Genomic DNA, 144,179 nt, shown 5'->3' with positions numbered 1-144,179 from the left:
CATGGAATGGAAACACACAGCAACAGAACGTGCCAGCGTGACTTCAAACACTTTGTTACAGGAATTGTTCAAAATGTCCTCCGTCAGCGAGGATACATGCATCCACCCTCCGTCGCATGGAATCCCTGATGCGCTGATGCAGCCCTGGAGAATGGCGTATTGTATCACAGCCGTCCACAATACGAGCACGAAGAGTCTCTACATTTGGTACCGGGGTTGCGTAGACAAGAGTTTTCAAATGCCCCCATAAATGAAAGTCAAGAGGGTTGAGGTCAGGAGAGCGTGGAGGCCACGGAATTGGTCCGCCTCTACCAATCCATCGGTCACCGAATCTGTTGTTGAGAAGCGTATGAGCACTTCGACTGAAATGTGCAGGAGCTCCATCGTGCATGAACCACATGTTGTGTCGTACTTGTAAAGGCACATGTTCTAGCAGCACAGGTAGAGTATCCCGTATGAAATCATGATAAGGTGCTCCATTGAGCGTAGGTGGAAGAACATCGGGCCCAATCAAGACATCACCAACAATGACTGCCCAAACGTTCACAGAAAATCTGTGTTGATGACGTGATTGCACAATTGCGTGCGGATTCTCGTCAGCCCACACATGTTGATTGTGAAAATTTGCAATTTGATCACGTTGGAATGAAGCCTCATCCGTAAAGAGAACATTTGCACTGAAATGTGGATTGACACATTGTTGGGTGAACCATTCGCAGAAGTGTACCCGTGGAGGCCAATCAGCTGCTGATAGTGCCTGCACACGCTGTACATGGTACGGAATCAACTGGTTCTCCCGTAGCACTCTCCATACAGTGACGTGGTCAACGTTACCTCGTACAGCAGCAACTTCTCTGGCGCTGACATTAGGGTTATCGTCAACTACACGAAGAATTGCCTCGTCCATTGCAGGTGTCCTCGTCGTTCTAGGTCTTCCCCAGTCGCGAGTCATAGGCTGGAATGTTCCGCGCTCCCTAAGACGCCGATCAATTGCTTCGAACGTCTTCCTGTCGGGACACCTTCGTTCTGGAAATCTGTCTCGATACAAACGTACCGCGTCACGGCTATTGCCCCGTGCTAATCCATACATCAAATGGGCATCTGAAAACTCCGCATTTGTAAACATTGCACTGACTGCAAAACGACGTTCATGATGAACACTAACCTGTTGATGCTACGTACTGATGTGCTTGATGCTAGTACTGTAGAGCAATGAGTCGCATGTCAACACAAGCACCGAAGTCAACATTACCTTCCTTCAATTGGGCCAACTGGCGGTGAATCGAGGAAGTACAGTACATACAGACGAAACTAAAATGAGCTCTAACATGGAAATCAAGCGTTTCCGGACACATGTCCACATAACATCTTTTCTTTATTTTTGTGTGAGGAATGTTTCCTGAAAGTTTGGCCGTACCTTTTTGTAACACCCTGTACACATAACTCGGCGTCTTCGTCAGGTGCTTCCTGCGACTGTCCGCCAGGCGCGTCCCAGCACTATCCAGGACTATCGACACGCTGCACACGTTTCTTATGCTGTCGGCGACCGCTCCGGCGTTGAATCGTGCCAGTGTCCTCCTGGCCTTGTGGGTTGGGTGCGCCCCTGCAAGGCGCGCTGCCTGCCGAGTCAGGCTGCTGTGGGAATTGCATATTCTGTCCGTGAACGCCGTAGCAATCTGTCGTGGCAGTGGCCCACGTCTGGAGTTCTGTACTGTGTCTGCTCCTAGGATGTGTGGTGCCTGAGGTTTCGGGTCGTTGATACTGTTTCCTCTCTTTTCCGTGAGCTCTACAGTTGTCTCCCGACGAGGTACTTGCCGCCTGGTGCACCATAAGAGACTCGATCATGTTAATTGGTTGGTTGTTTTGGGGAAGGAGACCAGGCAGCGAGGTCATCGGTCTCATCGGGTTAGAGAAGGGCGGGGAACGAAGTCTACCGTGCCCTTTGAAAGGAACCATCCCGGAATTTACCTGGAGCGATTTAGGGAAATCACGGAAAACCTAAATCATGATGGCCGGACGCGGGATTGAATCGTCGTCCTCCCGAATGCGAGTCCAGTGTCTAACCACTGCGCCACCTCGCTCGGTGATCATGTTAATTACTCCCCTTGTTGGCTGAGGTTCGCTACCGGAGAAGGGAACTTTTTTCTGTTGTTTCTTTAGTAATTCTAAAGCCCGATATCACGACGTATTGATCTGGTTTTCTGTCATCTTGATTTCGATGGATGGTAATTATACTATCTCAAAATCTGGAGGTCTGAGCCAGGATCCTGGTTTTTATCATAATGCATGGCGTGTTCAAATTCCAGGCAATGTTCTGTTACTGCTGATTTAGTGGCCGTTAATAGCCTGCTATGTCTTTGATGTTCTTTACATCTTATTTCAACCGTTTTGGTGGTTTGACCGATGCAAGACATACCACATTCACATGGATTATGGTAGGTACCAGGTTTCCTTAACGCCAGATTATATTTGACCGTTCCAAGGAGCGCCCTGCTCTTGTTAGGAAGGCAAAAAACACTTCTGATTTTGAGTTTCTTCAGAATCCTGCTGATCTTAGAAGATATGGGATCTGTATAATGTAGAAAGGCTATCTTCCTGATCTCTTTCTCTTGTTCTTATACTGTTATATCAGGTCGTCTGGTGGGATGTAGCGTTTTGCGGATGTCCCTATTTGAGTTCCCATTGTCTGTAAACACCTGCTGTGGACGTTGTAACTCTGCAGCCCAGTTGTCTGAGTCGGACAGTACCTTGGATCGGTATACAAGTGTTCGCAGTACCCCTTTCTTCTGTGCCAGATGATGGCAACTGTCAGCCTGTAAATATAAGTCGGTGTGTGTTGGTTTCCTATACACACTGTGGCTGAATGTGCCGTCTGTCTTTCTTTTCACCAGGAGATCCAGGAATGGAAGTTGACCATCATTCTCTAGTTTCACTGTGAACTTAACGCTGAGGTGTCTGGAGTTCAGACGGTCAAGGAATCGGTCCATTTTTTTTCCGACCATATGGCCAAATGACGAATGAGTCCTCAACATACCTGAAGAAACGGGCCATTTCGTAGGCAGCAGTCGTAAGTGATCTCCCCATAGTCAGATTTGGCAGTTCAGGAGATAAGGGCTATCCGTCGCCACTTTCTCAGTCCATAAAATTGGCCTCCACATAGGAAGTAAGTAGCTGCTTGAAAAGGTTCGGTAGAGCTCCATCAAATCTCTCACTGATTAGGTTGAGTGAGTCCTGAAATGGCATTCTCGTAAACAGAGACACAACATCACAGCTGATAATTATGTCTGTGTTCGAGATTTGTAGGTTTTTGAGACGTTCCACAAAGTTCGACGAGTTGCGGATGTGGTGGACGCACTTTCCCACATATCTTCCTAACACCTTCTTAAGGTGGGTGGCTGTGGGATAGATCACTGCACCAATTTTGCTTACGACAGGGCGTAGCGATACACCCTCTTTGTAGACCGTGGGTAATCCAAATAGTCTGTGTGGTGCTGGTGCCTTAGCTTTCAGTTGCTTGAAAATCCTCTCAGGAGATCCTGTTTCCTGAAGAAAGCCCTGATTTTCCTGTCCATTATATCAGTGGGGTCGTTCTCTAGTTGATTGTAAACAGCCTCCTCTAAAAATTTACGGATCTTCTGGTCATAGTCGGTCTTCAGCAGTACTAGCAGCACGCATCAAACACAACGACACATTCATTAATTGCCCTTACGGTCGGAAAAGACTGGGCGAGTTCCTTGACCGTTTGAACTCGAGACACCTCAACATTACGTTCACAGTGGAACTAGAGAATGATCGTAAACCACCATTCCTGGATCTCCTGCTGAAAAGGAAGGCAGACTGCACATTCGGCCACAATGTGTGTAGGTTCAAATGGTTCAAATGGCTCTGAGCACTATGGGACTTAACATCTTAGATCATCAGTCCCCTAGAACTTAGAACTACTTAAACCTAACTAACCTAAGGACATCACACACATCCATGCCCGAGGCAGGATTCGAACCTGCGACCGTAGCAGTCCCGCGGTTCCGGACTGCAGCGCCTAGAACCGCATGACCACCACGGCCGGCAATGTGTGTAGGAAACCAACACATACCGACTTATATTTACAGGCTGACAGCTGCAATCCTCTGGCACAGAAGAACGGGGTACTGAGAACACTTATATACCGAGCCAAGACACTGTCCGACTCAGACAACTGTGCTACAGTGTTGGAACGTCTACAGCAAGTGTTTACAGACAACGGGTACTCAAACAGGGACATCCGCAAAGCGCTGCATCCCACCAGTCGACCTGATATAACGGTAGAAGAACAAGAGGAAGAGATCAAGAAGATAGCCTTTCTACCGTATACAGAGCCTATATGTGCTAAAATCAGCAGGATCCTGAAAAAGCCGGCTGGGGTGGCCGAGCGGTTCTGGGCGCTACAGTCTGGAACCGTGCGACCGCTACGGTCACAGGATCGAATCCTGCCTCGGGCATGGATGTGTGTGATGTCCTTAGGTTAGTTAGGTTTAAGTAGTTCTAAGTTCTAGGGGACTGATGACCTCAGAAGTTAAGTCCCATAGTGCCCAGAGCCATTTGAACCATTTTATCCTGAACAAACACAAAATCAGAAGTATGTTCTGTCCGCCTAGCAAGACCAGGACGCTCCTTGGAACGGCCAAAGATGACCTGAGGTTAAGAGAACCTGGCATCTACCATATTCCAAGTGAATGTGGTATGTCTTACATCGGTGAAACAACCAAATCAGTTGAAAAAAGATGTAAAAAACATCAAAGACATACTAGGCAACGGCAGGCCATTAAATCAGCATTAGGAGAACATGCCTGGAACATGAAAAAGCCATGAATTATGACAAAACCAGGATCCTGGCTCAGACCCCCAGATTTTGGGATAGTGTGATTACTGAATCTATCGAAATCAAGATGACAGAAAACCTGATCAACTGGGAAGCAGGATACCAGATCAGTACGGAGTGGAATCGGGCTTTAGAATTACTAAAGAAACAACGAAAAAAAGTCCCCTTCTCCGGTAACGAGCCTCAGCCATTAAGGGGAGTAATTAACACGATGGAATCTCTTACGGAGGATCAGGCGGTAACTACCTCCTCGGGCGGCAACTGTAGCGCTTACGGACGAGAGAGGAAACAGCATCAACGATCCGAAGCCTCAGGCACCACACATCCTAGGAGCAGACACAATACAGAACTCCAGACGGGGGCCACTACCACGAGAGATTGCTGCGGCGTTCACGGACAGAGTATGCAATTCCCACAGCAGCCTGATTCGGCAGGCAGCGCGCCTTATAGGGGCGCACCGAACCCACGAGGTCAGGAGAGCGACAATGGTAGGATACAACGCAAGAGCGATCGCCAACAGCATGAGAAACGTCTTGTGTGTTGATAGTGCTGGGAACGCGCCTGGCGGGCGTGTACCTAGTACCGGACGCCTTGGCACGGCCGCACCCGGGGAAACAGCGGAAACGGATGCGGTCGGAACACGGAACGCCAAGAGACGAATGGCACCAGCGCCAGAAACGGTCGCAGCGGGCGCGGACGGCGCAGGGAACAGCAGACACCGCCCAGGCATAAATATGGGGCACGGTCAGCTTGCGACCAGTCGTAGGAAACACCTGACGAAGACGCCCAGTTACGACATCTAAATGTTGTGTTGGGAAGACGCAGAACATCGGAGTACACCCGATTCCACGAAATGACACCGAATCTCTGGGAAAGGCTAAGAAATTACCATACTGTATCTGTCCCATGAATTCCATAAAACCTTAGTTTATTTAGGGGGATATTGTGTCTCAGACAATCAAACGTCATAGATAGGTCACAGAAAATTCCAAACGGTGCTGTGTTGTCATTTAACGCTCGTAAAATTTAGTGAGTAAATGTGCAAACAGCAATTTCAGTTAAGTAACTCTTCTGAAATCGAAACTGTGGTTTGCTGAGGATACTGTTATTGCTCAGATGGGATATTATTCTAGAATCCATTACCTGCTCAATAAATTTGGAATATGATGTCAGTAACGAAACATGTCGATAGTTATTGTCTTCTCTTCTATCACCTTTCTTATAGAAACTAAGGTTTTATGAAATTAATAGGACAGATACAGTCTGGTCATTTCTTAGACTTTCCTGGCGATTCGGTGTTATTTCGTGGAATCGGGTGTACTCCGGTGTTCTGCGTCTTCCCATTCCCCCTTTCAATGATCGAACAGACGAAAGGATGACTGACATAGTGTTTTGTATATTTGGGATTGTAAAACAGTTAAGGTCCTTAGACACCAGGAAGGCGTCCCAGACGGTATCCCCGTAAGATTTTATGTTGTCTATGCTACTAATGTAGCACCATTCTTATCCGTCATCTATCAGAGATCATTGGAAAGGCGGAACGTTCCACGGGACTGGAAGAAGGCCCAGCTCATAGCAATCTATAAAAAAGGTAGAAAATCGGCTGCACATCATTACAGGCCAATTTCACTGACATAGATTTGTTGTAGAATCATGGAACATATTTTGTGTTCAGACATAATGACCTTCCTAGACTCTGAGAAGCTCATCTGCAGAAACCAGCACGATTTTAGGAAACAGCGGTCATGCGAGACACAGCTGGCCCTCTTTGGGCATGATATACAACAGGCTCTAGATACCGGCTCCCAGGTTGATGCCGTATTTCTCGACTTTCGAAAGACATTCGACTCAGTTCCGCACTGTCGCTTGCTACAAAAAGTGCGCGCTTACGGTCTACCCGATGACATATGCGGTTAGATAGAAAGTTTTTTAACAGACAGGGAGCAGTATGTCATCCTGAACGGGGTGACTTCAACAGAAACAAGTATAACTTCAGGTGTGCCCCAGGGCAGCGTAATAGGACCTCTGCTTTTTACGATTTACATAAACCATCTGGTTGATGGTATTGACAGCGACCTTAGACTGTTTGCCCATGATGCTGTAGTCTACAGGAAAGTAGTATCACACGAAAGTTGTGAACAAATAAATGAGGATTTGCAGAAAATAAATGCGTGGTGTAGTGACTTACAGTTATCTCTCAATATTAGTAAGTGTAACCTACTGCGTATAACAACGCGAAAATGCCGATTAATGTACGAGTACAAAATAAATGCCCGGTCTTTGGAAGCGGTATCGTCCGTCAAGTATCCGGGTGTGACTATTCGAAATGATCTCAAATGGAATGATCAGATTACACTAGTAACGGGTAAGGCGAACTCCAGATTGCGGTTTATTGGTAGAATCCTCAAGCAATGCAGTCCTTCAACAAAGGAAATGGCTTACAATACGTTAGTTCGTCCAGTCTTGGAGTATTGTTCGTCTGTGTGGGACCCTTACCAGTTTGGTCTGATTCAAGAGATTGAGAAGGTCCAGAGAAGAGCGGCAAGATTCGAGACTGGTACATTTAGCCATCGCGAGAGCGTTACAAATCTAAACAGAAGGGGCTGCTCACTAAATTCCGAAATCCGATCTGCACCGAGGATGTAGAGCATATATTATTACCACCAACTTCCAAATCGCGCAATGATCACGATTCAAAGATAATGGAAATAAGATGTGCTGAGGCGTTCAGGTAGTCGTTTTTCCTCGCTCGATCCGCGAGTGGAACAGAGGGGAGGGAAATACGACTTTGGCGCGAGTTGTGCCCTCCACCACACACCGCTTGGTGGCTAGCGGAGTATATATGTAGATGTAGATGTAGATAGAGAGGTTTAACAATGGCATATTTGGATCTTTCTGGAAGAATTGCATGAGTTAGTGAGGCATTACGTATTTTAGATGAATTTGTGCTGAAAAGATGTATTGCATAGGCGAAGGACAGTGAATGTGGCCTACTGTCGAAAACTGTTGGATGAGCCAAGTCTGCTTATCACAACAAACAACGCTAGTAACTAATTTACGATATATTGAAGCACGACAATGCACTCTCGCATACGGCACTCTGACTCGTGAAAGTATCACAAACCTACGCTGACAACTTCTTGAACATCAACTTTACAGACCAGAGTTGTGTGAATAGCACACGTTTGGTTCGCAGTAAACGGCAGGAGAATGTTTTGAAGATAATGCAACAGTCGAACAGTGCATGCGAAATTGGCTACTGGGGCATCCAATGTCTTTCTCCATAAAGTGACCAAGAGGTTCCCTATACGATGGGGACAATGTCTTTGTTTTTGTGGAAACTATAGAGAAAAATAAGGCACTCCATTATGTTGTTATGTATCACTAATAAAGCCCTGTTACGGTCGTCCTATTCACATTTGAGTGACCGTCGTAAGATTTTTTGTCCTACTGGATTTATGATCTTCTCTTTGAATTTAACCAACGTGTAACATGCAGTATCTCAAAATGACGCTCATGTGGGCTAGCATTTTCTGTCGCCGACTCTTTCAATTGATATACGTATTAGTCTTATCGTATTTGTCTAGGTGCTAATCTGGCGTGTTTCTGCGTATGGTAGTTCATAATTAACGATCTATTTATTGCATCCTGAACCAACTCTCGATGGTGAGCCTGCCAGGCCGACTTAGATAGTTTGTTCACACCAGCGAAGGGGGCGTTGTCAGCAGCCAACACCCGGGAGAGGGTCGTGCCAAGAAATACCGCGGGCCTCGCTGTCACACTCCGAGAGAAAACGACTGAATCGTGTACATGCTGCTGGTTCGTAATAAATGCAATATACAGTGCTCTGACCTGTTGTTATGTTTCCCGTCAATCTCCTGGCGTTGTTTATACTACCTCTGCTATTGTTATTGTCAGTACTTGGACCTGTTGCCTCTGGTACAGTATTCCGCTTAATTTACAACCACAATCTGTGTTATTGATTCTGTGTATCCGAATTTTTATCTCTTTCTAACGTGAAAAAGCTTCGTCGATCTCCTTCTGAACACCCATGGTAAATTTTATCCTGTTCACGTATTTTGGTATAGATAAAATCAGTTCTCTACCAGCGTTTCTTTTAAGTTACTGCCAGACTAATTTTTTACCTTCTGAAAGTTAAATAAGTAGTTACCTTCCTGAAAATTTCGCTATCACTTGTCATATTTCAGCGCCAAGTTAATTCTTTAACAAAAAAGAGCCCAGAATCACTGTTCACAGTCATCGCTGTTGGCATAGTTTACAGTTGAAATTTCTGCTACCACGAGAACTTACTTGAATATGTTTAATGGAGACTAACGACATGGTTGATCGTGAACCTTGTTCAGGCAATGAAGATACCGTAATACAAGTTCTTATTGACCAATAATAGCAACTCACCCTTCCCTCTATAGGACTGAGAAACTTCTCCGTGTCAAAGAAAATGTTGCTCTTATACAGCACTAGAGATCACCTTCCTTCGTAATAAACAGTAAACTGGGGTTCCGCATAACTTAATTTACGAACTTGCGCCTTTATGGAGGGCCTCCACACCAGTTACTTATACAGAGGTGTACTCTCGTGTCAATACATTTCCACTACCTGTTATATAGTAGGCGCTGGGCTGAGAAGTAACTGGTCCAAATCTGATGGCAAAATAAATATTCATCTTCATGATTTGGTCACCAAGTTGTAAGCGTATTGTCATATCGTGGCTTAGTTGTGGAGTATTTTTGCGGGCAGCCGCGTCTGCAGAGTCGAGCGCGGGACACGGAACTGTTATGTTGTGTTGTGGGTAGTTCTGCATGTGAGAGGCATTGTTAGTATGAAAGTTGAAGTTTGCTACAAGTGCTATTACACAAAGTGATAAAATATGCAAATGATTCAGAGGAAAGTGCATCAAGAAGTAATTTAAAAATAAGCAGTGCCGCTGATAAAGTATTTGTGTATCCTCTCGTTGCGTGTCGTACCGTATAATATCAATCATCCGCGCCGTGTTCGGTCTCCCAGAATGAACTAATGTGAATTAGCAAAAATTAGTTACCACAAAAGAGTGCAAACAAGTGCCAGTGTCTTGTTGCGAGCGTGAGGACGTGCGTTCGATCATCACGTTACCGCATTATCAACAATCAGCCACCCCCCCCCCCCCCCCCCCTGTTCGGTTACGCGTACGCTCGTCCAAGTGATTTGGTGGACAGACAGTCACTTAGAAGTTCGCATCAAAACCTGTAACTTAGAATGTAAGCAGTGCAACCTCTGATTTCTTATCGTCTCAGAATACAGATGTTCATACCAGACGTAGGACAGTGTTGTGATTGAGGTTGAGTGGCTCCCCTAAACCCGCTTGCATATTTAGATAGATAATTTAAGGCAAGCCAGCAGGAGTGTGGAGCAGAACAGTACGACCGCCGCGGGATTATCAAGTACGTGGTTTGGGATAAGGCGCACGGTAGAAACGACAAACAGTTCAAAGGTACCACACCAACCAATTGTACACCCAGGCGTGTTACAAAGTAAAGGGAATAGTGTTTGCCTGAATTAAATTACAAATTTAACGGGACATGGGATGCTGTTGGTGGAGATTCGTACTTCAGATGGAGTAAAAAGGGTCAGCGATATCAAAGGATAGGGATTAAGATTCTCGTCCGGTCGTCCTGATATAGGTTTGTTGTGGTTTTACAATATTACTCAATGTAAATTCTTCTATGGTTCCTTCGAAAAGGCCACAGTCGATGTTCTTCCTCAGCCTTGTTCCGATTCGAGCGTTTGATCACTCTGTAACGACATCAGCAGGTAGTTAATCTTCCTTTGCTGTTTCTCTTCGTCGACTGCGGATGGCTACGACGTGGAGTCACGTTTCCCTTTATTTTTCTCTCTTTTCGGGAACGAAAGGTCCCAAACTGCGTGCAGAAACAATAGTTTTCCCAGTAGGCAGCTAAGCTTACTGGTAGTGCTCTCCCATCCAGTAACATTAGACGACTTCTCTTACTTACCTATTTAAATAACAAAGTGGCAATAACAGCAGTTCCATTTGACACTGGACGGGGATTCCGCCATATGTGAGACACTGTTTCGTCGCTTTGTTTTCACCAATACATGTTTCAGTACTTTTTATGCTGTCTTCGAAGGATTTTTTTTCTCTAAAATGGCTGTTACCCATTTACCTCCAAGGAAACTTTTGGTACAAGATATTTACTTGTGTGTATATTAAGTAATATTTTTTGAAGTTTGATGGTGTGTTCTGGAATTGGTTGAAGAGCTGCAAAGAAAATTCCTGGCTTGGCGTGGAAATAATCATCTTATGAATATTGCAGTTCATCTAATTTTCGTGCTTGCTAAGAAAAATTGAAGAGGAATTCCAATATTATGACAAAGAAAGTTGCTACTCACCGTATAGCAGAGATGCTGAGTCACAGATAGGCACAACAAAAAGGCACTCACAATTAGAGCTTTTGGCCATTAAGGCCTGCGTCAACAATACACACACACACACACACACACACACACACACACACTCACGCAAACGCAGCTCACACACATGACTGCAATCTCGGGCAACTGAAACCACAATGCGAGCAGCAGCACCAGTGCATGTTGGGAGTGGCGACAATGGGGGTAAGGAGAGGGTTGGGGCAGGGAGGGGGGAGGGATAGAATGGTGGGGATGGTGGAGAGCAGGGGTGAGGTGTGGATGGGGGGGGGGGGAGAAGTAGCAGGAAAGGACAGAAATAAAAAGACTGGGTGTGGTAGTGGAATGACGGCTGTGTATTTCTCCCCTTTTCTGCTACTTCCCCCCCGCCCCTCCTCACCTCTCCTCTGCCCTCTGTCTAACCTGCAGCACTTCACTGGGCGCCATCCCCATCACACTATTCCTCCCACACCCCAACCCAGCCTCCTCCTTACTCCCACCCAGTCACCACTCCCAACATGGACTGGTGCTGCTGCTCGCACTGTGGTTTCAGTTGCCTGAGACTGCAGTTGTGTGTGTGAGTTGCGTTTGCGTGAGTGTGTGTGTGTGTGTGTGTGTGTGTGTGTGTCTGTGTGTCTGTGTGTGTGTGTGTGTGTGTGTGTGTGTGTGTGTGTGTCTATTGTTGATGAAGGCCTTAATGGAAGAAAGGTTTAATTGTAATAGTCTTTTTGTTGCGCCTATCTGCGACTCAGCATCTCTGTTATATTGTGAGTAGCAACTTTCCTTCTCATATATTGTTACATTCCATCCTGGATTTTCCATTGAAGAGGAATTCCACCTGATGCAAGACACGCTTAAGATGGTACTCCTCTATGGTTTTACAGAGAAAGCATGGAAATAAGGGCTGTATTATTCACACTTGACGTTGTTTGCCAAACTTGTAAATGCACTTGGTGATAACTTGGAATGGTCTTGCTTGAGATCGAAACTGGTTGTGTTTTCAGTAAAAAGTGTTATCTGTTGCAGTCTTCAGTCCGAAGAATGATTTGATGCAGCTCTCAATGGTAGTTTATCCTGTGCAAGTCCTCCCACATGGAAGAGTTCTCTTTATATGTGCTGTATAACTACTGCTATTGACATGCAGTGAAATGAGGTTACCGTTTTCAAGCCCTGATCTACCTCTACAGCTTGTACCCCCCCCAAAATTCGCTGCATTTTCACATTAAAAATTGCTTGATGCCTCAGGATGTGTCCTAACAATATTCTTTCTTTTAGTGAATTCATTCCACAAAAGTCTTTTCTCCCCCATTCGATTCAGTATCTGCTTATTGGTTACACTATCCATCCTCATATCCTCAGTATTCTTCTTTAAATACTACGTTTAGAAAGCTTAAGTGCCTTTCTTTTCTGTACTGTTTATCAACAGCGTTTCACTCCCATATGAAGCTAAATTTCAGACAAACACTTTCAGGGAATACTTCCTACTTTCAGCATCTCATTTCCTACTCTTAATACCCCCACCACTGCTGCACTCCAGTACTGTGGTTTTAGTAATGACCTCATTTTTAGGACACTACCCATTCCAATGTTATGTCATCAGCAAACTGTACCGTTTTTTTGAATGACGATAATCTCAGAAAATCTGTGGCAGCTGTAGATCCTATTGCAATATTGCAATCTTTTCATCTTCATGAACTTTAATCCCTTTTCCAAACTTCTGCTAGGTTTCCTTTAATGCTTGCTCAAAGCGCAGATTGCGTAACATCAGTGATAGGCTACAACCCTGTCTCACACGCTTCTCAACTACTGCTTTAAGTCTTTTGACTCTTTTTATTGAAGCCTAGTTTCTGCACTGGCTGTATGTAACTTTTCTCTTGTTGTATCTTATCCCTGACAAATTCAGAGTTTCAAAGAACGTATTTCATCAACATTGTCAAACGCATTATTCTAAATTTACATGTGATAGAAATGTGGGTTTGTCTTTCTTTAACTTTGAGATAAATCGTAGGGCTACTGGCCACATTTCTCCAAATGCCAAACCAGTCTTTCCTCACGTCACTTTCTGCCGGTCATTCAGTCATTCTGTACATGATTCATGTTAGCTTTTTACACCCATGATGTACATAATTTTTATTTGTCTCAATCGCAAAGTTTTTTGAACAGAATTACCAGTGTGACCGATACACTACCCGTTTACAGAATCTACAATACAAGCAAAAGAAAAAACCATTATTACCTACTAGAATACGAGATTAAAAACAAAGGACAGATAATATGATATAAACATGATATACCTCTCATTCTGATGCACTGTAACAAGTCATAACCATATAAAAATATTATGAATAATAACTGCCACACATGCTTCAACCGGGTATACTGAAGAGGCAAAGCAATTTTGAAGGTCTTTGATGCATACATAACATACAGACACAAAGCAATAAAAAGATACTTCATTTAAGAGCCAGTTCTTTAAATTATTGTCAGTTTAAAGAATTGTAATTTTAAATGAACGTTATTTCAATCTCTTTGTGTGCAAGTGTCGTAATTATCTGTATGTTATGCATGTGTTAACGGCCTTTAGGATCGTTTTCATCCTACATATCACCAGTTGAAACATGCATGGTTGTTTTTATTCATATTATTGTTACATGGTTAATCTATCTGAAATTTTCAATCTCATCTGTCCTGTTCCATGTATAGAACCGCCTTGCATGATTCTTAAACTAAGTGTTAGCTGCTGTTCAACTGTGTTCTGAGCAAAACTCTATCAGGCGGCTTCCCCTTACAGTCCTTTTTCATAGTCCATTTTCTATTATTTTGCCTTATGTTTTCCTGCATAAAAAGTTGTTTTCCCCAACACATTGAAATTTTACTTTCCTTGAATGTAATGAATAATTTCTTGTCACTCACACCACATTTTTTTCAATCTATTCTTCATCTGCAAGGCAAGCAGGCGTAGTTGTATTACTCTGGTATTTCCAGGCTTTGTGTCTATGCTGGGTATAATAATGCGTTTACTATGCTGTAGAAGTAGTTCTGATGGATTCCTATTTTCTTGTTCATTATTAGGCTTCCCTTTCCATTAACCCATATCTGATTTTGTGTTGATAACACTGCTCTCACTTGATTAGAAATCTTGTTCTTACAATTATCTGGAACTCGCCGCCCTCCCTACGTACAATTTCATGAGCGGTACAAGTGTTACACGGAAGCTATGAAATCGTTGTGCCTTACCCATGTGGTGTTTTAGATGAAGAAAAATATCAGGACGCCTCATTGTTATGGGGACGATATAAAATTCATTGTTAAGTGCTGTTTCATCCTTTCTTTTCTTCCCTCTTGCACAATAATTTGCGTATAGTACCATCTGAATCAAGGGTAGACGTAGTTCTGCGGAGTTCTCTATATGCATAGTTATGTACCAGGGAACGTCATACACTTTTTAGCATTCCAGAAGCTTGGCTTGAGGTGGTACTGTCAAATCTTTCCAACTGTTAATAAGTTCATAGCTGTTCTTTACGGAATATGATTTTTCAAATGTGTATTTTTCTACAAGTATGTCATTTAGTTCTCTCTTGATGCATCCGGCATTTACAAAATTACCTGCAGCCAATGTAATAAATATTATATTGGCCAAACAGGCAGAAATTTCAGGACCCGATTCAAAGAACATTTAGACTGCTACAGGCATGATAAATGTAACAAATTAGCAGTAGCAACTCACATTAAAGACACAGAACACCCTTTGAAAATCGAAGACAACCTCGAAATTTTACACAAAATAGGAAAAAGTAAAAGAATGGATATCATGGAAGAAATGGAAATTTTCGTACATAACACAAAGCATGGAGATAACATTCTTAATGAAATAACCGAATTCAAAAACTCAGAATTCTTCAACAGTCTTAAGCTAGTTCTAACTCAAGAGATTCAAGATATGTCAATGTAAATAAGTGACTACAAATCTGTGAGTACCAAGAATATCGATGCAAAACCTCCATAATCGATGCAGACTCACATGCTACAGTCCGCCATCTTGTGTTGTTTGCATAACATCGAAGCAATTTGTGCAGTGAATTACGTTGGCAATCAGTGACAAAATATAATGTGTAATGTCAATCAACAGCTCCGCCATTACACCAGTGATGCAAGTGAAGCAGCAAGATGATGAAATCGTAAGTGATCAACTGTTATATAAAAGCGTTTCACATTATTTTCGTAACACATAACTGATTCAAATCTATCTGCATCCTATACAGGCTGTAGTATCATACTGTCCCCCCCCCCCCCCTCCACAAATGCCGTACCAGCCGCTACAGTAACAAACAATGGACAAAGAGTTCTGTTTATTTTTAAGTAACATTTCTCTGTACGTATGTGTGTATGTATAAACGCCTGAAGATGAACAGAACATGTTCGAAACGCGTTGCATTATGTTAGATTAAACATAAAATAAAAATGTGACTGGTAGCAGAAACTAGAAATAAATAATTATCTCACACAGTCACGGTTCACAAACATAGCCATTATGGCTGGAAATAATTATTAGCATTTGCCTTAAATGATTTACAGAAACCACCAGGTAAACCAAAATTGAGAGCTGTGCTTCCCTCATCGAGGATGAGAGTTCACATCAACTGAGGCATCACCGAGCTCAGTAACACAGTAAGTAATCATTGGATTTATTTGTAATGTTTTTCTGTGCGATGTGACCAAATTACAGCCCCATCGTTATCGAACAAATAATATAGCGTATTCAAACACGTCATCAACAATTTCTCGCTGGTAAGCTATTCGCAGATATAGGTTTTGCTTTATTAAAATACCCAGCTCTTTTTTCTGAAATTTTTAGTGTCGAACGGGTTCGAATCTATTGCACGTAATGACTAAAGCTCATTATTTGTCACGTGCAGATGTTAAAGTATGACAAATTACTTAACAAGTTTGCTACCAAAAAACATAAAACAAAATAAAAATAATCAGCAACACCCTACGGTGTTCTTCTCTCGCCTTGGTTTCATCTGCCCGAGCGCTGAAGTTTGGCGAGGAGCGCTGGGATGGTTGGCTGCGGCTTAAAAGAGAGGGCGCAGGTGGTGAGTTGGCATAGCGGAAGAGCAGTGGCGGCGCGAGGTTTTCCTTGTAGCGAAAATGGAGTTCGGCGCAGGTCACGAAGCAGACACAGTCGCTGTTCGCGGGCTGTTTGTGCCCACCTGCGCCCGCCGTAGCCTGTACTGGAGATAGTGCGGTGCTTGCTGCCTTCCTGTGTCTCTGCTGTTGCCGACTGGAGACTGAGTTAAATGGTGAGCTGCCTTGCTACTGCATCTGGCCCCCAAGCAGGTTCGTGCTTGGCAGTGTTCATGGCGCTGAAATCATTTTGCCCGGTAGTAGTTGAGTTGCTGGTCTAGTGCGTCGCCTGGGCTCGTTAAATGGCTCTGGCTCGCCGCGTTTGATACACTACTGTCCAAAAGCAACAAAAAGCTACTTCCCCGTTCTGTGTCTAATTCACGATATAATCGTAAAGACTGTCAGAATATGTCTGCACGATCGTGTTCTGCACGGAAGGTGGCATTCCGGTCAACGGACAACCGTGCCAACGATGACGTCAGGGCGCCTATCAAATGTGGTAGCCGCGCGGGATTAGCCGAGCGGTCTAGGGCGCTGCAGTCATGGACTGTGCGGCTGGTCCCGGCGGAGGTTCGAGTCCTCCCTTGGGCATAGGTGTGTGTGTGTTTGTCCTTAGGATAATTTAGGTTAAGTAGTGCGTAAGCTGAGGGACTGATGACCTTAGCAGTTAAGTCCCATAAGATTTCACACACATTTGAACAAATGTGGTAGTGTTTGCCGGGTAGTCCCTCATCCGCAGTGCTGTGTACACAGTCACAGATGGTGCAGTATGGCACAGAGAAGACGCCTATCGGACTCTCTGCGGTGTGAAGAATCGAAGTAGGACAGTCGCAGACTCATGTGCCCCGATGACTTAATGTGAATCGGCCTATTGTTTCTCGGATGTGACGACAGTTTATAGAGACCGAAACTGTATCCCGAAGACCAGGGCAGAGCCGACCATTTATGACACCAGAAACAGAGGAACGTTATATTGCCGTAAGAGTACGACTGTACCGCTTTAGTACTGCACGGCAGCTGGCAACTGACCCAGTAGCATCAGCTGGACGTGTTGTATCGAGACAAACGGTGTACAGAAGGCTTCGGCAGAGTGGTCTTTATTGTCGGAGACCTGCTGTATGTATACCTCTGACGGATCTTCACAAGAGGGAACATCTAGTGTGAAGTCGTCAGCATGCCACCTGGGCGTTCGAACAGTGGGCCAATGTTATTTTCACAGATGAGCCCAAATATCGTCTGGAGAATGATTATCGACGGATTAACATCTGGAGGGAATATGGTACTCGGTTTCTGGACCCAAACACTGTGGAAAGAGACCGATGTAGAGGAGGATTCCTAATAGTATAGTCAGAGATTATGTTAACCACACGAACACCCCTTCACGAAATTATACAGGTGAACAGACAAGGTTTAACTGCTGTCAGGTATCGTGACGAGATCTTGGGACCTCATGTGCGATTTTTGCGAGGTGCTGTGGGTCAAGAGTTTGTATTGATGGACGATAAGGCTCGATCGACTTCATAGAGCGCGGGTGGTTGATGCTTTCTTGGAAACGGAAGATATTGCACCCATGCCGGGGCCTCTTCGCTGTCCCGATTTGAATCCTACAGATCATGTCTGGCGGCACGCATGGGGGGTGGGGCGGGGGGGGGGGGCGGGTTGCATCACGTTAGCATCCACCAACTACTCTACAAACTTGCGAGCAGCTGTGCAGGGGGAACGGGCGTTATCGCCTCAGCATGAGATTGATGCCATCATTCACAGCATGTCACGTCGTTGTCATGCCTGTACTGCTGCCAAAGATGGTCATACCTCATACTGAGCACATTAACCCGTAGTCAGAATGTGTGTGCAAATCCGTTAAGTTAGAAGTTATATATGTTCCAGTTGTTTACGTTCTGTTTTTTTTTTACATTGTTCTTTACTATCACCTGTGTGTACTGCTTTATGGCAAAATAAACACAACCTTGCAAAATTTCCGTTTGTTGCTTTAACTTTGGATACCAGTGTATTTGAATGCTGTGCTTCTATGGTTCAAATATTTTGATTGTGTTACGATTTGTGGAGACATCAAAGATTTGGTGGAAATCTTATGAACACAGACCGAAGCGACGAATGAAAATTTGTACCAAGTCCAGGAATCGAACCCAGCTCTCCTGCTTGTCAGGCAGGTGTGTTAGCCACTAAGCCACCTTGGTTCACACAACTGCGCGAATTAATCTGGCACAACTCCCTCCTCAGTCCAAATTCTAACTGCCGCCCCAGTATACTTTAAATTCCTCCTTACCCACGAACAAAATTGTACAAGTACCTGCATCCAGATTTCAGACTGGATCCCCAATTTACATCTGACGCTGAGGTGCAATTCCAGAACATGTAGATCCTTGGTAATTCTGTTTGCGTGTAAGGGGGAATTTAAAGTAGACTGGGATGGTAGTGACAATTTCGGAGAGAGGTATACCAGGGTAATCCGTTCAGTTGTGTGAAGCGCTGTGCCAAAGTGGCTTAATCGCTAATGCACCTGTCTAGTAAGCAGGAGCCCTGGGTTCGAATCCTTGCCTTCGTACAGATATTCATTTGCCGCTTAAGTCTATATACATAAAATCATATCTGTGTGAGACCAGTAAAATCTCGGAAACTGTCATTTCATTGAATAGAAATGTCATTCATGTTAAGATCTTTTGATAACGTATAAAGGTACATAGTCCTTTGGCTGTGAGATCTCCATGAAGTTAGTTGAGTCCTTTCCTTACAAGAAGGAAAAAAGGTTGTGATATTAAATAAAGATTCCAGTCTTTTTAACATTACTATTACTAGTGGTTGTTTGAAGTGAGCTCTATCGTGAGAATACAGTACTATATATAAAATACACTTTGTAAGTTTGTGCAGAGTGAACACTAATAAAACTGACAAACTGCAGAGGTTGGTTTCCTGACTGGAAGTGGAGGATAAAAGGTACTACAAACATACAGGGTGTTTCAAAAATGACCGGTATATTTGAAACGGCAATAAAAACTAAACGAGCAGCGATAGAAATACACCGTTTGTTGCAATATGCTTGGGACAACAGTACATTTTCAGGCGGACAAACTTTCGAAATTACAGTAGTTACAATTTTCAACAACAGATGGCGCTGCAAGTGATGTGAAAGATATAGAAGACAACGCAGTCTGTGGGTGCGCCATTCTGTACGTCGTCTTTCTGCTGTAAGCGTGTGCTGTTCACAACGTGCAAATGTGCTGTAGACAACATGGTTTATTCCTTAGAACAGAGGATTTTTCTGGTGTTGGAATTCCACCGCCTAGAACACAGTGTTGTTGCAACAAGACGAAGTTTTCAGCGGAGGTTTAATGTAACCAAAGGACCGAAAAGCGATACAATAAAGGATCTGTTTGAAAAATTTCAACGGACTGGGAACGTGACGGATGAACGTGCTGGAAAGGTAGGGCGACCGCGTACGGCAACCACAGAGGGCAACGTGCAGCTAGTGCAGCAGGTGATCCAACAGCGGCCTCGGGTTTCCGTTCGCCGTGTTGCAGCTGCGGTCCAAATGACGCCAACGTCCACGTATCGTCTCATGCGCCAGAGTTTACACCTCTATCCATACAAAATCAAACGCGGCAACCCCTCAGCGCCGCTACCATTGCTGCACGAGAGACATTCGCTAACGATATAGTGCACAGGATTGATGACGGCGATATGCATGTGGGCAGCATTTGGTTTACTGACGAAGCTTATTTTTACCTGGACGGCTTCGTCAATGAACAGAACTGGCGCATATGGGGAACCGTAAAGCCCCATGTTGCAGTCCCATCGTCCCTGCATCCTCAAAAAGTACTGGTCTGGGCCGCTATTTCTTCCAAAGGAATCATTGGCCCATTTTTCAGATCCGAAACGATTACTGCATCACGCTATCTGGACATTCTTCGTGAATTTGTGGCGGTACAAACTGCCTTAGACGACACTGCGAACACCTCGTGGTTTATGCAAAATGGTGCCCGGCCACATCGCACGGCCGACGTCTTTAATTTCCTGAATGAACATTTCGATGATCGTGTGATTGCTTTGGGCTATCCGAAACATACAGGAGGCGGCGTGGATTGGCCTCCCTATTCGCCAGACATGAACCCCTGTGACTTCTTTCTGTGGGGACACTTGAAAGACCAGGTGTACCGCCAGAATCCAGAAACAATTGAACAGCTGAAGCAGTACATCTCATCTGCATGTGAAGCCATTCCGCCAGACACGTTGTCAAAGGTTTCGGGTAATTTCATTCAGAGACTACGCCATATTATTGCTACGCATGGTGGATATGTGGAAAATATCGAACTATAGAGTTTCCCAGACCGCAGCGTCATCTGTTGTTGAAAATTGTAACTACTGTAATTTCGAAAGTTTGTCTACCTGAAAATGTACTGTTGTCCCAAGCATATTGCAACAAACGGTGTATTTCTATCGCTGCTCGTTTAGTTTTTATTGCCGTTTCAAATATACCGGTCATTTTTGAAACACCCTGTATGTCCGGAAATGGATTGAGTGCGTGCAACGTCATCAAATCGTCCCGGAACACACCACAGAGCTGCATCGCATCCACGTCACAACAGATGTTCAAAGTGTCATGCAGGACACACATAATCGTACCTTGGCTGATACTATGTTGGCGGGCCACTTGTCTGGAGCTTGTACTAGAGTGCTGCAACGCTCAATGTTTGACCGGTCACGGCTCACCCGTTGAGGGGGGGACCGAGCCGCTCGTGTCCGGCCCCACACGACTCGGCCCGGTCACATACTCACCCCATGTCTGTTGTCCGGATTCCGGACACGCGGATAACCGAGCATGACCGGTCACCGCTGACGTCTCACCTCGCTGCGCCTCGGCTCGCCGCACTGTACTGTACAAATCCAACGCCTCTCTCTCTCTCTCTCTCTCTCTCTCTCTCTCTCTCTCTCTCTCTCACACACACACACACACAATGTATTTATCTCTGTCTCTCTCTCTTTTAATACAAAAGTAATGTTTCCAAGAACGAGTACGTGACACAGCTAAATTCATAAAGCACTATGAAAGTAAAATGATATTTCAATACAATCGCGGATAGGAGACGCAGCAATTTTATGTCTGGAAGTGGTCACAGTCTTCTCACAAACGAAAGTCAAGGCTCGATTTTTAGTCCTTTGTACCTCCTCTTAAAAAATACATTTCTGTTAGTATGCATCAATTACGCTAGTTAATTATAAATCTATCGCGTATCATAATGAAACAGTGCTTTTAACTGCAGTAATTACTCATCTCACAATCAGTGTCATTGACACTGCAAATTTGTTGCAGTTTGTGAAACCAAAGAAGAACTAACTGGATTGTCGGTTCTTTTTCGCCTTCTAATTCATCTGAGGCCTCTTTAAGTGGTCTCAGAAAATGCGCAATTTTTCCTGCATGCTCATTATCATATCCTTGCAATCTGTAAGCTCAGTCCTTTTCCGTCAGCAAAGCGGCAACTTCATTATACTGAGTGTGTAAGGATTCCAGCATAGCGTACAAGCTGTTCCAGCGTCAGCACACCTCTTGTTTCAACGATGATTTCAAAGACGAGCAGATGCCACTTTCTTAATGAACCTTACAATGCATTTTGCAGTATTTATTGTTGATGCGATGTTCGGGGCATGTTTTAACAAGAAGTTATCTTCATCGAAACTATGGCTAAGTGCTGTGTTTATACAATGAGCAGCACAAGGAATCCTTTCGTGATTTTCCAAAGGCTTTATTACATTAGCAACCTGGTCGGAGACAAAAACAAAACTGTGCAACGTGTGCGGGGAAAGGTCCCAATCAGCCATCCTCTCTTGAATTTCTTTCATAATATTTACTCCCGTCTTCTTAACGTCAGGGAATTTTGTTGTAAATAAAACATTGTCCACAGGAGACCAATCTGTGTTAATGTAATGTGTTGTAAGTGTCAAACAGTGCACGTGATTATGCGAATCAGTCCACATACCAACTGTCGCAGCACTTGTTTTATTAATAACTTCTGCAATAACAGAAGGCATTATGCTGCTTCGCTTTGCATCAGCTTGTTCTGTGACATGTCTGCTTATAGTAGAGGGATGTGACATGACTTCTGCCACGTTAACTTCTCCATAATACGCACCTAGATGTATTAATTCTTGTTATAGTTCTCTGAAAGCTTTACCAGAAACAACATTAAAAGGTCTCATATCTTTAGCACACATTGCAACACATTTTGCTGTAATACTATTTTTATTACTGGCGGTATCCCTGAAGGAGCTGTATCTTCGTGAGGTTTCCTGCAATTGTGTTCCTTTAATTGAGGGGTTCCCGACTGGAAACACAATAATATGGAGCAATTTATGCACGATACGTACCCAGTAGACGCACTGTTTTCGTCTACAACCAACAGAAATGTACTACACACGTGGCTTTTTAGACCTTCCCGTTCCTTCAATGTGTAAACATTGGGTTCAATCTTAGGTCTTACTGCACTGGCGTGGTCGCGCTGCATGATTACAGAGAGAGACACACCACAAATGAGTAGCCCGTACTGGCTGCAGTCTCACACGGATAATGACACGTGTAATGTGTTTGAAGTTCCGTGCTACGTATTCGGTCACGGCTTCTATGTTCGGTCACAAGGACTAGTGCGGGCAGCCTAACCAGTTAGGGTGTGCTCGCCCCATCTCGTATTTCGTGCTCGCGTACTCGGTCATGCAGGACTCTAGCTTGTACTGTGGTTAGTCTCAATATCCTGTAGAACCATGTTCTCTAAATCTGATGTACGCACAATCCGCCGCTGCACGTTCGTCTGTCTGAGTGAAGACATGACCAACAAATGCCCAAAAAGAGCAAATGTTGGTTGGTGTCTGTGAGGGTACTCGTTTTGGTATAGTGGTGCTGCAGCTTGACCGTTTCCATCTGCTTGGCCGTACACAGACCCCATCTCGGCTTGTTTCCGACTTAACTACTGGACATTACTGCTGTTTATAGTGGGCTGTGTCAATCAGAGAGACTGCAACACACGAGGAACATGGCACATGGTCAAGGGAATCGTCATTCGTTAGCGCCATCTATCGTGGCAACGATGCATTTCCAGACACATGTTCGTAGGATTTCCCTTGATCCATTTCCAGTTAGGAATCCGTCCCTACTGTCTGTCAGTTTTATAAATGTTCATCTTGTATATTTTTAGTAATCAGAATTTTCAAATCATGTCTAAAGTTAGGGGTTCTCTGTTCAACTAAGGAGGAGTCTGAAAGACTTATTGGTGATTATATTTGTGTGGATAAGTTAACCAGTGGAATTTCTTTAGAGACACTCTGTTCATAACAGTTTGTAAAGCTTGTGTTCAAACGTCAGTTACTTGTCTTATGCGGTAAAGCAAGGCTGCATTGTGCTAATATCATTTCCCTGTGCTTTAGATCAAGCTGTTATTTATCTAGCTGTATTGCCCATGGCGTGGCGTCGGGTCGGGTGACCGAGTTAACTAAACGGCCTACGCTGTTTGTGGCTTACCAAACTCACCATCCCTGTAACTCATTTTGATTGTTTGTAAATTCTTTAACTACTATGTTACCGGTAAGTCTGGGTGATAGCAGTAAATTTGAAGGAAGGTGTAAGTGTTTTTGTCTAACATGTTAAATAAATTAAAACTAAATATTTGAAGTTAAATTTTCATTATACTGAAGTTTCATTTCTGTCAATTTTTTCAACGGTTTTGGTAACCAAATTTAAATTAAACTTGCTGCTTTTGTTGTGAGGTTATTTGTTTGGCTGCATTTGGCTGTTGGCTGTATCTTAAATTTACTTTCAATAGCTTTGAGGTCGGAACATTTTAAGGCTATAATACTGCAGTTGAAAATCAGAGAGTGTCTATGCTGTTACCAGTGGTGGATTGTTTCATTTTTTATAAGTAAATAAAAATTAATTCTGTGTATCCTCAAACTGGATTCAGGGCTTCCACGCTAGCAGCCCTGTTTCCTGACATCCTTCTTTCAAAAAAGGAAAACAGGAATGCTTCAAGTGATGGAATAATCAATTGGTGCACCAGCCTTTTGTTATTTTCAAAATAAAGTTGTCTTTTGGGCGCCTGTCATTCATGAAACAAATTATTTTCATCCTTTTCGTCAATCAAATTAATCGTGACAGCTCTGTGTCATGTTCTTTGCGTATCTCTTTACTTCTTTCCGGAGGTATATTAATCATTGAGTATAATTTCGATCATTATTCTTCTTTGGCCGAAACTAGTAGAACTACTCATATTGACAAAAAGTTTCGTAATGTTCCACAGTATGAACTATATGTTTTCGAAAGCAAAAGTTGGTACCAACAGAGGAAGGCACATATGTTTCGATCTAGCCGTAGGTCGTTCTCTGATGCAGTCAAAACTTCATAGGGTGAATTTTCACATAGACGCTAACATTAATGACGATCAAAGTTTCGGCACCATTACATCAGCCTGCTTGCGCAGTGTGTAATCAAGTGCGTTGGCAGCGTATTGGCAAAGAGCATACGAGGTGCATTCAAGTTCTAAGGCCTCCGATATTTTTTTCTAATTAACTACTCACCCGAAATCCATGAAACTGGCGTTACTTCTCGACGTAATCGCACTGCAGACGTACACATTTTTCACAACGCTGACGCCATGATTCCATGGCAGCGGCGAAGGCTTCTTTAGGAGTCTGTTTTGAGCACTGGAAAATCTCTGAGGCAATAGCAGCACGGCTGGTGAATGTGCGGCCACGGAGAGTGTCTTTCATTGTTGGAAAAAGCCAAAAGTCACTAGGAGCCAGGTCAGGTGAGTAGGGAGCATGAGGAATCACTTCAAAGTTGTAATCACGAAGAAAGTGTTGCGTAACGTTAGCCCGAAGTGCGGGTGCGTTGTCTTGGTGAAATAGCACACGCGCAGCCCTTCCCGGACGTTTTTAATGCAGTGCAGGAAGGAATTTGTTCTTCAAAACATTTTCGTAGGATGCACCTGTTACCGTAGTGCCCTTTGGAGCGCAATTGGTAAGGATTACGCCCTCGCTGTCCCAGAACATGGACACCATCATTTTTTCAGCACTGGCGGTTACCCGAAATTTTTTTGGTGGTGGTGAATCTGTGTGCTTCCATTGAGCTGACTGGCGCTTTGTTCCTGGATTGAAAAATGGCATTCACGTCTCATCCATTGTCACAACCGACGAAAAGAAAGTCCCATTCATGCTGTCGTTGCGCAACAACATTGCTTGGCAACATGCCACACAGGCAGTAATGTGGTCGTCCGTCAGCATTCGTGGCACCCACCTGGATGACACTTTTCGCATTTTCAGGTCGTCATGCAGGATTGTGTGCACAGAACCCACAGAAATGCCAATTCTGGAGGCGATCTGTTCAACAGTCATTTGGCGATCCCCCAAAACAATTCTCTCCACTTTCTCGATCATGTCGTCAGACCGGCTTGGGCGAGCCCGAGGTTGTTTTGGTTTGTTGTCACATGATGTTCTGCCTTCATTAAACTGTCGCACCCACGAACGCACTTTCGACACATCCATAACTCCATCACCACATGTCTCCTTCAACTGTCGATGAATTTCAATTGGTTTCACACCACGCAAATTCAGAAAACGAATGATTGCACGCTGTTCAAGTAAGGAAAACGTCGCCATTTTAAGTATTTAAAACAGTTTTCATTCTTACCGCTGGCGGTAAAATTCCATCTGCCGTACGGTGCTGCCATCTCTGGGACGTATTGACAATGAACGCGGCCTCATTTTAAAACAATGCGCATGTTTCTATCTCTTTCCAGTGCGGAGAAAAAAAATCGGATGCTTTATAACTTGAATGCACCTCGTAGATTTGAATTTTTGTGCCCCGTGTTCAAATGCAATATTATGTTTTTTTTCCTTTTGTTGCCGCGTAATTATGTGGAATCAACACTTTTTGTGACATCGTAAAATACAATAGAATTATTTACAAAAGAAATGAGCATTCAGGTCTTATTAGAACAGTTTTTATCATCTTAAATCTTATGTAATGCACAGTAATTGAAAAATAAAACGTAAATTGTAGTATTCCATTTTCTCATTGATTTTAACTTTAAATCTTCACGAGAACCAGTGCTTCCACTACGATGATATCTATCACAAAAACTTCCAAAGCGTAAGAATTCACTGTATCACTAGCAACGTGCGAAGGCAAGTATGCCACAGTCGCATTTTCTAGAGCGAATAGATTTAGGAAAAATCCACATTAACGTTCTAAACACCCCGCGATCTGTCAATAATTTCGCTCCAAACTACGCATATCGAAGAATTTTCTCAGTAGCTCGATATTGATTGCGGATCAAGACGTGTATTGTAATTGCATCGCTTTTTGCTATACGATGAGAATAGGACACTTCTGTAATCAGAAGATGTCTTCTTCACCCGTCAACAAAAGTATACCATGCAGGGTTAACATAAAGGCACACTGGTGTGGAATTACTTTTAACGAACACATCACTATTCCGATTTCAAAAATGGTTCAAATGGCTCTGAGCACTATGGGACTTAACAGCTGTGGTCATCAGTCCCCTAGAACTTAGAACTACTTAAACCTAACTAACCTAAGGACATCACACACATCCATGCCCGAGGCAGGATTTGAACCTGCGACGTAGCAGTCGCACGGTTCCGGACTGCGCGCCTAGAACCGCGAGACCACCGCGGCCGGCATTCCGATTTCATCAACAAACAGCCCACTGTATCAGGAAGGATCATTATGTTCAACCTAATGAGTCAGTAACGTAGAGAAACGTCATTTTTACGGAAGGTCGCAAAACGTGGTCCAAAATCTGATGATAGGTTGCATTTGCGAGCTTTACAAAATTTTGTGACTGTTGCGTATACATTCTGTAGCCTTTCTATTAATTGGTTGACGTCTTGTTGGACTCGAGCACTTAGATTGCCACTGTCCTCTTAGAGACAAAGGAAACTGTTTGTAGGGTTTGCTGGAAAGTGTTATTGGGTGTTAACTGTGATAATAGCTATTTCTAATCATATTTGACGTGCTTTCTTCTTTTGTCAATAATTCCATCGTATTTCATGATTCCTCAAGAAAATATTGAAGCCAATACATCCGCGACGAGGAAAGAGGGGAAAAAATGCAAGACTGAATTTTATGAAGTGGTGTCACAACATTTACCGTAATTTTCTCGGAGACTATTGAGTGTTGGCACCTAAGCCAAAATAGGTATCCATTTATTTTCACCCTTCATTCACCCTGCCAATTTTAGATTGTATCAGAGCGCGACCAATGGCGGGTTCTCGTTGTGAGTAATAATAAAAAGGAAAATATGAAGTGATAACGTAGTTTTCCGTGGCGATATTCTCGTGAATAAAATCTCGGAAATGGAAAAATAAAACCTAAGTCGAGCATCCATCACAACACCATTTACAGAGAGAAGCCATCGAGAGTAACGAAACATTAATAATGCCGTAAGATGTTTCTTGATCTCGTAAAATATATGTGCCTTTGAGGTTTGTGTGTATGTATGTGTATGTGTATGTGTGTGTGTGTGTGTGTGTGTCGTAGTTCACAGCTGTAATCTGTAATCCACTCATTGGCTATCCCATCACCACCAGGATGTATTTTTTCACGAATTCAGCAGAAGGATACACGTTAAAAATATCTGTTGCATACAGATAAGGAAACTGCAGTCGATGACACAATATTCGAATAGTGGATTAGAGAAAATAATTGTGGGTCGTACACTGGGCAATATTTCACAACCGATACATTTGATTAATATGTAATCTATGGTGAATAGATTTTCTTTTCGTATTTGTCGCCACTTGGTGTAACCTAAGAATTGTTGGACAAGAAACTGATTCGACTCTGTGGAAGGGTGCATCATTTCGGCAGTATGACGATGTTTTATCATCAGGATCTTACCTGAAATGTTACTGAAAGAAGAAATTTTCAGTAAATAAACACTGTTGTTATCAGGCTATTCTCGTCGTGCCTCAGCGCAGCTGTTTCATTCTTATATCGTGGAGAGCAGAAAATGGACGGGACGGACAAAACAAGTTATTATTCAAGAATAAAGCGAATTTCGTGACAGATGGTCTTTATTTATTACAAACTCTTTGAGATGCCCATTTACAAAGTACATTTACTTTCAGACATAGCCTCTAGAAAGATTTTAGGTAAAAGTACGAACGGTAAATATAACATTTACATTATGTAGCTCTGATATGTAATAATAAAGAAGCATTTCACGAAAAGTGCGTGTTGCTAAACGCTTGCAAAAATAGTCCAACGGTAGCAGAGGCCAGTTAAGGCAAACGCAACTTTGTATTCTAATTAGCTCGTTATACATTGCAGATTGCTTCCAATTTACATACCATAATTTAGTACACACAGTGACTCACTCTCCACCTCGTCGAGAAACGCATATACAGTCTTCCAGCGTACCCTTATAAGGCTATTTAGCGAACTACCTATTTTTGAACATACTATCTCAAACAGCACTTGCCACTAGTTAAAGTAAGGATTGTGTTACATATTGTCACCGCAAAGATCATGCTAGATTTAACTTTGTGAAGAACTATTCCTTTTACCAAGAGCAGGGGGAGCGACAGTTAAAACTAAGTGTTTGAAAGCAGCCACAAGTCGCACTTTCTATTTTTTTTGACTGGTTTCGCTCTTCCAATGAACAAGAGCATCATCAGAATACACACTGTAAAAGATACAAATTGAGATAATACGGAAAACTTACATTGACATTACTTGAAATACACATTTTACTTACAGTAGGGTGACTTACGTTTAAAGTTGGCTGACAGAATTAAAGAATTTCTATAGTTGTAAATTGTCTTTGGACAGACTATACCATGGACATTACAAGCACAGTTGTACAATCAATTTCGTCTTTGGTGCTGTCAGTGTCAGCATTTACTACTGCACTTTAAACGTACTTTAAACATAATACAGCCAGATTGATCTTTAAAGCTGTCAGCCAACTTTAAGGGCAATCTTTAATGCTGCCAGCCAATTTTAAACGTAAGTCACAGTACTGGAAACAGAATATGTCAATGTAAATTTTTCATTTGATCTCAATTTGTACTTTTGCAGTGCATATTCTGATGCTGCTGCTGTTCGTTTGAAGAGTGAAACCGACCAACAAAAAATACAAAGCGCGACGTGTGGCTGTTTTCAAAAACTTAACTCTCCCTTTCTTGACTATGCTGTTTGATTCTGCGTCCAAGAAAAGCTGTCGTGAAAATGGCGATCTCAGACCTTAGGGAATTTAGAGAAATAAAACGTTATCTCAAGATTTATCTACTTCACGATAACTACAATTTGATAACAGCTCAATTCTGAAATGTGGTAAGAGACATTGATAAGCCGTCATATGATACGACGACATTAAGTGTGCAAAAACTCGTTTAATATAAAAAATATAGTGTTTCAAAGCTATATCGCTGCAAGATTTATTGTAGTCTCAATAAAATATTTCTCAATGATATGAAGTGTTTCGTAACTATTATAAAATTTTCAATAGGAACAAAGAGTTTGCCTTTCTTTATATTTACGTTATTTTCCTTGTAAACACCTGTTACATAGTTTCATCATTTATAGTTTGCCAATGTCACACTACTCTAGGCCACCAGCAAATAGCTCTGGCCTCGTAAATAAGGAAACTCGATTTATGTCCTCCAGTGTATTCTCTTTCACAGCCACCTGTTAAACGTACTGCAAAAATACGGTAAAGAGATGATACGTATTTTTAAATCTTGTTAAAAACGTTCAGGATGCATGAATAATTATCTTATCAGCAAGAATAGTGCTCAGAATAATCTTCGATATTTACTGAATTCTTCTTTGGTGATTACCAAACATGTAAATAACAACAAATGGTGAACATTCTCTTGATGTTCTGCAACATTTTTATTTATTGTCTAATCAGTCTTCGGCTAAGTTATAGACTTGCAGCTTTCCATGCACTGTTGTAGTGTGCCATATCTGATCCATTAACCGATCACCCTTTCAAATAGCACTGTAGGAGACCAAAGACAATACCTCACTGAAGTCGCTCTGTCCTGATTGATAACAATTACACACAATTTACAGAAAATGTGTATAGTTGTTATCATTTTGTTTGCAAATACACATTAGCATTTTATAATAGCGATAAAATAAGCAGAAAGTTACTCACCCATGAAGATGCTGTCATAAAGTGTGAGGTCTACCAGATCATCTGCAAGCACTGTAGAACATCATTTGTGGGTCAGTCAAACAAAATTGCGGCAATTGAGTTGTCTAGAGCAATTGAGTTGTCTGGTCATGAGGGAAACTAGAGACGCAGTAAACACCTGGCAAGTATCATCCAGCGGCAAACTACCCACATGATGTATATTTTGGCATTCTTCACACCGTTAAGAAAAGTAGGTTGTATCGTCGCTAGAAATATTGAAAATCAATAAGCAGTTGACGAAGGGTGTAAGCTTAGATTTAAATGAACAGTCGTATCTCCTCCTAACCATCTGCTAAATTATGTTTCAGTTATGAAAATGCGTATGGAACTAGATAAGTACAACACTAAAATAATTTTTATATTGTAAGACCTTTTTTTGAACGACATATATGCTGAAGATCAAGCTGAAGATCAATTTTACAGTATTTAAAGTCGAAACGTCTGTGTTACCTACTATCTCTGTGTAATTCATGTTACTTTTTCTGCTGACAATTAGGTGATATCTGATGATTGCCTAAAAGTCGAGAATAGATTAGTGAATGAATAAAAAAATGTTGCATAACATCAAGGAAGTGTTCTGTATTTGATATCTTTGACGTGTTGATAGAAATGAGTAACAATCTTCGGGATAACATAATAATAAATTTCATATCACATTGGGACTGAACGTACATGCAATTCATTATTGTAGTTATAAGGGATTGCGAGAATAATTTAGCACCCATACAAAAAATGTTAATTATGTGCTTGTAAATTTACTTACACAGCAGCAGCGAACTGGCATTCTTTTAAACTCTTTTGTTTCGAAATACACATGCAACTAAAAAAACTAGTTCGCAGTTTTTGGGAAGTTTCTGTTACAGCAAAATATTTCAGAGATGCAAAAAGGATATTACGTCTCATTTATCCTCTTCAGATAGGTAAGTACAGTACTTCAGACTTTTTTTACAATTTCATTTGTTACAGGAATTTCTATGGTCATGATGTTGTGGGAAGATTGCTGTTTTCCATGCAGACGTGAAGTGTTATGACAAGAAGATGAAACGTAGTACACAAAAGATCATTTCGTTTCTGTGTTCGACGATATTAACATGAAAAAATTTGGCTGTAGTGTTTCGAATGTTGCGCTGAAATGCAATGTAGGAACTGTGAGCATTTTGTGAACTCTTTTGTCACAGTTTTTATTTTCAAAAATAGAATATTTTATGTTCATTAATGTACTTACTCTCATTATGTTCATTAGACAAATCTTTGCATTGTTATATAAAGGTGACCCATTTTCAGCCAACAAAGGGCAAAGTATGGAGATCTGTCAGCATTGTAGAAAGAACACTTGATTCCTGAATTTCAAGTTTAAACAAGGACATATGCAAAGTTTTGTTCCATTATCATTCCCAGACAGTCTTAAATAAGCGACTCCTAAATGGCTGTAATACTTACATGTTCTTGTTTCTTAGTTATTCAGATCTGTTGCGCTATGCTTCCCCTTGTCAAATGACCATGATCGCTTTAATACGTTTCCATGGTTTTCAGTCTCCATAGCGAAGTGCCAACCATGTATGCCTGCTGTGGCTTATAGCAGAAAATGTTAGTGTTGGAAGATTGAACAGCTTACACTTCTGCCTGAGTAACCTGCTATTTCAGACGATGTAGCTACGCTTACTTTCATTTCATTTGCGTCCAATGAATAATGAAAGAAACTCCGAATCACTGCTAAATATTTCTCCGTATGTCTCTTTTTGCAGTCAGGGAGAACAAAAAATTACAGAACTACTCATTTCTATCTATTCTTCGAGTTGTTAACATGTTATGTAAATTAACATAAATATTTAAGGTAGATCGGCTAATCTAACTGAACTGGCATCCACTAACAACAAAAACTGAATTAGCAAAGACACATTATTTTCTTTTATGAATATAAAAGAGGTAATGCTCTTTGGGTCTTATTGTGTGCAGTATGGCACATTGCGTCTATAACATTTAAAAGAAACTAGGTTTAAGACATATGTATGTTACGAAACGCAATTCTTTTAGGTCCTGAATGATGATCACTTCGTATCTGTTTCAGGTGAGTGATAGTTTTATGCATGTCAGAAGATATTCGCCTAGTGTTCTAAAGTTTGAAATGAGGTAAATCTGAGAACAGACAAACAGAGAAATAATCCACACACAATGCATGCGAATTTAATTCCGAAACAGAGATCATATTTTCTTTGGCAATGGACAGTGCACATTGAATTTTTTTAAAAATAAGTGTAGTGGAATCGATGTTTCGAATGTGCCCCTCTTTTCCAAGTACAAACATACTTAACCCAGAATTATCCATAAGAGAGACGATTAAAACCTAGAACGGAAGTTGTAATACAGTAGGCAATGCTATTAATACTAAAATTAGCAATGAGAATCTCTGTAATGACGTCTAATAGGGTTGCAATGAATAAATTAGTGGCGTTTCACGTAGACGCCTTGAGCTGATTTAAATTTTATAAATAAATTTATTAATCAAAACTACTACTAAGACAATGAATAAATATGTTTAGGACAGCTGTTTCCAAACCTTAAGCCTTCATACACCGCATGAACCATTTCTGGAATATGAGTAAATATGTGAAATCAAACTGAAAAGAATTCGGAGAATCAGTTCAAGGCAATTAAACATAATAAAACCGATAAAGGACCCAGAGAAATTTTACCTTTTTTATAAGATTTTAACGATAATACAATAAAAGTAAGCTAGTGAGTCATGAGTTCACAACATTATCACAATATTGTTTAGCCACAAACGTATGATTTCTTGAAAGCTTCATGTCATAAAGTTTACAAACGATTATTCTAAAATACTGTATCTTATAAATATTGAATATTCTGAGGCAATAAATAATATTGAACTGGTGGTAACCGTGAAGAGGCTCTCTAGCATTAGACACCTTGTAATTTTTATACATAATCATTGATACGGTGTATGAAGATTGATGTTGCTTCAGTGTGTACTTCAGTCACGTAGGAGGCAGGAGCGAGTACGCTGTCCCGTGCAGTACTGAGGATGCGACGAAAATGTTGGCGGCTCTGGGCGGCGTCGGAGCTACCATTTAGAAGGCGGCAGCTAGGGTGAATACAGCAATGCCCGCCAGTGCTACCAACTGCAGCGACCCGCCTCTCAGATCAGAGCCTGTGTAACAGGAAACCCATGTCATAACCAACTGAAATTAAGTTAAATACATTGGTCATTGACTGATGATTCCCCTGCAGGGAGCCGACTTGTAAAAAATAATGGGGGGGGGGGGCATACTGGGAGTTCTGCCACGGAAAATTTTCTAAATTTTAATTGAGAAATAGTGAGTTTTAAAGTTTTTTAGCATTTTAAGGTCATATGATCAACATTAGAACCCTGAAAACTGGACTCTCGATAACTCGACACTCTGGGATACTCGACAAGCCTGACACATTTTTTGACTTTGAAAAAAGAAACAAAACATAAACACTCCTGGAATTACCGTGAAAAGGTAATTTAATTAACAGTAGTAATCATGCTTATAGACTATTACGCAGCAGTGACTATATAGCTCTGAAAAGTCTGAAATTATATTTAAATAAATCCTAAACTATCATTAAAAGAATAAAACATAAAATATTGCTGTCGCACAGTAATAGCACTTTGATTAATAAGTGAAATAGCTTACTTTGAATAAGGTTCAGGGTTCATTAAATAAAAACAATATCTCGAAGTTAATGCTTCAATACAATTGTTGTTGTTGTTGTGGTCTTCAGTCCTGAGACTGGTGTGATGCAGCTCTCCATGCTACTCTATCCTGTGCAACCTTCTTCATCTCCCAGTACCTACTACAACCTACATCCTTCTGAATGTGCTTAGTGTATTCATCTCTTGGTCTCCCTCTACGATTTTTACCCTCCACGCTGCCCTCCAATACTCACCTGGTGATCCCTTGATGCCTCAGAACAGGTCCTACCAACCGATCCCTTATTCTGGTCAAGTTGTGCCACAAACTTCTCTTCTCCCCAATCCTATTCAATACTTCCTCATTAGTTACGTGATCTACCCATCTAATCTTCAGCATTCTTCTGTAGCACCACATTTCGAAAGCTTCTATTCTCTTCTTGTCCAAATTATTCATCGTCCATGTTTCACTTCCATACATGGCTACACTCCATACAAATACTTTCAAAAATGACTTCCTGACACTTAAATCTATACTCGATGTTAACAAATTTCTCTTCTTCAGAAACGCTTTCCTTGCCATTGCCAGTCTACATTTTATATCCTCTCTACTTCGACCATCATCAGTTATTTTGCTCCCCAAATAACAAAACTCCTTTATTACTTTAAGTGTCTCATTTCCTAATCTAATTCCCTCAGCATCACCCGACTTAATTCGACTACATTCCATTATCCTCGTTTTGCTTTTGTTGATGTTCATCTTATATCCTCCTTTCAAACCGCTATCCATTCCATTCAACTGCTCTTCCAAGTGCTTTGCTGTCTCTGACAGAATTACAATGTCATCGGCGAACCTCAAAGTTTTTATTTCTTCTCCATGGATTTTAATACCTACTCCGAATCATTCTTTTGTTTCCTTTACTGCTTGCTCAATATACAGATTGAATAACATCGGGGAGAGGCTACAACCCTGACTTACCCCCATCCCAACAACTGCTTCCCTTTCGTGTCCCTCGACTCTTATAACTGCCATCTGGTTTCTATACAAGAAACTGCAAAAAGGTGGGAATTTAAGGGGATGGAACCTGGATAAACTGACTAAACCAGAGGTTGTACAGAGTTTCAGGAAGAGTATAAGTGAACAATTGACAGGAATGGGGGAAAGAAATACAGTAGAAGAAGAATGGGTAGCTCTGAGGGATGAAGTAGTGAAGGCAGCAGAGGATCAAGCAGGTAAAAGGACAAGGGCTATAGAAATCCTTGGGCAACAGAAGAAATATTGAATTTAATTGATGAAAGGAGAAAATATAAAAATGCAGTAAATGAAGCAGGCAAAAAGGAATACAAACGTCTCAAAAATGGGATCGACAGGAAGTGCAAAATGGCTAAGCAGGGATGGCTAGAGGACAAATGTAAGGATGTAGAGGCTTATCTCACTAGGGGTAAGATAGATACCGCCTACAGGAAAATTAAAGAGACCTTTGGAGAAAAGAGAGCCACTTGTATGAATAGCAAGAGCTCAGATGGAAACCCCATTCTACGCAAAGAAGGGCAAGTAGAAAGGTGGAAGGAGTATATAGAGGGTCTATACAAGGGTGATGTACTTTAGGACAATATTATGGAAATGGAAGAGGATGTAGATGAAGATGAAATGGGAGATACGATACTGCGTGAAGAGTTTGACAGAGCAGTGAAAGACCTGAGTCGAAACAAGGCCCCGGGAGTAGACAACATTCCATTGGAACTACTGACGGCCTTGGGAGAGCCAGTCCTGACAAAAGTCTACCATCTGGTTAGCAAGATGTATGAGACAGGCGAAATACCCTCAGACTTCAAGAAGAATATAATAATCCCAATCCCAAAGAAAGCAGGTGTTGACATGTGAAAATTACCGAACTATCAGTTTAATAAGCCACGGCTGAAAAATACTAACGCGTATTCTTTACACACGAATGGAATAACTGGTAGAAGCCGACCTCGGCGAAGATCAGTTTGGATTCCGCAGAAATGTTGGAACACGTGAGGCAATACTGACCCTACGACGTATATTAGAAAATAGGTCAAGGAAAGGCAAACCTACATTTCTAGCATTTGCAGACTTAGAGAAAGCTTTTGACAATGTTGACTGGAATACTCTCTCTCAAATTCTGAAGGTGGCAGGGGTAAAATACAGGGAGCAAAAGGCTATTTACAATTTGTACAGAAACCAGGTGGCAGTTATAAGAGTCGAGGGACATGAAAGGGAAGCAGCGGTTGGGAAGGGAGTGAGACAGGGTTGTAGCCTATCCCCGATGTTATTCAACCTGTATATTGAGCAAGCAGTGAGGGAATCAGAAGAAAAATTCGGAGTATGTATTAAAGTCCATGGAGAAGAAATGAAAACATTGAGGTTCGCCGATGACGTTGTAATTCTGTCAGAGACAGCAAAGGACTTGGAAGAGCAGTTGTGCGGAATGGACAGTGTCTTGAAAGGAGGATATATAATGAACATCAACAAAAGCAAAACGAGGATAATGGAATGTAGTCGAATTAAGTCGGGAGATGCTGAGGGAATTAGATTAAGAAATGAGACACTTAAAGTAGTTAAGGAGTTTTGATATTTGGGGAGCAAAATAACTGATGAGGGTCGACGTAGAAAGGATATAAAATGTAGACTGGCTACGGCAAGGAAAGCATTTCTGAAGAAGAGAAATTTGTTAATATCGAGTATAGATTTAAGTGTCAGGAAGTCGTTTCTGAATGTATTTGTATGGAGTGTAGCCATGTATGGAAGTGAAACATGGACGATAAATAGATTAGTCAAGAAAAGAATAGAAGCTCTCGAAATGTGGTGGTACAGAAGAATGCTGAAGATTAGATGGGTAGATCACGTAACTAATGAGGAGGTATTGAATAGGATTGGGGAGAAGAAAAATTTGTGGCACAACTTGACTAGAAGAAGGGATCGGTTGGTAGGACATGTTCTGAGGCATCAAGGGATCACCAATTTAGTATTGGAGGGCTGCGTGGAGGGCAAAAATCGTAGAGGGTGACCAAGAGATGAATAAACCAAGCAGATTCAGAAGGATGTAGGTTGCTGTAAGTACTGGGAGATGAAGAAGCTTGCACAGTCTAGAGTAGCATGGAGAGCTGCATCAAACCAGTCTCAGGACTGAAGACAACAACAACAACAACAACAACACCACGCATGTTTTCATAAGGCCAGTTTTTGTTTATTAGTGATATCGGCTAACATATTCAAGTGTAAGCGTAGTCTGTCAATGTCTAGATCATTTTTGAAAAACTCAGCTGATTTTTCCAAATTTGTTTCACCGCAGTTTTCTAAAAGCATCACTCTTGTTCAACTGCAATGCCCTGTGTGAGTCCAGTTGAAGCAAACCGCTCAGTAATGCAAGACTGAACTGTTTCACAGACTTCAATGTAAATAGCTTTGTGGTTTTCCTTTGGGGTTTTGAAACTGTGTGGTGAACTGGCTTCATTGTTTTCATACTTCTTTGATATACTTCGATTCCAAGGAAGCGAAGGATCATCAACTTGTGAAGGTTTTTCTTTTAAACAGAATTCCCAAAAGTGTTAAAAACTATCACGCCTTCCATTCAGTATACAAATCAAGCCCTCATATATGTTTTCCAGATCAGCAAAACGTAGATGAGGTCAATGAATTTTTTCATTGACATCTTCTACTGGGTTCATCGCATGGCAATAAAGACGGAAAATGAAATGTGTTGAATTGTAATGTTGACTCAAGGTAGCCTGCACATTTGTAACTTGTCTCTGTTTTGTCCACTGCAGAAAATGTTTCAAAAAACTCTTGAAGTGTTTCAAAGTTTTTGAATATTCTCAAGATACTAGAAGCTCGCATAGTCCATCGAGTTGGGCAAAGGGGTCGTAAACCAGCTTGGTCGTTGGCGCTCTCACAGCGTATGCTTCTGAAAAGTCCCATCCTTTTGTTGTATTCCCTTACGGTGTTTATTAAGTCCTTGGCTAAAGCCATAATATCGCTCATAGACGTAAGACGGCGGAGACTGTCTACAACTGCCAAGTCTAAACTTTTGAGTAGTGCAGAGAACATAACGTCCTTTTGGTTGTATATCCAAAAATAACATTTTTAGTCCATCGAGTTGGGCAAAGAGGTCGTAAACCAGCTTGGTCGTTGGCGCTCTCACAGCGTATGCTTCTTAAAAGTCCCATCCTTTTGTTGTATTCCCTTACGGTGTTTATTAAGTCCTTGGTTAAAGCCATAATATCGCTCATAGACGTAAGACGGCGGAGACTGTCTACAACTGCCAAGTCTAAACTTTTGGGTAGTGCAGAGAACATAACGTCCTTTTGGTTGTATATCCAAAAATTACATTTTTAGTCCTTTGAACTTACCTCTCATATTCGAGGCACCATCATAGCACTGTCCTCGTAAGTTGTCCATTGCCAAATGAAGATGAGGAAAAAGGTCTTTTTAAATATTAAACAGAGTTTGTGATTCAGTGTTGGGTGTCTGGTATAAGCCAATAAAGTCTACGTTGATGATTAAGGAACCATCGACAGTATGAATACAAAATGCCACTTGTTCGTGAGTCGATGAATCACTTGTTTCGTCAACCACAATAGAAAAATGTTCAGTCTTCTTGATTGATGCCAATACCTTCCTCAACACAGACATTCCTAGTAGATCAATCATCTCGTTTTGGGACGCCCACTTACACCCCGAACGCCATAACCATTCTTTAAACTCAGGTACGTCATTCTTTCGGAGTTGCAACGACTGAAAGAAATTGAGTTTACGTCTTCGTGCCCTCTAATTGCTAGTCTTTGTCGGCAAAGAAATTTGAAGGTAGTATAAATTGTCTCAAGAGCTAAACGGCCTTTCTTCATATCACCATCTAACTGTTCATTCAGCTGGGAGGCCACACTTCGGTTAGTGATAGAATTTAGTTTCAGAACACCTTCTTTATGCATAAACATATTTTCATTAAGACAGAATTTTTCCAAAGCCTTTTTCCAGTTAGAAAACACTATGGAAGTAAATGCATCTTCTTTTTTTGAAGAAAATTATAATAGATTTTTAGCATCTGCCTCTTTGCAGGTTTCGAAGAAACCTTTTTCGGTAGATGCTTCATATTCTGGCCATATATATTTGATCAACCACGACTTCTGAAATGATCTTCCCTTACCAGATTGACCAGGTCACGGCTGTGAACCGTTCTCGCCTGAAGACAAAGAAGCAGTGGACGACACAATAATTGCTGGATTAGATTAGATTAGATTAGATTAATACTAGTTCCATGGATCATGAATACGATATTTCGTAATGATGTGGAACGAGTCGAATTTTCCAATATGTGACATAATTAGGTTAATTTAACAACATACTTAAGTTAATATAACTACTTTTTTTTGTTTTTTTTTATTTTTATTTTTTTATTTTTTTAAATATTTTTTTTCTTAATTTATATCTAAAAATTCCTCTATGGAGTAGAAGGAGTTGTCATTCAGAAATTCTTTTAATTTCTTCTTAAATACTTGTTGGTTATCTGTCAGACTTTTGATACTATTTGGTAAGTGACCAAAGACTTTAGTGCCAGTATAATTCACCCCTTTCTGTGCCAAAGTTAGATTTAATCTTGAATAGTGAAGATCGTCCTTTCTCCTAGTATTGTAGTTATGCACACTGCTATTACTTTTGAATTGGGTTTGGTTGTTAATAACAAATTTCATAAGAGAGTATATATACTGAGAAGCTACTGTGAATATCCCTAGATCCTTAAATAAATGTCTGCAGGATGATCTTGGGTGGACTCCAGCTATTATTCTGATTACACGCTTCTGTGCAATAAATACTTTATTCCTCAGTGATGAATTACCCCAAAATATGATGCCATATGAAAGCAATGAGTGAAAATATGTGTAGTAAGCTAATTTACTAAGATGTTTATCACCAAAATTTGCAATGACCCTTATTGCATAAGTAGCTGAACTCAAACGTTTCAGCAGATCATCAATTTGTTTCTTCCAATTTAATCTCTCATCAATGGACATACCTAAAAATTTGGAATATTCTACCTTAGCTATATGCTTCTGATTAAGGTCTATATTTATTAATGGCGTCATACCATTCACTGTACGGAACTGTACGTACTGTGTCTTATCAAAATTCAGTGAGAGTCCGTTTACAAGGAACCACTTAGTAATTTTCTGAAAGACAGTATTGACAATTTCATCAGTTAATTCTTGTTTCTCAGGTGTGATTACTATACTTGTATCATCAGCAAAGAGAACTAACTTTGCCTCTTCATGAATATAGAATGGCAAGTCATTAATATATAATAAGAACAACAAAGGACCCAAGACTGACCCTTGTGGAACCCCATTCTTGATAGTTCCCCAGTTTGAGGAATGTGCTGATCTTTGCATGTTACAAGAACTACTTATTTCAACTTTCTGCACTCTTCCAGTTAGGTACGAATTAAACCATTTGTGCACTGTCCCACTCATGCCACAATACTTGAGCTTGTCTAGCAGAATTTCATGATTTACACAATCAAAAGCCTTTGAGAGATCACAAAAAATCCCAATGGGAGGTGTTCGGTTGTTCAGATCATTCAAAATTTGACTGGTGAAAGCATATATGGCATTTTCTGTTGAAAAACCTTTTTGGAAACCAAACTGACATTTTGTTAGTATTTCATTTTTACAGATATGTGAAGCTACTCTTGAATACATTACTTTCTCAAAAATTTTGGATAAAGCTGTTAGAAGGGAGATTGGACGGTAATTGTTGACATCAGATCTATCCCCCTTTTTATGCAAAGGTATAACAATAGCATATTTCAGTCTATCAGGGAAAATGCCCTGTTCCAGAGAGCTATTACACAGGTGGCTGAGAATCTTACTTATCTGTTGAGAACAAGCTTTTAGTATTTTGCTGGAAATGCCATCAATTCCATGTGAGTTTTTGCTTTTAAGCAAGTTTATTATTTTCCTAATTTCAGAGGGAGAAGTGGGTGAGATTTCAATTATATCAAATTGCATAGGTATGGCCTCTTCCATTAACAGCCTAGCATCTTCTAATGAACACCTGGATCCTACTATATCCACAACATTTAGAAAATGATTATTAAAAATATTTTCAACTTCTGACTTTTTGTTCGTAAAGTTTTCATTCAATTTGATGGTAATACTGTCTACCTCTGCTCTTGGTTGACCTGTTTCTCTTTTAATAATATTCCAAATTGCTTTAATTTTATTATCAGAGTTGCTGATTTCAGACATGATACACATACTCCTGGATTTTTTAATAACTTTTCTTAATATAACACAGTAGTTTTTATAATTTTTGATAGTTTCTGGGTCACTACTCTTTCTTGCTGTCAGATACATTTCCCTTTTCCGGTTACAAGATATTTTTATACCCTTAGTAAGCCATGGTTTGTTACAAGGTTTCTTACGAGTATATTTAACTATTTTCTTGGGGAAGCAGTTTTCAAACGCATTTACAAAAATGTCATGAAATAAATTATATTTTAAATTGGCATCAGGTTCACAGTACACCTCATCCCAGTCTAACTGCTGTAGGCTTTCCCTGAAATTTGCAATTGTTAAATCGTTGACTGAACGTACTACTTTGGAGGACTGTTTAGTATTGCTGAATGGAGCTATGTCATATATTGTAACCAGCTGTGCACCATGATCAGAAAGACCATTCTCAACAGGCTGAGCATTTATCTGCTTAAACTTATCTTGGTCTATAAAGAAGTTATCTATCAGTGGGCTGCTATCCTTTACCACCCGAGTAGGAAAATCAATAACGGGTGTCAAATTGAAAGAACCAAGTAATACTTCAAGGTCATTTTTCCTATTACCCTCTTTCAGAGAATCTACATTGAAGTCCCCACAAATAATAATTTGCTTCCCCCTGTCTGACAGATAGCACAACAAGGAGTCCAAATTTTTCAGAAATAGATGAAAATTTCCTGATGGGGACCTATATACAGTTACAATTATAAATGTGCCTTCATTTAATTTAAGCTCACAGGCACATGCTTCTATATGTTTCTCTACACAAAACTTTTTTGTTTCTATACTTTTTGCACAATGATAACTTTTGACATATATGGCAACTCCTCCTTTCTCCATATTTTCTCTCATTACATGTGCAGAGAGCTTATAACCACTTACATTTACCTTATCCATATCAGTAACAATGTGATGCTCAGACAGGCATAGTATATCTATTTCATTCTCAGCTTCTAAATCTTCTAAACAAACCAGAAGCTCATCTACTTTATTCTTTAAACTCCCAATATTTTGATGAAATATACTTACATTATTTTTAATTATACTTTTATGAGAACCTTTCCTTATTCTAACATTTGCAGTACTCTCCTGTCTGAGTTTCTCATTGTGCTTAGGCCTAGTTCCTATACCAGTGGTCACATGGTGTTCAGAGAGGCAGATTATGTCAACTGGGTTGGGTGACTTTAATTCATCAATGGAATTACCTAGGACTGAGAAATAACTTGGTGGAGATAAAGTTTCTGGTGATTGGTGAAAATTTATAATTGATAGCTGTGATTGGTGATCCAATGCGCTGGAATTGTGCTGTATAATTTCTTTCCTAAACTGAAGATTTGTTTCAATCCTGACCTCTCGTAGAACTTGACATCTTTCTGTCTTACCTACCCTAAAAAAGGTGCTGCTCCAACACCTGTAACCACTGGTATTTTACCATTCATGGCAGTGCCTCCCCCCTTAAATTTCCTGCTATTACCCCAGCCAGTTTCCCCTTCCCTTTCCTGTTGAGATGTAGGCCGTGCCTGGTATAGTCCCACCTACTGAGATAATCAACAGGAACCACACCAATATGAGCCCCCGCACCCGATCCAAGCAGCCGTTCCAACTCCAAATTAACTCTCCCAACAGAAGAGTTCAAATGAGGCCAGTCATGGCGTCTCAGGACAGATACAAATTCAACATTGGTGTGTCTCGATGCTGACGCAATCTTTACCAGGTCACACTCTATACTGTACCCAGGATCTCTGTCGATGCTGTTCCCTGGCCCTCCCACAATAACCACGGTGTCTTCCCTGGTAAATCCTTTACAGAGTGAACCTAAATCCTCTGTCACCTGATCCAGACTAGCACTTGGTTTGAAAAAATTTGTGACCTGGTATTCTGGTCCTAATTCCTCCTGCAGAAGTTGGCCTACACCTCTGGCATGAGAACTGCCTAACAACAAAACTTTCTTCCTTTTCGATGACTTTCCTACATTCTTTTTCAATTTCCTATTGAAAGTTTGTTGTGTCCTGTCTACACCTACCTCTGCTTGAGGCTCATCAGTTTCTAACTGAAGCAACAGGTCAAACTTATTTTTGACATTAACCACAAAACTGTCTGACTTAGTTCTAGGCCTGTTCCTTCTGCTACCTGTTGCCACTTCCCACCTCTCTTTGCCCTTCTCCCTCCTTAACCTGTCCAGATCTTCCCTAGCCTGATCTAGCTCAGCCTGAAGGGCAGCAATTTTCCCCTCCTGTTCCACTATCTTCCTATCTCTGCTGCAAATCCTGCATAACCACTGATGAGCCTGATCCACTTTCCCAACACCCACGCCACTGAATTCCCCCCAGTGAAAAAAACTACTGCATCCATCACACCAAACCCCGGAACTAACAATTCTACGGCAAGTCAGGCACTTCTCACTCATGGCAAAAATAATACTTTAGCTAGAATAAATCAATTAAATTACCGAAAATCAAAAAAGACGTTACAAGAATTAAGCCTATTCACAAATGTATATAAGCAAGTTTCTGATTTAAAATTCCGCTGTTTTTCTGAGATCTGTATTAAAACAACGAAGGTATACGCTATTTATTATATATTTCACTCGATGGAATGAAAAAAGGACAATTAAACGAGATACTTTAACTTTGATTCTCCAAAAACGTTACGAGAATTAGGCCTATAAACAAATGTATATAGGCAAGTTTCTGATATAAAGTTACGCTGTTTTTCTGAAATCTGTATTAAAACAATGAAGTTATACGCTATTTACGGTAGTTTACTTATTTGTTTCCGAGAAACTAGTTAAATTACCGTGAAACAAGAAACAAACACGTTTACAAAATTTAAGCCTAAGCGCGACTTCGCGAAGTTACGATATTTTCGTGTTTTCTGAAAAAATACGCAAAGAAAAGTCAAACCTTTAACGGCAAGACTAAACGATACACTAATGCACGTATTTAATTTGTTGTCGGCGTTAAACTAAATTAAATTCCTGTCTAAATCACTTAACTTTCTGGAAATGGTTTCTGGCGTCACTTACTCGGCGGCCATCTTGGCCATCTTGGCCATCTTGGAGACTGACTTGCATTATCATCAACTTCCAAGCGCGCCTTTTTGGTAACAGATTTATCCATTGCAAACTTAACTTACAATACACTAAGAGACTAAAGTAAACGAATAAATCATAGTCATATAAAATAGTCCACTAGACACTAAAATCGGAACACTAAACACGGCTGCATCATGCACTGAACGAAACTACCCACACTGAATGACTGCGACAGCAGGGTTGACTTTATATAGCCGCGGCGTCATAGTGTCTCGAAGCGTCAAGGCGACGTGAGGGAGAGGATTCCAGGCGCTTCTGTTCCAGTCCTTGATGTCGCTGCGGCCGCAGCGCTGGCTCGCCGGCGCCAGACTTTACCTGAAGGTTCGCTCACCAGGACAAATTCTAAGTGTTCCCACAGCACCATAACACTACCATGATTCACACCACTCGTTTTCAGTTAACCTGCTTACTAGCGTAATAATTATTTTTTTAACTGTTTACTGAATGTATTTTAAAAGGTAACTATCGTCAAAGAAGAAAAATAAAAAAAAAATCCAATATAATTTTGTGATTTTACGAAGCATAATATAACTAATAATTTTCTTAAATTTTGAATTTTTGAGGGGGCTCTGACCCCCTCAGGCCCCATGAGGTCGGCGCCTGTGTTGCCCTGTGCCACATATTTATTGCTGAGTATTCCACGAAACTTGAAGTACAAATTAGTTTCTCTTAATACATTTCGTTTCTCATGTGTTTTCTTTCCTGCATCCAAACTTCACCTAGAAGGGAAGGCTGTACAACTGCGAGAAGCAATGATAGTTGTGCTGTATCAATGACACATATAAATAGCTCTTTGTGACGGTGTTAGTAGTTGTATGCGTCGTGCATATGTCTTTTCACAGACGCGCGAATCTCTATTAACCTTTGATCGATATGATAATTCTGATTTAGACTGTGATTGGAAAACAAATTTGAAATATCCAACTGAGACGCCATTGGATTTAGTGACATAAGCTGAGACCATTTTAAAGAAAATTTTGAAACTTGAAAATGAGAATTTTCTGAATTTAAATAGCAGTCAACAATATGTCACTTAGTTTACTCTTAAAGTTGTAGTGATAACAGAAAATTATGTACAGACAACCGACTGCAATGTACATGCCTCGAGGTCTATGTCTAACAATATTAACTGGAAATGAGTGACTGCTTTACTATACAACTACTGTACATTTAAAAATATTCACGTCCATGAAAATTACGCAGTTTTCAAAGATATAAGCAGCTTTATTTACAAATATGGTTTTCGCATTGTGTATGATGCGTACAAAATAAATCGCGCAGCAGTTCGCATTCTTAATTTTTTTATCTCATTTCCTCTTGTTTTGGTGTTTGCTGCTTTATATTACAGTCGCCACTTGGTTATAATATTGGGTTACGGTTGTCTGTCTGCTCCTCTAGGCTGGTGTTAATTCAGTTCGTGACTGAAAATGCTTCAGTTGTTAGTTTTTGTATGCCATACACGGTCTGCCTAATTAGTTATAGGCAGAATGCATAGCTTTCGAGAACAAATATGAATAGAATAGTCATTGAAAAACAAGTTATTTAGCAATCTGAGGCGGAAGAATGGATGCGTTCCTAGTAAATGGTATTTCTAATAGTAGCCTGATACGTTATTAGAGTCGTCCTCTGTAAATAAATCTGGAAGTATGCTGCTTAATCTTTAAAAAATATGAGAGAAGTGTGACAAAAACAATGAATTAACCCAGACTGTTGTTCTGAAATTTGAGTATTATTCTGAAATTTCGAGAAATTCATGAGAATGCCTTTGCAATGTTTTGGGATAGTATTTCCATGTAACAATCAAGAGCCATAAACAGTAGCTGAACAAAACATGTGCAGAGTACAGATGAAAGCACTTAGTGACAAAAATTTTTAACTCTAGCCCTTCGCTGTTTAGACATTGTGGGTTGTCATTCTTTTGTGATAGTTGATTCATAGATATAAGGGTATGAATGTGATCAATTCTAGCTGAAGCAGCCATTGTTAGCTAATTTTTAGTTAGGCCCAGTACACACTAGCTGCTGTATATTGTGAAACCACATGCTTTCTGAGATGAAATTGTATCGCAACAAATAACTTATTTTTGTGAACCAAAGATGATATCGTATGTACAGAGAGCATGTGGTACGTCTTTTGGCTGCCCTAAGTATTTCTAGGTTAGTTTTAGAATTAGAAACAGAGTCAAAATTTGTATCTAATACGCAGGAGAATTAAACGAAATATATTTTTTGGGAAGATTTTTGAAGTAAGATTTTTAATTGCGCCCCTACTCTTCTCCTCACATGTTTGACTACCCTACCTTCCCCCTCCCTCCCACTCTCACCTCTATCTATATGCAGTTGAGTTTATTACGTTTATTGCAGTCTGGTATGTTTTTAATGGAGGCAAATAATGTAGCCAGCAGCGCCAATTGTCAAGGGTCGAACATTGGGGAAATTAAGTGGCTTGCTATATCGCATTTGATATTCGTGTCCCCAGTACAATGTGTACTGTATTTTTTTCCTTTAGATAAGAAAAAACGTGATGTCTCTAAGAAAACCTGCTCTAGTGCTGCAAAATCAGAGCAGAAATCTTTTGTGGAGAATAGAAACAGACATTTTGTTAAAATTAGTTGATGAGACGAGCAGTAAAAGTTCTATAAATGAGTGGTGTTCCGCGGCCGATGTCAGTCTCATTACAATCCTACTGGGTGCACTGCCGCGTCGTCCTATAAATTACTTAAAGTACAAAATTTCTAAAATAAACCGATATTTCGGCCGTGTGCGTGGCCGCTGCAACACAGCTGAAATGCAGGTTTATTTTGATATCTTATCATTTTGTAAAATAACGTGGTAATACACCCAGAATGACTGTAATAAGACTAATATTATCTTGATTAAAAAAATTAATTTTTGTATCAGAAGGCATAGTCAGGGGAGAACTATAAACACTACATTCTCAACAATCTTAATCTCATTGTACCTAAGTCTGATATGCGATGGTGGCTGCTTAATGGTCACACTATCTTCGAATATGGGTTGTCTAAATTTACCCACGAGCGTTTCGCGAGAACTACATTCTCTTTCTTCCAACGATTCTCATTCAAAAGGAAGGAAGAAAGGATGGTTGGGCTTAAAGTCCCGTCGACATCTAGGTCATTAGAGACGGACACAAACTCGGATCGTGTCAGGAGCGATTTAGGGAAATCGCGGAAAACCTATATCTGTGTACCCTTGATGACTGCACGACACAAAGCTTTACTGCCATTGGACCGTTGATGACTGGAAACATGTTGCCTGGTCGAATGAGTCTCGTTTCAAATTGTATCGAGGGGATGGACGTGTGCAATTATGGAGACAACCTCACGAATCCATGGACCCTGCATGTCAACCGGAGGCTGTTCAAGCTGGTGGAGACTCTTGTAATGGTGTGGGGTGTGTGCCGTTGGAGTGATACGGGACCCCTGAGACGTCTAGATACTACTCCGTCTGATCATCTGCATCATTTCACGTGCACTGTGTATTCCGACAGACTTGGGCAATTCCATCAGGACGATATGACGCCTCAGACGTCCAGAATTGCTACAGATTGGCTCCAGGAACACTCTTCCGAGTTTAAAGACTTCCGCTGGCCACCAAACTCCCCAAAGATTTACTTTATTGAGTATTTCTGGGATACATTGCAACGTGCTAGTAGTCTTACGGATTTATGGACAGCCCTGCAGGATTCATGGTGTCAGTTCCCTCCAGCACCACAGACATTAGTGGAGTCCGTGCCACGTCGTGCTGTGACACTTGTGCGTGCTCGCGGCGGCCATATACGATATTAGGCAAGGTGCTGCAGCACTTCTGCGTGCTCGCTAGGGCCCTATACGACATTAGGCAAATTTACCAGTTTCTTTGGCTCTTCAGTGTGTGTTGTGTGCTATGTACGTATATTGGTCAGTAAATCTAGGAAGATGGAATCTTGATAAAAGTTTGATAAGAACTGTTGTCGACTTGCTTTAAATATTGAAAAAGTCACAAAATGAAAAAAACCAGTCATGATTGGAATCAGTTAACTCGCACAAATATTGAGTGTACACTTCGTAGAGATATAAAAGGTAATGATCACATTGCATTAGTCATAGGTAAAGCAGGTGACAGACTTCGGTTTATTGGTGTAATACTACGTAAATCCAATTAGTCTCAAGTGTGTGGGACGCGTACCAATTAGTACTAACAAGGCTAATTGAACGTACATAGAAAAGGGCAGCAAGAATGGTCACAGATTTGTTTGATCCGTGGCAGAGCGTCACAAAGATGCTTAATAAACTTATCTGGCATATACTGGAGCATACGCGAACTATCGCGGGAAAGCCTACTTACAATGTTCCAAGAGCAGGCGGTGAATGAGGACTCTATGAATTTACTGCAACCCCCCAGGGGTCGTGAGGACAAGACCAGATTTATTACAGCGCTCCACAAAGGCATTTACACTGTCATTCTTCCATACGTGTATGGAAAGGAGCCCTAATATCTGGGACAATGGGATGTACCCTCTGCCAGACCACTTCACAGTGGTTTGCAGACTTTGGATGTAGATGTTGATCTACTTGTTCATCTGCATCTGGTGTCTGAAACACTTCCTCCGTGAATAAAGGAAGAAGCGTTTGGAAAAGTTTGTTTCCATGCAAGATTGTCATAATGTTTGAGCTCATAGTATGCCCTATGACCCTGCAAGAAACGGATGTCGGCGAGACTGGTCTGCAGTTCTGTGCATTTAAAGTTTTATCTTGTATTTGTAAACAGGTATGACCCGCCCTCTTTCCTAGTCATGTGAGATACTCTTGAAGAATACGATCTAGGAAAGGAATTAATTCCGCAACCTGTACAGTGTTAAAGAAAACTTGAATATCTTCTGGGTCTGGTGCCTTATTTGCTTTGTCAAATTATACGTTTAAATGTATGTACACTTTTATATATGTATAATATTTTGTTTATGTTTTCTGTAAAACCGTTACATGTCCGATATCCTTGCAAATGTGGTCTATACTACATCTACATGGATACCGTGAAAATCACCCTTAATGCCTGGCAGAGAGTTCATCGAACCACCTTCACACAAATTCTCTATTATTCCACTCTCGAAGAGTGAGTGGAGAAAACGAACATGTATATCTTTCCGTGTGAGCTCTGATTTCCCTTATTTCTTTATAATGATCGTTTGTCCCTCTGTAGGTTGGAGTCAACAAAATATTTTCGCATTTGGAGGAGAAAGTAGGTGATTGAAATTTTGCGAGGATGTCCACCCCAAATCCTGTATCATGTTCGTGCCACTCTCTCGCCTGTTTCTCGACTGTACAAAGCGAGCTGCCATTCTTTGAAGTTTCTCGATGTTCTCCGTCAATTCTATCTCATGCGGATCCCACACAGTGCAGCAGTACTCCGCAAGAGGACGGACAACCGTAGTGTTGGCAGTCTCTTTAGTAGATCTGTTGCACCTTCTAAATGGTCTGCCAATAAAACGCTGTCTTTGGTTCGCCTCCCCCACAACATTTTCTATGTGTTCTTTCCAATTTAAGTTGTTTGTAATTGTAATTCTTGAGATTTAGTTGAATTTGAAGCCACTGGATTTGACTGATATATCGCGTAACCGAAATTTAACGGATTCCTTTTAGCACTCATGTGGATGACCTCATACTTTTCATTATTTGGGGTCAATTGCCGATTTTCGAACCATATAGATATCTTTTCTAAATTGTTTTTCAATTTCTTTTGATCTTCTAGTGACTTCACTACACGATAAACGACATTATCGTCTCAAACAACGCAAGACGGCTGCTCAGATTGTTTCCCAAATCGTTTGTATAGGTAAGGAACGCAGAGAGCCTGTAACACTACCTTTGGGAACCCAGAAATCACTTCTGTTTTGCTCTGTTTACTAGTACTACTTTTCCTAAGTGTTTTCCTACACGTTGGATACCTAATATCGATATGCCTCAATTATGAATCTGTGCGGCGGTCAAATATTAGTATGGTGATATCTCAATGCACAAATTTCTGCTTTTCTGCCTGTTGTCTTGTTTCCAACTCAAGGCAGATGCGTGCACCCATTCATTGACTAAATATGATCTGAACTTCCTAGGACCCATTTGATAACGCTTTCACCAGGATCCACCTGTGAAAATTATTGTAGGCTTCACGCATGTTCCTGGTAGCGTTATCCTCAGCCGTTTTGCAGCGAGTGTATAGTAGACTCTTTTGCAACATTCACCGAGTGGCACCATTAAACAAAGATTTAATGATTTGTTTGGTACACATTTATGCATACCGCAGTTTACCATGACTTTCAGCTTTAACCACAACTGTTCTTCATTTGCTGGATAAATTAAATATATTCTCTGTTCGTCCTTTAAGTAAGTTGACAGTGACTACAAGTTCGATCAAACACAACTACTTTCCTAGTTTTCATCATAACATTTGCTTTCTTTTGGTCATTACAGTAACAGCATTATTGTCGTTTATCCCTCTCACATTGGTGACACTCTAGAAAACATCGGGTATGTTTATAATTAGGAGGTGCGAGTTGTTCGAAACAGTTGTTAATGTATTCAGTGGTATTTCGCAAGCTTATTTGTCCTTGTCACCGACGTCCGTAGCTCTACCAGTCGATGCTGGTCAGATTAGAGTCACCACCTACTATTACCGTATATTCAAGGAAATTTAAGCTATATTTGAGTCATCTGCGACCGATGTGTCTGAATCTGGCAGTCGCTAGAAACAATCAATTATTAATCTAAATCCACTGACCATGGATGCTATATTTTATTAGTGCCCATTTGGATCCAATTTAAACCTTTTCTGGACTAACGTTTCTGTTTCTCGCTACAAACACTCCTCCTCACGGGGAGTCTAAGTTGGCTTTCCGATATACATTCCACGAACAGTCGAAAATCTCCCTACTGTCTGCTTTGGGTTTCAACCAACATTCTGTTCCTAGTATTATTTGAGGGTGATGGTTTCTTAAGAGAAACATGGCTTCAGACACTTCGCTGTTAATATTCTGGCAGTCAACGACTAATATCTTACATTTCGCACTCTGCAAATTTTCTATCCAGTCTGTTAAAATAATTGATTTGTGTGATGCTGGCTTTTCTACTAGGGGTTCAGAGTTTTTCTCTTACCCGAAAATCTCCCAGGTCGATTCCACGTGTACTCTGCCACCCGAGTGGCCGTTTCCGGTGAGTAGCGCACACCTGACCTATCTAAGGCTTTGCAGCCTCAAACGTTTACAGTAAGGCAAGGAATATACAGCTGACCTCGTCATAGATCCGACTAAGGCTCTGGTTTTTGACCCTCGGCTCCAGAGCAGAGGGCCCCAAACAGTCTTCGGAACGACGCCGAAAAAAAAAAAAATTACGTTCACCAAGAGAGCCGCGCGCTTTAATACCTCGTTTGTGGGATTCGAAGAGACGCGTCGGTCCCGGATCAAATCCGCCCGGCGGATAAACGACGAGGGCTGGTGTGCCGACCAGCCTGGATGTGGTTTTTAGGCGGTTTCCCACATCCGACTAGGTGAATACTGGGGTTTTATCCACGTCCCGCCTCGTTTATACAATTTGCAACGTTCACACACTTTCACACGGAATAACTCTAGATTTAGTAGACAAGGTGTAGAAAGCCTTCCCCTGGGGGAAGGGGGGGGGGGGGTGATGGAAAGAAAGTAAGACGGGGAGGGGGGTGGACATCCTCTATCACAACACTGACAGATCCAACGAACCTGTGAAGGCATGGCATAACGCCAGGAGATTATATATATTTGAGGGTTGGAACTTCAATAGTGGCAACTATATATTTACAACTCGTACAAAATAGATATGTGTTTCATAGTATTACTAATTTTCAATGTAGTCACCAGCATTGTGTATAACCCGTTGCCAGCGATGTGGAAGTCCTAGAAAAGTCTTAGCAGTGCCAGTTGTGTTGACAGTTCGAGCGGCGCGGTCTATTGCCCGACGCATTCGTAGCAGTTCTGAAGCGAATGCCGTGAAGTGTTTCCTTCAATTTAGAAATAGAGTTGAACTCACGAGGGCTTAAGTCAGGGGAGTGCAGTAGGTGGTATAGCACTTAGCAGCCCCATTAGTCAAACAAATCAGAAACAGCTTGCACTGTACGTGCTTGAGCATTGTCCTGCAAAATCATGGTCAGATCCTGCAGAAAGTGTCATTACTTCTGTCTCTAAGCTGGTCGTAGGTTGTGTTCCAAAAATGAACACCATAGAGACATAAGTGATGACACTTTCTGCAGGACCTGACCATGATTTTGCAGGACAACGCTCAAGTACGTACAGTGCAAGCTGTAACTCATTTGTTTGACTGATGGGGCTGCAAAGTGCTATACCACGTACGGCACTGCCCTGACTTAAGCCCTCATAATGAACTTATGATTTGAAAACTGAAGGAAACACTTCACGGCATTCGCTTCAGAACTGCTACAGATTCGTCGAGCAACAGACCGCGCAGCTTGAACTGGCAACACAACTGGCACTGCTAAGAGTACCCTACGACTTCCACATCGTTGCAAAGGGTTATATACAATGCTGGTGACTACTTTGAAGGTCAGTAAAACTTTGAAACACGTATGTATAAATAAATAGTTGCCACTATTAAAGTTTCAACTCTCGTATATACAGGGTGGTCCACTGATCGGGAGCGGGCCAAATATCTCACGAAATAAGCATCAAACGAAAAAACTACCAAGAACGAAACTTGTCTAACTTGAAGGGGGAAACCAGATGGCGCTACTGTTGGCTCAAAAATGGTTCAAATGGCTCTGAGCACTATGGGACTCAACTTCTGAGGTCATCAGTTCCCTAGAACTTAGAACTACTTAAACCTAACTAACCTAAGGACATCACACACATCCATGCCCGAGGCAGGATTCGAACCTGCGACCGTAGCGGTCACACGGTTCCAGATCGTTGCGCCTAGAACCGCACGGCCACCCCGGCCGGAGCTACGGTTGGCCCGCTAGATGGCGCTGCCATAGGTCAAACGGATATCAACTGCGGTTTTTAAAAATAGGAACCTCCATTTTTTATTACATATTCGTGTAGTACGTAAAGAAATATGAATGTTTTAAACGGACCAGTCTTTTCGCTTTGTGATAGATGACGCTGTAGTAGTCACAAACATATGGCTCACAATTTTAGTGGAACAGATGGTAACACGCAGGTTTTTAAAATTAAAATACATAACGTAGGTACGTTTGAACATTTTATTTCGGTTGTTCCAATGTGATACATGTACCTTTGTGAACTTATCATTTCTGAGAACGCATGCTGTTACAGCGTGATTGCCTGTAAATACCACATTAATGCAATAAATGCTCAAAATAATGTCCGTCAACCTCAATGCATTTGCCAATGGAGGCCAATTATCCTTCCTCCCATAATGCCGCACCATACATTAACCCAACAAGGTTGCTGATGTTCCACTTGTCGCAGTCATCGAGGATTTTCCGTTGCCCAGTAGGGCATATTATGACGGTTTACGTTACTGCTGTTGGTGGATGACGCTTCGTCGCTAAATAGAACGCGTGCAAAAAATCTGTCCCGTAATTTCTCTTGTGCCCAGTGGCAGAACTGTATACGACGTTCAAAGTCGTCGCCATGCAATTCTTAGTGCATAGAAATATGGTACGGGTGCAATCGATGTTGATGTAGCATTCTCAACACCGACGTTTTTGAGATTCCCGATTCTCGCGCAATTTGTCTGCTACTGATGTGCGGATTAGCCGCGACAGCAGCTAAAACACCTACTTGGGCATCATAATTTGTTGCAGGACGAGGTTGACGTTTCACATGTGACTGAACACTTCCTGTTTCCTTAAATAACGAAACTATCTGGCGAACTGTCCGGACACTTGGATGATGTCGTCCAGGACACCGAGCAGCATACACAGCACACGCCCGTTGGGCATTTTGATCACAATGGCCATACATCAACACGATATCGACCTTTTCCGCAATTGGTAAACGGTCCATTTTAACACGAGTAATGTATCACGAAGCAAATACCGTCCGCACTGGCGGAATGTTACGTGCTACCACGTACTTGCACGTTTGTGACTATTACAGCGCCATCTATGACAAAGCGAAAAAAGTGGTCCATTTAAAGCATTCACATTTCTTTACGAACTACACGAATATATAATAAAAATGGGGGTTCCTTCTTAAAAAGCGCAGTTGATATCCGTTTGACCTATGGCAACGCCATCTAATGAGCCAACCATAGCGCCATCTGGTTTCCCCCTTCAAGCTAGACGAGTTTCGCTCTTTGTAGTTTTTTCGTTTGATACTTATTTCGTGATATATTTGGCCCGGTCACTTTCAATGGACCACTGTATAAAAGGTGTGATTCGGAAGTTTCAAGACTGATTCATTTCTGAGTAAAGGAGTGATTCACAAGGAGTGTGTGGACAGACTGTCACGTGTGACTTTTACACTGGAGTACTCCGCTACTTGAGGAATCGAGTTCGCCGCGTCCGCCAGGCGATATAGGGCGATTCAATTCTCCACCCAACCAATTTGGGAAGCAAAATAACTGATGATGGTCGAAGTAGAGAGAATATTAAATCTAGACTGGCAATGGCAAGAAAAGCTTTTCTGAAGAAGAGAAATTTGTTAACTACGAGTACAGATTTAGGCGGCAGGAAGTCTTTTCTGAAAGTGTTTGTATGGAGTGTAGCCATCCATGTATGGAAGTGAAACATGAACGATAAATAGTTTTGACAAGAAGAGAATAGAAGCTTTCGAAATGTGGTGCTACAGAAGAATGCTGAAGATTAGACGGGTAGATCACGTAACTAATGAGAAGGTACGGAACAGAACTGGAGAGAAGAGGAATTTGTAGCACAGCTTGACTAGAAGAAGGGGTCGGTTGGTAGGACATGTTCTGAGGCATCAAGGGATCACCAATTTAGTATTGGAGGGCAGTGTGGAGGGTAAAAATCGTAGAAGGAACCAAAGGGATGATTACACTACGCAGATTCAGAAGGATGTGGGTCGCAGTAGTTATTTGGAGATGAAGAAGCTTGCACAGGATAGAGTAGCATGGAGAGCTGCAACAAATCAGCCTCTGGACTGAAGACCACACACACACACACACACACACACACACACACACACATATATATATATATATATATATATATATATATATATATATACGTAATGCAAAAGTAAAAGACTTTTTTGTTAATTTTTATTTGCAGTGAATTAATTATATGGACTGCACCAAATGCAGAAATGGAAAACGGATTTCTGAGAACTTAATTTTGAATTATACTCAAATCACAAGCTCAATATTTTCGTTAGAATCTATTTTAGAAATATCCTCTTCTTATAATGAGTTTTTTAAGTTACTTCAATTTGTGCCAAAAGTTATTGCTAGTTCATGCTAATATTGAGTATTCATGAATTATCTGCTTCTTAAATTACTCTTTTGTGTGGAACGATGTGTTTTGTAAAACAAGTGAAAGCTGATATAATTGCATAGGCTTCCGCGGCCAGAGTCAGTCGACATAAAAGTTTTCTGGTTATAGTACTGCGTCATAATTTAAAAAAAAACTACTGCTGCTGGAGAAAAACCAACGTTTCGGCCACGATTGCAGCGGCCTTCTTCTGGGACTGGGTCTAGACCCAGAAGAAGGCCGCTGAAATCGTGGCCGAAACGTTGGTTTTTCTCTAGGAATTCTCATATTGATTTTGCGCTGCCGACACGAGGTGATCCACAGTGGAGAATGGAAGGTTTTGATCTTGTCAGTGGTACTCGAACGTTTGACATCGGTTCTCGAGAATACCCTGGAATCGAGAACTTATCTATTTCACCATTGTCCATCACTATGGCAAATACTTTTCATTACTCCCTTGAATTATTTCTTTCTACGTGATGACTAGTTACTGAAAAATTAAAGACCGTATCTGATATTTAATTATAAGGGTTATTGACAAGTAATGAATTGGTAATAATGAGCTGCATCCCCGTTTTCCCGTAATACAGCTGCGATTCTTCTTGAAATACTGCCATATAATGATTCCAGTGAAATGTTGTGCCACTCTTTGTTCAGAACCTCTTCTAATTCCTGTAGTGACGAGGGAGGCGGAAATCTGCTACAGAGTCTGAGCTGCAATAACGCCCACAAGGATTCGATAATGTTCAAGTTCAGGGACTGTGCAGGCCAGGGAAACGCTGCAGTTCAGTTGTACGCTCCTCATAACAGGATTGTACTGTCCTGGTTGTGTGAATGGGTGCATTATCGTCCTGAAATGTGGCGTCATTGTTGGGGAACAACATTTGAATCATAGGGTGCAGCTGATCACCTAAAATGTTCAAATAAACGTTGGCTGTAACACTGCCTTTGAGAGTAATGACGGGACCAGCGGAATTCCAGATATGGCTGCCCACACCATCGCACTTCCACCTCTTATGCTTAACCATTGGAATCAAGCAGTCAGGATTTTAGGCTTCTTTTGGCTTTCTCCAGACGTAATCACGGGTCGATGTTGGAAATAACGTAAACGTTGACTCGTCAGAGTGTATGACGTATTTCTACTCATCAACCGTTCAGCATTTGTGCACCTGACATCATGTATTACCCTTCTTTGCATTGTTTGTCGTCATTAATGGTTTCGGTATAGCAGCTCGTCTTTGAATATTCACTTTATGGAGTTCTCGGTGGACGATGTCGATAGATACAGGGTCTCGAAGATGGCTATTGAGCTCAGCAGTCACTTTAGCAGCTGTAATGTTAGCGTACGACGACCTCTGGTACTTAGTTTTGATTTGCGCCCACTATTACGTTTACACGATGATGTCTTTCCATGTTTTGTGTAGGCTGGCACGACTGTTGAAACAGCTGCTCTTGAAAATTCAGTAAGTTGGCTGTGTTGGTTACTGATGCTCCAGCTAATCGGGTCCATACAATGTGCCCTCTTTGGAATTCTGTTAGGTCTCTCATTGCACTTCAACCTCGGCCTCTGAATGCAGATACGAAGGATGCACTACTAGTAAACAACCTGCACTGACGTCTAGTCCGTACTGAACACGTAGAGTCCAGCGCGACACGTGCCTTACCTGCGTTGCTGACCGTCAAACACAACCATCCCATGGAAAATAGAAGTGTCGTGTGGCTAGGGCCTCCCGTCGGGTAGACCGTTCGCCTGGTGCAGGTCTTTCGATTTGACGCCACTTCGGCGACCTGCGCGTCGATGGGGATGAAATGATGATGATTAGGACAACACAACACCCAGTCCCTGAGCGGAGAAAATCTCCGACCCAGCCGGGAATCGAACCCGGGCCCTTAGGATTGACAGTCTGTCACGCTGACCACTGTTCACATTATTGTGCCTATCCCCTTTATATACTGATAGTTCAGACAGTGACAACATTTTGAAGCGGTTATCCGGCTGACATCACCTATCGCACAAAATATTTGCAAACAAATGCATCTTTGTTATGAAACACCTACTACAGCGGTAACGGCAAGGCAAGTGCGTTGTTTACTTTTACGATCTGAAACAAAAGTAATTAGGAGCGTATACTACGCAAAATCTTAGATGATTCGAAAGTAAAGAACACAGTCTGTTGAAAATTTAGCCGTTTCTTTTACAACTATAATATGAGTAGCCCTATGAATTCGTCTAACGTGCGCTTTCAGTGACATAAATTGAATGGGAGCACTTTTTTTCCATCTAGGTAGGATACTACATAAAATTATTTTGTCAATGTACGACATACGGAGGGTTTTGGGGCAGAATGGCAAGGACAGGTGTGAAAGAGCTGTCATACACTAAAGTGGGCAATTGTAACAGCACTTTATTGTTGGTTCCCATTTTTGGTTTCGAATGGAATAATAATCAGTAAATTCGTCAAGCGAATTACAGGTAAACTACTGCATATTTTTGAGTGCGATAGTGTTAGTGGAAGTGATAGCACAAAATAAGGCGTTGAGTCGCTTTTCATCGAACGATATGCTTTTAGCATTTAATCCTGAGATGTTTGAATCTAATGCGACAATGGATGTATCTGTTCGTTCTATCAAATGTTCGGTATAAATTCACTTGTCGAGTTTTGCCATTGTTTCTCATTCGATTTTAATCGGTTTCTATGTAACCTGATTGATAAGTTGATAGTGCTATCGTTACTGTTTTATGCATTCAGGCCTGAAGATGACGCATTGAAGCGTTGAAACTGGTTGCAACAAAATAAAATCGTAAGGACGGCTGTAGGTGTTTTATTTTGTTTCAAATGTATGATATGGTTGCGCGTAAATGGCAATATTTTTTGAAATGCACACACAACGATAGTTAAACACACTACCGATTTAATTATCATTTGAACTTTCAATTTCTACGTTGCACAGTGAAAATACTGAAATGAAAGCGCTTTTTCGAAGACGTCGGTCCCGTGGATGGACTGTGCAATTGCCGACTATCTGCAATGAGACGGCGACCTTCAAAAAAATTATCTTTGATGTTAACAGTGAAGCGACACTACTGCAAACGACGTTCACAGCAAATGAGGAATATGAAAGGGATGTTCCAATCGAGCTGCTATAGGCAGTGATGGAACGTGGCAGTCGAAGCCAGAAGAATATTCTGTGCACTAATACCACACTACGGGGTCCGTAGATAAGGTGACCACATGAATGTCGTTGCCCGTTGGACACTGTAGACCGGCAGTACACCCGTGGATATTTTTGATTGTCGTTTTTCTTGACTTCTGGAAGGCATTCGACACCGTTCCACACTGACATTTAGTGCACAAAGTATGAGCATACCGAGCATGGGATTAGATTTGTGGTTGGATTCAGGACTTCCTAGTGGACCGGTTTCAACACGGTCGTGACAGACGAAATTGTAAGACGTGAGAGAAGCTTTGGAAGTATGGTAAGGAAGTGTCGTTGGCTCGTTACCACTCACAATGTATCTGATAGAATTGATCACCTCAGAAGGTACCTGAGGTATGTTTTGGACTATGCTGATATCTATAGGTAAGCTGAAACAACAGAAATTGTAGAGAAATGCAAAAACACGTGCAGAGAAAGAATTGTAGGTGTAGGGACTGACGTTTGAACAAGGTAAATAAATATGACATACTGAGTATAAATAGAGGGTAAAGCTAATTACTATTCGATTACACTATTGGCAGTAAATTATCAGAAACAGTAACAAATGTATAATATCTAAAAGTATGAGTCCGGAGTTATCTAAAGTCGAACGATCACGCAAACGTAATTATAGGAAATGCAGATGTCACGGTGACTCATCGAAAAAATCCTAAGGATATTCAGATCATCCGACTTTCTCCCACACCATCTTTTTTTGTCCGATTGGTGAGGATTATTCGTCAGTTTGTAGGGTTAATACGTGAGATGAAGAATATCGGAAGAACATGGAAAGCTTCGTCACGGTTTGTTTGGTAAACGCGACGGCGTTACAAGGACGCTTATCACATTCCATTGGCAAACGCTACCAGAGGGGCCTCGTGCATCAAGCGTAGCCTTAATGTTAGAAGTTCCGACAGCGTACGTTCCAAGAAGACACATGCAACATATTACTTTCCCCCACACACATCTTGCGAAATGACTGTGACGGAAAAAAACTAATGTACGTAAGGAGGCTTACCAACAATCGTTGTGTCCGCGCACTGTTATGATTATTGTAATGGAAATAGTTCTCTATGCTGTGAACACCACCAGAACATAATCAAACCGTATTCGTCTAATTGAAGATTTCCTAGAGGATAAGGTTTGATAACTTGCTCATCTGATATGTTGTAATGAAACTTAGCAGAGGTGCTCTTACAAGTAGAGTTCACAATACTCAACGAAGCGCGCTGGTGTAGCTCACAGACGTTATACTGGGCTCATGCATCGCAGTGCACGCTTAAAATTGACCAAGATTGTACAACAAAGAATGCTGAGCAGTGCACACGTGATCTGATTTTCTCTTCAGAATTCTTTGTGCTTGGGTGTAATAGGTTCCTTGTCAACTGGGTACCCGGTGGAGTCTAGCCCGCAGGCGCTGTGTAAATAATGCCGGGGGAGTTTAGGTATGGGCTAAACTGTTGATTATTAACATAGGGAACAGCTTTCCACTTTAACCAGATAGTAGATTCCAGAAACCTGCTAATTATTTAATGGGTTCTGGCCATGAAATACTCCGATAACAATGAAAATTTTTGTGTTACATTTGCAACTTTACTTAAGTTTTTATGTGGTTAAATTCGTTCTGAAGTCTCGAACGGTGGAATAAGCTACTAATATTTTTAAACAATATATGTATGTTTCTTTCAACAGATAAGAGTGAAATTAAAAAGGAAGCAAAACAGAATCGTTTCTATGTGTTCTAAAGTTTTCTGTAGTTTGTTGCTTAGGCACAAAACACAGGAGCATGGCTGCTCAAAAGAATACACAACTCAATACACCATAAGCTGTAAACTTGTCAAGGTTTAGGCGCCGGAACTCTGCCAGAGCTCGTGCATGTCTGTCTATCTTACGTGAATGGTCTTTTTAGGGATACCCATTACTCATCAACGAAACTACCTAATGTAGCATTTATTATAGCAGTGTATACGACCTCTGAAAATACATTATTATTCCTCAAAACTTCATATTCCACTTCTTTATACACTGATTATTCTGAACGATTCTCTTAAGCTTCATCCTTCTCTTCATCATTAATAAATTGTAATATGAGACTATATTTGTTCCTGAGTTCACCTTACGATCCAATATCTATGTTCGAAATTTCTGTATAATTATAACGTAGTGCAGCTGGAATATTCGCATGTATCGCAGACTTTTCGAAGTGTACTTCCTCCTCCTTTGACTTTTAACGATGTATTCGTTATTACTATCTGAAATTTAGTACAGAACTCAATTATCTTTCCTCCTCTCTCATTCCTACTGCCAAGCCTTAACCAGTAACTCTGCTACTGCTTCCCCTACAACATTTTCCAGTCACCAGTGATAACATATCGAGTAGACAGAGCAAGGATACGAGGATACCACTAGCAGAGTGAAGGTGAATACTCATGCTCGACGTTTATCGTCCACCATTGTTGATCATTTTTTCTCAGAAACTAGGAAGTGATTGGATTCAAATCCGAGACCCAGGAAGTTTTGATAAGTTGTAAAATACGCTACATCGTGACCACGGTGACTGGTGAAAATGTAGAATTGTGCCTGCCTGAATACATTCGAATGACAGCAGTCTTTAAAACTACGTGTCTTTACGCCATTGAAGGTACCAAACTAGGCTCGCTTCAGTTTTTCTGCACACACAGAACGAATGTGACGATTGGGTTTGAAGTTCATGACCTAATGATAGACACAAGTAGGTGGAACTTAGTTACTTCTATGAACACTGTTAAGCTGCTGCCTGAGGAAGTCCTTCAGATTTAAATATTGGATGGTAAAGAAGATGTTGGCGTGGGGGGATAAGCTTCTGCATGCGTATTACATTACATCATAATGAAAAAATACGCAATATTATTTCTTCAATGGCTTGTGACTCTTAGTCTTTACAGTAGTTAAATTTCAAATTTCTACTCAGCGCAAATACAGAATTTTAAAAGTAGGTGATCTTTATGGGTAGTGTAACAAACACATCTCCGCATTTTAAACTCATTTTTGCTCGACTTTAGCAGTTCTAGCCGTGATACTTCAATTGTTAGTTTTAATTTCTTGTTCCTCTTTCTGTATCTAACGTATTTATTCCCCGGTTTTTAACTTTAGATTATGTTAATAATAAATCTGTAAAACCGCCATATCTGTGTTTGAAAACAATAAACTCCAAAACTACTAGACGAATTTTCATGGGGTTTTCACAGATAAATTGAGTTTAGCTTGGGGGAACATGTAGGCATTATTTTTTCAAAATCGGGTCACAGAAAAAGATGTAATTTAATGTTTTATCCATACTTATATTATAAATGCAAAAGTAAGTCTAAGGAGCTGAATCGATCGATTTGGATGAAGTTTGGTGTGGAGACTGGCCCCTGAGGAAAAACATAGGCTACTTTAGTAAAAAAAAAAAAAGTACATCGACCCCTAAGAGGGTGAAGTAGGGAAATGAACATCTTTCTTTACATAAGAGTACGTAAATCGTGTTAATAATTATTAAGTTTGTTGCAAAATATACACATTTTATAATTTACAGCTACTTCAGTAGCACGTTGCATATATGGGTGCTTCTATCTATGCCTCTCTATATACACTGCTCAGCAGTGAGGTTGCGCATGTTGCCACATCCTGTGTTGGGACAGCTTGGAAGGGCTGAGGGCGGGCCGCACATCTTGAGCTATGTTTACAGTCAGGCACGTGAGGGCAGCTGACATTATTGCATGTGCAAAAGCTTACTTACCACCTCTCACCACAATAAAATTACTGTTAAAAACATTCAGAAGTCAAGATCACGTAAATATATATTTGCTGTCATCTTTGGGTCTTAAGAAGTCTTTTTGTTATGAAACGTTTTCATTTTAAGTTGGACATCATTCCAAGTTGTCATGTACACAAAAACAGCGCGATATAAAAGGTTTGCCACAGCTAAAATATTTAAAACCATAATTCACTTCATGCAAATGGCCGTGTCAATGAGCAGTATATATCTTTACCTACAGGACAACTTGGTGTGAGGTCCGACTTAAAACCAACATGTTTCATAACAAACAGATTTAATGCGATCTTGGCTTTTGAATTTTTTTTAACAAGTAAACCAGATCGCACCTTCTGTGTTCTCAAAATGAGAAAATTGAATCAAAACTACTAAATGAAAGTGCAGCTGCAGATAACAGCTTGTAGATATTCCAAACACGTGAGTCAAGTTATCCAAGAAAAGTATGGAAAGACAAAAGTTATTTTAGATGGGGTGTAAGTTGAAGGAATAAATTCTAATTAATCAAATTGTATGCTAAGATTGCAGCCTCTCTCCATCGCTCTTTAGTATACATATGGACAAAATTATTAGGTACTGAAACGAATATCTGCGCCTTGAAATGAAACTGAAGAACAATATGTACATAAATACTATACTTTTTGCAGATTACCAGTTCATCCTACCGGACGATGATGATAATTTTCTGAAATATTGTATATGGTGAATATCATCTGTAAAAGTTATAATTTTCGGATATCTAGCACAAAAACAATAGTTACTGCAATGCAAGGAAAAAAAAAACCGATTAGAGCTAAAGAGATAATAGGCGATCAAATAATACAAGAAGTTTCAAGTTTCACTTATCTTGGTTGTGATTTATCCTTTAACTATGACGACGAAGGGAAGAAAAAGCTTCATCGATTTCGATATGTGTGTGGAACAATTCGAACAACACTGAAGGTGAGAGAAGTTCAAATGGTTCAAATGGCTGTGAGCACTATGGGACTCAACATCTTAGGTCATAAGTCCCCTAGAACTTAGAACTACTTAAACCTAACTAACCTAAGGAGATCACACACACCCATGCCCGAAGCAGGATTCGAACCTGCGACCGTAGCAGCCCCGCGGTTCCGGACTGCAGCGCCAGAACCGCTAGACCACCGCGGCCGGCGTGAGAGAAGTGATTTAACTGAAATTTTATGACCATGTCTGTGCCAAAGTTGTCGTATGGAAGCGAGTCGTGGGTGAATAAAACAAATTAGAGACAAAAATTCAGGCGGTTCAGTGAAAGGAAATAATTCACTCATTTTATTTAATTATTTATTGCTTATGTAGCCCGATCAAATTAGTACCCTAAGGCCCTCTCTTACATGTTAACTGGAACAACACGTATAAAATAATTAACATAAATGTCCCAATAATAATTTGCATGATTAATAAAAATAATAATTAGCTATAATAATAATAATAATAATAATAATAATAATAGTAACAGTAAGAATAATGGAGGCAATAATAATGATATTCATTAGTTATTGGTAACAACCTAAATTCTCTTTAGAAGAGAAAAAATGCAATGAAGAGGTAAGGCAGCAATTAAATCCATTTTAATTGAGTGACAGAATTTCCCGAAACAGATGAATTGGCAAAACTACATTTTTAGAATGGTAAACAGCAGAATTCCGAGGCTTACCCTTGGGGATTATCCCATCGGAAGAAGAGATCCTGGTCGCCCTGTGAAGAGATGTCAGAAAAACCGAGATGGGAGCACGCTAAAAGCCCAGTTCTGAAAGTGGAAATAACTAAGTAGCAGAAAATGTGCTCTAATTTATTGACTCGATTCGTATATTGAAGAACAATTGTGATCTGACATCAAACCCAAGTATTCCAAATCCAGGGATAAATTTTCTAGCAGATTAAGGCTGTGTCCCAGACTGGGATCCGAAACCGGGACCTTGTCTTTTGCTGGCAAAACTTCAACCGTCTTTGCTATTCAGGAACTACATACAATAAGTACAGGTAGTGTGAGACGTGTCTGAATAGTGTCAGTGCCTGCGAAAGGCGATATCTCGTGTTCATGTCCAGCTCCTATACACACTTTCGATCTGCTAGATTCATTGTAGAATTAATATGTAAACAAGTATTATTTATTTCGGTTTTTGTGACATATTCCACAGCCAGAAGAATCTGCTATCAGTGGCTTCATGGAACAAAAAACGTATCTAACGTAATCTAATTAATCGATTTTCTTGCACTTAGGAAGTGGGTGAATATTCTGAAATACGTCTCAGCTCTCGGCCCTTAAATGGAATATAGTCGACAATGTACATACTGGGACTTGTGCAAAAAAAAGAAGAATTGAGTTAGAACAATGGAGTATTTAAAATATTTCTAGCAGGGAAGATGAAATAACGACACAGAACGGTAGCTGTCTTAATTAACAGATCGGTCGTTGTGGTACATCATATGCCCACCGAGATCAAAGATAAGGAAGTTAGACGCCCATATACAGGTACGCACAGTGACAGAAGTGTACTGAACAAATGTGGATCTGTGAGATGAAACTCAACGTTGGATCATACATCCCTCCGCTCACACACGTGAACGCGCCATCGCCAAACAAGCATTAGATCAAAAATGTATTGACAAAAATGCTGAAACTCCTGAAAAATTACTGTGTACTAAACAAATTAATCGAAACGTCTCTCAAAGACTGATGCAGGCACTGAAGTTATCTGGATGGAAAATATTCATGCAAACAATTACGAAAACTTCTAGCAGGAGTCTGCTTCCTTTACCACTATTCTGTGGTATTCACAATCAACGTGAATGTTGATTAACATTTACGACTGAGAAAAATGCAAATTACAAAAATATTCCTTTAAAGACGACGAGAAGAATAAATAAAATAGAAAAGGAAATATTGATATTTGTAGAGCACTTCAGCGCTAGTGCTGGATTTTTTTATTCTTTGACCTTTAGCTTCAGTAAAATACGAGCACGCCACCGTAAGACCTGTTATTTGGGTAGCATAGTCATGTTAAAGAAAAACCTGAGCCGGATCTTCGTGTGAGTAAGTGCAGCCTTACATCACTAGACAGCCATGTTGGAAAGGTAGACGCCACTAACCTTTCTCTTTATGCGTGAAAAAAGAAAAAAAACAAGCACGTAATCCACAGTCACGTGCATTCGGATTAAAAATATAGTGTAAGGCTGCAACAGCACCCGAATCGTAGAAATGCAATTCTACGTTTATATCTTAAACTGACATAAAGAAAGAAAACAATACAAAAGAAGTTCATCTCTGATTAAAGACTTCGTAATTTACCTTGGGGTGAAAAGATCACTGTTTTGTCACATCATACAGCAAAACATAGTTACACAACAGATACGAGTCGAGTAATTTAGTCAGGCACTTGAACTTATATTTTGAATGTAGACGCTATTGTAAACAGATATAGTGGAAAGCTTTCATCTTTCCCTTTGGAAACGCATACAGAGTAGACATCGCAAAATTATAACGTTTTTCTGTGTTTTATTCTGCAACAAAATCCAGGAAAGTTCTTTTCTTTATTGAGCTAAACGTTAAAGAAACCTCGGCGAAACTACAGTATACTCTTGCCGAAACAACCAGTATCGATTTACAGCTTAACATTAACTCGCTCCAGTAGAATAGATAAAAACTACCAGAAACTATTCTAAAAAATAACAGATGATGCGACAAACCGCAGTGCTTGGATGTGCTACCGTATCGCCTTTGAGAATCGTGTTTTCTACTGCAAAATTCGTCGCTAAAGCTATTATATATACTCATGTCTCGGTCAGTAGATACCAAATACAGGGTGAAATTGGCGTTATAGAAATAATTCGAGAATAACCTCCGGAATAAACTTGAAACCACAGAAGGCCATATCGAATTATTCCCTGACTGCGTATATCTGAAATGATTGCCGTGCAAGTTGACGTTGAAATGAACGAAATCATATTCAGCTAAAATAGTTCGACTTTCATTTGAGGAAGGTGGTGAGACGGCGTTCACGTACACCTAGCAAGTGCCTAAGGGCGATAGGCAGCACGCTATTATGGTAAGCGTTCAGTCTACACCTGGTTGGCTTCGTATCATGTTGTCGTACCATTCAGGTGTTACAATTCGCCATAACATGTCACTCTATGTAAATAGAAGGCTTGTGTTAAGTCAGGAGCTGGATGAAAGTACAGCGAATGCAGTTTGTGTTGTACTAAATATGAAGGGACGTCAAAAATTAAGTTTCATAGTCAACAGATCTCTGTTAATAACGATCGAAACATTCTACCAATAGTTTAGTTCTTCGGTGATAGAAATCCGCTCCTTGGTCACGGAACCATTTGAGAACCGCTATGTGAACGTCCTCATCGTTGGAAAATCTCTTACACCTGAATGTTCTTTCAGCTTACAGCGAAGACGGTGGCTGTGGTGGTGGAGATAAGGACCTATGGGACCAAAGTGCTGAGGTAATCAGTCCCTAGGATTACACACTAGTTAATCTAACTTAAACTAACTTACCCTAAGGACAACACACACACCCATGCCCGAGGGAAGCTCGAACCTCCGACGGGGGAAGCCGCGTGAACTGTGGCATGACGCCTCGGAGCACGCGGTTACCCCGCGCGGCGAGAAGACGGAAATAGCATATTGTGAGATCTGGAATTCCCGGTCAACAACATCCATCTCTGTGCTATCTTGGTCAAGTCTGGCAGCATTTCACCAGGACCTGTCACCATGTTGCATTTGGTCCATATATTGCCAGAATTTCACAAGTAATCTGTGCGCAATTTAGACGTTTTGCCCTCAAGAGTCGTACTGTCCCGCCTTCTTCAGCTTTGCAGAACGTTTCCAATTGCCACGCCATTTCAGCCACACATTGCGATGCATTGTTGTCCATACCGCAGCAGAACTGACTCTGCCGGAAATGCGGAATAGGTACAGTATTTTCTTCAGACAGTGTGCACTCTTGTTGCTTACTGGTTCAAATGGCTCTGAGCACTATGCGACTTAACTTCTGAGGTCATCAGTTGCCTAGAACTTAGAACTAATTAAACCTAATTAACCTAAGGACATCACACACAGCCATGCCCGAGGCAGGATTCGAACCTGCGACCCTAGCGGTCGCCCGGCTCCAGACTGTAGCGCCTAGAACCGCACGGCCACTCCGGCCGGCGTTGCTTACTGGTCTTAGCGTGTGAAGACATATGAAGTCTCCAAGTACTATTTGCGTAATGATTGACGAAATAAATAAAACTGAATTAGTTGCTCGAGGATATACAATTTCTTTTCATGATGGTGATTCATAATGCAACACGAAAGACAGATGGAAATACTCCAGCTTTAAGGAAAGAACTACGAACAAAAATTTTTACTTATTGGTGAAGCTTCAAACGGCAGTAGTTTGAGGTTTCGAATTTAGACTTTTTCGGCGAATCTCGATGATGAAGTCTTCTCGGGTTATCAGCCAGGTCAAGGCGTCGTTCTGCTGCAGCAGGATCGGCTGATAAGCCGTGAAGACTTCACATAATCTGAATTTTTCATTGTGTTATTTAGGGGCTATAATTGATTGGATTCTATTCATAACAATATCTGTTTTAAGTTGAAAATCCCTAGGGCTATAACGTCTACCGATCTATATACATGGTATCCCATATTATTTAGAAGGAGGAGAGTTCTTAATTATTTTGAACTAAAGAACCAACGGCCGGAGATGAATCACATGGTATGAGGTTTTGAATGAGCAGTAGATGTGAGGAACGGGTATGTTAACTACTTATGGTTCGTAACACACAAGTAGCCTCCACATCAACAGACGTTCAAATGTGTTCAAATGTGTGTGAAATCTTGTGGGACTTAAATGCTAAGTTCATCAGTCCTTAACCTTACACACCGCTTAACCTAAATTATCCTAAGGACAAACACACACACCCATGCCCGAGGGAGGGCTCGAACCTCCGCCGGGACCATCAACATTCGTGACACTATCAAACAGTACAGTCATCTGTAATATGTTCACGATGATCACGAATATTTGCAGTTAGTGATTGATTATCTGTTTCTGTAACAACAGCCTATGTGCTTTATTTTTCTTTTGTATAGCTTCTTCTATCGCTTCATTGCAAATCTTAAGTCCCTTTTTTCGATGTGTTTTGGGTTTTTCGCCCAGTACCTCTTTAATAACATGTAGTACAATTTCTAAGTAGAATGCTTTTTCCCGACGACCATGTAATCGTACAGGACAGTGAAGACAAATTACAGATAGCGGTTCATGGATTAAGCAGTATAAGACTAAATTACCATCTACAGATATCAATAACAAAACAATAGTATTTTTACGGAAGTGTCCTATAAGGACTGAGATAGTCATCAAGAACATAACAGAACAGGTGTTCCATTATCAGTATCTAGAATGTGACATAACTTTTGAAGAAGAAAAAGATAATAAGAACATCAACACTTATCGACATGATGAGAATATTTAAGGATAAAACTAGAAAAGACACCCAAACGAATTTCTAGAGTCATGGCACAGCCCACAGTACTAAATGGAGCAAAAAAGTAGACATTGTGCCCGTCACTTTGTGCTGTTACTGTAAGTTCTTTTTATCAATAAAGAGCTGAGTAAACTGACGCACAAAAGTTAAGGACGAAAGGGTCACTGCACAGTGAGAAGGCTCCATGGAACTCGTACAATACATAGAAAGAACTGTTACAGTACAGTACAGAAAGTAACAGAAGGGAATATGCGATGAGACAAACAGAACTCACATATTTATTCAAAGAAAATATTTGCATTGAAGCCATTGCGATTCATGAGGGTCTCCCGGACATTACAAAAGATGGGACATGGATTCTAATAGGGCGCTTGAGGACCACGGATGGGAACACACACAACGTTCTCCTATGCTGGCCACAAGGTTCCTGAGGTGTTCTCGTGATCGGGAGTCCGCTCCTGCACCCGTGAGGTTTACAAATACTGGATGGTCGCTGGCGCGTGTGGACGTACTACAACGTACTCCCCAACGCATCCAAGTCGCGAGAGCGGGTAGGCCATTCCATTCGCTGAATATACTATCGTTCCAAGAGCTCATCCACCTGCACAGTTCGATGCGGTCGCACATAGTCAACCACAAAAATGAAGTAAGGGCCGAACGCACCCCTGAAAAGACGCAAATGTCGAAGGAGAACAGATGACCGGTGAGCGTACCGTGTTCAAAGACTTGGAGTTCAGTACGCCCATGCAACATGCTACCTCCCCACACCATAACACCTGGACCGCCAAAACGACTATGTTCGACAACATTCCCGTGTGCACTGTGTGTTCCCACCTATCGCCACATAAGGGTAACTAATTGCGTTGGGGAGACGTATTGCAAAACGTCCACGTGCACCAACAATAATCCAGCAGTTGTCTATGACGTTGATGGAGGAATGGACTACCCTCCCACAAGTACTCCTTATCAACTTTATGGCCAGCATCAGCACGTTGCAGAGTGTGACGTCCCCTCTCCCCTTTTTGTTGTCGCTGTTGATGTTGAGCCGCTACTGCTACAGCTCGGTCGGTGGAATGGAGACGCGACGCGCAGTGATGTTTGTCTCCGTCGAATCACGTGGATCAGCACCTGAAAGTCTCTAAAGAAAATTGTTCCTCGCGTAATGTATGAAAGTCCGTTTGCGAGTCCGCACAGTCTTATCAGCGATGCGAACTGCTGGTTGTAATCGTCTGTTATGATTTTATGATGATTTGCTATGCCCGGATAGTTAGTTATTGCAGTATTCATCACCGGCGTCGTTTCACACCACTGAAGCGAGGAAAAATTAATTTGCGGTTCAGTATCAGTAGTTGTTACGTTGCTAGGCAGAATTGTTCACTACGGCACGACGCAAATCCAGAGAAAATCCATAATGCTATCTTGCTTTCGTGCGTCGTGATATGTTTTCGGCAAGACGCTCCTTTCAATGCTCAGTGTTCATCAGTCACTCTTTCAACTGAAATGTTCACAGTTAATTGATTTTGATCATCAACTATCACACAGTTCAATTAATGATCGAGCCAACACGTGAGATTTCCATTACTGACGAACAATTGTATTGTTCCTTCTTAGCAATTAGTTTATAATCATCACGCCACGCGCACACCGATGGATCAGATCAATTACGATTCTTTTCAGTTCGGTTATCGTGACAATTACGACAACTTTTACAATCGACGAATTTGTACTATCTTCGTGTGGTCGAATTAATGTTTCCTACTCCAGGTAACCAGGTATTGCAGTCTTCGATACTACGTCCATTTTCTGTTGTAAGTGTTCACTTTGATGAAGGTTGAGTCCAACAATAATATCTCCAATAATTAAAGTTCATTAACTCGTCGTACACTATCAGAATATCATTTCAGGTCAAGTTCTCAAGTCAGAATAACTGAGAAAAAGGTCCGCGCATCTCTGTCACACAATATAACTTTTATTTAAAAAAGAAACAATCTCGTAGCGTTCCGTTTGTAGTACTACAACAAACGGTGCTCTCTCTGGACTTGATGGTAAGCAAGCTAGCAAGAGACTGACTTTTCCATGATCGAGCATTGTAGACGCATTGAATTTCCTTTTCGCCGCGTTTACATCTCTCTTTCACAATAAATGTTGTCTCTGACCGACATATTACTTTGGACTTAACTTTCGTCGTACTGATTTGCAGTTCTTACTGAGATGTTTGATAGCTAATTAAAAGTAACCTTTCTTTCTTTCTAGCTTTATATCATGACATACTCAGTAATTATTGAAATCGATGTTCATCAAAACTTTAAGGTGTTATATTATTGTGAAAGTTGTCTTACCTGTCAGGATAACACTATTCCCTACTTTAAATTATCATGACATTCTTATTTGGGTTTTCGGGTTTCTTGGGGTGTTACAAGAGATGGCAATGCCACCCGTGGTGATCACACACCTTACTAAGAGTCAGGTACCGCCTCTTGTTATGTTCAGGGGAATTAATCTCGGCGACTTCAGTGTAATTATTGTATTTGAAGAAACGTCTAAATATGAATGACACACACGTAACAATATTTACACACACATAACAATATTTACTTAATGATACATCGCCTAATAACTGTCCCCATGAGTGAAGACAACTTCCAAATGGAATTAAATGCAATCAAACAAACAGCGTCAAACGATGGCTATGCTGCTGCCTGAGTCGACTCCATAACGCACAAAAAGCACAAAAATGCCTGTACTCTCTTCTTTACCCTCTCCTTGATCCAGTACCTCAAGACTGCAATTAATGGCGCAGGGAAAATCTTACTGCAAGTAGGCAGAAAGCTTAAATGCAGGAACATAAAAACACCATTTTATGTTCCAGCCTAACGACAAGCGTCGGCACGAAGATGAAGAGCGCAAGAGCAGAGAGGGCTGTGCGACGGCGTCAGCCAGTAGCACGCAGACTAGGAACTCACCACGACAGGAGCGGCCTCTACAAGAGGAGACTAGAAGCGCCGCTCCATCCAGCCTCGGCGGCACATTACAATAATGACACTAGCCGAGGTACTAGCAGAGAGGCCTAAAGGAGCAGTGACATTAACGATAGCAGTGACTTTTGACCGAGTGTGAATGACTTGCATGGACATTGCATATACTATATAGTAAAGGACACTGACTGTTTTAATGGCGCCAATCGCTTGCGACACGTTCTTATAAACCAAAGTTAAGTATTGTCCATCTACTTTATTGTAATAAAAACCATTTAATGTGATTTGCTTGAATTGTTGTATAGCTGTCCGAGAAAGTAGCATCCTTAGGCACCCTATAAGAGACGAGTGGGCAGGATCCCACATTTTATGTGCGTAGTACTGTTGGTACTGTTTGCCTGATAATAAAGACAGGACTCCAGCTTCGGAAAAGCATGGATTATATAAATTACTTATAAATGTCGCAGATTTTATGTAGATCAATTACTCATTTTAGGTACATGCCCCATTTTCCCTTATTTCAGTTACTATGATTTCTCTCATTGCGGTAAAAAAAAGTATAATCACAGCTGCTTCACTCAAATGCTTAATATCACTATTATCTCTTATCTGTTTGTAATTTAGGAACTATTAAAGACAAGTTGTTTTGTTTAGGCACATCTTTGGACTATGTCACCGAAATTTATTGTTAAATTATTTTCTTCTATGTACAACTGTTTTAATTTCTCTACAGTTCGCTGGTTGATGTGTCACATATTTTATCTTAGTCAAATAATCTTACATCATATTTAGATTGAAATAATCCCTCTTGTTTTATTCCTAATTCTAGCATTAACATTTTTCATCTCTGTAAATAGATTCACTAATTTAAAGTCTTTGCTACAGCAAAATTTCACTGCACCACATCGTTATCATCGTACCTGAAAATGGCGTAACAACCGAAAACCTGTTTGTGCAACAAATAATAAATATTGTAGAATATTACACCAGTGTTGTGTGTGTTCGCCGGCCGGGGTGACCGAGCTGATCTAGGCGCTACAGTGTGGAACCGCGCGACCGCTACGGTCGCAGGTTCGAATCCTGCCGCGGGCATGGATGTGTGTGATGTCCTTAGGTTAGTTAGGTTTAAGTAGTTCTAAGTTCTAGGGGACTGATGACATCAGAAGTTAAGTCCCATAGTGCTCAGAGCCATTTGAACATTTTTTTGTGTGTGTTCCATTCGTAATGTATTAAATTTTCAACCAGCAACGACAGAACAGTAAGTCAATGCAAATGTGTGATTCCTATTCGTCTCCTTGCTTATTTCTTCCTGTTACATTTTGTACCCAACCGCAGCAGTGTATTCCAGGAGTATTGCAAGGCATACGCATTTTCCAGGTCTTACATGAGCTTCATAATTACGATACAGAATAAAATCCCCCCAAAAATAACTCTATATTGTTAACAGGAAGCAACTGTAATAATCTCATGTACCGAATAACAAAACAGTACCTACCCTTATAACGACAGGGGGATGCATAAATGAGATAAAGTGAACGCCGTTTGGAGGCGGACTTTGAATGTGGTTAATGGCTTTGGGAAACCGCAATTAACAATTACAAAAGAAGGTCCAGTTGCAGTGCAGAAAGAAATAAGGCGAGAACATTATAATACCTTTTTAAATAAACACAGCCGAGACTATGGGTAAGTGGCTAGACAGCATTAACATGGCTAGCAGCGACCCGGCAAGAAAAATAAAATTTCACCTATAACGTGGAAGCGGTTGGCTGGATCCATACTGTGTGACATACAAGAGACATGGTGGGGAGAGTCACGTCATATAAAAGCATTTTTGAGAACTAAATGAACAGAGCTCTCTTGTCTCGCAGCGGGCCACACCTGTGTGTGGAAAAATAGCGAAGACGTTGAGACCTTTACGTCTGCGAAGTGAGGGCGGTAAGCTTCATGTATCGTGGCGACAGATGTAAAGTGGTAGTTCATATTCCTGCGGAAATATTCGTTGGCAGAGCATTGTGCACGTCGCTCCATCCCTTAGCGAGTGTGCAATAGCCATTATTTTGAGTAGAGAAAATTTAACATTCTACTGAACACAGGAAAGTTGAGACTGAGTGATTCAGTCAAGGCCAGAGTAGGGAATTAGCGTTTCAGATCCAGTATGGAGACAACGCCGCCACAGTTCCCGATTGGTAATATACCAAAGTGCATTAGGCGACATTAAATGTTGAGTCGAGAGTCTGCTCACTCCAACCTGCATATGCTTTCAATATATAATTTCAAGAGTTGAATACCAACATACCCTCTATTGAGTACATGAGAGTTTGATTAGTTTTAAAGTAAAAATTTCATTCTCTCCCAACTTAGTCCATTGAACAGCTATGACAATGTAGATGCAAATTTTGCTGATGAAGATTTAATCGTTTTGCTAGTTATAAAATTCTCATATATACAGATAAAGATTTAATAATCACATATTGGATCTCTAAATGTTAATTATTTTGTTGAGAGTTGAAAGTGATTGAACTTGCTTGTTATGTATCACTTGAACACTGGAAGCAGTGATAAATTAAATGTAGAATGAAAAAGGGAGAGATTGTGTTGTCATTTTACAAAAAAATCACAAACTCTCATTAATATCAATTTGCGCATTCTTCTTATGTCACAGCAGAATTTCTAATTGATTTGAGACGATCCGCACCTAACATTAGCGGTATTACAGGGCCAAAATTAATAGCTATATAAAATGTCTGTTTACCAACCTGGGCTTGTGAAGGCATTAAGATACGTTATCCACTCGTGCGCGATCACGAAATAGCTTTACTCACCAGCACTTTACACAAAAATGAATACACGTTACAGTATGGCCCAAGTTTCATCGAGTGCTACTTGGCAGTGACACACCATGCAGAAGTTACTTTCCTTCGTAAGTTGTGTTCATCACTGAATTTAGTTTCGAGCATTAGGATCCCGTCTCAAAGCGCTAAATATATGAACTTTAGCCAAATGTATAATTTTGACCGTAAAGGTTCGAGACACCCTGTACGCTGAAATTCAGACAGGTGAGAATAATTCTTTTTCGTCGTCTGCTAAGCGCACAGTAAGCAGCCTGTGGGAATACTCACCGCTGCATTCTTCATCGTCCGTCTCGGGGTGTCCCGGCTTACAGAGACACACGCGGCCCGTCGAGCTGTTGCTCTCTGTGTTGTTGGGTGTCGTGCACTCCCCGAAAGGCAGGCACTCCCTGTCCTCAGAACACGCCCAGCGCAGGCCTGCAAAAGGAGGTAGCGGTCTCAAGTGTAGGTCAGCGCTACAGCGAAGACGTCCTCGTGTTAATGTTCTTTTTGTTTGATTGCTGCTGCTTTACTTTTGATTTCTCCGTTTATACAAACCACATAGGCAAACACATAGGTGATTCAAATGTTTATCATTCTAATTTGTATCAGTTCGTCGCTCCTAAACCATCTCTACGATCATGAACGAAAAGATACCCAGGTTAACTAAATCGAGCAAGTGGTATCTTGAATAGGGAAATCAATACGTGTCTGGATGCGCTCTTAGAACAATGCTTTTCCACCCGCCGATAAGCAACGATAGCGTCCAGAGAACAGGCAAGATGGACCCAACAACCTATGCGTATATATCATTCCTAGGACAAGAACAGAATAGAAGCTTTCGAAATGTGGTGCTACAGAAGAATGCTGAAGATTAGATGGGTAGATCACATAACTAATGAGGAAGTACTGACTAGAATTGGGGAGAAGAGGAGTTTGTGGCACAACTTGACTAGAAGAAGGGATCGGTTGGTAGGACATGTTCTGAGGCATCAAGGGATCACCAGCTTAGTATTGGAGGGCAGCGTGGAGGGTAAAAATCGTAGAGGGAGACCAAGAGATGAATACACTAAGCGGAGTCAGAAGGATGTAGGTTGGAGTAGATATTAGGAGATGAAGAAGCTTGCACAGGATAGAGTAGCATGGAGAGCTGCATCAAACCAGTCTCAGGACTGAAGACCACACAACACAACAACAAGAATAAAATCAAATAACATAGCTGAATATTAAAATCAAGGAATAGCAAACAGGAAACAGAGAATCATCAACGTCACAAAGACAGAAATCCCACACAAATAAAAGTACAAGACGAGAGAAAGACGGAAAAGTAAACAAAAGCTGGTACACAGACATACAATCATAAATAATAAACGATTCAATGCAAAAATATTTCCTAAAGGAAGTGGAAAAAACATATTCTATTATCAGGCATATGTGAATTAAAATGCAACACACGTGATGAAGGATATACAGGGAGAGGTTTCAATGCGTCCAGAAAATCAAATGACTTGCTGATAATGTTGAAAGAAATCGAAAATTTACGTACTATTTTTCACACAAACAAATTTTATCGAGGCATTCTACTTACATGTAGCTCACAAATCGTAAGTCAGAAGAACATAAAACAACTAATTCGTCCGAAAAGTGATCACATTGAGAAATATTTCATGCTCCTGTCTCGTACCAAAGGAACATGTAGGAAAATGCACGAAAAGTTTCTAGCGAACGAGGGTCGTAATTTCAAAACACCGTAGCTCTTATTGTTTGGAATGGAACAGTTATTGCTAGACTACAACATTAAGGCACCTGGGAGTGAATGCGCTTCTGTGGGCTTGTCGTTAGCCAGTGTGTAATCGGGGCAGATAGCACTTGCACGACTAGAGTTGCGCTCTAGGTGGTTTCGGTACACTACATAAATAACGTAGTAAATGGTAAGATTACTGATAGCGTTGCTAGAATTGGTAGTGACAGAAACAGGAATGACGTAAGAGAGTAAAGGGGAGCTGATGACTTCCCTTTGTTTTTTGTTTGTTTAGCTGTTTGTTTTGCACAAAAATAGAATCACACATCATTCAGTGTTAGTCTATTGTTTATAGGTTACAGACTATAAACTGTATTTTTTAGGAAAAAAAATTAGTTGATCGAGTTATGTTTGCGCTTTTATGAAAGCAAAGCAATTACTTTTGATGTAAGTACGGTCTTCACGCACAAACATAAGAAAATATATAATTATTCTCGTTACCTTGTACTCAATAGAACGTTCTTCATCACAATCAAAGTTGTTATGATAAATACAGAAGTTTTTTCTGAATAACAGGAAAAAAGTTTTCCATAAATTCCACGAAGTATTATAGCGATGTTTGATATATTTTTGTTTTGCGTTTTTTTATTTCACATTTTTGTTGAAGAAATTGCGCTTTCTGGCGCTACGTGATAAAACTGTATTGTTTTCTTTATTTTTACAAAAGCATCGCTCTGTTTCACGTTACAGATCAACAGTTTTCGAATAAAACATAAATTAAACACTGACGATTTCAGTTTTTCTATAACTATTGTTTATTCTTAAGTAAGAGACAGAGGGATAACTACGCAGAACAAAAATGTTCCGTAGCTTACTCGGCCCTTTAAATATTCACACTCGGTTTGTAGGCGGTTCATCGCTTCCAGTATTTAGGTCTAGTTGGCTCCAGAGAGACAGTCTACAGACGACTGAACAGTCATGGTTTATTCGCCCGGAGACCTGAAAGGTACATTCCACTGACCCCAGTGTGACACTGATCGCATGCGTAACGAAAGCGATCGTTATGAAGTAGCGGCCGAGAGGAATGCAACACATCTAACGTTTAGGTATCACGGATACGAAATTAACTGACCGAAGCTACTAGGAAAAGTTCCGTAGTCTACGTTTGCTTATGCTAGTCTACGTAACCTACGGTAGCTTTACAACTCTCTGCACAACTAATCTGAAAGCACTGACGGTGCAATGTGTTCTTTTTTAGTCACTGCTGTACGCCTTTACTGCAAACGTCACCACGTGTTTCCAATAACGCCCAAGTGCAGTAGTATCATGGAGTAAAACTTGGCGCGTGTCGTGTACTGAATACGGCGTACTTATCCCTGCACATATCCCACACTTGCCGACGTGATCCAAAAAGTTTCTCCAATGGCAAGGTGTTCCAGCCCACGCAGTTGACTGTTTTCCGAAGTCCGTTCCTCTAAAAAAACAACTTATACATTAGTTATTGACTAAATCGTAATGCAAACAAAAAAAAAAAGAAGCGTACATTTTGTCCTCAAATTGTTTGTACCACTTTTCCTATACATCGAAAAGTCACCTGTACAGTACAAACTACACTCATGCTCATAAATTAAGGATAGTGCTGATACATGGTGAAACAACGCTCTGGTGGGCGGTTTGCGGGTTTTAATCACCTCGGTGTATGACCATGCGTTGCATTTGACCTGCGGTCGTCGCACGGTGGCGCTGGCAGCAGTCCTCATACGCAGAGGTGTGTTGGTGCATGTCAGAGTACGGTGAGCGAGTAAGTGTGCAGACGTTTCCAGAAATGCTAATGGTGACTATGTGTTGAAAATGCCTCAAAGAACACATATTGATGACGTAATGAGAGGGCGACTGGAGGCTAGTCAAACACAGCAGGTCGTAGCACGGGCCCTCCGTGTGCCACAAAGTGTGATCTTACAGTTATGACAACGATTCCAGCAGACAGGAAAAGTGTCCAGGAGCTACAGTATGGGACGTCCACAGTGTACAACACCACAAGAAGACGGCCACGGAGTACTGCAGGTAGCCTTGCTCGGAACTTTACCGCAGCCCCTGGAATAGTTGGCTCCAGAGAGACAGTCTACAGACGACTGAACAGTCATGGTTTATTCGCCCGGAGACCTGAAAGGTGCATTCCACTGACCCCTCGTCACAGGAGAGCCCGCAAAGCCTGGTGTCAAGAACACAGTACATGGTTCTAGGCGATATAGTCTGGAACCGCGCGACCGCTACGGTCGCAGGTTCGAATCCTGCCTCGGGCATGGATGTGTGTGATGTCTTTAGGTTAGTTAGGTTTAAATAGTTCTAAGTTCTAGGGGACTGCTGACCTCAGAAGTTAAATCCCATAGTGCTCAGAGCCATTTGAACCACAGTACATGGTCATTGGAACAGTGGTCCCAGGTTATGTTCACGGACGAGTCCAGGTATAGTCTGAACAGTGATTCTCGCCGGGGTTTCATCTGGCTAGATACCAGCCGCTTAATGTCCTTGAAAGGGACCTGTATGGAGGTCATGGTTTGATGATGTGGGATGGGATTATGAGTGGTGCGCGGACACCCTTGCATGTCTTTGACAGAGGTCAGGTGTATCGGGATGTCATTTTGCACCAATATGTCCGCTTTTTCAGGGGTGCACTGGGTCTCACCTTCCTCCTGATGGATGATAACGCACGGCCCCACCGAGCTGCCATCCTGGAGGAGTACCTTGAAACAGAAGATAAAGCGAATGGAGTGGCCTGCCTGTTCTCCAGACCTAAACCCCATCGAGCACGTCTGGGATGCTCTCGGTCGACGTATCGCTGCACATCTTCAAACACCTACGACACTTCAGGATCTCCGACAGGCACTGGTGCAAGAATGGGAGGATATACCCCAGCATCTGCTCGACCACCTGATCCAGAGTATGCGAACCCGTTGTGCGGCCTGTGTAATTGTGCATTCTGATCATATACCATACTGATGTCGGGGTACATGCGCAGGAAACAGTAGCGTTTTGCAGAACATGTGTTTCGGGACGGTTTTCTCAACTTATCACCAACACTGTGGACTTACAGATCTGTGTTTTGTGTGTTCCCTGTGTGCCTATGGTATTAGCGCCAGTTTTGTGTAGTGCCACGTTGTGTGGCACCACATTCTGCAATTATCCTTAATTTATGAGCATGTGAATAAAAGAACATTTCACGCCAGATAGAAATACCATGTAAGTGTATGGAAGTAAAGAACAAATCACTCTTATTTCGTAAGATATTTAGACCAACAGAATCATAAAAGTTATGCAAGGCACCCAGACGTGGAAATCGCAAGGGTACGAAATAGGAAACATTTCCATTGTCCTACAATAAAACTACCATAATCATAAAATAGTTATATAAAACAAATCGTTCCTAGCGATCACACTAGCCTGGCAAACCAGATAATTTTTAAATTAACAGAAGATATTTTCAGTATAATATTACAGCCAAATGAGCCTATATTTCCTCACCGACATTCTTCCATCCTCTTCCGCTTTCCCGTGACAGGTCAAATGCATCCACTCACCTATCCTACAACCCCAACCATCCACATTCTGGCATCTTAGTTTAACCTCACAACACACACACACACACACACACACACACACACACAATAATACAACAGCGAACAGTACTAACTGTAAAACGAGTATAGCTACAGAAGAAATCGCATTTAAAGGATACGTAGGCTTCTAAAAAGCCTATAAAACTGAATGTGAAAACGACATCAAAGTTTTGGCGACAGCTGACCTCTGCTTCTAACGAGAGTAAAAACCAGATGCTTCCCAAACTTGCACAAAGGTGCAATAAACACCGTAAGCAACGCGTACAGAACATAACATTAGTAACCAAGACTATTTTGATCCATTGAAATTCAAAACGCAGAAAACATATTTAGTCTACAAAATGCTAGAATAAACATAACTGATGTTTTACAAATAAAATAAACTTGACTGGTTAAAAACTTTGCAAAACTGGGACATAATGCTTCGAATCATTATAACTTCTGCAGGGTGTTTCAGATTAGATATTTTTCTCTGTAACTTAAAAGTAGTAAGGGAGATGAATACTAATTAGATAGGTAACACTAAGAAACGTTTTTCTGTCTCTGGAATAATTAACATAGATTATTTAGCTATTTTCCAGGAAGTTATAGCAAACACACAACGTTATTTTTTCTGTCATATACTTGATGTATTTAAATCAACTGTGTACAAATGAGTTTAAATCAAATTTCCATTCATTTTAGTTCTGGAGCTAAAAATGATCTAATATTAAGGGCAAGATACAACATAATGGACATACCTGTTTGTGTTCGGATGTATATTATAATGGCAGAATGTTCATTTAAGTGAGGTTTCCAGATTAATTCTATTTTTGCTGCATGCACAACTCAATGCACCAACTACCTCACTTGTGAACGAGAGGTAATGTCGCTGGTGTTACAGAGCGACAGGTTTCATCGATGCAGTGTTTGAAGTTATGTACGCTTAGATTGTAGAATGTACCGGTAACCTTACGATGGGGTAGAGATCTACATCGAAGTCTACCTATAGTACGTGACTACTCTGCAATTCAGCCCTAAGTGCAGGCAGAGGGTTATCGAACTACTTTCTCACTAGACCGTTCCACTCTTGAAAAGCGCGCGGAAAAAACGAACGCTTCAATCTTTTTCTCATTTTATAACGATTATCATTTCTCCCTATGTAGGAGGGCATCAACAGAAGAATTTCGCATTCGGGAGAGAAAGCCAGAGATAGAAATTTCGCGAAAAGATCTCGCCGCAACGAAAAATGCCTTTGTTGCAATGATTGCCACCCCAGCTCGCGCATCATATCCGTGGCACTCTCTTCCCTGATCCGCTATAATACAAAATGCCCTTCTTTGAACTTCTTCGATGACCTTCGTCACTTCTCTCTGGTAAGGATCTCATATCGCACAGCTACACTCTAGCAGAGGACGGACAAGAGTAATGCAGGCAGTCTCTTTAGTCGATTTGTTTCACCTTCTAAGTGCTCTGCCAATAATGTAGATCCTTTGGTTCGCCTTTCCCATAAAATTAGCTACGTGGTCGTTATAATTTCAGTTGTTAGGAATTATTATATCTACGCGTTTAGTTGGATTGTCAGCCTTTAGATTTGTGTGATTTATCGTGTAACCGAAATTTAACAGATTCGTGCCGGCCGAAGTGGCCGTGCGGTTAAAGGCGCTGCAGTCTGGAACCGCAAGACCGCTACGGTCGCAGATTCGAATCCTGCCTCGGGCGTGGATGTTTATGATGTCCTTAGGTTAGTTAGGTTTAACTAGTTCTAAGTTCTAGGGGACTAATGACCTCAGCAGTTGAGTCCCATAGTGCTCAGAGCCATTTGAACCATTTTAACAGATTCGTTTTAGTAATCATGTGGATAATCTCGCATTTTTCCCTTATTTAGGTTCAATTGCCATTTTGCATCATTCAGATATTTTGTCAAAATTATTTAGCAGTAAGTTTTGATCTTCTGATAACTTTACTAGACGGTAAACGACAGTATCAACTGCAAACAATCGAGAACGGTTGCTTAGATCGTCTCCTAAACCGTTAATACAGATTAAAAACAGCAGATGGCCTGTAAAACTTCATTGGGGAACACCTTTTGTTTTAGTCGAAAACTTTCCGTCAATTATTATGAACTGTGATCTTTCTGAATCCAGTCGCTCAATTAAGGATATGCTCCACAGGCACGCAATTTGATTAGAAGCCACTTGTGAGGAATAGTATCAAAAGCCTTCTGGAAATCTAGAAATATGGAATCAATTTCAGATCTCCTCTCGTACCGAGTGAGGTGGCGCAGTGGTTAGACACTGGACTCGCATTCGGGAGGACGACGGTTCAAACCCGCGTCCGGCCATCCTGATTTAGGTTTTCCGTGATTTCCCTAAATCGCTCCAGGCAAATGCCGGGATGGTTCCTTTCAAAGGGCACGGCCGACTTCCTTCCCCGTCCTTCTCTAATCCGATGAGACCGATGACCTCGCTGTCTGGTCTCCTTCCCCGAAACAACCAACCAATCTCCTCTCGTAGCAGTCGTTACTTGAGGAGAATAAACATCTAGTTCTGATGTACAAGACCGATATTTTCTGAATCCCTGTGAACTATATGCCAATAGATCATTTTCTTGGAAGTAATTCATAGTGTTCGAATACAGTATGTGTTCCAAATTAGACTGCAAGTCAATATTAGTGTTATGGGTCTGTAATTCAGCGGACTACTCGTATATTATTTCTCGAGTATTGTTGTGCCCAGTGCAACTTTCCAGTCTTTCGACGAACGAGCAGTGGTTTATGATCGCTAAGTATGGAGCTGTTATCTGAACATATTCTGAAACGTATCTGGTTGATATACAGTCTGGATCGGAAAACCTGCCTTTATTAAGTGATTTAAGGTCCTTCGCTGCATGGTGAATATCTATTTCTAAGTTATTCACGTTTGCAGCAGTTATTAATTCCATTTCTGGAAAATATATTTGCCTCCTTTGGTGAAGGAATTTCGGGAAGCCGTATTTAGTAACTCCGCTTTGGTGACTCAGTCATCACTAACATTACCATCGCTATCGTGCAGTGAAGGTATTGATTGTGTCTTGTCACTGGTATACTTCATATACGAGCAGAATCTATTTGGATTTTATGTCAGATTTCGAGACAGTCTCGTTGTGGATACTGTTATAGGCATCTCGCATTGATGTCTGCTCTAAATATTGGGCTTCTGAAAGCTCTGCCAATCTCGGGGACTTTTTTCATCTTTTAAATCTTGCACCCTTTTTTGATGCTGCTGAAATTGTGTTCTGGCCTATTTGGTGTGCCGTGGGGGACCAGCTCCGTCTCTTATTAATTTAATTGGTATACATCTCTCAGTTACTGTCGATACTATTTCTCTGAAGTTAAGCCACATCTGGTCTTCGCTTACATAGTCCGGAAGCAAGGCGTCAAGCGAATTTTTATCTGCTCTTTTAAACACATGCATTTGAAATTTAGTTGCAGTGGGTTTGGAAGTTGTGGTATTCAGCCTTGCTACAACGACCTTTTGATCACTAATCCCTGTATTCGTCTTGATGCTCCCACTCTCATCAGTGTTACTTATAGCTAAGAGGTGAAGAGTGTTTTCACAACTATTTACACTTCTAGTGGGCCCCTGAACTAAGGCAGTGCGGAAAACACAAACAAACGTGGTTAGATCTGCCATGGATATGGCATAAGCAACCAACTAATAGGTTGACGTGTTGCTAATGCTCGACAGACGCGATGCCAACGAAACAGCCATGCCTTATACTGTGAGATATTATAGTTGAAAGCTCAATAAATGCTAAACAAAGACTTCGAGGAACAAGTAGTCTGGGAAGTCACGGCGGTAGTAGACGAAGACTTGTAGAAAGTAAGGACACGGAAGTGTTTGTTTTGCCTGCGATGTACCAAGGTGCTGACGTCAACTTAAGAGAAGTTGCTGGAGTCACTAGTCTAAGCCTTACATATGTGTGAGGAACTGTACACGGTAACAAGTTTACCCATACCACTTGTAACTGACACAGAAGCTGAATGGGGACGACTTCAGTTGGGTAGCTACTTTCTGCAAATGTACACTGAATAATTTCATTCTGGACACTTTACAGAATATTATGTTCTATGGTGAATCCATGTTCACAAATTGTGTTGCAATGAACCGTCATGATGCCCACTACTGGGACACAGAAAATGCTAGGAGAAAACATAATGTCGATCGTCAAATCAGGTGGTCCGTTAATGTGTGATGTGCAATCCTTGGAGATTAAATCATAGCTTCCCACTACTTCGTGGGTACTCTGACAGGCGAGGCATATCGAGCTTTTACTGTCGGAAATCTAGTTGCTCTCCTTCAAAATCAGTTTAGACGTTAGCGGCCGTATGTCGATGTAGCATGACGGCCACGCAGCTCAATCTGTTCGTGACGTTGTGCAAGAAGTGAGCTGTATCATTCCGGGAAGATGGTCAGGACGCGTGGTCCTCAATTCGTCCGATTTAACCTCAACAGATTTATTTTTGTGGGGACATCTGAAAAAGCTGTTTATGTCTTCTAACCCAAAACCCAGACTACTTACAAAAAGCGTATCGAGCAAGCTTGACGCTCCATAACACCAGCAACTTTACGTCTACTCCGCAGGTAATTTAGAAGGTGCACTGAATGGCTCATTTACGAAAATGTGAATTAATTTGAATATTTCCTTTAAACTAACGCTCCACCATCAGTGAATTGAAAAAATGCAGCAATTATGTTGCATACAACAAAAAGTATTGGAAAGTTTCTAAGTTCCTAACTAAAACTGTTGCAAATTTGATTTAAACTGATTTATACACACTTTTTTAAATCATCGCGTACATGATAGGAAAGCGTAATGTTAAATTTAAAAAAATGGCAACTCGTTTTGTAACTCTTTGGAATACTGCGAAATAATCTATGTTAATAATTTTGCAAAAAGATCAGTATTACGCCGGCCGCTGGTGGCCGAGCGGTTCTGGCGCTTCAGTCTGGAACCGCGCGACCGCTACGGTCGCAGGTTCGAATCCTGCCTCGGGCATGGATGTGTGTGTTGTCCTTAGGTTAGTTAGCTTTAAGTAGTTCTAAGTTCTAGGGGACTTATGACCTCAGCAGTTGAGTCCCATAGTGCTCAGAGCCATTTGAACCATTTTTTTTTCAGTATTACAAGACTGGTCCAGGTCATGTTACAGGATGCTACAGCAGACTGGAATAAATTTCTGCAAAAACAGTAACCTTTCTTACATTTACCTAGGTAAATAGAAATTGCTTGCATTTATTCTGTAAGTTATGGAGAACACATTGTCTGAAACACCGTATACGTCAAAACAATAACGGGTAGAAACAAAGTTAAATACTAGTATTGGTATTTCATTAGAGGTGTAAGAGGTTTTGCAAACAATGGTATTGCTTGTCGCTATTCATTTCCTTTTTAGATTTGTTTATGTTTGGTATGACTGTGTTTAGTCCATGTATCGTGTACCTGGTTTCAGCTTGTTTGAGTCTGGGTGATTTGATGTTCAGTATATTACTGTATGAGTTGTAGGATTCCTGTATATGTCAAATAAGATTTGGTTGTCCTGAGTATAATAATGTCAAGGAAATTTAATTCTCTCTCTTGCCTTTTTTCCTTTGTAAATTTAATCTTATAAGGTATCTTTCTGATTTATGATCAAGCAACGAATATCATGTACTAGTATATATATGCAGCCAAATGGAGGATAGTGTACCTATATGTGAGTAATTTGTGAGATGTTACACATATGTGATTCATAAATGTATTTCGTAAGGGGTCAGATAATGGTGATTACATTGGTAATCTTTCAGATTGTAAACAGAATCTATTTTTTAACTGGAAATCGTTGTATTCTGTTATTAGTTCTAGTAATTTGACTGCTTCTTCGATATGTTCATGTGAGAGTATACTGCACGTTTTCATATTTTCTTTTTTAGTGTTTATTGTTTGTGTGACAGGATTATTAGAGTATATGTTCTTGTATAAAACTGGACAAGGGTCGATGTACTTGGAATCTGTCTGTCTTTTATATAGTCAGTTTTGTATTGTTTGTTATATTTCTATCCTCTTGTAATTTGTAATTATGTACCAACATTTTCAACATGTGTATTTCAAGTGGATAGCTGGGAGCAATCCTGTAAGTCATAATAGCTCTGACTGGGCGGTCAACGTTAGCTGGCATACGAGGGAGGGTACACTGGGGTTTTTCACTTTTTTCGCTGTCTTCTAGTCTGTGTTCTATATTTTCAGAGTGTGGGAACAGCAAAATGAACAAACTAAACTTAAAGATGGTTGAGAAGAAATTAAGAATTGAGTATTATATATCAGTCACGAAACAGAGCCTAAGTCCAGCAGGGGCAAAGTTTTTGTGTGTTTATGAGGCAGCTTCAAATAAACCAGTAGGTGTTTCGAAATGCGAATTCTGTAAAAAGTTACTAAACACTCATTCGAGAACCTCGAGTATGTTACGACATAAATATTCTGAAAGACGACACAGACTTAGTGAGTGACAACTGTGTGGAAATGTATGCTACAATCCACCTAACAATTTATAGGCTTTCTAAATTTAGGATAAAAAAGGGTTGAAACAGAAAGCTTAGTATGAAAGAAAAGCTTCTTCTTTCAGATATGTACTTTTAGATTAATATAAAATGAAAAACGAACTTCGCGTCTGCTAAAATTCATTTGGGAAATTTAGAATGAACTATTTGGGCCACTTAGTATGAGTACAGCGACCCGCAACACATATCCTGCAAAAAGTAACTGAAGTTGGTACAACTGGGGTCATATTTGCCTGAAACACACGAAGATTACAGAAACTAGACTTCCAAAACTTCATTTCAGTTGACTGTACAGTGTAATAGGGATTTTCACGTTCTTAGGTGCAAAGGACCTCGACTTTCAGAGATGGTTCTGCTGACTACAGAAAACATGTAGGTAGTAGAGGTGGCGTAATGATGCTAAGAACTGGGGATAGTAAGTTGTACTTGAAAGAGGGCGAAGTTGCTGAGGAAACCATTCATTTCGAAATAAATAAATAAGCCCGAAATACGCCGAAAAGGAAAAAGAGCACAAATTAAATCCACGATTTTCTGGCTTACAATGACGTGAGATGAATATATATTTCATTGAGCTTTATCTTGTAGTTCCCGGTTAAAGAAAGACTTTTCATCATATTCCGAACCCTACTCAAGATACTACAATGAAAGCGTACATTTACTGTTACATAGCGTAGCACAGTGGGAAGACGTGCAGGAAAGCAAAAATCCTTTAGCCTGCTTGGGTTGGGCGTAGCTTGACTTGAGAGTTCGGTTGGTAACGTGCGCAGTTGCCTACTCGGGTAAAAGGCAACCATGGGTAGGTTAAAAGGGAAATGTGTATACCTTTGGCAAACTGTTATCTGTGGCATGATGTTAGTGATAAGCGAAGCATAGCAACTCCAGATCTCAACCTAACTTCCACACTGTTGTGCTGATTCGATTGAAAAGTTTCTGTAACGTTATACGTGCCCAGTAGTCGTCTTTAACTCACATCATTCTTCATATGTAGGGACGGCTATTTTCTGTTGTGAAAATAAGTTTCTGTAACGTTATACGTGCCCAGTAGTCGTCTTTAACTCACATCATTCTTCATATGTAGGGACGGCTATTTTCTGTTGTGAAAATAAGTTTCTGTAACGTTATACGTGCCTAGTAGTCGTCTTTAACTCACATCATTCTTCATATGTAGGGACGGCTATTTTCTGTTGTGAAAATAAGATTTGACAAGGTTGAAATTTTAATCACCGATTCGACAGGCATGGAAATACTAGAGCATCATTTTGGTAGCTTCCATTCAAAGTTATCATCATGTAATCATTCCATTTCTGTTAGTGTATATGTCCGCCTGCTTAGCTGGGTGGTAACGTGCTCGTCTCCCATGCAAGCGGGCCTGGGTTCGATTCCCGGACGGGTTGGAGATTATCTCCGCTCGGGGACTGGGTGTTGTGTTGTCCCCATCACCACTTCATCCTCATCACCGGCGCGCAAGTCGCGCAGTGTGCCGTTGAATGAAATAAGACTTGCACTTGGCGGCCGAACTTCTCCGAATAGGGGCCTCCCGGCCATCGATGCCATGTGCTCATTTTTCAAGAGAATGAGCCAGAAGTTATCCATACTGTGATTACATTTAAAATTCCACGCGTCACGCGTTATTATAGCGCTTTTCAGCAAAAGAAGCTTTCCCTTGTAACACTGCTGTGCATGTTGGAACATTCAGTGCACAAAGTTATTGACCGCTGGACCAAATGCAAATAAAGAAACTGAGCAGGAAAATGACGTACTTACCCAAGAGTTTTGTTAAATTAGTTAGTTGGATATTTTATAGGTCATTTGAACGATTCTTTTATCGAAATGAGTCACTTTACAGGATACTAATACATGATTAGTATTAACATTAATGAAGAATTGTTATTTTTAGTTCTACTCGCGTAACTACACTTTTTATTTTGGTTTTATTTATTTATTAATTTTTACTGGCTACCAGTTTTTAAGAAGAATTTCGTCAACGGAATAATTTTGCTTCCATATCTTTCCGTTATTTTCTGTTATTGAGCCTATGATCAAAAATTTTTGTTGCTGCTTGTTAAACTCCTCTCTGAGCTACTGACAACTTTAACAGAAGGTCATTTTTCTCTCTGGTGCTGAAGGTATGTACATCACTTTTCTTCTCAAACTGTGGTGGATTATTAGTGTCGAATGTCACTAACGAATGTACGTATTCTGGAGGCGCAGTTAAAATACCTAGCTTCTTGTATAGATATCTAGATGTTGTCTGTGATTTAAAATCACATATTATTGTAAACTGCTCACTTTTTTGCAGTCTTTCTAAGCTACGAGGTACCTAAGAAAATTATTTCGGACGGCATTATTGAGTGGAAGTATGGAAAATATGTCAGGAGGCTGATAAGTTTGTTTTCAAGATTAACAATTGTACTAAGAGGAAAAGTACCAGAACTTAATCGTTGGAGAAGCTCAGTAATTTACTCCTTCCAGTTCAAGTTTCGTCAATATATACACCTAAAAATTTGGAGAATTATACTCGACTTACTGACTGCTGAGTCCCACTCATGTGCTACATCATTTGTTGGTGTGACTATTTGTTGTAGAGAACTGATGTTAGGTGTTTCTCCAAAATTTAAGGAGAGTCCGTGTTTAGAGAACCACTTAATAATTATTTGCAAAAATATGATTTACCAACTCATCTATTACTTTCTCTCTATGATAACACTAGTAGTGTCTGCAAAAAGAACCACTTTTTCTTGTTAAATGCTAAATGGAAGGTCATTCACCCCACATAAAAAATAGAACTGGACCCAAAATTGAACCCTGTGGGACTCCTTTTCTGATTTTTTTTTTTTTCCTCAGCTACTAAAATTTTCTATCTTTCCGACATTGTCTGAATCATTCATCGCTACTTTTGAACTCTCTTTGTCAAGCCATGATTCAAATCAGCTGTGCGTACAGCCATCAGTGCCACACAACTCAATTTTTCTAAGAGATTATCGTGATCTAAGCAGTCAAACGGCTTGCAAATATCATAAAAAATACCTACTGCCGATATATTATTATCCTCGAGGGAATATATTATTATTTAAGTTTTGTACTATTTGCTGAGTATAAATATCGTTCTCATTCGAGCGTCCTTTCTAGAGTCCAAACGTTGATAAGTTAATTAAATTGTGTCCACGTGAGAGTGTGACTACTCTTGAGTACATTATCTTTTTGGATATTTTGGTAGAAAAAAAACATGTCAGTAAGGAAATCGGACGATAACTATTTATATCGCTCTTGTCATCTCTATTATGAAGTGGTTTAATGGTTGCATATTTTAATAAGTCTGGAAGAATTCCCTGCGCCACTAATTGAAATTTCATCAACTCCGCAAGATATTCAGAATTGTACTAATTTCACAACAACAATATTTTAGAATGGAATGTGAACTGTTTTTGGCTCGCTGTCGTATCTAGGAGCGCAGTTCCAGAGACTAGCTGAGCAGCAGGTTAGCGGCGTGGCGTTACCAAAGTATCGTGGCTTGGGGCAGCGGCCGTTGTCTGGCGGGGCCTTGTCGACGCACAGGCAGCGGCGGTGGCCGTCGCTGTCGACGCGGCACGTCGTGTTGCGGATCGTCTCGCAGTCGCTGTCCTTGGAGCACGGCTTGCTCTTCGGCTCTGGAACACAAAATGACCACCTCAGGCTCTGCTATCTCTGCTTTCCTTACTAGGCACTAAAATAATTATCGTACTTAACAGAATCAGAGCGTGGAGCAAGTCGTCCTTCTACAACTTGTGATACAACCAATCCTATTACACATTAGGAACATTTCGATACTGGTGGATATTGATCACTCCATTTATAAAAGTGTTATTGGTATGTAAACGGTATACTTTGTGAACTGCTGTTTTTACTGACTGTGAGTAGATACGAATGGCGTTCAATAAGTAATGCAACACATTCATTTTCTCGGTCAATTTCGATTGAAAAATATGCGTAATTCGCTGAAGGACATCGTGAAATATTTCCGTTTCAGCACTTATTGTTTCATGAAATTCCGCCAGATGGCGCCGCTGTACGTAACCCTCAAAATGGCATCTGTAACGGACGTGCATCCAAAGTAGAGAGCTGTCATTGAATTCCATCTCGAGAAAAACAAGACCGTCGTATATATTCATAGACGCTTGCAGAATGTCTAACTGAGTAAAGAAAACGCGGTAAGTCGTTGGTGAGGCAACAAGGTCATTCAAACCCGCGTACCGGCCGGTCGCACACAGCTGTGACTCCCTCAATGTTGGAACGTATGGACACTCTCATTCGAGTTGATCGACGAATCACAATCAAACATCTCGCTGGAGAACTGGACGTCTCTGTTGGTAGTGCAGGGACCCAAGAGTGGCTCAGAAAACTTCACTTGACCAATCTTCCTCATCCACCGTACAACCCGAATCTTGCATCTTCCGACTTCCACCTTTTTGGCCCAATGAAGAATGCACTCCGCAGGAAGTAGTACGTGGATGACGGGGTGGTTTTTCGATAGATCAAGACGTTGGCTCCGATGTCGACTAGTAGAGTGGTAACATGCGGAGATACAGGCCCTCACAGTAAGGTGGCTTAAGGCCGTTGCATTAAACGGAAATTATGTTGAAAAATCGGGTTTTGTGCGGAATAGTATGGCGAATAAAACCAACCAGTTTTCAAAAAAAGAAAGTGCTACATTACTTACTGAAGGCCCCTCGTATACTTGAAGTAACAAGAAACATAACTATATAAATTTGATAACGTTATTTACAACAATATTTTACTAATATTTGTTATGAACAATATTATGATTAGATTCTTTGCCTACAATTATGATCTATTTAATCTCCCTCGCTTGGAGGGAAGAGACTGTGAGAAGACAGGTATGTTTTTGCAGTCATAGGAATTTTTTGTAGCTAGTTTGAACAGATGGAAATTATATTATGTGAAAATTGAATGATTGCAGTGAACCAGTCTCTGAGAGTTTAAAGAAAATACAGAACCTAAAATAGTTGAAATTTTACTACCCAGTACCTAGTCATTTATCGAATTATTGATATTTTGGAAAGTTCCAAATTTCCTTGCATATGAAATACTCTAAAAGACAAGAAAGCCAACTTACAAAAAGCTAAGTGCCAGATTTATAATTAATCAATGTGGAAATTACGTTTTTCAAGTTTAACCAAAATGACAAACACCAATAACAACTGACGTGTCACTGGCCGTGTGATTATTTAGTCAAGAATCATGTCACACCCTGCACTTATCGGCCGGAACTTGTCAGACTGATTGCAAGAGGAACAGTAGCACCTGTCCACTTCTGGTATTTGGGTTGCAGACTTCTAATTTGTTATAGAAATCTCACGAATTTCTAGAAATTATTTTCCGTCATGCTGCTAAATCACAGACTTGACATTGCCAAGTGCAAGCTCTACATTGCTGACGCCTGTGTGTTTGTGGATGCTAGAGCATATTCTAAGTGCAAATATTTTGATGTCGTTGGAGGAAAACAAAACTTCCCTCGAAGTTTCAGTACTGATTCAGGAAATACCGCTCGTGTGAATTTCTGTTTACTTTGTTTATACACGATAGATGAAGGTGAGCAGGCAAATACCTTCTTTGGGGATTTCTTTGCTGATTTATTATACAAATGCTGCGCCTTGAAATGTTTTGTTGTGACGTGACATCCAAATAATACATTTTGGGTATACACATAGATATTCAGTAATGTAATGGCCTGGCATTTCAGTAATCAGAAATGAATCGGCGAATCCCATTCTTTCTTTCTTCGCTGCTTCCGTACACATAGTATACTGTGACTTCCTCTGTGAGATTCTTTATCTAATGCAGTTAATAAATCGTCAAAAATACGACTTGAATGGTTTCGTTTAATGTGCATAAGAGGAAGAGTTTCACTTTCGATGGAAGATAAGTTCTTTACGTTAATGAGTTAATGCCACGTTCCATGGGCCAGTTGCACGATAGGTCGTAATGATGTGAGTCGAACTTAATGTTTAAATATGGCTACACGCTGAACGTTTATAGTTTTTTTAATATCTACAAATGTAAGATATGAGTTAGTAATTTCTACCGATCATCTTTTACGCATTACACAACAAAAATAACTATTCTTATGCAGAATAGAAGAAGTTGTCAAGGAGAAACTTTTTCAGTTTGTTTTCAAATTTTACTTTATTATCTGTCAGGTATTTTATATCATTGAGTAATTTATCAAAATCTTTTGTTGCAGCATTATGCAACCCTTACTGTGTTAAAGACAATGAAAAATTGTACAGTATTTAGTTTTCTCTAATGCGATGACAGAAAATTCAGTTAATGATAGAATTAAAACTTTATACTCGTATTTTTAATATTTGTGATCAGTCTTACTTAGTTGCTAGCTCAATGATGTTTATCTGATAGACAGGAATATCTGCCTTTTAACTACAAATCTAAGCCCAAATGAAACCAAAGGAAATATTTATCTGATTTCGTTATCCTACTCGGCCAGTTGAAGTGATATAAAGCACTTGGGTATCCAGCCGCGTCAGTTTGGGGAAAAGGCATCAATCTTTGACGATTATCACTCCCATCCTCTTCATATATTTATATTTGAACAGATATCAGTTATAATGATCGATTAGTTTGCAGAAAACTGAAGATGCCTACAAGAATTTGCGGAAGATGTTTAGTTGAAGATAAAAACCTAATACATTCACAAAAGTAATACTTTCTACTATCTACGAGATCAAAGATGTGAAACTTGAATTATGTGCTGACAGCTCAGTAGGGGGTCTTTCGGCATTTGATGACAGTCTTTTTAGTCAGTCTTTTTAGTCTATTACAACCGTGTCCCCGGAGCAAACCTTCATTTCCGTCGTAGCTCTCCTCTTTCTCCTCGACCCGAAAGTTGGTGGGCTCACTCATACTTCCTCCCATGCTGATGCTAATGTCTCGCTACTTTTATCAGCCAGTTTGTTTCATTCATGAACGCCTATCTCGATCGTCTCCTTTGCCTTCCTTGCTTCATCAATCTCTCGAGCAGAAAAGTCAACTCGAATTAATGCCAGAATAGATCTCTAACCATGCTGTTCCTCCTAACAGAGACAATTTAAGATAGGGTCCTCGTTTGTCCTGCTTTTGTCAACACTTCTTCGTTTGAGACTGTCAGTCCATGGTACCTTTAATATTTTCCTCCAGCACATCTCGAAATCTTGCAGTCCTTTCTTTCCCTCCTTCCTCAGTGTATAAGTTTATGGCCCACTCAAGGATATGCTCCAAATGTAACTCGTTAAGAATCGTTTCCTCATAGTCAAGGGAACACTGTTAGATGTTACTGCTGTTCTTTCTGGAAAAGAGATTCTTTCCCCTGGTGTATTCTAGCTTTAACATCCATTGTACTGCTACTATCCTCTGTGATCCAACTTTCGAGGTACCTAAAGGTGACAAGTTGGGCCAGCTTTTTACCGTGGAGGTTTACCACCTCTGCACTTCACTATTTTTGTTTTGCTTCTGCTGAATTTCAACTCGCATTGCTGTATTAAGATTTGATTCGTCTGGAGAAGAGCCTTCTACAGTAGAATAAAATAAAAATGAATTGTAATAAATAACTAAAATGACGCCCGTTGAAAATTACTCCCGAAACTGTTGTGTTGAAGACGTACTGTATAGGGGCCGTTGATGTCTCCATCGCCACCGGCACTACAGCCAGCGAGATACGTTATCGACGGCAGCAGCTCTATGGCGAAGCGTCGTTACTGGGTCACGCACTCGCCTTACGTCAGCACGCGACTGCCAAAGCTTTCGCGAAAACGGGTCGCCACGCAATTGCGTGCCACATTGATTACACCGCATCCAATACACGGAGGACCTGATCCATGTCTTGAGAAGGGCAGTAGCTGGATAAAAGGCATGGCAATTATTCTATAAATGTGACTAGCGCTTCTCATTCACGGCTCGTAACTCTCCACCCGCCAAACGCTCGGCTATAGTGCTGTGGAACACGTAGAGGGCTGTTACTGGCCACATCGGCGATTTGGATGCAAATTGCGTGCTAAACATAGAGCTTCGATCAGCGGCACGTGAGGGAAAGCAGACCTGCCTCTTTTCACTTCTCGCGCATTTTTGTCGTTGCGCTCGTACAGCACCACAATCGCTACAAAGGGCACGTTTAGAACTTCAATAGGAGATTACCCAGCCAGTCAAGTGTTTAGGTTCCCTCTGACAAAAGGGAAGCTTGCTATGTGACGGGTGTTAGATTTTAACTGCCACAAACACGGTTCATCTAGTGCACCCATTAACTTTCGGAAGGATAGCCTCGTGAACTTCATTTCCCCTTTTTCTAACATTTCAGGAGTGTATCTTCCGGCTATCTTGAGAGCAAAGCTACAGCGTTGTTCTGTCGTTTTAAAACACAAGAGTCAGAGACGCTCATCGGCGGCAAAGAGTATGCATAATTTGAATCTGTGAATGCGCGTCCGATCAGTGATAGGATATCGATGTGTCATCATTAACTGCACTGTAGCTATGTCTGTGAGTTTATTAATTAAAACGCCCGATTGCATGACATGTCTATGTTGAAACCGTTGTCTTCGTTTGTTAAATTCTTCGCCAAACTAATTTCAGCTCTTTCTTTCTCCACCGAGCCCAAAAAAGTTGAAGTCGGCGGTGGAATTTCGATATTTTAGTACAGGTTTTTCGTTGATATAATTACTAATTAACAATTTTCGGACTCTTTTCCACAATTGTGCTATAAAACCTCGCTTCTGGCCAAATTGCATCAGTCTATGTCAACGGGAGGCACCCTATAGGTTTTGATGAGGAAGTTTTTAGGTATGGAAATATGTGGTATAAGTGGCCATATCTTTAGATTTCATTGACGTTGAAGCTTAATTTTTTATAGCTCAATGGGACTGTAGGCCCTACTATGTGACATAAATTTCAACTTGATATGTCCACCCGTTCCTGAGAAAAAGAGTCCCTAACAGATAGACAGGCAGACAGACGAACAACAAACTCATGCTATAAGGGTTCCGTTTTTACCGATTGAGGTAACGAACCCTAAAATTTTGTTGAATACGGAGCAAAAAAGTAAAATTTATCTGCGTAGCATAGCGGACTTCTTAACTTAAAATTAGGTCATTAACTGATAGGTAGGGGTCTGTAGGAGGATAAGGGAGACAACGTGTGGAGACGGGCTACAGCCTAATACGCGGCGCATGTGAAGGGAAAAGACAACTCTGTTCACGTTTTCATTCGCATCCATGTTATCGTTAATATTCCAATTTTGCTTCAAATAATACGTTTGTGATCCTAATATTGATCAATATGATATAAATACTGTAAATGCACATATGTTTCAAAGAATGGTTTTTCAAAAGCACTTTTTGTGTTTGCTGTACTACAAACTGTTTAAAAAAAAGCATTCTCAGCAACGTGTAAATAGTTGCCAACATTATAGGGGATTCACAGACGCAAAGACGTCAGTCGAAATTTTGTTGTCACATGAAGCGAGATTCAAATGTGTGTGAATTCCTAAGAGACTGAACTGCTGAGGTCTTCGGTCTGTAGCTTGCATACTACTTAAACTAACATACGCTAAGGACGACACACACACACACACACACACACATTCATGCCTGAAAGAGGACTCGAACCTCCGGCGGGAGGGGCCGCTCAGTTCGTGACATGGCGCCTCTAATCGCGCGGCCACTTAACGAGGCGAGACGAGATTACGGCGACATCTATTATGGCATCATTGGTTATGTAATGCGAGAAAAACTATGTCTGACAGCGATGGCGAGTAATGGGTGGTGTTCTAATGTCTCTTCAATTAAGATAATCACAATTTTCTTATGTCTACGACATCGCTACACCTTTGGCGGAGGACTGACGTGACACTGGATTAGTATTCCGTAAATACCGCTATTTGCTATTGAGCCCTCAATGCCTTGAAACGTGGTTTATCGGTCCATATAAATTTCAAGACAATAAATCACAACTGTCTACTGTATCTGCTATATCCTCCTCAATCTACTAGTACATCACGGTTTCAATCTTTGACATCCAAAATGGGCAAATACTTAAATACTAGTTCGAATCCTGCCTCGGGCATGGGTGTGTATGATGTCCTTAGATTAGTTAGGTTTAAGTAGTTCTAAGTTCTAGGGGACTGGTGACCACAGCGGTTGAGTCCCATAGTGCTCAAAGCCATTTGAACTTATATACTAACAACATACTTTTAATCTTTTATTTTGTGCGGTGAATACTTTGTTTGAAGTCAAGAGTGACGCAAAAATATTAACCTGTGTGCCATGAAAGAACGGAAACCAGGGAGCAAACGTTTATATTAATGCAGTCGATCATGCTGGGATATCGATGTTATCTAGCCTTAATAGGATCCTGCCCTAAGTCAATTAAAGTGATTTTTCGCTCTCCACCGAAGACAGCAGAACTTTTAAGTTCTTTCAAAGATGATGCATCGCAAGGCTGGGGTTTACAAGATCCCCTGTGAGTGTGGCCATTCGTAAGTCAGGCAGGCATTTCGTAAAAATGAGGAAAGATGCTTGGAGCACTGTAGGTCATTTGTTACGCGACTGTCATTCTGTCCGTTTGTTAACACCCCCTTTTGTCAGGTATTACAATAGAAAATGCGAAATTACACAAAAATTTAAACTTAAAATTGAAACATTTTTGAAAGCCATGGAATTCTCGGGTCCGATTTCTTGCCAGTATGTACACTTAGGTGACAACTCATGACATAGCGATGTGGATATGTGTAGATGGCGATAGTATTGTGTACACATAGTATAAAAGGGCAGTGCGTTGGTGGAGTTGTCATGCGTTCTCAGGTTAGACGTGTGAAATGGTTTCCGATATGATTATGGCTGCTTGATGGGAATTAACAGGCTTTGAACGCGGATTGGTAGTTGGAGCTAGATGCATGGGACATTCTGCTTCGAAAATCGCTGCGGAATTCAGTATTCCGAGTTCCACAGTGTCAAGAGTGTACCGAGGATGCCGTACTTCAGGCATTACCTCTCTCCACGTAACAACGCAGTGGCCGACAGCCAGCGCTTAACGGCTTAACGACCGAGAGCAGCGGCGTTTGCGTAGAATTGCCAGTGCTAACAGACAGGCAATGCTGTGTGAAATAACCGCAGAAATCAATGTGGGACGTACGACGACCGTATCCGCTAGGACGATGAGGCGAAATCTGCGTTAACGGAACATGGCAGAAGGCGACCGAAGCGAGTATCTTCGCCAACAACACAACATCACCTGCAGCGCCTCTTCTGGGCTCGTGACCATATCGGTTGGATCCTAGACGACTGGAAAACCGTGGCCTGGTAAGATGAGTTCCAATTTCAATTGGTAAGAGCTGATGTTATGGTTAGAGTGTGGTGTAGGCCCCACGAAACCATGGACGGAAGTTGTCAGAAAGGCATTGTGTAAGCTGGCGGTGGCTCCATAATGGTGTGGGTTGTGTTTACACGGAATGGATTTGGTCCTCTGTTCCAACTGAACCGACCGTTGACTGGAAATAGTTATGTTAGGTTACCTGGAGGCCATTTGCAGTCATTCGTGGACTTGATGTTCACAAACAATGATGTCAAGTCTCCGGGCCACAAGTTGATTTTTTTGAAGAGCACCCTGAACAATCCGAGCGAATGACTTGGCCACCTACATCGCCTGACATAATCCATCGAACATTTATGGGGCATAACTGAGAGGTTAGTTTGTGTACAACATCCTGCACCGACTACAATTTCGTAATTATGGACGGCTATAGAGGGAGCTTTGCTGAATATTTCTTCAGGGGACTTTCAACGACTTGTTGAGTTCATTCCATGTCAAGTGCTGCACTACGCAGGAAAAAAAAGATTCACCACGTTATTACGAGGTATCCTGTGACTTTTGACCCCTCAGTAGTCAGTGTATATGGGTAACAGGCAAAGATCGTCGAGATTCTCAATTACCGGGACGGATGAGCTATCTGTATAAATAATTAAGTTTATGTGGAACCCTTAGAGTCCGTATCCTACTGGGCAGTTCATTTATTGCAGTTACCTGGAAAATAATTTCTGGAAGTGACAGCATTATAAAATTTTACTTTTATTTCTTATGTCATCGTAGTTTTTATTTGGCGTACTGCCACGTACATTTCAAAATCTGCATTTCACATGTACCTCCCAATAAGACAATAAGACGATATCTGTTTTCCACAGTGATTTTGATTTGGACGGATCTTGCACCAGAAAGCCTTAACTTTAGTCTTTCGCTTCGAGATCTGTAGTATTGTTTACATAGATGATGTAAGTGGTGAAGTGTAGTCATTCTTTTTGTTCTTACAGTATTAAGGCATAATCCGTATAAAGCCAAATACACTTGTGTCCAAAATTAAAGCAACAAACAACTATTTCCTCGTCTTCTGTCTAATTCACGACGTAACCATATAAACTGTCAACAGATATCCGTACCATCGCGCCCTGCACGGAAGATGGCATTTTGGGCAACAGATAACCACACCAAAGATGATGTCAGGGCACCTGTTAAACGGAATACTTTGTCCCACATCCACAATCGCTGTGTACAGAGTCACGGACGGTGCAGTATGTCAGAGAGAAGACGCCTAACAGGCTCCCTGCGGTGGAGGGCCATGGGAAGAATGGAAGCAGGACAGTCGCAAACTGACCCGACCCGATGACTTAATGTGAATCGTTCTGTTGTTTTTAGGATGTGGCGACACTTTACCCTCTGAGCAACTACAGGAGGCTGTGGGTGTGAACCACACAGAATATGTAACAGATTTGTACTCATTGTGTTCCTAATGACAATATGAATTAACATGCTGAGAGAAATAAAAACAAAATAAAAGATGAGAGAGTGAGAAGCAAATTTCACTAACGTGTCGAATAATCACCGTAAAATTTTTGATAATGTGGCCCAATGCGGTCCTAAACGTACAGTAAGCCCTACCACCATTATATGAATGTATTGCAGTGTTAGCCTAGTGTTATTTGATTAAAGATGGATACTGAACGCTAAACGAGATGACGTCAGACTGATCATTTTTGCAACACAGCCTACGACCAGCTTAGAAGTGATGACACTTTCTGCAGGAACTGACCATCATTTTGCATAACAATTCTCAAACACATAGAGTGCAAGCTGTTACTGATTTGTTTGACTGATGGGGCTGCTAAGTGCTATACCACCTACTGCACTCCCCTGACTCAAGCACTCATGAGTTCAACTCGATTTATAAACTGAAGGAAACACTTCACGGCATTCGCTTCAGAACTGCTACAGATTCGTCGGGCAATAGACGGCGCCGCTCCATCTGTCAACACAACTGGCACTGCTAAGAGTATCCTACGACTTCCACATCTCTGGCAACGACTTATGCACAATGCTGGTGATTACTTTGAAGATCTGTAAAACTTTGAAACACGTATCTATTTTTTACGAGCTATAAATAAACAGTTGCCCGTATTAAAGTTCCAACCCTTTTATACTGTTAAGCAAGAAAAGTGAAGGACCACGATTTGATCGGATATCAATGTAACTTTGTATATGTACGTACGACTGGCGGGTATGTAATTGACTAAAGGTTAATGCTTTGTGAGAAGTAACATAGAACAGCAGTGTTGTTCGTGTGCAGTATTGGTACGAGGCACGATTCAGTATATGAACGGCGTGAAAGTCAGATTGTGAGGAACATGCAGATGTTGCTTACTCGTGTGAGATAGCTTTATCATCACCTGACAGAGACTGAGAGGGATCTTATTATGGGCCTCCGTTAGGTGGACTGGTCGAATTGCGGGGCATTCGGAAGTGACAGTGGCCCTATGTTGGACTATATGGGACAGCCAGAGGAAGCATAATCGTCGTCAAGGTTTTGGACAACCACATCTGACCACCAAAACGGAATATTGCCATATTCTGCAACAAGCGCATTGTAATCGCTTCCAACTGCGCCAGTCATCCAAGGACAATTAATGGACTCCCTTTGACATTCTGTAATCTCGCACCATTGGCCGGCGACTAGCAGAAGCCGGATTAGGGAATTACAGCTCCGTATGCAGACTGCCATTAACAACAACACAAATTCTACATGTGGAATGGTGCCGTGATCAGTAGGCATAAATTGCCGAAGAGTGGCGTCGCACTGTGGTCATCAATGAATGGTGGTTCTGCACTACCGCTGATGATCATCGTCGGTGAGCTGGAGAGAGGTGCTATCCTTCCAATGTTTTGATGGGCCAGAAGTGTGTTACTGACGACGTCATGGTGTGAGGGGCCATCTAGTATTTCGGTGCACGGGTGGTAGTGACTGAAGTTATTCTGACGAGACACGGACGCCATACGTTGTCATGTGTCACCACTCACGCAACAGTATAGTGGTGCCATTTTTGAGTGCCCGCCTATGCATGGCTCTTGTCTCTATGAATTGCCTGCGCGATGTCGAGGTTTCCCGAAACCTGCAAGATCCCCGATTTGTTCCCGGTAGAAATGTGTGACCAGCTTGGACGTCAACTCCACCTCAGTGCCAGTATCCAGGATATCAAGGACCAGTTACGACAGTTGTGGGACACCTTGCCTCAGAAGAGGATACAACGGATTTATGACACTCTTCCAAACCGAGCCAATCCATGCATCAAGTCCTGTGGGAGTGCGTAGTGATACATGGGCTAATATTGCCAAATTTTTTGTAAATTTGACTCGATTTTGTAAACACAGAAATAACACCTCACAACCTCTCAACCAGTGAAATTTCGCTTAGTTTCATCCCGCCTCTCGGAGAGTTTAACTTTTTTGTCAGGCAGTATATTTTCCATGACTCATTCTCCTCTCCTAATGCATCATGTCAGACTAGCTAAATCAGTTATAACGTAAGCGTGATCTGAGGATGGTTGCTAGCCAACCGAAACCGATTACCATCTACACTGAAGTGCCAAAGAAATTGGTAGAGTCATACGTATTGAAATTCAGAGATATATAAACAGGCAGAATACGGCGCTGCGATCGGCGACTACTACATAAGGCAACAAATATCTGGCGCAGTTGTTAGATCGGTTACTGCTGCCACAATGGCAGGTTATCAATATTTAAGTGAGTTTGAACATGGGGTTATAGCCGACGGACGAACAATGGGACACAGCATCTCTTTGGGAGCGATGAAATGGGGATTTTCCCTTACGATCATTTCACGAGTGTCAGACGACTGTTCAAGATGTTGGAGACTCTTTAACGGTGTGGGGCGTCTGCAGTTGGAGTGATACGGGACACCCTTATACGTCTAGAAACGACTCTGACAGATGACACGTACGTAAGGATCCTGTCTGACCACTTGCATCCATTCCCGTCCATTGCGCATTCCGACGGACTTGGGCAGTTCCAGCAGGACAATGCGACACCCCCAGACGTCCAGAATTGTTACAGAGTGCCTTCAGGAACACTCTTCTGAGTTTAAGCACTTTCGCTGGCCACCAAACTCTCCCTACACCTGGGATGCGCATCTAGGATGCCTTGCAACGTACTGTTCAGAAGAGATCTCCACCCCCTCGTACTCTTACTGATTTATGGACTGTCTTGCAGGATTTATAGTGTCAGTTCCGTCCAGCACTGCTTGAGACATTAGTCGAGTCCATGCCACTTCTGCGTGGCCGCGGGGGTCCTACGCGATAGTAGGCAGGTGTACCAGTTTGTTTGGCTCATCAGTATAGTTTTAATTACATAATTTGCGCTCAAGATTATTAAGAATTATAATTCTCTATATAGTCTAGCACCTAACTAAATTTTAAATAATGGTATATTATAAATGAGGAACAACATATCTAGTTGGTGATAAATAATAAAACTCATGTTATTGTGTTTTATTGAATGTGGAAGCAAAAAGTCAATGAAAAATTGTAGTACTGCTTATTTCTAGCTACATTTTTTAAATATTCCGCTTGACGCCTGCCAATGAACTTGGTAAGATGTGTTTCCATTTTATCCGTTTTCTCACTTTTGTTTTGATTGTTAGCACTCTTAGAAACATTCTTTCACACCTACAAATCGTGACGAATAGACTCTATACTCTTAAAGCTGTTTTCGGTAGTATCCACCAACCTCCTGCTACGATTTTTCGTGTTGTATTTCATGAGAATCCACTTACAGTGTTTTGTCTCCGCGGACGCCTGGGAATGAAACTTTTCCTTGATTTTCACCATTTGAAAATAATACTTAACTGATTCAAAATGGTCTCTTAACCCAAACACTTACTTGAAGATTTTCCAAATCAGGAGATTTTTGCGACTGAGTAGTTAGAAGAGTAGATAAAGTAAAAGTAAGGCGTAGGCAGGAAGGGCACTGCAACACGGTCGAAATGATGAATATTTTCGTGTTTTAACATTATAAGTATTTTAGAGAATAACGCGACGGTATACCAAACAGAATCTTACGAGTTTGAGACCGGCGGCGAAAGCCCACCTATTCGTATGACACTTCATAGTATATCACTTTGAATGCTTACAGTTAGTGTCGATTCCTACTTTTGATTTTAAACAGTGAGACACGTATTTTTAATACGAAAACTATTTAAAAACTGAAGGTTACTCGCAAGGGGAAGGTACCACACGATCAATCGATTAGGCTAATATTTGGCAGGTCGCTTGTGCACAACCTAAAACGAGAGGCTCTAAGATACTTTGGCCCGACAGCCTCCCGTCTTTGAGAAAACCACCTTTGAAATTGATGACACACAATCGACTCAAAATTGACGAGATCGATAAATAATCGAAAACTGGACATTTTTCGTTGTCATATATGGTGTCCGCAAACGCATGTTTTCCTAGAAACAGAGAGAAGAAGCTGGTACGACTGCCGCTTATATACCCTAAGGTAAAGTCTTTTTCTTTCAAAGCGTCGCTGGCGTAACGACCAAGGTATCAAAGTATTGCGCTGGAGAGCAAAGAACCTGTGTTTCACTTCCAAATGCATTCTGCTACTTTTTTTTCGTTTGCAATTTTTCGCGCATTGAAATTGGAAGGAACAGGGGAGTTTGTAAGGGATGTAAGTCAGTAAGAAATAACAGCGAAGTAGGCGAAGAAATTCTTCAAACACTCTCATCAGCAAAGAATCAAAATTGTCTCGTTGTGTGCAAACAATTCCGAGTAAGACTGCTATGAATTCGCTACGAGGCGCGGGACGAAGGTGCATTTCCATTACCGTAATGAAAACAGAATGAAGACGGGTGCTACTTGTAACCAGGAGAATGGATGGTAAATGAATAAAGAAATTTCTTTACCGGATTTAAAGACCGAAGTGAGAACCTGTCGATCACGTGAGAAAACTTGTAGGAGCAGCAACGCTGTAAGTAAGTGAATACCTCAGTACAGGGAAAACTCTAAAGGAGCCAGACGTCAAATTGTTGACAACGATCTAACATGTTAGGATCAGATGATGCATTGAAAGCACAGATTAAAAAAAAAATAGTTTCGCGACTGAAACTTAATCAAACCCTTTTTTTTGTACTGCCGAGAAAACATCATTTTACACGACTAGCCAGTCTCGCCAAGTCCAGCAGTGAATTTCTATTACGCGTAACGGACAGGAGGCACCTACGTCGACCCAGCAGCGAGCATACAACGGCGACATACTGTATCTCCACTGTACACAGTGGCCGCTGTGCGGGTTCTTATTGGCTACGGGTGGGATGAGCTTCACTGTGTCCTGACCATGACCAGAGGTTATTTACGTAACTGCCTGAGAAGTTTCAGAGCAAAGAAATAAGATTAATTAGGTCTCGGTATTACCTATCTGTTATGTTTTACAACGATTTTATGAGGTCGCTTTCTTGTCTGTCTGTCTGCTAAACGTTTTGCAATTGATTTTTAACCAACTTCCCACTGAGTTAGAGACTTTCCAACACAGCTCAGGACTGAATGATAATGCAATTTTGCCGGCCGCGGTGGCCGTGCGGTTCTGGCGCTGCAGTCCGGAACCGCGGGACTGCTACGGTCGCAGGTTCGAATCCTGCCTCGGGCATGGGTGTGTGTGATGTCCTTAGGCTAGTTAGGTTCAAGTAGTTCTAAGTTCTAGGGGACTTATGACCTAAGATGTTGAGTCCCATAGTGCTCAGAGCCAATTTGATAATGCAATTTTAACTCGCTTTCCTGTCTGCTGTGTGGTGGAAGGTACTTTGTTTTTCTGTTTTCCCGATGAGGTAGAGACTTGTAACTTTCAGTGCATCTGAGAACTGTATTAGAATTCAATATTAACTCCCTTTCTTGTCTGGTGTGTGGTGGAGGGTACTTTGTGTATCACTGCTATTTCCAAATTTCCCTGTTTCCCTCACGAATGCTTCGCGGTAAGACCAACTGCTCGTAGGCCTGTGGGTGAGCTCGAATCTATCTAATTTTTATTTCCACGGTCTTTCCGTAGGATATAGGTACGGTGTAGCAACATATTAATTCAGTTGAGGAGAAATTTAAATAACCAGAAATTTATCACATGTCTCTCTTGTAAAAATATCAAAATATTTGAAATAGATTGAAAAGTTTGACCCACACACGGAAAAAAAATCAGAAAATTTTAATTTGAGTAACAAATTTTTTTTAATATAACACGTTTTAACTCGGACTGAAAAGTATAATTTCTCCTTGCCCCATACCGATTCCTAGCCCCATAGAGACAGCCCGGAAAAATTGTGCTTGTGAATTTTTAGTAGCTATGGCAATACTTCTACAATTTAAAACCAAAAACGTGGGCGGATGCAGTAGATAATAGTAAGGAGTATAGCGAATAGCTGTCATTGAGAAATATCGCAGAACAGTTCATATGATTCTCAGTGCAATAAAATTGTTAGCTGCTGAAGTGAAATGTTAATGTGTCAATTATCAATTGCATGCGCACCACGTTTTTCGTTTTAAATTTTAAAAGTATTGACTTAGCTATTAAAACAACAAGCACAAATTTTCAGGACTATCTGTATGGAATTATGAACTTCTCTCGGATAGGAGACATTATTTTATACTTTGCAGTCCGCTTTAAAAACTTGTTGTATTAAAAAACTTTTATTTAAATAATTATTTTAGTCATTTAAAATTCAAATATGTGTTCGGATTTGCACTCAGAAAACAATAAAGCTAAATAAATCAATCGCCCTATTCTTATCGCAATAAGCACCCTCCAGGAGTACAGTGAAATTTTTAAATTTATTGACAGGGACCCTCGCTGTCACCTAAGCTGTTCAGTCTATACGTGGAGAACAACTGATAGGTAATACTGTAAAGGACGCAAGAGGCATTGCAATTGGAGGTGAAAGAATGACGACTGCAAAAAACTTGGATGATCAAGCAAAGCTAATCAGAAGATCTGCAGCGGATGTTGAGAAGTATTGCAAGAAGGGGTCAGGAGACTGTGATAAAGATAAATATGGGAGAGACAAAGCCGATGGGAATAAGTAAGAAGGAAGCCCCAAATATTCTTAGACGGGGAAAAAAGGTAGAACAAAAAAATCCTTTCGTTATCTGGGAAGTCTGCCACGGAACAGAAGCTGTACAATAGAAATAAGGAGGATTTATGAGACAGCATTTGAAACGGTGAAGCAGTTACTAACATGTAGAAGAATTCCAATGGGGCTGAAGAAAGTATCTGATAAACGGTATGTTTAGAGTGCTGTATTATACAGCAGTGAGTCATGGTCAGTTAAAAAGAAAGAAGAAAGGTATTGAGAAAGTTTTGATAAGTGTCAACGGAGAAGAATGCTTCAAGTGAAGTGGACTGACAGACTTAAGAATGAAGAAGAAATGAAAGAAGAAAAAAAAGTTTATTAGGAGTGTTCAGAAAAAGGCAAAAATCTTGACTGGGACGCAAACTGCGTCGAAATTGTCTGCAGCAAAGAATTATAGAGGGAACAGTAGAAGGAATGAGAGGTAAAGGTAGGAAGAGAAATGAAAAGATAACATTAGACGACGACGAACGTATAAACAGATGAAGTAAGATGCTCCGAATAGGGCACGGTGGTGGGCCTCCAGATGAAACCTGTCATAAGGCAGATACACCAAAGAAGAAAAGAAGAAAGTTCGTTCGCAAAAAATTCAGTTCAAAGTACTGCATACATAGATCTGCATTGTGTTTTCGATTGCATTGGTGTTTATTGCAAAATGTTGAGCTTCGTGGACAAAGCAATTAAAGGAAATAGACCTGATGTCTTTGCCAACAATGAAACAGAAAACTTTATCTACTTTTTTTTTTTTCTTTTTTTTTTTTTTTTTTTTTTTACAAACTCACCGAAAATAAAATGATTCGACAGGTCACAATAATACCATATAGGGTATCGTGAATATGTTAGATGAGCAGGTCTCAATGTACAATAAACATAAAGTTTGTAACATGACTGTCACACAAGAATGAGATTTTCACTCTGCAACGGAGTGTGCGCTGATATGAAACTTCCTGGCAGATTAAAACCGTGTGCAGGACCAAGACTCGAACTCGGGACCTTTGCCTTTTGCGGGCAAGTGCTCTGCCAACTTTTTTTCTCATTTTGTTCGTTATAGTTCGTTACGTTTGGTCTGGGCGGACGTCACGAGACTTCCCTTCAAGTTGATCGTTGATGCCTTGACTCAGTTTTTTTTTTATTACAGAGAGCACGCAGCCCTCTGACCGAAAACGCTGAGCTACCGTGCCGGCGTTCAACTGAGCTACCCAAGCACGACTCACGACCCGTTCTCACAGCTTCAATTCCTCAAGTACCTCGTCTATTACCTTTCAAATTTCACATAAGTTTTAATCTGCCAGAAAGTTTCATATTAGCGCACACTTCGCTGCAGAGTGAAAATGTCATTCTGGAAACATCCCCCAGGCCGTGGCTAAGCCATGTCCCCGCAATATGTTCAGTTGGCGCCGGCATGGTAGCTCAGCGTGTTTGGTCAGAGGGTTAGCTACCCTCTGTAATAAAAAAAAAGCTGAGTGAACGGATCAAGGAGCAAACTAAACGGCTGTCATCGGACGTCCGCAACGGACAAATCAACGAACAATGTAGGAAAGTAACGAAATAAAAAAAAGAAAAAAATGTTGGTAGAGCACTTGCAAGCGAAAGGCAAAGTCCCGAGTTCGAGTCTTGGTCCTGCACACAGTTTTAATCTGCCAGGAAGTTTCATGACTGTCACACGTCGCTTCGCAATTTTGTTGCAGCTCTGTTACGATTATGTAATAACATATTGTGTGAGCTTGGTACATTTTGCTGGGAGTGGGAAGTATTCGATTTCACGCCAGAAGGGAGTGGATCCTTAGGGCTTGGCAGTCAAGTACTGTCGGGAGAAGACTTTACACGGTATCTCAGAAGCAGAGAATGAAATCTCCTGAGTGGGAGCCAGTTTTCAAAGAAACAGTCCAGTTTTCCGAAATGCATACTGTGGACAGTCCCTGACACTAATCTGCTTGCTACAGGCACGATGCTTTCGGTCCCCACAGTTTTGCCCTGAGGGTGCTTGAGGGTGAAACCTGGCGTTTTTAATCGTCATATCCACACATCAAAGAAGACCCTCCTTATGGCGTTTCCGTAGTGTGAGAGAGTTCGCTGCTTCTCAGCAAAATTACGGACTGTCCAACAAAAGTAACGCCCTCGCCACCAGGGGTAGTGCGAACGGTACTGAGCAATGGAGAGAGAATGTTCGAAAACACTAACAACCGGATGCTTTTTGCAAGGTTTGAACGGGAAGTTTCTACCTCTTTCTCATGTTTTTATCTAGAAAACAGAACAAATTCGTTCGTTAGATTCGTAGCAGTATTACCCTCCTTGAAAGTTACACATGTTCAGGAGAGAACTTAGGTTGTGAGAATTTCACTTCCTGGCTCTCGTATGATGCTGATGCGCATCCTCCCGCTGTACTCGAATAATATACGTTTCACTCAGGCGGTGACGCAATCCATCTTCTGAGCTGCTCACGTTTAACTCATTTGGTTATACATCATGAATGCTCTATTATCTATATGAAATATCTGTCTCATTTATCTTGATCATGATAGTTACCCTGATTATTCATTTTTGCTTCCTGCCGTCTTCCAATTAAATGCGAATCCCGCGGATTTTAGATTCATTTTATTTTAGTTTGCTACAATTTTTCAGAACCTTGCTTTGTATTACTCAAGGTCAATTATTCACTTGATAAAGTTCAATAAAAGTTATGTATTCTCGATCTAACATACATTTTGAGGTCTCTAATGTCTTACAACTTCCATTGGGTTAGCCGACTCTTAAATAGTAAACATGCCCAGCTGCATTCCTAGGATACTTACTTCATTGCGACGAGTTTCCGCTACGTGCAGTAGCCATGCACTGTTTTTAAAGATCCAATAGAACCTCCCTAATCCGTTCCCTTTGGAACCACGGTCATGACAGGAACGCATAAATGCAGGATTATCAGAGGAATACTTTTATTGATCTGTAAAATCGCAAATACAGTACAGTAAAACTTTAATTTTCACATGGAAAAAAGTGAAACCCAAAATAAAACGTCGACACACTAAAAAAACTTGCACTAAAATGTAATGTACAGTAGTGAATGTACTATAAAATACGCCTGTATCGTACGGTCGGATTTTGCTACAGTGAGTGAAAGTTTAACAACTGTACATACCTTGTTACATTACTGCAATGACACACAACTGACTCATTTTGAGAAGCAAGAATTCCTGTAGAGAGTATTTTGTAATTCAAGAGAGGCTTGTGAATGTTATATGTTTGTTCAGATCAGCTTAAGTTCTTTAGCTGAGTTTTCAAATTTCGGAACAAATTCATTGGCACCTGCTTCATCATCAGACAGTTTCACGCTGAAAATAATTGCATTTCGAATCCCATACAGTTATTTTCTACTGATGTAGCGAGCGTACACTCGTTGTAAACTTTTCATCTTCATTCTCTCCATCTAACTTGCATATAAAAAACTGTCTTTTCGTTATTGTTGGACGACAAAACGGGATTCCTTTTCTTCACTGCTGCTCAGACCACATCAACAAAGTGTTATCTAGAATTTCACTTTTAGGCCTCTTCAAAGTCTTACGCATTTTCCCATGTAGGAAAATTTGGCATATTTTGCACTTAATTTTCCCAGGCATTAAATCAGCTAATTACACTCCAATATATATCCTTTTTATGACACGAGGTATGTAATATTCAGACTGTTTCAATAAGAGGCCAGTGCACTACAAAGATAAAATTACAAAGTGGCTGTTATATAGTTCCGTGATTCGAAACGGGGCCTTGAATGCATTCGGCAATAAAATTCTTCGTCCTCCTTGTCGATGGTCCAGACTGTTCAACTGAGCACTACGCGGCTCAGTTTAAGTACCTAATGCAGCAAACATAGGTCATATGGTGCACATTATGCCTAAAAAACTGAAATAATACTTCTAGCTGTGTCTCTTTACTCGATACAAGTGATCTAGAAAGTGGCGAACGCAGAGAAAAGTCTGCAGTGCCGTTATCAAACTGTAATGCTGCGTAAATACGTAAATCTGTGTTATTAAAATGATAGAATAAAGAAGTTGAATCAGTAATTAATTTCTCATGAGTGTTCCATTGCTAGCGTCAAAACTAGGAATATAAACCGAATAATGTCAAATATTTACTATCAGAAACAGTCTTGATCACAAATTATTTACTCCGGTGACCGGTTTCGACTAAACTGTGGTCATCTTCCGACCAATGAGTAAGAACCTCCTTCTGGTGGTAAATCAGACGAGGTTCTTACTCATTGGTCTGAAGATGACCACAGTTTAGTCGAAACCGGTCACCGGAAAAAATAATTTGTGATCAAGACTGTTTTTGATAGTAAATATTTTTAATAACACTGATCACTGCATACTCCCACAGTGTATTCAAAAATAATGAATAGTATCAGCCTGATACTTAGTTTCGTCACAGTACAGCTCGGGAAACGTAGATTCTGAGGTACCAAAATAAGATTGTAAAAGATATACCAAATGTCAGCGTTATCGTAGTCAGATATCGATGCCATGTCTGTCAGAAAACGACTGCTTCATTGAAGTTCCTGATGAAGTGAAAGTCCTATTCATATGTACGAATGTATGGAAACTGCCTAGTTGATGCAATAAGCTTCCGGTTGATTTTCTCCTGAGTGAAGCGGCAGACGATAACGGGACGGCAAATTAAGAATGCGTTGCACGAATGTGTGGTAAGTCGCGTGTTAAGTCAGTGCAAAAATAAAAAAAAGGAGCGAGACCTTTCGTATTATCTGGCGGAAGCTATCTGTTGAGCAATAAAGTGGATGGTCAAGATCAGGTAAGACAGCAACATCTGATTTACGATTTCAGATGGTTCGTAGATTGGCGTTATACTAGCGTAATTAGAGCTGTGAAGGTAAAATGTGCGTTGCGAAACCAGGAGTAAATCTGTAATATAAAGTTTACTACATGCGAACGTTGTTTTAGAAGCAGTACTGAAACTGGAGAAAGCACAGCGTAAAAACGAATATAAGATAGTACGCTCTGAGAAGGTTATGTAAAATATAGCAACCAGATAAGCGAAGTTATTTACTGAAATTTGGAGAGTGGTAGTCGGTAACATCGATGTCCGTTAATTTGTTCTGAATTGATTCAAGAAAGTGTAACAGATGCATTTAATGGATTAACTTTTGCCCTCGCATATATGCAAAGTGAATTATGTGCCTGTTGGCTGGAAACTCTGTAGAAAAGGGCGCGAATTGGTTCAAATGGTTCAAATGGCTCTGAGCACTATGGGACATAACTACTGAGGTCATCAGTCCCCTAGAACTTAGAACTACTTAAACCTAACGAACCTAAGGACATCACACACATCCATGCCCGAGGCAAGATTCGAACCTGCGACCGTAGCGGTCTCGCGGTTGCAGACTGTAGCGCCTAGAACCGCACGGCCACTCCGGCCGGTGGGCGCGAATTCCACGAGTTACAAAGAGTCATTTAGTGACTCATTTAAGTATGTCTTTTTCAACATCAGCACTCTTAAAAGGTGAAATTGCTGTGAAAAAAAATATTTCGCAAGCGTATGCTCTTTGAAAGCATCGAAAAACGTTCGTGAATGTAATAAATCATTCAACATGCGAATTACTGCCATCAGTTACAAAATTTACCGTATACTTTCTGTCCGGAGCATTATGCTTCCATCATCAGGTGGACGTTTCTCAGTTAATAAGTCTTGGATGTATTGTATGTACGATTGTTAGGTAGCCTGTGCCTCTATCGTTCAGTGGTCTCAGGCTCGTTTTCGAGTCTTTTTCTTTTTAATTAGGTATTCTGTGTGTGTATTTGTGGTTGTATCTAGGCATAAAAATAGCCCACCAAACCAACAACTCAATTCAGAAATGATTCCCAAAACCAGTAGGAAAAACTGATCAGCATCAGAAATCAGGAATATACAAGGGTCGACTGATAAGTAATGCCTCCAGCTTCGTAACTCTTCAACAGTTGGCTGCATTGATATGCGGCAGGTACTGGCTTGTTCCGTAGCTCTACTCTACAGCTCCAGTTGGCGGAAAGCCTTAGCATTGAACGGCTGTGGTGTTACAGTGTAATGTATGAAACCCTGCTCAGACGGTCGGTCACTACGATTTAAGCAACGTGCAGTCATTGAATTCTTGGTAGCAGAAGGTGTCACCACAAAGGAGATTCATCAGAGAATGAAAGCAGTTTATGGTGATTGTGTTGATGTGAGTACTGTGTCGTTGGGGGAGTAAGTTTAAAGCTGTTGAGGCGGGAACATCTCACCTGTGTGACAAACATTTGGACGTCCAGTGACAGCAACCACAGACTTTCACAAGCAAATTGTTGACAGAATGATTCAGGACGATCGTGGTATCACTCAGAGAGAAATTGCAAGCACAATCGGCATTTCACAAGAACGTGTGGGTCACTTTATTGCTTTGCAAACGACACACTTCACTTGCCACCACAGCAGAACTTCAGACTGAATCTCACCACTGTACGGAATCCTCCATACAGTCCAGCTTTAGCACCGTCTGTCTTCCATCTGTTACCGATAATGAAAGACGATCTGCGAGGACATCATTATGCTTCTGAGGAAGACGTTGAGACAACTGCGAGACTGTGGTTGCGGAAACAGAGTGTCGACTTCTTCCGTGACGGCTTCAGAAAACTTGTTCATCGTTGGCAGAAATGTATCCAACTGGCTGGCGATTATGTGAAAAGTGAATATTGGTAATTAAAGATCACATTCTAAGAGTTATTTCTACTTTTGATTTATTAAAATATTCCCATCCAAACCCAATTAACGAAGGTGAAGGCATTACTTTTCATTCAACCCTTGTACCAACTGAAATGCAATACAGGTGGTGGAAGATACATAAGTCAAACCAGGAGGACATTTGACACCAGATACAAAGAACGTGTAAGAGCATGGAAGTGTAGGACAAACCATTCAATTTTTGCAGAGCACTTATACCAACACTAACATAAAATTATAGCCAGAGACATGGGCATGGAAATCATAAGGGTAAACAACAACAAAAACATCTCCTCACCTTACAAGGAAACTACCTCATTCAAAAAAATGTAACAGAAAAGAAACAACTCATATGATCAGAAAAACCACACACTCTTTAAACTGATTGACCACTTAATATAACATTAAATGTACATATATAACCACAGGCTCCATTTACCACTATCATCTCGTCCCAGGTTATAGCCTATAATCATCGTCCAGGACCAACTCCGCCCTTCGCCCCACCCACCAACAAAAAAAGTCAACCCACCCCCACTCCTCTCACGGCTCTGCCTATATACAAGACAATTTCAAAAATTTCATTAACACATATAAAATATCACACACACACACACACACACACAAAACACACAGTAGTTTCACAGGTCGGCAACACAACGTGAACGAAACCAAACGAACACACACAAACACTGTAGCAGAGCGGAATGAGAAACATTTAAGAAAGTGGAGTGTAAATAATGCAGGGAAGGAAATACTGCAGAAGGGTAAAAGCTGCCAATAGCAAATGTGAAACGAAGCCTTTCAACACCAACTGCTGCTAGCAAGGAGGGAAGGAACAGAACATGTAAATAAACACCATAAGCAATTTGCAGTCCAACTTCATAAACAAAACGCTGTTTTTAACCTAAAACAACCAAAAAAGTACAAAACGTATGCATCAAATTTGCAGTATAACCACGGAAGATGCTTTATAAATAAAACCGAAACGTGTCTGGTGTAAATCTTTTTAATTAAATTGCAGTCAGGTCAAGACGGATAACCTAGAGTAACAGACAGAAACGATTGCATCACTCGTGCGGAGGTATTAATAGTAACCATAATAATAATAATAATAATAGTAAAAATATACATAATGAAACTAATAATAGTAATAATAAACAAAATAATGTTATTCAGGGACAATGGTGAGCCATGTGCGGCTCGTGTTGGTGCCGTTGGTAGGTTGGCATCGTGTAATAGGAATAGTGGCGTCTCGTTTTCTTCTTCTGTTTACTGGCGCCACTATGTTTGCTAGCGTTGTCTGTCCGCAAGTGACAGCAGCAGCGTTTATCGGCATCTAGTACCGTGGTACTATCTTTGGAAGGACGCCAAGTGTTTTCTGGGGCAGGTGTGTCAGTAGTTTGGTTGGGACGGAGCTGGTGGGAGGTCCGGCAGTGCGAAGGCATGCCGGGAGCGCTAGCAGCACGCAGGAATTGCCGGATGGAGGGGCTGTAGTTGCGAGGGCCACAACTTTGTTGTCCACCGGACCCAGGACGTTGAGTTGAGTGAACATTAACCCAGTAGTGAAACCTCCACTATTCTGAGATCACGCCGTTTGTTCATGCATTGCTGCTCGCGGGGTTGCTGAGACGAAGAGCAACAAGTGGAATGTTTAGAGTTGGCGAAAATAATTAGACATCCTCCACTTCTTATTATTAATCATTGAATTCCTTGAGTTTATTCATGAACTTCAACCAGCGGTATTTTTCTGCCTAGTGGTCTCTAACGCCCCAGTTACCTGCCCTGAAGGTTAACAGATTTTCGCGGCAGTGTACTTTTCTTCCCCTTGCGGCTGCTGTCAGGTAAAGCATGTAGCTCGACAGCCTCCTTGGTTGTGGTTCGGATATTTTGTTCTTTTGGACTACATAGGCAGTAGTGGTTCCTTCTGCTTCTGGATGTTCTAAACACTGGATTCTGAAGACGCAGTGCTGTCCGCCGGTTCTGCCTTGTCTGGATTATTCCATCATTGTGTTGGTTACCAGACGTTATGTAGATTTTGCAAGAGTGTTGGTCCTGCATTTAAACAGTCACTAGTTTGAGTTGCCATCCGGTTAAGGAATACAACTCTTGGCTACCTGTCTCATCGGTTACGAAGTTGAGTGACTTTCTCAGGCCGATCCTTGGAGCACTGTCTGAGGCCCACTTCTCTCTTGGTTCGATTAGAGTGTGATAATTGTTTTTTTTAAATATTTTAATTTTCAGTTATTACTATTGGATTCCTTCAGCCGACAAAGAGTTTGAATTTCTGGTCATAAGGCCTTCAGTCATGAATGCAATTTGTCTCAAGAATTTTTAATTAGATATTGTCTCTCAATAGTAAAATTTTCTTTAAAAATATTTTAGTATCTCTTGGAGAAGTTTAACTGTTTTCAAGAATTTTCTATCCAGGCCTTCAGCTGTTAAATTGTTTTTGAGTTATTACTATTGAGGCCTTTAGCCAACAAATAATTTGAAAATCTGGTCAATAAGGCCTTCAGCTGTGAATACAATTTGTTTTAAGAAATTTTTATTAGACATTGTGTCTTAACAGTAAAATTTCATAATTATTCCTTATTGTCAACCTCATTTGCAATTGGTTCCAAATAAAGTGTACGTGATTTCCTTTTTAAAAAACTGAGTAACCAACGGTAACTGAGTAAGGCCCAGTCCACACCAAATACTGTCCTTCCTAAGTCCCATGTCTCAAATGGCTTCACAATAATGGTTGCATACTTAGATGTGTGTGAAGCAAATTACTTTCGTATACGAAGTACGTTAGATGAATCCCACAGTTGCGCATCCACCCAGTACATTGCAGAGTGAAAGCTCGTGTCTGAAACAGAACTTTGTCGAAGTTCCGAATTGTCGGGGCTCATCAACGAGTTTAGCCATTAGCCATCCGTGAAGGTGAGAATTATAGAAATGTGGAGAACACAACTGTTTGTACGTGAGGGACTGCAGCTTAAGAAGATAACTCCGTTGTTGCAGACTAATCTCTTCCAACGAATCTCGAACAGCATAGGATATTTTATGAATAATATGCTTTTACATTCTGAAGAAATGAAGATCGAGGGGTTGACCAATGGAGGTTGTGTTTGCTTGAATTATGTGAATTGTGATTTTGTCTTCTGGTAGGGTATTTTGCACGTGCAGGTCACGAGGAACTCTAGCGTCTGTGTGGGGCCCGTAAGAATCCAGTATTAGCAAAAGTTTCTCTCGACTGATTTGTTCCACTATCGCTTCTTGCAGAAAATTGGTGAACAGTTCTTTGGTCATTTTTCTGGAGGAGTGAGAGTGGACAGTTAAGTTTAAAGTTGTGAACACGGAATGACGTGCATGAGTTCTCAAAGAACGAGACTCTTGAAGGACAACAAGCATCTTTGGTGCAAGTTTGCCCGTCTGAGGAAGCAATTGAATAACCGTGTACGTAGGGGTATTCGCGTGAACGGACTGTACAACCCCTACAATATCTTTAGAACCTCTAGTTGCAAGAGTGTGGCCCACAGACATCTCCTTGCTGAAACCAGTTTCGTAGGCGTTGTAGATATCTGCGTCTGTGTAGGGTGTCATAGTGCACGAGCTGCATGTTGCCAGTCCTGTATCATTTTCTGGATGTCGTTTCTGGTGTGGTACATTTTCACTATAGCAAAAGATTTGAATTTACGGCTACCAGTGTCGTTTTTAGGCTTGCAGTGCAAGACCCAACTGTCAATAGCGTTAAATCTTGGGGAAATTTAACGGTCTCGCTTTTGTTTTCGCCCACAGTTTGATGTCTACCTCGTGAAGACATAGCGCTTCCTGGTGGCGATGTTTGTAGGTCTCCATCACATGCATTGTAATATGCTTGTACTTCTCCTTCACAGACATTAACTCTTCACTTTCCCACTTCATACAACATACACCGTGCAGGACGTCTAGTGCGAAATCTATTTTTCATTGCAGACATCGTGCGATGTGCAAATATTTGGTTTGGCTTCGGCTGCTTTTTGACATTAATCCAATATTTGAGCAGTTTGATTTTCTCGTTTCTTTAGTAAAATACAACCGTTTTCTCCTTCTGTGGTATTTCATCATTTCTGTCGCCTGAGGACTCTTCTGGTGATGATAACGTAGAAATCCACCCTAGTTCATTCACTTTGTCATAAATTAACGATTCCGCTCCACCTTGTGCGCGCTTATCCATATCTAATATTTCCTCTTCTGTGACGTTCGACGCATTCCACTGATCAATGATGTCCGGCAGGAATGCTGCACGATTTCTCTCATCTTCAGTTATTTCTGTTGTTGCACGTACACAACAGCCTCAATGCAAGAGTTCGACGAGAATGTCAATAACGTTTCGGACTCATGTTTCACAACAGCAGTACCTGTGTCTTGTAGACTGGATAGCAACTGCAGATCCATTTTTCTGTATGTGCACAAACAAGAGACTCTAGCCGCAGCACCCATATCTAATGTACGCGGCGTTGCCATCTGCAGTCAGTAATTATTATTATTATTATTATTATTATTATTATTGTCGTTACTATTAATACTTCCGCACGTGTGATGAATTTTTTTTATTCTATTGTCCCATTGTTTATGTTTATTCTGAGAAACTAAAAATTCGCTAGCTGCTTCATCTCGAGTGGTGTCTGTTCTATCGCACAAGTCCGGCAGAACACCACACCTCTCTGTACAAATGTACTCTCTAGGTTTTCTACGAATAACGAATCGAAAGCAGACTGCCAAAAGAACAATTCTTCTACAAACCCCAAAAGTCTTTTTACATGTCAAAAAATGTTCTTCCATGTAATTGTTTCACTCGTAAACAGTTAAAAAAATTTTTATCAGAGAGTAATTAGCCCGGGATCCTTGGTACGACAACCTAATGCTCTGTCAACTCATCCACGGAATTCATACTCATTAGTTGCTCACAGATATGATTTTTCTGTGCTTTGTAGTTCTGGTGTTACTTTTAATTAATTAACGTTTACGGTTCTGCTGGACGATAGCACATATTTCGAACTAAATCGAAGTTTTGGTTGAAGCTCTATCGACTTACAACGTTTGGTACCGATCTGAGTGTCTGACGTCTGGACGTTTGGGTGTTAGCCATCGGAAATGAGCTGCTAAAATCGATCTCTTGCTAGAGGCTCGATAATAATATCTATTTACTACGTTTTTCTGTAAATTTCTCCAATCTCTTTATGAATCTTGATGGCTCTTCTTTCAAAATGACTTCATCACTTCTACTGATTGCCCTTTCAAGTATTGTAAACTTTATCTTGTAGTAGGTTTCCAAAAGTTTATTCTTCGATAGTTTTCGCAAACTGGTCGATCAATTATCTTGATTTTTATCGTGTGTCTCTGCTGCAGCGGAAGGTATTTCATCTCCAAAATATATTTACGTATAACGCTAATCTCTTGATGCTTTTTATCTGAGAAGTATTTCAGTAATCCACCAATAATATTATAGATACCTGACGGGCTTTTTTAATCTATTGTTAACCGTTTTACTCAAAAAACTGGTAATAAGTGTCTACGTTCGAAAGCCTTACGTAGCAGGAAGGAAACCTTACTCGGCTACATATGTCATTTGCTAACTGAACTAACGTTAATATCTTAAACTACCCTTTCTTCGGTGTCATGATAATGTTTACTATCCTTGCCGTTCTTCCTCCTCATTATGACAAGAACAAAATTTAAATAAAACACACACACACACACACACACACACACACACACACACACACACGCACACGTACACACGTAACGAGAGGTGAACACGCTACAAGGGTAACTGGTCACTGACAGATTCGTTTATACACTCCTGGAAATGGAAAAAAGAACACATTGACACCGGTGTGTCAGACCCACCATACTTGCTCCGGACACTGCGAGAGGGCTGTACAAGCAATGATCACACGCACGGCACAGCGGACACACCAGGAACCGCGGTGTTGGCCGTCGAATGGCGCTAGCTGCGCAGCATTTGTGCACCGCCGCCGTCAGTGTCAGCCAGTTTGCCGTGGCATACGGATCTCCATCGCAGTCTTTAACACTGGTAGCATGCCGCGACAGCGTGGACGTGAACCGTATGTGCAGTTGACGGACTTTGAGCGAGGGCGTATAGTGGGCATGCGGGAGGCCGGGTGGACGTACCGCCGAATTGCTCAACACATGGGGCGTGAGGTCTCCACAGTACATCGATGTTGTCGCCAGTGGTCGGCGGAAGGTGCACGTGCCCGTCGACCTGGGACCGGACCGTAGCGACGCACGGATGCACGCCAAGACCGTAGGATCCTACGCAGTGCCGTAGGGGACCGCACCGCCACTTCCCAGCAAATTAGGGACACTGTTGCTCCTGGGGTATCGGCGAGGACCATTCGCAACCGTCTCCATGAAGCTGGGCTACGGTCCCGCACACCGTTAGGCCGTCTTCCGCTCACGCCCCAACATCGTGCAGCCCGCCTCCAGTGGTGTCGCGACAGGCGTGAATGGAGGGACGAATGGAGACGTGTCGTCTTCAGCGATGAGAGTCGCTTCTGCCTTGGTGCCAATGATGGTCGTATGCGTGTTTGGCGCCGTGCAGGTGAGCGCCACAATCAGGGCTGCATACGACCGAGGCACACAGGGCCAACACCCGGCATCATGGTGTGGGGAGCGATCTCCTACACTGGCCGTACACCACTGGTGATCATCGAGGGGACACTGAATAGTGCACGGTACATCCAAACCGTCATCGAACCCATCGTTCTACCATTCCTAGACTGGCAAGGGAACTTGCTGTTCCAACAGGACAATGCACGTCCGCATGTATCCCGTGCCACCCAACGTGCTCTAGAAGGTGTAAGTCAACTACCCTGGCCAGCAAGATCTCCGGATCTGTCCCCCATTGAGCATGTTTGGGACTGGATGAAGCGTCGTCTCACGCGGTCTGCACGTCCAGCACGAACGCTGGTCCAACTGAGGCGCCAGGTGGAAATGGCATGGCAAGCCGTTCCACAGGACTACATCCAGCATCTCTACGATCGTCTCCATGGGAGAATAGCAGCCTGCATTGCTGCGAAAGGTGGATATACACTGTACTAGTGCCGACATTGTGCATGCTCTGTTGCCTGTGTCTATGTGCCTGTGGTTCTGTCAGTGTGATCATGTGATGTATCTGACCCCAGGAATGTGTCAATAAAGTTTCCCCTTCCTGGGACAATGAATTCACGGTGTTCTTATTTCAATTTCCAGGAGTGTATGAGCCATACGATGGAAGAGCGTCGTCGTTTGTCAGCTATTATAAAACAACTCTATTTACGATTATAATGGCTAAAATATTAACAGTTTACTATCGGCGTCGAACGTTGCGTCCAATACGGTATTCACTTCTTCAAGGTCATTATCTTTATTGGCACGTAGACTACTGTAATTTTGTGTTAGTCACGCAGCTGCTGGTCAGCGAAGGTGACTTTTGAGACAGCATCGCTTAATGAAATGTGATACTCATGAGAACGACATAGATATGCTGTCTAAGATGCGTCCTGTCCACTTGTTGAATAAGGAAACTAGTAACTAAGTTTGTTACTAGCAGACAGCTTCGTGCAAATGTTTCTCTACGGCACTGAAAAAGAATAAAATCACATTATCATAGTCACATTATCATATTATTAAAGGTGATGTATTTCTTCGACCCATTCACGAGCGTTTTACTTCCAAATTAGAAGAGTCTCAAATGTACATACCACAAAATCTTAACATAACCGAAAGGTAATCTCAGATCTCTCACGTATGTATTTGGGTTTTCGGAGACACGAAACATAAAGTGGCTACTCTGCTTTACAGATACAAATAAGGTTCGTGGAGACAAAATTCTCTCGCCGTATCACATCAGTTCGGTTCTCATTGTCCCCTGAGAAGAGGATTCGGGTTCAGATCACTGTCCGAGTGTACTGCCTCTGGTATCGTGTGAATCCCCTGAATGATACTATATGAAATCATGGGTAAAAGAGCAAGGAAAATATTTTTTTTTGATGCGCCACAACATTCACTTTGTCACCCAATGACTTTCTTGTCGATATAATGATAAACGTATAATCATGTTTAGTTATTAATTAGTACTTTCTCCTCGCACGTAAACGAACTTAATTGGGAAACTGTATTCTGTTCCCATATTAAGACGAGTAAATGTTCAACATTGTTAATTGTATGAGCAGTTGCGCTAGACGAATTCTACACATATAAAAAAAAGTTTTTCAACACCTCGGTTCCGAGAGTTCCGGAACTTGTACCGAAAATTGGAATAGAGATCAATACAAACATCATTTACGCCCTTTTTATTGCTCATGAAAACCACACATTGCATGTTGTACCGCCATACAGTGAGACCTTCAGAGGTGGTTGTCCAGACTGCTGCACACACCGGTACCTCTGACACCCAGTGGCACGTCCTCTTGCATTGATGCATGCCTGTATTCGTCGTTGCATAATATCCACAAGTTCATCAAGGCACTGTTGGTCCAGACTGTCGCACTCCTCAACGACGATTCGGCGTAGATCCCTCAGCGGTTCATGTCTGGAGAACATGCTGCTAGTCGAGCGATGTCGTTATCCTAAAGGAAGTCATTCACAAGATGTGCACGATGGGGACGTTAATTGTCGTCCATGAAGATGAATACCTCGCCAATATGCTGCCGATATGTTTGTACTATCGGTCGGATGATGAGATTCACGCACCGTAAAGCCGTTACGGCGCCTTCCGTGACCACCAGCGGCGTACGTCAGCCCCACTTAATGCCACCCCAAAATATCAGGGAACCTCCACCTAGCTGCAATCTCTGGACAATGTGTTTAAGGCGTTCAGCCTGACCGGGTTGCTTGCTGTCTGGTTGAAGGCATATGCAACACTCATCGGTGAAGAGAACGTGATTCCAATCCTGAGCTGTCCATGCGGCATGTTGTTGGGCCCATCTGTACCGCGCTGCATGGTGTCGTGGTTGCAAAGATGGACCTCACCATGGACGTCGGGAGTGAAGCTGTGTCTCATGCAGGCTATTGAGTTTGAGTCGTAACACGACGTCCTGTGGCTGCACGAAAAGCATTAGTCAATATGGTGGCGTTGCTGTCAGGGTTCCTCCGAGCCATTCCGTAGGTAGCGGTCATCCACTGCCGTAGCAGCCCTTGGGCGGCTTCAGCGAAACATGTCATCAACAGTTCCTGTCTCGCTGTATCTCCTTCAAGTCCGAACAACATCTCTTTGGTTCACTCCGAGTAGACTGGACGCTTCCCTTGTTGAGATCTCTTCCTGGCACAAAGTAACAATGCGGACGCGATCGAACTGCGGTATTGACCGTCTAGGCATGGTTGAACTAAAGACAACACGAGCCGTGTACCTCCCTCCTGGTGGAATGACTGGATATGATGGGCTGTCGGACCCCCTCCGTTTAATAGGCGCTGCTAATGCATGGTTGTTTACATCTTTGGGCGGGTTTAGTGATATCTCCGAACAGTCAAAGGGACTGTGTCCGTGATGCAATATCCACAGTCAACCTCTATCTTCAGGAGTTCTGGGAACAGAGGTGACGCGAAACTTTTTTTGATGTATGTAAAGTTTACTACCCGCTGAGAAAGGGACTTGATAGAGGTCGAGATTCGAGTAAAGAAGGATACGGGTTAGACTAATCTAGATCGACAGAATTTTGAATGTTTTACATAAGTATGGAACGTGCAGAATAGGTGTCGCACTATTATTGATAAACGAAGAAGCATCTGATGCAGTAGGGGAGGAGGGTTAGTGCGGACGGCATTGTACATGGAGAGATTAATAGATACAATGAAAAACAAATGACATGATAAAGGAATTACAAGGACATTCACAGTATTTCACTTATTAAATAAGATTTTTCGATAGGAGGTGGTAAACAATGCGATTAGTAATTTTCTGTATTGGTAGTGTACGTAGGTTCTCTTATTTATCAAAATAATGTAGTTGTCTTGAAAAGGAATTAAGTTTTAACGCTCTTGGTTACAGGGTTGTTCAGAACAAAAATGTGGTAAACAAGTTTATGGCAAAAAGTAAATTCCACCTCAGTTTTGAGAGTTACACCGCAACAAAATATTCCGTGCTCGGGTATCACGACCTTTTTCGGAGGCCAAAGAACACCTCTATTCTAAGTAAAATGGATTAGGCAAGCATCGATCGTGTGATATCTTTTTTTTCTGTACAGTAAACGTTTGTTTTTTCAGAATATTCATCAACGGCAAACCATCTGCTTCGTTTCTCCTTTCGCACATGTTAAAGACCGAACATTGTTTCACTTTTGTCTTCATGTGAATTAAAGAGTAAGTCAGTAAAATCAAAGAACCACATTCGACTTCGTTTATGACATCTTCACTGCACATAAATGCGGAGCTCCCGCGACCACAGTGCTCGAAACGATTGTTTTACGCCGCCGTGCCGCCCGGCGACGTAATGTAATTTTCGCCGCGGTTGCATTACGTCAATCACCACCTTAAGAGAAAGCCGGCCGCTGTGCCCGAGCAGTAGTAGGCGTTTCAGTCCAGAACCGCGCTGCTGCTACGGTCGCAGGTTCGAATCCTGCCTCGGGCATGGATGTGTGTGATGTCCTTAGGTTAGTTAGGTTTAAGTAGTTCTAAGTCTAGGGGACTGATGATCTCGGATGTTAAGTCCCATAGTGCTCAGAGCCATTTGAAGCATTTGAACCTTAAGAGAAAAAGAAGGCTTCAGATAGCGGAGCTCACGTTGGTACTGTCCTGTTCTGAAATCCTTTGATAGAATTCCGAAGTCTAGCATGGAAGACAAGCTACATACTTATGGAAACAGGTATGAGATTGGAATGTAGGCTTACTACTAAATAGAACTCGCTCTTAATGGCGAGACAGCGGCAGAAAGGAATGTAGCTTTTGGCGTAGAAAATACAGCAAGAGTTTGCAGATGACCAGATTTTCATGCAAAGGTAGTGACTTCCACTTGAGGTAATACAATGAAAGGCGAGTAAATATACTAAAAGACGATAATGTTGAGCTAAATAATCGCCGTACAGCAACTAGAATGAGTCATAATCACCGTGTATCCTGGAGTATCTGTCCGGATATATTTAAGATTGAATGAGCACAAAAATGTAGAAACGTAAGAGCAGGGACATGCCAGAATGAGACTTATCGGGAAAACGCAAAGCAAGTGTGGTTCTCCCACGATAGACGCCACTTACAAAAAGTTCCTTCGAAAACTTTTTGAGTATTGTTAGTCGGTCTAGGATCTTGAACTACTTGAATCAGTGAAAGCGAGACTGAAAATAAAAATGAGAGCTCCTCGACACGTTACGGTTTTATTCTATCAACGCGATTACGTCGTATAAATTCTAGAGAGCACTGAGATACGTTACAGAGCAGGTGCTGAGCAACTCGTAAAGACTTACTAAAAAAAAAAAAAAAAAAAAAAAAAACTTAAAATCTACCCCAATGACCTCGAGATTAGCCTCAGAGATAAACTGGAGTATACAGGGGGTACCTGTAATACTGCTTATTGCGTACAGTCGGAAAGGGGGAAGGTTTCAGGTATACCAGGTATACCCTGCGTGGCGGCTCGTGGAGCTGGGATGCCAATACTGTATTTCTATTTTCATGTGCCGTTAAAAAGATACACAGGCCCAAAAAAAAAAAAAAACATTTGTTCCAATAACAATCATACCAAAAAATCTCGACCTTCTACTTAGATTGACTTTTAGAGAAACATATTTCCACGTCTTCAGAAGATTATGATGCATTACGGACATCAGTGCTGGGTAGGACACCTTGACTAAAGTTACCTGTCGGCATTAAATTTCATTATCTTATGATAAGGCATATAATTTTACGATCATGTTAATTTCGCGAGATATGTGTGGGAGGAAAATTTGCAAAGGAAATTTAAGTTCAAGGGGAAGAAACAAGCTTGAGGTTTACCGATGACACTGAAATCCTCTCAAAGCCAGCAAAGGACTTTGAACAGCTGTTGAATGGAATTGATACTGGTTTGAAAAGAGGTTACGACATGAATATCAGCAAAAGTAATAACAAGGGTAATGGAATGTACTCGAATTACTTGTAAATCAGGTGATCCTGAGAGAATTAGATTAGGTAATAATAGACTAAAAGTATGAGACAGACATGAAAATAATTGCCAAAACGGAAAGGATATAAAATACCGAGTGGAAATAGCAAAAAACTTTTCTGAGAAAAAGAAATCTAGAATATTGATTGAAATGTTAGAAAGTTTTTCTGAATCCATTTGTCTGGAATGTAGGCTTTCACATAAGTGAACAAATACAGAATCGTACACACAGGAAGACAATTGAAGCTTCTGTAATGCGATAACACAGAAGAATGCTAAAGATTAGATGAGTCGATCGGATAACAAATGTGGAAATTCTGAAGCGAATTGCGGAGGAAAGAAATTTATGGCGCAGTTTGACTAAAAGAAGGAATAGGTTAGTAAGAAACGTCCTAAAGCATCAAGAAATCACCAAGTTTTTCGTGAACGGAAGTGTAATGTGATATAAATTGTAGAGGAAGACCAAGGCTTGAGTACATTCAGCTGGTCCAAAAGCATGTAGATTGCAATAGTAAAGCAGAAATGAAGAGGCTAGTGCAGGCTTGACTAAAAGAAGGAATAGGTTAGTAAGAAAAGTCCTAACGCATCAAGAAATCACCAATTTTTTCGTGAACGGAAGTGTAATGGGATATAAATTGTAGAGGAAGACCAAGGCTTGAGTACATTCAGCTGGTCCAAAAGCATGTAGATTGCAATAGTAAAGCAGAAATGAAGAGGCTAGTGCAGTATGGAGTAGAGGTCGGCATCAAAGCAATATTCGAACTGAAGACAAAAACAAAAAATGTCAATAAAATTATTCAGGGTTTGAGACTGCATTGCTGTTATGTAAAATTCTTCGACGTTCCGACCACTGTTGAAATGGTCTTCCTCAGGAAGTCCATTTGCTCAGTAGCTGAAGAGTCGGAGAATTTCAGATACTGACAATACATTCACCATAGTTCGGCAACGTTAATATGAAAGTTAACGTACCTAGCCGTCAATTCGTTACTAACAAGGTTAACTTCGTTAAACGTTGAAGCTTTACTTTACAGGAGATTTACTGGACGCTAAAGTTGCTTGTCAATCGTTAGCTCGTAATAGTAAACTTTATGTTGTTGGTGAAGTAAAATGAGCAACTGAATCACACATATTACCGTTGCTTAAATAAAATGCTTTCGTTGGGGGTGTTTAGGTAGGATATCGAAGATAAATTAACCAAGTATATCATTTAGTTTTGTAATTATTTAACTATCAATGTTACATCACAGGATAATCAAAATATAAGAGAATCGGACTGTATATGACGTAAGGTGCATATTTCCCTTCATGAACATCAACATGTTAAAGTTTTCATCGGAGAGCGAGGCTCGCTTAAGTGACAAAATGTTTTTCACCATAGAAAAGAAGTAGTTCGGCCGCAGCACTCGGGGGTATACAGGTTTTAAAGTTTTTATCATCTTCTCAAACGACTTCAGTTCGACGACATGGGTAGGACAGAAAAGTATACTATGCATAGGTCCACATTACCTTTCGACAAACCGCTGCGAATTGCTGCAATATCAAAAGACTCTCCAACGATTGTCTGGCGTATGCTTTTAACCAAATTACTGCTCCTCTCCTCCCGCTGTCGGTATCTGAATGCCAAGATCGATTTTTCTTTTTGGCTTTCCTCGGCCGAACCCTGCGTTCACTGTTTCTTGAAACGATGCATATCGCGTTTCACGTGCTCTCATTATGTGTTGTTTCGAATTGTTAAGGCCCGATGTGTGAGCCCTAATTGTTGATTTTTTAGGCAACCACAGTTTACAATATAAAAGTATTTGTTCTCCCTATATGGATACAAAAATTAACGTAATCACCTAAATGCGGCCACAGATTTTCATTAGGTGGAGCTTTAGGATAAGATACCATGATTTAGTTTCTCACAGTCAATTCACTAACAAAGAGTACTACTTAACGCGAACTCACTAAACAAAGATTAATTAACAACCAACACCTAGTTATTCTCACTCGTACTCGATTGTTTGCAGCAGTCGTGTGCACTCCGGCGTAGGCAGACAACTAAGTCATCTTAAAGGGGTAGAACTTGATTTTTGTGGGCGGTGTGGCATCATTTTTTGTCGCAAATAATAGACACCTAACGGACGTTAAACGAACTCAGAGAGAGTTAACGGAAGTTAAAGAGTCCGTTAATTTTTTTCCTTTTTCTTTTTAAATTAACTTGAAAGTTAATCCGTTTCTCAGAATAGTAATATCACAAATTGAGTCCGCCTTGATGCAAACACCGTGTTATTTGTTTATTTGTTTATTATCCCAAACTAGTTTCGGCGACAAATATCACCATCATCAGTGGTTTTTTAAAATCTTATTTATTGTATGCTACAGCATGTTTTAAGCTATTATTGGCGCTGTTTGTGACATATGTGATATTATGGATCAGAAACAAAGTGCAAAAGTTTTGTTTTTCTGTGTAAAAAGCAGCCACACACCAACGAACATGACATGATGTTCGCTAAGTATAAAAAGACGGCAACAGAAAAAGAACACAGAAAATATGTCACAAACAGCGCCAATAACAGCTTAAAACATGCTGTAGCATACAATACATAAGAATAAAAAGAAACCACTGATGATGGTGATATCTGTCGCCGAAACTAGTTTGGGATAATAAAGAAATAAACAAATAACACGGTGTTTGCATCAAGGCGGACTCAATTTGTAATATTACTATTTTTCTATGCACACATGGACCAAATGGAAGAGTTCCAAGATAATATTATCGTTACTCGGAAAGTTAAATGTATTCATTATCGTTGATGGATTATCGGTCTTGCGCCCAACTATGGCGCTCACATACCCTGAAGAATATTGACTGCGGCGACGGCGACGGAAGCTTACGCTTATAAACAACAACAGTGTGAGGGGAGAAGCAATTACCCTTCACAGTAAGTAAGCTCTTGGAATTTTAATGGCTGAGTTCTCCGTTCTGCACGCCTCTCTTGTAGCTTCTTCTACTGGAACTGAATAGGCATCTCCAAGATTCGTATCGGAATATACTGCTCTTTATCGAATATTCTGTACCTTCACAATTAACCATTATATTTCTCTGTACGTACCACTTATTAACGGTCTTCACCTTATTTCTGTTGCAGTGCAGACACTTTGCTCTCGTTCTCGTGTAGAAGAGCTGTGAAATTTTGCGAGTGGCTGGACTCGTGGCCGCTGAGTTGTAATTCCGGACATAGCGGCACGCGGGTTTAGTATTGCGTACCTGGCCTGGGAGTGGTGTGCGTCTGGTTCTGGCGCAGCCGGGTGGCCCCGACTGCCGTGCCGAAGGCGGCTCGGGGCACCCTCTCGCCGGCGGCGGCTGCCACGGCGGCCAACACGACGAGGAGCACCAGCAGTGGCGACCACATCCCGGGAGCTCGGACTCGTCGCGCCGCCATCTCCAGAGCACTCTGACGCTCCACTGCGGAAGAAGTGGAGGAGGCGAAGCAGCGACGCCGGCAGCGGTAGGCGGGCAATCCGCAGAGGGGCCTCGGCGTCGGCGCCGCTCGCAACACGGCCTCCCGCCGCGCATGCGCAGTGCTACGGACCGGTTTCGCGCTCGCCACGCACGGCCGTCGACCTCGTGTTGGAACTATCCCCGCGCATCAGATTAGATTAGATTAGATTAGATTAATACTAGTTCCATGGATCATGAATACGATATTTCATAATGATGTGGAACGAGTCGAATTTTCCAATACATGACATAATTAGGTTAATTTAACAACATACTTAAGTTAATATAACAACTTTATTTTTTGTGTTTTTTTGTTTTTCTTTATTTTTTATTTTATTTTATTTTTTATTTATTTTTTTTATTTTATTTTATTTTTTTGTTTTTTTTTCTTAATTTATATCTAAAAATTCCTCTATGGAGTAGAAGGAGTTGTCATTCAGAAATTCTTTTAATTTCTTCTTAAATACTTGTTGGTTATCTGTCAGACTTTTGATACTATTTGGTAAGTGACCAAAGACTTTAGTGCCAGTATAATTCACCCCTTTCTGTGCCAAAGTTAGATTTAATCTTGAATAGTGAAGATCGTCCTTTCTCCTAGTATTGTAGCTATGCACACTGCTATTACTTTTGAATTGGGTTTGGTTGTTAATAACAAATTTCATCAGAGAGTATATATACTGAGAAGCTACTGTGAATATCCCTAGATCCTTAAATAAATGTCTGCAGGATGATCTTGGGTGGACTCCAGCTATTATTCTGATTACACGCTTTTGTGCAATAAATACTTTATTCCTCAGTGATGAGTTACCCCAAAATATGATGCCATATGAAAGCATCACCTGCGAACGGCCTCTGGGGTTGCTCTCGATTTGCACCGTGGCATTTTCGAGACAAGTTTAGTGAGAATGTGAGACACTGAAGGACAAGAAAATCTTATGGTCGCGAGGTACGGCGTGTGTTCATCGGAGACAGAGGTACGCCTAGAGACCAGAATCGGAAAGAGCACGAGTCTATATTTGTTGGTTGCATATTTTACAAATCGGGGGGCCGATATTAAGACAGGCTCTACCGGCAGAGCCGGCCAGGGTGGCTGAGCGGTTCTAGGCGCTACAGTCTGGAACCGCGCGACCGCTACGGTCGCAGTTTCGAATCCTGCCTGGGGCAAGGATGTGTGTGATGTCCTTAGGTTAGTTGGGTTTAAGTAGTTCTAAGTTCTAAGGGACTGATGACCTCAGCAGTTAAGTCCCATGGTGCTCAGAGCCATTTGAACCATTTTCTACCGGCAGAGGCCCACGTGAAAGATACGGCATGGTGCGTACATCACAGCAGGTGACACTGTCTTACGAGTACCAGTAGCCGTCTGCGGCTGGGAGCGAGTAACTATTTAAGAAGGGCTTTCAAATTCTATGAAGCTTTCGTCAGAGTTACGATCTTTAGATTAGATTAGATGTACTTTTTTTTCTAATTGATCCACACTGAGCAGATCCTCTGGGACGTGGAAAATGTCAGAGAACAATAATACAGATATGCTAATGTACCTTCCTCAGATCCCAAATGAAACTGCCTTTGTGGATGTGGAATCAGACAAAGTAAAATAATGTTCATTACACTTAGGTGGATATGATTATTCTTAGGCTATTGTCGCCGTACTTCATCGAATAAAGACCATTTTACAGCACTTCTTTACAATTATCTCCTTACTGCACAAAATTTTCTACAGAAGTCAGATTTTACAAAATATTCACATTATGTGATTTATTTATACAGTACACACATCAGTTGCTTCTCCTGAGAAATTCATCAGTGGAGTAGAAGGAGTTGGCCACCAATAAATCCTTTAGACTCTTCTCCAATTGAACTTTATTATTAGTTACACATTTTATGGCTGCCGGCATGTTATTGAAAATGTGTATTGCTGAATAGTGGACATCTTTCTGAACCAAAGCAAGTGACTTTAAATCTTTGTGAAAGTTATTCTTATTTCTGGCATTGATTTCATGAATTGAGTTGTTGGTCTGAAGAAGAAAAAAAAAGAACTTATTTTAATGATAAATTTCATTAATGAATGGAGGTATTGGGAAGCATTGAGAAATAAATATTTTGGGAAGTATTTGTTAATATTCCCAGCTCCTTAATAGTTACCCTTTCAATTACATATCGATTTCCTGTGGGCCCTGCACGAAGCCCAACTTTTGCGAAGTGTGGCAAATCAGTCGATCAGTGTGATGTCACAAGTTCGTTGCAGGGCCAGCATTTCTCGTGGGCCCTGTCTACGGCCTGCCTTCCTTCCTTCCCGCTGCATTTCCGCGAGTATGAAGAAGCTACCGCTGCGGTAGCTTCCTATCCGTCGACTCGTTTTCTCTTACTGAAGCATGCAAGAGCGTAAGGCTTGTCGTGACTTAGTACGAAAGTTGTGTGAGATCCTGCTGTTGTAAAATAGCATAAAAGAGGTGAAATGGCCAACTGTCAGGGTCATATGGTCTTTAATGAAGCTATATTTACCGAGATTGTGGAGAATATAAGACAAAAATGCATCGTATACAATTGCAACTGAGCTCCATAGGAGTAAGAATTATGTCTGAAAAAAGTTTCATGCTATAGTTCACGTGCAAATTTCATCCAATCAAAAAAAGTGGTTGCGCTCCTATTTATTCCGACTCCACCATTAGAAAATATATGTACTCCGCCAAACGAAAACTGGCCACAGGGCAACGTCACTGATATATTCCTGCCACCGAAAAAGCATGCTATTTCTATATTCTTATGGTCATTGCATTTTACGTTTATGCGCTAACAGCGATTTGTGCAGATTACCATTAATTTGTGTAACTTTTTCGAAGACTGTTGTAAATTTATTTCAATAATTAATCACCACCTAATGAATGGACTTCATCCTCCTGTCATATTTTCTTGTATTATTATCGTCACAGCCTTAGTAAAGCGTCGAAAGTTTTGTGTATGTCAACGTAACCGGCAGATTTTCTCTGAATAGAGATTAAATATTGAAATAAATTTTTAGTAGTTTTCGAGAAGTTTTAGCTGCCCCTAACGGTGGCGTTTTATGTAACCCGCAATGTAATATCTGGCCTCCAGAAACCAAGCACGAGCTTTTCATACGCCCTTTCTCTATAGAAAAAAATGATCTAGACCTTTTTGTACGAAATTTAATGTAGTTATATTTTATACTGGCATACAATTTCGTTACGCCAATGACTTAGTCGAACGCTTGCAAGTTGTAAAACTGACGTTTGTATAAATCTGCACTAACAGTTTTGTGAATTTTAACAGCATGAAGTAAACAGTTACATCGTTGTATTCGTCAGGCCTTCTGAGTACAACACAATTCTGTTTGTATCCGTTGAGTTGGGGTGAATTGTCGACGAAATTGTTTTGAGTGTAACGCTTAAAAATGTCCCTTTTCTTTCATGACCATCATGAGCGCGTTTAAATTAAGAATGCTAACGAAGTGTGCTGATGGTGTAACAGTCCAATCAATAGAGACCGGAAAGCGTCGAATAACGAAAATAGTTCGTGGAGGTAGAAATTTTTGTACAGTGTTAGGAGAGAGTGCCACGAACGACATACTAGAAATTCTGACTGACGAGGGTTAAGTGTGGGGTGGAGGAACTTTTGAAGGTCACTTTGTATGTTTTTCTTGAATAACTCGAAAACCGTGGCCTCCAGCGAAAACATATTACATCAAATTTCCTACAAGAAAGTCCTCTTCGTATCTTTCTGTAGAACTAATTGATCGCGCGTAGCGAGCTACAGAATATGAAAATCTCGTGCGTGGATTTTGTAGGCCATACATACATTGTGGGCTGCACAAAACCTCATGGCCAAAGGCAGCTGAATCACCCTATAAACATACAAGGCCGTAGTGAAAAGTAACTTTTTCAGATTTTTTATGTCAAAACATTTACAGCTTTAAATAAAAAAAACGCCATTGACATTCTACATCTTTATCTTTCATGCCTACATATTTACTTCTCAACATAGATACCGTCACTAAAGAATGCTCGGCTTCGTTGACTTGACCGCATCTCAGCTTATACCCTTCACCACTATCAAAGTGAAGATTTTCCAAGATGTTCTTTAAGTTTTGGAAACAGATGAAAATTAGATGGGGCCAAGTCGGGGACTGTATGGAGGATGGTAGATGACAGTGAACCCAAGGCGTCGGATTGTTGCAGATGTCGCAACTCGTGTGTGGTCTGGGATTGTCTTGCCCTCTGATTTAAGATGTTCAAGCACCGTTACTTGGACATTAAATTACATTATCCAACTGTCTTACCAAGGGGCTTTTGTGTAACGTGTTCCTGTATTTTAGACTGTAAAAGGTTTTAATTTCTTGTTATATTTTAAGACATTTATTATAATTGTCTTTTATGTGTGTCTTACTGAAGGGGAGGGTCCTCCGTGTGTGGACGAACTCTTCGAAACTCGATTACAGCACTCTATTTCACATGCACCGACACACACCGCCATGTTAGACGCTACAGTTCGGAGTACTCTAATGACAGAGGGTTGCAAATATGTAGATTTGAAAAATAAAGATGTAGTATGTTAACAACGTTTGTCTTATTTAAAGAGCTTTAAGAGTTTTCACATAAAATATTCTGAGGTGTTACATTTCAGCACGCCCTCGAATATATGTGGGCTGTAACATGTACACTCCTGGAAATGGAAAAAAGAACACATTGACACCGGTGTGTCAGACCCACCATACTTGCTCCGGACACTGCGAGAGGGCTGTACAAGCAATGATCACACGCACGGCACAGCGGACACACCAGGAACCGCGGTGTTGGCCGTCGAATGGCGCTAGCTGCGCAGCATTTGTGCACCGCCGCCGTCAGTGTCAGCCAGTTTGCCGTGGCATACGGAGCTCCATCGCAGTCTTTAACACTGGTAGCATGCCGCGACAGCGTGGACGTGAACCGTATGTGCAGTTGACGGACTTTGAGCGAGGGCGTATAGTGGGCATGCGGGAGGCCGGGTGGACGTACCGCCGAATTGCTCAACACGTGGGGCGTGAGGTCTCCACAGTACATCGATGTTGTCGCCAGTGGTCGGCGGAAGGTGCACGTGCCCGTCGACCTGGGACCGGACCGCAGCGACGCACGGATGCACGCCAAGACCGTAGGATCCTACGCAGTGCCGTAGGGGACCGCACCGCCACTTCCCAGCAAATTAGGGACACTGTTGCTCCCGGGGTATCGGCGAGGACCATTCGCAACCGTCTCCATGAAGCTGGGCTACGGTCCCGCACACCGTTAGGCCGTCTTCCGCTCACGCCCCAACACCGTGCAGCCCGCCTCCAGTGGTGTCGCGACAGGCGTGAATGGAGGGACGAATGGAGACGTGTCGTCTTCAGCGATGAGAGTCGCTTCTGCCTTGGTGCCAATGATGGTCGTATGCGTGTTTGGCGCCGTGCAGGTGAGCGCCACAATCAGGACTGCATACGACCGAGGCACACAGGGCCAACACCCGGCATCATGGTGTGGGGAGCGATCTCCTACACTGGCCGTACACCACTGGTGATCGTCGAGGGGACACTGAATAGTGCACGGTACATCCAAACCGTCATCGAACCCATCGTTCTACCATTCCTAGACCGGCAAGGGAACTTGCTGTTCCAACAGGACAATGCACGTCCGCAATTATCCCGTGCCACCCAATGTGCTCTAGAAGGTGTAAGTCAACTACCCTGGCCAGCAAGATCTCCGGATCTGTCCCCCATTGAGCATGTTTGGGACTGGATGAAGCGTCGTCTCACGCGGTCTGCACGTCCAGCACGAACGCTGGTCCAACTGAGGCGCCAGGTGGAAATGGCACGGCGAGCCGTTCCACAGGACTACATCCAGCATCTCTACGATCGTCTCCATGGGAGAATAGCAGCCTGCATTGCTGCGAAAGGTGGATATACACTGTACTAGTGCCGACATTGTGCATGCTCTGTTGCCTGTGTCTATGTGCCTGTGGTTCTGTCAGTGTGATCATGTGATGTATCTGACCCCAGGAATGTGTCAATAAAGTTTCCCCTTCCTGGGACAATGAATTCACGGGTTCTTATTTCACTTTCCAGGAGTGTATAAGTGGAGATATTTCTGATGGTGACTGAAGATGGTGTACCGATCAACATTACATCAGTATTTACGTCGTTTGTAGACTAATAATTTTAGCCATTAGATGTCGTGTGTTTTTAGATTGGTTAGTACCTCCGAGTACATGAGACAAGATCAAGCCGTTAATGCTTAAATGCGATCATTTTTAGGTTAGGCTTTACCGCGACTGTTACTGACATTAAATGAAACAACAAGTTTACTGTTACCAGTCACCGTTTTATTTATTTCCACGACGCGTTTCGAAGGTTGAAACCTCCATCATCGGGTGGATTTACATTAGTTAGTATTACATTTGTGTGTGTGTTGTGTTACGATTTTTGGAGGAACTTGTGGCACTGCCTCCAGTGGTCACAGGTTCCTTTTGCTGTCGTAACACATCACATGTATACTGCCACACTGGAGGCAGTGCCACAAGTTCCTCCAAAAATCGTAACACAACACACACACAAATGTAATACTAACTAATATAAATCCACCCGATGATGGAGGTTTCAACCTTCGAAACGCGTTGCGGAAATAAATAAAACGGTGACTGGTAACAGTAAACTTGTTGTTTCATTTAACGTTAATGCTTACTTTACTCTGGACAGCAGGTGACAGCAGGCATGTGAAAACATGGTTGCAAAACGGTTAGTCTACACCGACAGGCATAGTCCACTTAGCGGTGCAGTTCGACCGTGCAAAAAGCATCAGGTCGTAAAGTTTGTGACGTGTCTGTGGAGGACTGCTCAACACAGAGAAAAACAACCAGCACACTGATGTGATTAAGGTACCACGGATAGAAATATGTACACTGATACCCGTTATACACTGAATATATATGGAAGTAAAATGAAAACGAGACAGTTGGGAAAATGGTAAGTAAACTGTTTATTATTTCAAAAGTAATCGTCATAACTATTAACACATTTATTCCATTGTGATACATGACACTCAGTGTATTCATGGAAAATATTTGCAGTCGCCTACGAAGCCACGACTGTAGTACGCAGGTATCTGCATCTTCGTCTGAAGCAAATCGACGGCCACGAAGGTGTTTCTTCAGGGATCCAAAAATATGGAAATAGCTTTAGGAGAGATCAGGACTGTAAGGAGCATTTGTAAGGACCTCCCAGCGAAACTTCTGCTGCGTATTCGACACAACTTTGGCAACGTCTGGACCTGCCACGTTGCAAAGCGATATGGAACGCTACGTGCATGTAGCGTCGGTTGTAGGGAAGGCGATGGTCGGCTATGATAAATTGGGAGAATTCTACGAATGTGTAGCTCATCTATAAACGCACCGCGCACAGAACACAGATGCGAGCCGTTTTTGAGTACTGTTTGGGTGTTCGGATAGCTACTAGTTCGGATTAAAGAAAGACATCGAACGAGTCCAGATGCGTACTGCAAGATTTGTTACCATTAGTTTCTACCAACACAACGAGTGTTACGGAATAGATCCTTGAATTCAAACGAGAATCCCTGGAGACATGAGAAAGTTAAGAGTAACTTTATTTGCGCAGAATGATCCTTCTGCCCTCAAAGTACTTACCGAATAAGTACAGCGAAGATAAGAGAAAGCACGACTCGTACGGAAGTGCATACACACATTTTTCGAGTGAAACATGAAAGGGAATCGTTAGTAATGGAGTAAGGAACCCCTCATCACGCACCGCATGGTGATTTGCGGAATATGTATGTGACTGTACCAACAATCGCTGTACAGACAGAAAGGTCACTTGGCAGGAAATGTGCTCTATACAGGGCATAGCAGTGAACCATTACACTATCATATAGCGAAGGATACCGGAACCACATCCCTCGGCAATTCTTACGTCGGTGTCTCATTCTGCGGCAGCGGAGTCAAGCTACGTACGAGGCTATTGACCCGCTTATGACCTTATCACGTCCGGCGAATGAAGGTGTTAGTGAATCCCATGGTTCAAATGGCTCTGAGCACTATGGGACTCAACTGCTGAGGTCATTAGTCCCCTAGAACTTAGAACTAGTTAAACCTAACTAACCTAAGGACATCACAAACATCCATGCCCGAGGCAGGATTCGAACTTGCGACCGTAGCGGTCTTGCGGTTCCAGACTGCAGCGCCTTTAACCGCACGGCCACTTCGGCCGGCCAATCTCATGGGACAGAGGGGAAGCTATTCGCATGTGGAGTTGATGCCGCGTGGTCGGCACAGTGTTATCTTGGATAGAAGCTCGGTGACAACATTTGTAGTACATCTCTGTTGATCCATCACGGACAAATGACATCAGCTGGCCAGGTAATTTTCAATATCAATGAAATCCGCCAACAGCCCTTTAAATGAGATGTTATTTTATTTTATTTTGACTGCCAGTTTCGGCATTCCACTATGCCATCTTCAGGCATCCAGGAATATATCTGTACCATATCGTTTATTTTGAGAGATGCATATGGGGCCTGAAGATGACATAGCGGAATGCCGAAACTGGTAGTCAAAATAAAATAACATCTCAGTTACACGGCTGTTGGCAAATTTCATTGATATTGACAATTTGTAATATATGTTTGCAGTGTCATCCGAAGCTAGTTTTCCGTCGAGCTCACGAGGTAGGACTGTTGATATTTTTAAAATTATCGGGAATCGAATATATTGATACTTAAAAGATAATATTTTGCTCTTGATATATCGAGAAAGGTTACCGATACATAGCAGGAAGAAATGTCGACGTACCGGCCAAAAAATATTGGCTGCACATTGTAAATATACTGCCAGTTTTAGAACCATATGTTTAAGCATTGATTTATTATTAGATATTCTGTACATCAACAAACTAGCAGCCTGCTTATCCCTCTTGAGCAAGAACTGAAAGGAAAACGATGAACGTTTATGCTTAGGGATAACCACTTTGCTAACAATAGTAACTGCTTTGTAAGTGGTACAATAAAAGGTGTCAGTCGTTCGGTTTTGACACGTATAGGATTTTTTTGGAACGCTTCATGTCGACTTCCCTGTTTTTTAATTTCTGCAAACGCCAGTGAACTAGCAGTCGTTGTGTTAAAATTGTGCGGTGAATTCAAACGTTGCAGTTTCTGTTGGCGGCGCCAGGCGCCGATTAATTCAGCATTTCCTTCACACGTTCCGCCTACCGCAAAGACCAATCTTATCATTTAGATTTTTGTTCATCAGTTTCAGCAATTGTTTTTGAATGCCGATGTGAAGAAGTGTCACACGAATTGCGTTAAAAATAATTTTTTTAACGCGACTGGTGTGCTATTTCTTCACATCGTATATCTTGTTATTCCATTCACACGGCCTCCCCCCCTCTCTCCCCTCAGTGCAATTGGACTTCTTATTTGTGCCATATATACTCGCTTCATACAGGTCAAAGAGAGAGGCTGGACATGATGAAAGCTCAAAAAGCAGTAAGACTCCTTCACACAGTGAAAGTAAAAATTATGTTCCACTACAATTTCAAAAGAACAAATATTTACCTAAAATTCCGAAAAAACTATGTTATACAATAATAATATCGTGACTTGATATGGCATTTCGATATCGATGTAGAATTATTGCTAATATGTATCGGTAATTTTTCAAGCAATATCGCTATATCGCCCTATCACGAGGTTTTAATGTACCGTTGCCTTGCCAGATCGTACTGCAGCGGCTGGAACCATGCGACGCAGGTGTGATGGCGGCTAGTGAGGGGGGGGGGGAGGGGGGCGTGGCAGCGGGGCAGGTCAGTGCCCTGTCTCAGCGACCATCCCCGGCCGCGGCTGTCTGGCGTCGGCGGGCCAGAGGTCCCCGGTTCCGGCCCCTGTCACGGGGTTTGTGGTGGCAGCGTTCCAGGACGATGGCGACTGTGCATTTCCACAAAGCACCCCAAGCTATAACTCCCATGACGGCCGGCTGCCTGATGACGGAGTCCGACGGTAGCTACGGCTGCAGCGTCATTCTGGCGCCTCCTAGGCGACCTGCATTGCGACGGTGACTGCTAGAATGACTGCGATGACAGATACGACTCTGAACTGGGGGGCAGAGCTAAGTGACACAGGCCCCGCATCACTCCAACGCCTCGCGACGGACAATGATCACGAGCTGGTTGTCTTTCCTTAAATATGACTTTCTTCTGCTGATGTCTGCGGTTCTTCTTCCACAGTAGGTCGATGGAATATTCTGGTATTGCTCGGCTGGCATAACTGGTCCGATTACCGCCCTCGATGTTGACATCCTGGTGAGTGACGAGCTGGCCGGTGAGACAGCGTTCTCCTTCGTGTTGCTTCGCTCGGAGCTCCGCCGACCTCTTGCGTCACGGTATCATACCACTGAACTGCGCAACAGAATGTAAGACATATACGACTTCTGGCTTCCAATACTCCTTCACATTTTAACCAACTTAATCGCTCTTATCATTCGACCCTCTACAAAGCCTGAGAGTTAAATTTTTTCCAGGTAAGGGCCCTCTGATTTAAGATCTGTTCTAGCACCGTTACTTGGACATTAAATTACATTGTCCACCTGTCTTACCAAGGGACTTTTGTGCAAGGTGTTCCTGTATTTTAGACTTTAAAATGTTTTAACTGCTTTTTATATTTTAAGACATTTATTACGACTGCCTCTTATGTTTGTTTAAGACCACCGAAGAATGTGATCCCCTCTTTATAATAACTATTATCTGTTTGAGATGTGAACATGTCAGGAATGCCAGATAAGACCGTTACTCTATAAAAGCTGTCGGAAAATGTTGCTACCACAAAGGAATTGTTATCCGATTTAATGTTTAAATCATATATGTTTTAAAGAAATATTGCTGTTAATTTTTAGTGATTTTTATTGTTGTTACTGAAATTGTAAGCTGGCCGTTTTCTTTGGAGATACTCGGTAAAATAAATTGTGACAAATTCTACTTGTTTATTTCTGTGTGTGTGTATTGGTACCTTCCACCACTGAACAGATCGTTTTATCTTGAGATATTTTCAAGATAGCTCAGTCACAATTATCAGTACACATTAATAGTACTGAAAACATACGATATCGTAAGTTGGGGTTACTTCGGCTTTTTGCGGATAAATTATGTCCGGGAAAGTAATGAGTTCCATCAAGTAATACTGTGGTGGCAGCACTGGACTCCGTGTTGGGCATTTAAATTTCTTAACAGCTATTACACCCCAATAACTTGTGTCATGGTGGTTAAAATCAGTTAAGCTAAAATTACAGTGAGTGTAATTTTGCCCTCTGTAAGAAGTAGCTAATAATGTGAGAAACTGTCGCTCGTGTGAAATACAATTTATACAACAAATTTAACACTTTTGTTAAATGGTGAACATTTTTAAAAAATACGAGGTTACTTTAGACTGGGGCAAAGTAAACCCAAAAATGAAGATGAAGTGGTGCTTGAATATGATGGTGACTCTGAAAGTTTCCCTGATGTGTCTAGCATCACAAAATGAATGTTTAAAGATCAATTAGTAGATGGGCAGTACGCTACATTTTTATACATCGATGGGGAATATCCGGAATTGAGACTGAATCAAATGGTTCAAATGGCTCCAAGCGCTATGGGACTTAACATCTGAGGGCATCAGTCCCCTAGAACTTAGAACTACTTAAACCTAACTAACCTAAGGACATCACACACATCGAAGCCCGAAGTAGGATTCGAACCTGCGATCGTAGCGGTAGCGCGGTTCCAGACTGAAGCGCCTAGAACCACTCTGCCACACCGGCCGGCCACTTGATACACCTCTGTTGTCAGTTGCCTTTCTGCAGGCGCCTGTCACTACTTTTAAGGTTTTCTCTGTAAAGGCAGCACATTTTTTAAATGCTCTATGAATGTGAGTTGTGTGGGAGGAGGTGCCACCGAGCTTATCGTCGAGCTAAGGGGCTTTAGACGGACCCTTTGTCGTTTTATTCCCGCATGTGTCAATGCGGCACCATTTCGTCGAATGATTTTGAACGGTCTGTAGTGGTTCAGCCCTCTACACCGAAGCGTGAGAGCACGTTCAATGGGGTTACTAGACCACGATGTCCTTAGGGAAGGCTTGAAGCACCAGGGAGATGTCCGCAGTTCCAAAGGTTGTCAAGAGCATCTCTCTGTTGTTCATCGCACTGCAAACCGTTGTTGCCGGCCTGAAATGTGTGGGGACCAAGGTCCCAGGGAAAGGGGTACTTTCACTGTCGCACTTTAGGCCATACCCTGAGGCCTTTTCGCGTCGATTCTGGATTATGAGCTGCGGCGTGGCTGGAATGACTCACTCAGCCATTCATAAGCAAACCGCGTGGTTTCCACGCAGGACGTCGACGTTATGACGTCCATTGCAGAGGCGTCAAAAGAACGGCTGAAATGGTAAGATGGCGTGTGACGACCTTCCCACCAAGCGACTCGTCTGCGGCGGCATTGGGAAGAATTGCTGTGAAACCTGATGCCAGTGGGACATTATTAATCAACTTTACGCGTCACTTGAACTTTTGAGCTCTGACCTTTTTTCCGCACAGGTCGATACGTTGCTGTCTGAAGCGTTGTCGAGTACGAGGGTGAAGTTGCACGGCGCCACACTTCCGCACCATTACAGAGGAACGTTGTAGGCACCTTTTAGCTAAATTCTTAACTTATGCGTCGCAATGGGAGACAATTACGAGGTTTCGAATAATTGAGACTTTCATTCTGGTGCGCAGTGTAGTAAAACATAGGACCCCTGTAAAATCCGAATGCCCCACAAATCTGCATACTGCATGATTCGATCCGCTGGCCAGCAGACACACACGAGGACCCTTTCAAAAGCGTGAAGTGCTGATAACACTGTCTCACACGTGCACGTGGCATTTCTTTGAATTTCGCAGTGATCACTCAACAAGTGAGCCAGTTCATACCTCTTATATAACCTACCAGGGCAAGTAACTATACTAAGCATGAACACCGTAACAGTATCTGTGGCCGTTCTACGTGCCACAGAGAATTGCACCTGTAGTGATCAACAAATCCGCTGATGACATGTACGTGTATGATGTGTGATAATTATGTCGATCAAGTAGGGCTCATATGATTCGCTCGCGATGATCCTCTGATCTGATGCTCATATTTTTCGGGAATTCTTACAATAAATCTCCCGTCAAACAGTTAGGATGCCAAGTCAAATATCCCTGTATTTTCTGTAGATCGCATGATTTTTGAATATCCAATTTCAGTATCCATTCCTGTTGACTTACGTGCTCTGAAACTATTCAGTGCTGTGTCAATCTGCCTGTGCACCAGCACATCACCCATTTCATAAAAATCAGTCTTGTCTTCTACGGCGGTATTAACCAAATTAGTTTTAAAATTTCATTTTATTTTTCATTTTTTGGGAGGGGGTCACAGCCTCAACTTGTTTTGAGAACGAAAATGATGAATTAATTTGATTAGGTCGAGGATATTTCAAAGGTTGCAAAATTTCTGTTTAATTTGTGAAATTTTAAAAGGTCACAGAATTTTTCTTTAACTCGCGAATTTTTTGAAGGCTTACATAATTTTTATTCAACTTACGAAATTGTAAAAGGTTGCAAATTTTTTTTATCATCACTTTATCTCATTGTATGTACTTTTGGTAAGAAAAGAAAAGAAGGGGCGCAAAGAAAGCTAGACATCTGTTTGGGTTTTAAAGTAGCTTCCTTAATTGATTAAAATTCGTACTGAGATTTGCTTAATAATCTTCTCAGTTAAACCAGCTGTGAAGTAACAAAATTTATACGGTGTTAACAAATGTTTATGATTGTTGCTAATGGTATTCAATCCATTAAGGTCCGTCCTTCCTTCGATATCAATCAAAATGCAAGTAGGGCGAACAGGGTTCACAACACGCAGAATTATAGTGCTATTGTTGTATATGAACAACACGACAGATCATGTCCTTATTTTTAAAAGATACCAGTGAAGGGTAATTTACTAAGAGTTTTTATGATATTTGACTGTTGAATACCATTAATGGACGTAGGAACAATCAGGTTCAACACTTGCCGACGTCGAAGTCGAAGTTACTTGGGTGCTGTAGCTCAGCTGAAGAACTGGAGAAAAAAGTAACCGTTACTTTTTGAAACAGCAGTCCACGCATACACCTAAAGAGATATAATGAACCCATCCAGGGCTGCTAGAACACAGACACAGTAGTTTCACGTCGAGCATGACAACAGACATACAAGGAATCTGTTACATACTGTTCTGGAAGGGTTAACAGATGCAAAAGTTACTTTGCTTCTGCTTCATGCAAGCCTGATAGAGCAGTTGTGAACTATCTTCGGACTTACGCTACATGATACGATCTTTCATCAAGTCCTGCCAGAATAACATTGCTCAAGCACAAAGCCAAGTATTGACGAGGTTCCAGTCAAGTGCAGTGAAGGACATTTGGCTCAAAATGCAGAGAAATTGAAATTTGTTGATATTATGAATCGTAAAAATAGATTAGAATATTATTTCATTTTTTATGCCGAGACTATAGCTGGACCTAACTGTAAATTGAACACTATGCGTGTAGAATACCTTTACGTCAGCTACCTCCCTACGAGTAACGTTAAATTTCACTAACGGCAGCACCTTTGCGTTTATGAGCTTCGGTGTCTTATGCCAAATAACGTTGCATCTGCTTTCATTGAAATGGTTGTTAAATTTCACATATTTTAATTTGTTTGACGTGGTGGTGTTTTCTTCTTTATCGGGTGCTGTTCTTTGTGTTCACATTTCTGTTTCTTTATTTGGAAGCATGTCGAACACGCGAATATTCAGTAAATCGTTACATCCTTCTCTGTATCTCTGAATGTTTCCTCTGCTACTTTCCCTTTCACCAGACTTGTCTTTGTTGATGTTATCACAGTGCTCCTTAATTCGCTTAGTCAAAGTCAAATTGAGGCCGCAGCACGGCAAAATGCGTGTCGGCGCCACACAGAAGTTGAAAGCACCCAGAGTCT

At 41.3% G+C, this 144,179-nt stretch overlaps 1 protein-coding gene across 1 annotated transcript; it reads right to left on the bottom strand.

The window, feature by feature from the left end:
* Positions 1–33,111: 33,111 nt before the first annotated feature.
* On the bottom strand, positions 33,112–129,098 carry LOC124613124. Its single transcript, XM_047141740.1, has 4 exons — positions 128,913–129,098; positions 90,833–90,982; positions 75,715–75,861; positions 33,112–33,805 (listed from the first exon to the last, which is right to left on the bottom strand). Exons 1-4 carry the CDS (start codon positions 129,085–129,087, stop codon positions 33,726–33,728), a joined length of 552 nt encoding a protein of 183 aa, XP_046997696.1. The 5' UTR covers positions 129,088–129,098; the 3' UTR covers positions 33,112–33,725.
* Between the last annotated feature and the right edge of the window lie 15,081 nt (positions 129,099–144,179).

Source organism: Schistocerca americana, chromosome 4 (genome assembly GCF_021461395.2).
Source record: "Schistocerca americana isolate TAMUIC-IGC-003095 chromosome 4, iqSchAmer2.1, whole genome shotgun sequence".
Taxonomy (NCBI): Eukaryota; Metazoa; Arthropoda; class Insecta; order Orthoptera; family Acrididae; genus Schistocerca; species Schistocerca americana.
Note: the sequence above shows the minus strand (reverse complement) of the source record. Positions and strands in the feature narration are given on the sequence as shown.

Excerpts from the sequence above, each read along its gene's own strand:
- LOC124613124 (XM_047141740.1), bottom strand. The coding sequence starts at position 129,087 with ATGGCGGCGCGACGAGTCCGAGCTCCCGGGATGTGGTCGCCACTGCTG. Across the intron at positions 75,862-90,832 it reads CCCCAAGCCACGATACTTTG|GCCTGCGCTGGGCGTGTTCT; the intron begins GTAACGCCACGC and ends CTCCTTTTGCAG. Across the intron at positions 33,806-75,714 it reads GGACGATGAAGAATGCAGCG|GCTCTGATCTGAGAGGCGGG; the intron begins GTGAGTATTCCC and ends CCTGTTACACAG.